Below are 106,195 nucleotides of genomic sequence, written 5' to 3'. Positions count from 1 at the left end.
AAAAAGTAGTTGAGTTAAATGGACAAAGATTTGAACTGATCAATTGTATTTTATTTTAAAATGTTATGGGCTTTCGATTACTTAGAACAGCACTCATTATACGTGTACAATCTAACAAGATGACAAACCTACAGTGAACCGCTGCTACATGTGGTGTTATATGTGCTCACTTTCTGGTATACATGACTTTAACCCTTAGATGCATAAGTGTGTCTTTTTTGACCCGGTGAGGTGGTTTTCTTGAAGTATCTTTGTAATTACATTTTTTTATCATTTCATATTGCAGCTATTCCTCAAAAAACATGTTTTGGATATCATGCCATTCACATTTTAAATTGTATACATTTTAAGAAATTGTAGTTTTTGTATTGCTACCCCAAGCTTCCATAAGTGGGTCAAAAATGACCCGCATGCATTTCCTATGGGATCCTATGGGAACCTTTGATTCTTATCACCTGTTGCTGTCAGGAATACATTCACTGTAGGACACAGACTACATCAGAAGTAACACCTCTCAGGAAGATTATTTTACACAGCAAGATCTGATACCTGTCAGTATAATAATAATAATAATAATAATAATAATAATAATAATAATAATAATAATAATAATAATAATAATAATAATAATAATAATACATTATATTTGTATAGGGCTTTTCAAGGACTCAAAATCGCTTTACAATATAAGGGAAGGTTAGGGTGGGGGGTATAGGACTATCAAACTTGATCAACCGGCATGGATTGATGGGGGGTGGGCTATGAGTAGACAGAGGAGAAGAGATGAGTTTTGAAAAGGGACTGGAATACTGTGAGGGTCTCAGAATAGCGCAGATCTTTGCATCAATATGTTCAAAACGTTTTTTTTCAAAATGAAAGAAAAATGTCTAAATTATAAATAGTGAAAAATTAAATATAAAATATTTCTAGTGTGAACCAAAATATAATACTAAATATTATACAAGTGATTTTTCTTAACCAAAATGACAAAAATGACATAAAAACACATATTATTCTAATACGGGTCCTTTTTGACCCACTTATGGAAGAGTGTAGGGTCCAGTCACTCGTGCATCTAAGGGTTAAGAATCCTCTCTAACCCTGTGATACTGTCTTTGTTTTACACACCCTGTAGGGCTTTCTCCACTGTCCTCTGAATATTAGAGTCAAACTGCTGGAGTGGAAAACATCAGCGCGTAACTACAGATCGGTTATCCAACATCGCCAAGTCGCTCTGTAACCCCAGTGCTGTGTGACTGAGGCCAAGAGTGGGCTGGATGCACACTCCCAAAGAGAATATCTGCCTCTCGGAGTGCTTCCAGAAAACTGGAAATGAAAAGACATCCTGTTACAGAAATAAAGGTTGGAAAGGAGGTGTGGGGGGGGTGGGGGGTGATGTGAGCCTCCCTGCTGGAGGATTGGAGGAAGAGAGGATGACAGTGATGTACTGCTTGTGGTCGACGCAAAAGGTAAGAGGACAAGCAGCTGGTGTTATAAAGTAAATAGTGACTAAACAACAACTTGAACATTATTTTTGATGTATTCAGCCAATATACTCTCACTGAATTAACTTCAATCAACATTTTCTATTGTCATTGTGAGTGACACAATTTACGTTAAATTTGGGTGGTCAGGTATCTGGTGAGTTTGGAAAAAGTTGAATACAGTTTTTGAACAGTTTTTTAAACGCATAAACCAGGAGATTTTAAGGTCAGGAGGTGAAAATAATAGGTTTATCATCTGCTCCTCAATAGGCTTCTGCCAACAAATGGCTACCTCTGAAAGCAATGGACTCTCATTACAGGCAAGAAAAGTACAAAAACAAATCTCTTTACTACTATGCTCATTTAATTTTAAAGGTCCCATGTCATGCTTTTCCGGTTATTACCCGTCCCCTTGTGTGTTATGTAGCTTTTTATGCATGTAAACGGTCTGCAAAGTCACAAACCCTCAAAGTACACCCTGTAGCGAGTAAAACTCAACACAGAAAAGACCTGTCTACCCAGAACGCCTCGTTGGAGATTTATCTTTCTCTTCCTGGGTACAGTGACGTGCCCATACCCAAATGGACCAATCCGTGGAGCTCCTCACTCACACACACTCTCTCAGCTGTGACACGCTGGGGGGGGGGGCTGTGCTGGGGGGGTGTGCTAGTGGAGCTCCAACAAGCCGTTTAGGACAGAGAGTGAATACACATACTATACAGAGATGCTGTATGAGAAACCAATGTGAGTTTGGAAAATTGCACAATATAAATCTATTTTAGTATATCTCAACAATGGAATTATGATCAGTAGAAATGGCCATGACATGGGACCTTTAATATTATAAGAACTATTTAAATTAACTGTAGTAAGGAAACACTTCGAGTGGACAGAACCTGAGGCAACAAAGCGTTTTCTTTCAGGAAACAGTAATTGGGACGCCTGCTTATGCAAAGCGCAGCCAACATCAGAGAGGGGGGGGGGGGGGGCTACACCGGGTCTCTGAGGAGGGGTGTAGGCGGCATGATCTGACCGAGGGAAGCGTCACTTTTCCAGGAGCTTCTGAAATCCCCATTAGTGTTCCTTACGTCATCTCATTTCCAAGGCTTTTTAATATCAGCGAGCCAGGCTGAACAGAAAGGCAATAATAATAGTTGTTTTTTTCTCAGACTCGACATAGAAACATTGTGCCTGTTGAATAAATTCTAGGATCACTGAGGGAATGGATGTGGGAGTATTATTACCTTGACAAGAGCTTGATGCTTTTCAATCCACTGTTGGCAACTAAATAAACACTGAAGTTAAGTCCATAAAACTGAGATAGGTCGACTGATTATTATTCCATTTCTCATCAGATTTCTGACATAAAAAAGATGTTAGAATATCAATAAGTGAAGGAATGACATATTTTGTTTATAAAACAGTTCATGGCACTCAATTTGCAAAATATAGCTGGATTTCTTTAGAAGATTTTTGAAATAAACAAGTGGAAAACATGGCTACAATGCCCGCCATGATAACTTTATTGGCCAGGGCTCTAAGATTAAAATGACGTAGATTCTCATGCCTGGCCTCCTGCTGTCATATCTGTTTGACTCGAGCATCTCACACAGAAAACCTCTCTTTTGTGCGGAGGAGGTGAAAGAGACCGTCCACTTGTGATGAACCTTGCAGCTGTTACTGTCTACAGTTAGAGTATCTGCAGCTAAATGACTAAGACTAAACACACTCGCGATGAAGGTGGGAGGAGAGTGAAGGGGACAGTACCTGATTGTCATGTAAATCCAGGATGTTCAGTTTGGAGAGGCTTTCCAGGCAGCAGATCTTATGGATTCTGTGATATGACATTAAATGTACAATACAATATTTGTGAAAATGTAAACGATCAATACCACAGTCAAAGTACAAAGTATATACAGTATACTCAAGTAATTGACTATTTAAACATACTTGTACTTTACTTAAAGTTAGGGTAGGTAAGAATGGAGAAACCAGCTTGAGTGCACTAGAATTTGAAAGTACGCAGCCGAAAAAAATCTGCCCCTTCCTTCAGACTTCCTTACAGAGCCCCTCCTCCAACACACACGAACGCGCACATGACCAATGAGGGCACGAGATAAGTTTGTGCACAGATGGAAGGCTGACAGGCAGGTAGGCCGCCCGGCTAAAATGATTGGTCGTGCTTTTTACAGCGCCACGGCTTCCACAGATGAAATGTTTGTATGTATTTATTGTCAAAGCATTTAATATATTCATTGCTATCGGGATGTTAAGAGCATTCCATGGAATATAACAACAAGTGTTTCTGAAGTGAATTACGTACCCCACCTTTAAGTAATTCAATTTAATGCTAAATATATACATGTTTAATAAAAGGGATTTTAAATGCAACATGTATATGTTGATGAAACTGAATAATAGTATTTGAATTGCAAAGTTCAACTACAATATTTTAAAGTTATAATGTGAAAAAAGCCATTGGGCATACTGTGATTATACTTGTGTACTTCTACTCGTACTTCTAGGACTTTTACTTGTTATTAAGTATTTTAAGATCATAGTATTTCTACTTTTGGGTAAAACATTTGAGTACTTCTTCCACCTCTGAAAACCCTTTTTGCCCATTCTGAAAAGTACCTGGTGCATAGAAATAAATGGGAATGTGTGTCTTTGTGAGTGTCTATTGGAGAGGTCATAATGAGGACAGCTAACCAACCAACAAACGCATTAATATGTCACTTTCCAAGAGGAAACCGGACATACAGTAGTGTACAGTAACTTAATGTCCATGTGAGTTTATATCCGACTACCTGTAAGCATAAACGGCTAGAGTCTCTTGAAAAAGGCCAATGGAAAGCCTAATCAGTTGTATTCTTTACTAAACATACGGCCCGGGAAGGCGGTTTAAAAAGAGAAATGTCATGATTTACAGAAAGTGAAACAGATGCCAGAGAAGGTCAGTAAGATCTTCATGTCATTTACAGTGATTTATGACTTTAATATTCCTTCTGTTGACCTTCTGGAATAGAGATTACTAACAATATGAAATTGATCAGGGGACCTGCTGGGAAATGGATGTATAGAATTACATATAAGTCACTTTTACACATGTCGAATGAAACCATAAATCTCAAAATGTTTTATAAAAGAACGGCACACACCCATCACATACTTTTCAAAATGTTGGCTTGTAACCACAAATGCAGTGCATCATTTATCTGTTTAGATTTTTACCGCGCTGCACTGCGGCTGCCAAATAGAATTTATTGAAAACTCCAATATCAACGTAAGAGCTTGTGCCTCTTCGGGGGGTGCTAACACTTAACCATAAACGTTATCGTCTACTTTCTCCGTCTTTATATGTAGATCTAACTTTTTCTCCGTTAATCTCCGTCACGTTGTTTCCATAGCAACAACAACTTCCTGTCAACAGCGCTAACTCTCCTTCATTACACTTAAAGGTGGGGTAGGTAATTTTGGAGAAACCAGGGTTGCGGTCGAATAGTCCATTTAGCTTAGGAACCTTCCTAACGGAGTGAAATGACCCGGAAGTCCCTCAGTGGCAGCCATGATAAGTGCCGTCCGAATTCTCTAGATGAAAGGAAAGGATGTTTCAAACTTCCTTTATAACCTCCTTTAGCTTGGGAACCACTGGACCTCCCTAACCGAAAGGAGAGGAGAAATTGCTGCCCCACAATGCCTTGCGGCCGCGGCATTTGCCGTCACACAACAGTCGGCCGTTCACGGAAACAACCGATTATGAACGAGAAATGATATCATGAAAGTTACAGTGCTTATTAAGCATTTTAAAACGTATGTGGTAAGTTGCCAAAGTGCTTTGTTTTGAACGTTCATCAGTATTATAATCAAAAAGAGAAATATGAACGTTAGTTTTTACTGAAATGATCAAATAAAGTCAACATTTCACAGTCTTTACTGAGCTGTGTGGGGTTTGTTCAACTTTTAAAAGATGTTTGAATGGTGATATACACAGTGATAGATGTTAAGGACTAACGTTTATAATAAATACATTTGTATTTATTTTACGATCTTTTCATACAATCATACGTATTGGGATCATTTGTATTAATGTGGACCGGAGGGAGAGGGTGACGAGCATAAGTTTCACTTTCCTTTTTTATTTCAATTCCAACTTTGGTCATGAAGAATATGTTTCTCTGTTGTCCCCGTTCATAAAGCATAAAACAACAGCATCAGAGCACGGTGCAGAGTCTCTAGATGAGTTTACAGTAGTCCCTCGTTCTTATTAAACATCCATGTTGTAGTCCGCTGTATAGAAAACTGTAGTTTCCATAGTTTCCCCACAGCAGCAGACACACATTTATGACCTCCGCTGGCGCATCATAAACACGTCGGATAGTGAAAGTGCAGTCGGATTCTCTAAAGTACCGCAGTCTCTTCTCCTAAATCCTTTTGAATTCTCCTATCCACTATCCCTTAACCCCGTGACGTTTCACTCAGAGGTCAAGGAATAGAAGATAGGGTTAGAACTTAGGAGCTGATTTTTGGACTATTCGACCGCAACCCAGCTCGAGTGCGCTAGAATTTGAAAATACACAGCCGGAAAAAATCTGCCACTTCCTTACAAAGCCCCTCCTCCAACACACAGATGGAAGACTGACAAGCAGGTAGGCCATCCAGTTATTTTAGCTGGGCCGGCTAAAATGATTGGTCGTGCTTTTTACAGTACTACGGCTTCCACAGATGACATTTTTTAATGGATTTTTTGTCAAAGCACTTAAAGGTAGGGTAGGTAAGTTTGAGAAACCGGCTCGAGATACACTTTTTGTTATATTCCATGGAATGCTCTTAACATCCCGATAGCAATGAATATCTTCAGTGCTTTAACAAAAAATCCATAAAAAATGTCATCTGTGGAAGCCGTAATACTGTAAAAAGCACGACCAATCATTTTAGCAACACAAATTGGGTTATATACATTAACAAATAACTATAAAACAACAATACTGTAGAATAACAAAATGAAAACCGTGAATAAACCGAAATACACGTGTTGAAGCGGTTCGCTGCTGAACCCCACCCCCCCCCCGCGCGGGTCGAATATTCGCTGTTGATTACTACCGAATATCCGGAGCCCAAAAAATGGTATTCGGGACAGCCCTACTGGTTAGCAGAGGCAATTCAAAATAAATCCGTTCAAATGTGTGTATTTGTTTGCTTATGAATCCACTGATGACCACCGACCTGTTCTTCCCCAGCATGAGGATCCTGAGAGAGCTTAGAGATTCGATGCCAGTCATCTCAGAGAGGTGATTGTCGTACAGGTTCAGGAAAACCAGCTGCTGCAGATGTGACAGATGCAGAACCTTTGTGATTAGATTGTGCTGGAGGTTGAGAAGCTGGAGTTCATCCATACTGCCCAGCTGGGGGCATTCCTCCAGACAGCGCCTGGAAATTACAAGAACATTTCGCAAGATTTAGGGTTTACATGGTTGACTACAATTCAGGACTCTATTTTTCAGGACATTCCAACTGAATTTAACCTTCAAGCTATGATTTTTACTGATGCAAATTACTTTTTTCTGCTTAGTCACCAGGGAAGGAGCTCTTATATGGGACTGCTGCTCCCTGGTGGCAAACTTGAGCTCTTACCACTTTATGTTAAATCCTTAATTATTCTCCTGCAAATACTGTGTGTGACTGAGTTCATAAAGAAAACCAAACTAAATGGCATCGATAGGAAGGAAGAATTTGAACAAAATTGTGAGTAAAGATTCATATAACTAAATCAAATGTCCAGTTTACAGTGACAGGTAAACCAACATACATATAAATATCATTTAGAAAAAACCAAAGGTACCTGTCCAAGTCGATTCGTTGAAAATTGGAAACAAAGCTGTCACCGGGTAATTGAGTGAAGGCATTACCAGGAACTGCATTATATCCTCCAGAACCACCTATACATTACACACTGAGGTCAGGATACACAAAAATATGCTATATATGTATGGTACAAACTCTAAATGGCTCTAATATTGTCATATTTACCTGCAGGCTTGGCAAGGTTTAAGGCATTACGGTAGAAAGTGGCCCCTGCAGACTTGGTTGGCCTCCTAGACTTTCCTCTTGCATCTTGTGAGGAATGTGAAACTGCATCCAAACCACTTTGAGCAACACAGGCTAATGGCACTAGATTATGTAGAGGGGAGTCTGTACAGTCGCTGGCAAATGTTGGCACTGGAGGAGTGTGGACAAGTCTTCTGGAAGAATGCAACCTTCTCTCTACAGAGGGATGGTGCAAACGGTCAATAAGATAGTAGTTAGTATGCTATAGGATTTTTCTAAATAAATCGATGTTATTGTCCTATATCTACAATTTTATTCAATCAAACTTTAATTCTGTAGATATAAAAGACAGGAAACTGGGTCAAGCTTACCTTGGTAAAAATGATTCATTGTTTGGCCGTGATTCATGTTCGTCTCTTTTACAAGATCTTGAGATTCAGTCTGTGAAGCAACAAACATAATACATTGTAACGCTTGCATCAGAAGGTCTACGCTATGAATCATATAGCTCGTCCTTCAGTGTGTTCTTCGTCCTGCCTCACCATCCTCTGGGCTCTCTCGGTTGCTTTGGCAGCAGTGATGTGCAACTTGCAGCTGTTGACCTGCAAACAATAGCGGGAGATTCAATAAAAGTACTAATACCACTGTGAAAATACTTTGTTTGACGTGAAAGTCAGGCATTAAAAAACAAATACTAGTACAAGTACAATCAGCAGAAATAACTAATGGTATAAAAAGTAAAAGTACCAATTTGTCAGTAAAATAATTTGAACTGAAAACTGTAATATGAAAAGTAACTAAAGCTGTCAAACAAGAACTACACTTTTACCTTGTGTGGTGTATACAGTTGCATACAATGAAAATACTCAAGTAAATTATAAGTTATTTGTGTTTGAGTGCAGGACTTGAGTAAAAGTACTTCACTAACAATTTACTAATAAATAGAGACATCGACCGGTGGAGTAGAGTAACTAAAGTACATTTACTCAAGTACAATAATTTTGAGGTACTTGTACTTGAGTAATTCAATGTTGTGTTACTTTGTACTTCTACTCCACAACAATTCAGAGGTAAATGGTGTACTTTTACTCCACTACATTCATTTAATAAATACCTACAATTATTTTACAGATTTGGATTAATGATGTGAAATATAATCAAGTGTTAAATCAGACTTTAGTTCCACCTGGAGTAAATTCACAAGCTACCGTGCAGTATACAAAGTCATTCAAACTAGCTGCACCTTTACCAGCTTTGATAACACTTTAATGATCAATCATTATAAAACATATCATCTGAAATGGATCAAACTGCATGTACTTTTACTTTTGGTACTTTAAATATATGTTGATGCTATATTACTTTTACTTGAGTACAATTTGCACTGCAGGACTTTTACTTGTAACAGAGTATTCCTACACTCTGGTACTTCTCTGGATAAGACATAGGCCCCCTAATCATTAGCATGTAGATAGCTAGTTAAGCTATGTTGCTAACCTCTTCTTTAGTTAGCAGTATTACTAAATGAGCCTGAGGCCTCAACGTTGAATGGTTAGACTAAATATTATACTGTCAAGAAATGATAACAGTGTATTAAAAGTTGTATTTACCATGGGGGTGAGAGACATCCATTTATCCCTGTTGTTGTGTTTCTGAGCTCGCATCGTTTTACCCTCATTTCTCTCCGGCTCCATTTAGATAATGTCAATAATTCAAAACAACATTGAAACATACCTACAACTCTATTTAAGAAGCGGTACTAACATTATGAACATGTTAAATAACTTATCTGCTACGGTACGAAACAAAAAAACGATCTATATTGATCTCTGTTCAGGCATTACAAACTTCCTCGGAGACAAGCCTTGTTGCCATGGTAACTTTGGCGTTGCCTGGTTACACCCACTTCCCGTGTCCCGAAAACAGAACTCCGTAGTGAAACTAGTCCTGAATATGTATTTATTGAACTTACACTTTATTTCCAAGATTCATATACAAACCTTTAGGGCACAACATGTCAGTCAATAACATTAAATAGTGCCAGTACGGTATAGATAGCAAAACAGTTTACATCTTTGATTCTTTACAATGATGTCCCCAAAATGTGTTTAGGTGAAATGGAGACAGTAACACCACAACCAATAAATTGAGGGAGTCAGAATAAAAGTGAGCACGTATATTTAATGTTCATCATGGAAAAATGCCAACACATGTTTTTTAAGGGGGTGGGAGGAGAAGACAAAGGCAATGTTGCCAAATAAAATAAAATATAACAAAAGAAGGCCTATATCTAAATATATCCTTTGAAACAAAGCACAAACAAAAAGCCCTCACTGTCTGATCTACTAACAATGGGAAAATAAAACAATAAAGGGCTGGCAATAATCTAATAACCTAGAGTGTCTGACACAGTTTTACATACATGGTGAAATGTAGAGGTATACCCTTTACTTAAAATGTAGAAAGGAGGAGAAGTGCAAAGAGCAGGAGGAGGGAAAACACACAAGAACAGCCTGCCTGGCACATAACAACGTACAAACTAAAAACAATAATTAACAACAGAGTAAGTATATATTCAAGTAACATAAATAAGTCAAACAATGAGGAAAGTTTACAGGCTTTCTTTTTGGTGAGATTATGACCATCTTGGTCCAAAGTTACAGAGAGGGTGCCAAATCGGCAGCCATAACACTAACTCTGTCAGATTTAGAAAGCCCCCTTTAAGCGTAAAGTCTGATTGTCATTTTACATAACACTAACGATATATCTCTGTTCAAACAGGTGAAGGGTAAATGTCAGCCAATTGCACATCCCCTTCTGAAGAAAAATAAATGGTCCAATGTTCACTGTAGCCTGAGTAAACAGTACAAGCCTCTGCAGTTTACTATTTGAGATGTGAGGTGCACTCTGCTTTTTCCAGCAACACAAATTCACTAGAGGAGAGGTTTTCAAAGTGGGAGACTCAGTAGTGAAAAAGGAATACATACAAAAGCCTACCCGTGTAAACCAACCGAGTCTCACATCTAAACGTCTAATAACTACGTTGGTCCACAACATGTGAGACTGGGTTGGTGTAAACTGGTTGAAAAGATGGTTCAGGGATAAAGTAGTTTTGGGGAATTTTCCCACTTTCCCACAGTCCCTATAATTAATGAATGCCTTGGGAACTACTTTTGTATGTGTTTGGCGCAGCCTGAAGTTGTGTCATAACAGCAATATGAGGATATCTTTTATCGAATATGGAGTGTCAATGTTATGAGATTTTTTTTAAATCATGCTCCCATATGCTGTTTTAATTTATTGTGAGGTGGAAATGCTATTTAAATATTTAGGAGCTCCATATCTAAATTCTGAGTTGTATATTTGCCCTATGAATTACAATAAAATATGCATAAAAGGAAATGTTGGTGTTTTATGCACTTCAGTCTGACATGACCTCAGAAAACCGTATTCAGTAGCCTAAAGTCAGTACATGCAAATTACACATAATTGTGAGCTATCACACGTAACCTTAGCCATCATAATTCTAAACTTAATTCAAATTAAACTGTGGCGACACCTGTGAACATTTTATTTTGACTTGTATTCTGGGTCAAATTTATGTAATTCTGAAATTGCTATGATAATGACCACAGGAACATTGAAAACAGAGCTTTCTCACAGAGAAGGCAGGAGCAACATATCACACTAATGATGGCTGAAGCCATAACAGTGAGTCATTACATTTCTCAAATATCTTTTTAATTATGCTATGCTCTTTTTTTGGCCATTATGTTTACTATATCTCAAAATTATACCTTGACTGAGGTTCTTTGTGCATTTGACTGCAAGTTGTTCACAAGATCCCTTTTGAAGAATATAGACCAAAACTTAAACAAATCTTAAACATAAAAAATGACATTTGATTGAAAAACTATTAAATGATTTTCATTATAAATCCTTCTCGGTTGATAATTCATCAATAAAATAAAATATCAAACACATTTTAAAACCTGCGTAGATCATTTCTTTCTCATGTCCTGACAACTCAATAACGTCTGAATTTTGCCCCAACCATTTAAAAAAAATCGTATTGCCCCCCTCAGTGCTCTGTTTCCTGAAGTATGGAACGTTGTTTAAAACTAGAAGAAGTCCCAATGTCCCCTGGAAAGGACATGTCTTCAAATGTGTGTTTTAAAAGCTTTAGAAATGAATACACTAACAATAACATAATTAAAGGTCCCATGTCATGGCCATTTCTACTGATCATAATTCCATTGTTGAGGTATACTAAAATAGATTTATATTGTGCAATTTTCCAAACTCACATTGGTTTCTCATACAGCATCTCTGTATAGTACGTGTATTCACTCTCTGTCCTAAACGGCTTGTTGGAGCTCCTGCCCCCCCCCTCCCTAGGAGCCCAGTGGCCGTCTGCGAGACAGCGAGACACAGCGAAACCCAGCCCGAAACCAGCCCGAACACACACACACACACCCGCAGCCTGGCTGGGAGTTTGTGTGTGTGCTCACACACCGACTCACAGCCTCGCCACGTCCCGTCGTCTCAGGGAGGAGAAATCGGCGGAGCTGCAGCTGAGAAAAGATTAAGTGTGTGTGTGAGGAAGTTCGCGGATTGGTCAATTTGGACCAATCCACGGACTTAACGTAACGGCTCCGCGGATGTAATGTAACGGCTCCGCGGACGTAATGTAACGGCTCCACGGATTGGTCCATTTGGGTATGGGCACGTCAGAGAACCCAGGAAGAAAACAATGGAAAAAGAGAAATCTCCAACGAGGCGTTCTGGGGCAGCATAGACAGGTCTTTTCTGTGTTAGAGTTTTACTCGCTACAGGGTGTACTTTGAGGGTTTGTGACTCTGCAGACCGTTTACATGCAGAAAAACCTTCATAACATACAAGGGGACGGGTATTAACCGGAAAAGCATGACATGGGACCTTTAAGACTCTCATAAATAAAACCAATCCCTTGCTTTTCAAAAGACAAAAGATATTTTCATGTGTGTTACATCACTAAAACAGTTCAGAAACAAACTGGAGGCATGGTGTTTGGAATAAAGGCCTGAGTGACATGTCTCCCACAGAAGAAACATTTAATTGCCTGGTCTTAGGAGGCTTATTATAAAGTGTGTACTACATGTAAATGTATTGAATTTAATGTGTACAACATTTGAAAAAAATATATTGTCCTGCTTTCACAGTAGCAAAGGCACAACTTGTTCAAAATGGTCACTAATATGAACCTAAGAAAGTCCATAATAGGGCCCCTTTTAAATGGCTTTGTTAAGTTGCTGGAAAATACATCTTGTGAATTCTTCATCATGTCCCTGAGGATAACGCTCTTTTTCTGCCTTCTTAACAAAATAAATCATGCGACAACCCGTTTAATCTGCAGTCAGCAACACCAGCGAACACCACACATAGAGTGTTGAGTATTTTTCAGTCTTTCTTACTCTGGCAGTAATGAGCAGTTGCTCAGCGAACACAGGTCCAGATTCATCAAAGAGGACATCCCACACACTGCCTGTCAAAATCTATTCACGAAGCACAAGCTGACAAATAATATGGGAGGTGATCATCAACAGTTTGTATGACAGGCCATATTGGAAGCAATACAATATAAATGTAAGTTGTGTCTAAATATATCTGCAGTTATGTCTTTAGATATAATGCATGAGAGGAAAACAGAGCCAATAAAAGGTGTCATTCCTGTATCTCTCACCTTCTATTGGGATCTCATTTGGCCTTGCTCCATGTATTTCTTGTTGTATCTTAGTGATAGAGTCGGTTTTCTGTCAGAAGGGAGATGGGTAAAAGCAGGTGTGAAAATAAGTCAATTTTTCTTAAAACCAGACATACGCACTCCAAAAAACTATTCACATTCGGTCTGATATACAGCACAATACAATTGATACCTACTGTTGACTGTCAGAAAGAAACATACCATTTGTTATCATGGGAAATGGAAAGAAACAAACAGGGTGCAATTGCAGCAGCAGTGCTGATTTGTTGGCAGCAGCACAGCATGACTCCTGCCTGGTTTTTCCTGTCAGTGTAGTTATGAAACATTTCTCTTACAGTTTGTCTGCAACCACTGAAATGATATAAGCCAAACACACTCAGAGGGCGAAATACATTACTAGACAGCTCTGGGTTACAGATGTCCGGCTTTATTTCATTCTTTTTGCAACAACATGTGTATAGGAGACATAAGAAGAAACCAGAAAGGTCTTTGAGTGTGACAATACATATTAAGAGATTCAGGTACAGTTTAATGGTATTGCTCACTTTTACACTGAAATCCACTCCCTTTAAAATGTTTTTGTATATACGTATACTTGTACTTTTTACTAGTCTGTTGTTTGTGTTTGTTTTTCGTGTCAGGATGAATCCCTTGTCTTTTTCTCTGCAAACAAAATCTACCTACGGTACAAATAAATAACCTGAACCTGAACCTGAACCTGAACCTGAACCTGAACCTGGACCTTTATAACATGTTACAGGATTTATTCAGAAGGATTAGTGATGACATTACAGAAAACATATGATATGCAGCACAAGAAAAGGACATTAAAGGTGTTTGTTTACATTATGCATTTGTTTTATTTAATTGAATGCAAAATGTGTGTCTTTTGTTGAAATTCAGAAATCTAAGAACACATTTGCATGCCTAAACAGCACCATGGCTGCTGGTGGCTGCAAGAGATGGGGGTTGCAAACGTTTCCTCACAGCTTCACAACCATCCCCCATTTCCTAGCAAAATTGCTCAAACATTGAAGTAAGAAACAGACAGGAGGAGGGGAAACCGACTGGTTGCCATGACCCTTTCCATCTGCCATGTCACATCGTAAAAATAATATCAAGATTTGCAAAGACAAAAGGTAGGAAGCCATTATTGTAACATCATCTGATAGTATAATCCTCTGACAGCTTCTTGTGTCCTGCTGCTGCTTGTTTAGTGAACAAAGACTTCAAATCAATAAAGATATATTAGACAGTATCGCAGATGAATTTAAATTAAGATGAAATCATGACTAAAATCAGCCCATCATGCAAAAATTAAGTACACAAAATGTGTCTTGGTGTTACGAAGACTTCATTTAATCGTTTATTTGACGAGGGACAGTGCACATTGATGAACATTTAAAACAAATAATGCTTTAAAAACGCTAGCTTTGAGCTAGTTTCCATCCGTAGTCCCTCACATACAACATTTAAGAACATGACATTTATATACATAGCAAAATAAATACATGATATGCAGAAAGAGCAAGAGCAGCATATAAGCATTTACCACATGGCAGTACAATGTAGCAGCTACGAAATATAAAGTGCAGGAGAAGATAAAAGGGCTACATCAAGTGCAAGAGGAGATGCCCCTGTATTGAAGTGCATCTAGCGGTGATTGCACGTTACTTGTGGGTATCTCTGTTGCTGTTACTTGCGTTTTATGTTGTATTGTGAATATGTAAGCTAATGTCTTTTATATATGTTTTTATATCAGACTACAACAAAAGAAGCAAGTTGTAAAAAACAGCACACTATCAAAAGTCATACAATCAACAAAGGTAAAAGCAGACATCAAGTAAGCAACATGAATCAATAAACGTGTGTGTGTGTGTGTGTGTGTGTGTGTGTGTGTGTGTGTGTGTGTGTGTGTGTGTGTGTGTGTGTGTGTGTGCATATGTGTGTGTGTGTGTGCATATGTGTGTGAAATGTGTCTACATGACTGTGCAAATATACACATGTTCAGTTCTTACATGAGAAAATTGTGAATTATCAGTTACTGTATGATCCAATAGTTTGATTCCTCAGACAGAGACAGGATAATTTTAAGATTCCTTGAGGGAGGTAGACTAAAATGAAATTTGGAATAGCTGTTTCATAGGTGAGCGCCCTTCTATCTCACACAGAATTGACAGAGCCCAGAATTAATCAAAGGTAAACATAAACAAGGAATGGGTTAGTTAAGAAGCCTGATATAAAAAAATCAAAAACACAATAATACTGATATACTACTACCTGTCTTTATGATGATGTTCTCTGTTTCTTCCTAACATTAGCTTTCCCTGTCAGATATAAAAACAAATAGAAATAGAGGAGAGCTTCTGTGAGTTAAAATACAATTTAAGAATACTTTCTGAATTCAAAAATGATTTGTTGAAACTTCACACTGCGGCCAAAATTGAGTCAGCAGATTCCCCTGTTGCTATACCTCCCGCTAACAACAACAATGACTGCAGCTATGCAAGTGGTAGGGCAGGTTTTAACAATGGAAATCTATCTTGCATCTAATAAGAGTACGTCAAAGGGAACAGCACAAGCTGATGAACTGCACGTGGATCTGTTGCATTTAAACCTGTTCGTAATACAGATGTCATGGTAAGCTAGTGATATTTGCAGTGAGAAGTGAGTCAACAGTCATGCTAGCAGCTTTGTGCGGCTGAACTATGGCCCAGTAATGCTTGAAACTAAATTCTAACAATAGCTAACATGCTCAGAACGAGAAAGCTAACATGCTGATGTCTATAGCAGCTGTAATGTTTACCTTGTTCCCATAGTTTGGCATGCTAACATTAGCATGTGAACAATGAAACCTTAAAACACATTTCAAGGGACACTGTCCAAAAGTTACTAAGATATTTCAGTCAAAATCACAAATGTCAACCTCATGGTGATACCAAAGGAAAAGCCAGTGGATCACTGAAGTCCACTGGGAAGTATGAATTCCTCTACCAAATGTGGTCACAATTTATGAAATAGTTGTTGACATATTTCAAAAATCTCATTTCAAGTGTTCATTGATATAGCAGTGTAGCAGGATTGGTCTTAAAGATAGTATAATGAATACTCTTTGTACTAAACAGTAAATTAACATATCTTAATAGGATGTGTCTGTACTCATCTTCTGCAAATACGCTTCCTTGGACACCTACTGTACAGTCAAACAGTAAACAGAAACAAGTTGTATGAAGATTTTAAAGTTAGACTTTAAGGTCATACAGTAGAATGGAGAAATACTCATCTAAGCTTAATAGTATCAATAGGATCACATCAGACTCTCATAAAGAGAGGTTGATTTAAATAAACTAGTTTACAATGGTCCAAGACTGGAATCATTAAAAAATATACTGTAAGGGACATGGAAAGGAAAGGAAGGCACATCCTCTGCAGGAGAATCCTTAGGAGAGACAATTCAAAGAGAGATGTTTCTTTGAAGAGATAGTGATGCAATATGGGAGGGAAAATGGTCATTGTGAAAGAATTAAAGAGCAATGGTGCATGTTAGAAAGCATTGCCCAGACAGGGATTAAGAAAGGCACTTAGTTTCCAGCTTATTAGTCAAACGAGATAAACGTAATAAGTTATTACATCCTGAGTTCATAAAGTTCCACTTATTTGGATTTGTTGAGAATAAATGGACATTTTGGAGGCTGTACAGCAGTTTGCAGTGCTGTTGAATTGTATTGTATACTGAAAGAGACCTTTCAAAAGCAATTTTTGTGGTTTCTTTTGCACACATTGTGGGCAGATGGTTGAAAGGAGGCCATCTCTTCAAACTGGGACATCTACGTCACGCGTGGAAAAAATAGGAAGTGATCAGCAGGTGCTAACAGCGCCGTCCTGACTTCACTTCCTTGTTTCAGAGTTTCACAAACAGCTTCATCTTCATTCTGTTCAGGAAATGTATTGTTCATAGAAATGGGTTCACAATTAAACAATGCAGAATAAGGCGTGTGGCTCAGTGAATAGTGTGATGGACTTCGAATCAGGGGGTAGCAAGTTCGAGTCCCACTGCAGTCAGCATGTCGTTGTGTCCCTGGGCAAGACACTTCACCCCAAATTGCTCCTGTGGGGATTGTCCACAGTACTGAATGTATGTAAGACGCTTTGGATAAAAGCGTCTAACAAATGACATGTAATGTGTTACTAGAAAATCTTGGAAACACATGTTTTTGCTTTGGAAACAGTTGAAAGTGGCATTTGGAGAATGACCTTGTCCAAGTAAAAACGTATTTATGTATCCGCCCAATTACTTGATCCATTCCAAAATGTAATATAGCTTCCTCCATAGTCAATGCTTCACCCTTCCACCAAGTGTCATGAAAATGGGGCCAATAGTTTTTCTCGTAACCCTGACAAACTGAAAAACATAACCTCGTTGATGGAAGCAATGACCCGGCTGGAGGAAAATGTGGCTTCATCTGACAAAAGAAATCAGTCCTCAATACGAAACCTCGGCTCATTTTTTGCCAATCTCTTCCTCAGCCCCCTCTTGCATTGTACACAAACTGGAGCATTGTGTAGCATGTGGTGCAGAGAGTGAGTCAGACTGCCCACCAGCTGTGAGCCCGGCTAGGGGAGGAGTGCAGATATTTCATGCAGGGTGATTTACACGGCTGTTAGGATGGAGGCCAACTAGCAGCTATGAAAATGGACTTCATCTACAGCAGACATATTTAGATGACTGTAGTAATATTAATGCTCTCTCTGAACACCTACACATGTTCACATCAGCATCAATGAAAGCAGTGATTCTGGAAATGATCCCGCATGTTGGCGTATGGATGTCTCAGTGGGTCTCTGAGACAAATCAATAATAATAATAATCATGTTTACTCTACTTATATTTGAGCGATGTTTCATTCGTCTCATAGGAATGAATCATACAATGAACAGTTATCATTGAGGACAGTATAAGGTCATGTCCTCAGTATTGTGTCTGGGAATTTTGACTTTGATGTGAGATTATAATATGATATTTTAGTGTCAATATTCTTATAACAATTTCAGAGCTTTTCAGTATAACTAAATTAAAAAAAATGCATGTTTTCTGAATCATTCCCAGGAAGATATAACTATAACATATAACTAAATAAGCAATTTATGATTATTGTCATTATCGATTAATCTGCAGACTATTTTTTGGAATAATGTATTCATCATGTGGCCTTTATAATGTCAGAAAATAATAAATAATGTAAATTTCAGTTTAAATGTCTTTAGCGCCAACCCAAAAATATTCAGATTCATTTAAAAATGAAACAGAGAAAATCCGGATATCTCAATCATTTTGGCTGAAAACATAATTCTTTATACAATTTTTGAATGGAAAATGACCTTATCTTTGTCAATTGTCTTATTTCATATTTGACTTATCGTCGTAGCTCTTATGTGAACAGATTCATATATAATATATTTAATATATAATGTGGAATAAGTACATCAATTATTGATTTGTGTCTTTGTAGGCGTGGTCAGCTCTAAATAATATGGATGTCTGATCTCCTAGGTATTTGCAATATCTGCTCTGGCCTCTATGCATAGGAATGCATTAATGTGTGTGTTTCCTCGCGGCACAAACAAACAGCACTTGCCTCATCGCGTGCCACCCGGCTGAGAGCCTATTATCTAATTAGAGAAAAGGGGTCGTCCTTGACACGGCAGTTTGCCAATTAAGAGATGAACACCACGTGAATGTGCTCCATTACTTAGATCCACGTAAATCGGCCTCTCGTGTCCTCACAGATAAATACAACAACACAGTGTGTGTAAAAGGAAGAAAAAAATCTACGTATGAAAAAAAGAGAAAGAGGTATAACATGCACGCCTTGGTGAACGCCTTCATGCGCTGCCTCTCCTTCCTGCTGCCTCCCTCTTGGCTTTGTGTCAGCTTGTGCTTGTGGGCTGGCAGTGAGAGCGACGAGCCCAATCCCAGAGCTCGTTTCAAAGGCAGTAAGCCTCTTACATATGAGGAAGTAGCACCACTAGCAGCGGTAGAAGCCCAAGGAGGCTCCAGCTCGGTGTCTCCAGCTCCTGCAGGCTGCGTCTCGCTGGCTGCTGCCTCAAGCCCCTCCGCTCCACAGGCCTGGATCGGGGGTCTTTGGCAAGCCGTGGAGCGCGTCTTCGGAGCCCCTTGGGTCCTTCTCCGCCATCACTGGTGCCCGAAGAAGCGTCGAGCAGCTTTACGCGCCCCGTACCCTGTGTGTGCCTTTGAGCCGAGCGAGAGTAGAGGTTTCCAGGGAGGCATTTCTGCTTCTGCTGCTTCTGGAGGCACCTTGCCTTGTTCCGGGAACATGAGCGGGTCCACGGAGAGCCCCATCCCGAACCAGTGCGTCCTGGATGCGTCAGTGGAGCACGGCTTCGATGAGGTAATCACCGTGGATCAGCACTCTCAGGAGATGGGGACGGTGACGATCACTGTGGCCATCCAGGCGGCGGAGGAGGACGAGGAGCCCGTGGAGGTGTCCCCGAGCATTATTGACTTCCTCGGGGGCAGCTGTAGTGAGGACGAGTACGGGAGACATGACAAATCCAGGTTTGAGTCTCTACTTTGAGTTGTGTTAGTAAGGGACGCTTGGGGTAACAGCAGTAACAGCAATGAGGTTAAATGCAAGTCAATTATCTCAATTGGTTAATAGGAAACCGTTTTCCTTGCGTTGACACTTGGGAAGTAGGCCTACTCAGATCTTGTTCTTAAGTAAAATTAGAAATACCACATTGTAGGAGTTCTAAGTAAAAGTCCTGCATTGCGAATGTAAAAGTATTAGCATCAAAATATACTTAAAGTACTCATTATGCAGATTGGCCAATGTTCTAATAATATATATATCATATGTTTTGATTATAATTATTGATGCATTAATGTGTTTATCACAGTTGGTAAAGGTGGAGCTCATTATAATTCCTTTGTATAGTGTAAGCTTTATATATTAAGTGTTGCTTATGTTTAATATCATTAATCCAAATCTGCAAAGTAATACAGATAAATGTAGTGGAGTAAAAGTACACGATTAACCTCTGATTTTAGTGGGGTAGACGTATGAATTAGCAACAAATGTGTATATACTCATGTAAAGTATTAGTATCTCAAAATTGTACTGAAGTACACTTCTTGAACAACATTACTTTACACCACTGGGTAAGAACAATAAAGGTACATTTAGGGCAATAATCTCGTTTGGTTGAAATGAAACTCTTCTTCTGGTTTTAACACACTTTTACTTCCATATTTATCAAAAGTGTTAGGTATATAAATGTGAGTAAAGTCCGTCAAAAAAAGACAGACTGGGTTCAACAAAGGCAAGACAAACCTGGTTCCTCCAACAGAGAGGAAATGTACATTCAGCAAAAGTAAAAATCATCTAATTTGGCTAAAAATAAACTATTTTCCCGTCTTATTTCTCAAAGGTGTTATGTTATGTGAGTAAAGTTCCTCAAATAAAGGCAGAGTGGGTTCAGTGAGGTTACAGGGTGAGTGAGGGGTTTCCTGCTTTGCATCGAGGTTATGCATCCTAAGCATTTCATCTGAGTCAGATGTTATAATGTATTAGCCCTGCCAGCACATGCAGCGTAGGTACATTTTGGGTTTGTCCCTGGAAGAATGCCAGTAATGTAGAAAGAAGCCGCACAAATAACTAATCATGACAGGTGTAACAAAGAAACACTACAATGGGGAAATGGGGCAATAAATGACCACAATTGGGTGTGTACATCCTCACAGAAATGCCTGGGGGCTGTTATTATCACCCCCGGTTCGGAGTGTGTAACCACCTGTTGGCAGACACCTGAGAGATAAAGGATTGCACCTTCACTTTAATCCAATTCCCCTGCATCATGGCCGGCTATTTTTATCCTCCAGCCTATAAGTTTCCTATACTCTGACTGCGTGCGCAAAGAGTGAGTCAGTGACAGAAAGGCCAGTGGGGAGAATAAATCTCCCCGTCCATCGCAAGCCTGCAGGTCACACCTTAATGTTGCTGTGACTTAAAGAGCTGCTGCAGCACCGGATACACAGGAGGCATTCAAAGATCATTAAACATCTGAGAGGAGGCAAGTGTTTGTTTCCAAGTTCAATTTCCCATTAGTTTTTATGCAGATATCTTTCTTTATCTTAGCTTGTATTGTTATATCCGTCTTTAGATTTGAGTCACACACAATCGTACATCTTAAGCATACATTTAATCATATCTGGAATTAACACCTTTTTTGAAATCATCAAAGCAAAATGTTCAACAACTTAAAAAAACTATATTTATTTGTCCCCAAACATTGTTCCACATTTTTACAAGAATCTTGTACATTAATCTCAAAATGCGAGATGATTTATATCAAATATTCTTTTGTCTCTCTCCTCAGTTTGTGTGTATGCTCTAGCATTTATTAAAACAAATCAGGGAGCATGTACTGATAAAGAAAAGTGCACTGTCAGCATGTTGCTGTTAATATTCCTGCTACATTCCTCCAGAGACTTCTCTGCAGCACTCACTCGGAAGTTAATTACCAGCATATCTCTGCTGCATTTCTTCAATTGAAATATTAAAATGAGGTATTGACAGTGAAGGTATTCTCTCTAAAAGCCTCATCTGAAGTCCTGCAGTTTGCTGTGCGGTAGGTCAGGCTGGATAGCTGTTGACTGAGGGTGTGTGTGGGAGGAAAAGGAGGGGAGGACGTGATGAGTCATCCACGAAAATTCATTCAGACCCTCACTGTAATCTGCAACAAAGCTACCTGCCTCGCAGCTTCACACAGGCGCCTCACTGAGATCTCATTGAGCCCTGAAAGCTTCAGCTGTGCTGCTCTAGTACCAGTTTTTTGTGTAGATTTTGCGTGACGTTGTCTTGGTGATTCCACCATACTCTGAGTGGGAGGGAGAGCCTGTGACTCTGCACCCTTCAGATGGAGAGGGCTTGGCAGTTTGAGGGCTGGTGTTACACCGAGGTCTGGGGGAGACGCAGCTTGGGAAATGTAGGATGAGGAAGCATTTCTGCCAAATCCTCAGGCTTATTGTGTTAACGAAAGGGAAATGTGCAACAGTTAGAGAGCAGTGCTGCAACCTGACATTGTTTCCGTCATTGATTATTTTCTCCATTCGTCGTTTAGTCTATTAATGTCCGAATATAGAGAAAAATGTCCATCATATATTCTCAAGGCCTAAATTATGTCTTTTTTTTATTAAGTCACAAACTCTGGCTTATTGGGTTTTAACCCATATGTGAACATACGATAAGATGGACCTTAATTGATCCCGGTTGAAATTCAGGAGTCATAGCAGGAGCAGAATAAAGAAGAAACACGGATAGTAAACATAGATTATATCTCATAATTTTGTTGTTCTAATTGGTTTAAAGTCTTGAAATCGTGTACTTTATGAAAGTAATAATTAGCTTGTTTTTAAATATAGACTTTGTATTTTAGCACCTCTAAAAGCACTTGATAAAATACATTTATATCTTCACTCATTTCTAGATGGCATAAAAAAACATCCACTTTTGTCAAAAGTCAGAGCAATATCTTTTTGTAAAATTGAGGAAAGACCCTTACATGGGATTTTTTGAATGTCTTCCATATTAAACATTTTTGTGTATGTAAATGGTAAATGGACTGTACTTGTATAGCGCTTTATCCAGTCTTTAAGACCCCTGAAAGCATTTTACATACTACATGTCATTCACCCATTCATACAGAGCAGTGTAGCTTACTCTAGGACCTAACATTCACACACCGTTGGCCATCGGGAGCAACTCAGGGTTAAGTATCTTGCCCAAGGATACATCGACATATTGAGTGTATGTGCGCACATCTTTTGATATTCAACTTAAACTATGAGTTCACAGATCCATGATTGTGCTCCTTGTAGTTTCTGTGATGCAGCCCTTTATCAAACTGTGTTTTTCTTAAAATATAATGAACTTTATAAAGCGAAAATAGTCCCTTGTGTCCTAAAGAACAAAAAGGATTTCAAAATGCTGTTGCAAGAAGACATTGGTTTTAACAATTTTTTTTAAACGGAGAAATGAAATCTTGTGTGGCTAAAAACCTCCTTTTCTGCCATTTTTAAAAGTATGAAACACATTTGGTGATAATCAATGTGTTGACTTATGTTTGCAGCTCTATAAAAAGTTTAGGCAAGTTTCTTTTATATAACACGTTTCAACACATGTCAGTTAAAAGTGTTTTACTACATTGTAAAACATTAAGATAAAGTGCAACAGAAATGCATGATGAAATGACTTTTAATGTAAAGCATTCTAATGTTATTGATACAACAGGAAGAGCTGACCATGACTCATATTCTGTACAAACTGAAAACCCCCCTTGAGGCGAATGTTAAAATGTGTGATATTGGGCTATATAAATTAACTTTGATTGACCATGACTCATATTCTGTTCAAACTGAAAACCCCCTTGAGACGAATGTTAAAATGTGTGATATTGGGCTTTATAAATAAACTTTGATTGACCATGTTGTCGTCACACAGCGGTGCAGGGACCAGCGGGGGGGAGCTGGAGGAGGACAGCTGGCAGCCCCCAGACTCGGAGCTGATCCAGAAGCTTGTGGCTCAGATCGAATACTACCTGTCGGACGAGAACCTGGAGCACGACGCCTTCCTGCTGAAACACGTCCGGCGTAACAAACTGGGCTTCGTGAGCGTCAAGCTGCTCACTTCCTTCAAAAAGGTAACCATGGCTCCAAAACACTTTGATAGTGTGTGTGTGTGTGTGTGTGTGGTGGGGGGTGGTATTTTAAAGGTCCCCTATTACACTGTTTTTCATAAATATATTATAGGTCTCAGATATATACAGAACATGTCTCTGAAGTGTTTGGCTCCAAATACCAAACAGATCATTGCAGCATCCCATAATCCCCTCTGTTTCAGCCCTGTTTCAAAAGTGCTGATTCTCTGTCTGTTACTTTAGATGAAAATAAGGAGCCCCTCCCCACGCCCCTCTGAGAGACATTTGGTTACAAAGAACACAATGGTGCTCTAGGAGGAGATTCAGGTGATAAGGTGGAGGGGGGGTTACCTTGGTTGGTGATTGGCTAATGGTTACACAAGCCAGACAATCGTTATGACATCATAAAGTGAACAAAATCTGATCAGCTCATTTTCAGACAGGTTTTTATATAAATGGATCAGGACAAAAAGAGAGAGAATCTTTTTTCCTGAAACTTTCAGAATCTCTTTACACAGAGGGGACACATGGTGATGTAGAAGAGACATGAAGAAGTGGATTTTGCATAATAGGTGACCTTTAAAGGTCCCATGTCATGCTTTTCCGGTTATTACCCGTCCCCTTGTGTGTTTATGAAGGTTTTTCTGCATGTAAACGGTCTGCAGAGTCAAAAACCCTCAAAGTACATCCTGTAGCGAGTAAAACCCTAACACAGAAAAGACCTGTCTATGCTGCCCCAGAACGCCTCGTTGGAGATTTCTCTTTTTCCATTGTTTTCTTCCTGGGTACAGTGACGTGCCCATACCCAAATGGACCCAATCCGTGAAGCCGTTACGTTACGTCCGCGGAGCCGTTAGGTTAACACACACTCAATCTTTTCTCAGCTGCAGCTCCGCCGATTTCTCCTCCCTGAGACGGCGGGATGTGGCGAGGCTGTGAGTCGGTGTGTGTGTGTGTGTGTGTGTGTGTGTGTGTGTGTGTGTGTGTGAGCACACACACAAACTCCCAGCCAGGCTGCGGGTGTGCATTTGTGTTCGGGCTGGGTTTCGCTGTGTCTCGCTGTCTCGCAGATAGCCACTGGGCTCACAGGGAGGGGGGGGGCAGGAGCTCCAACAAGCCGTTTAGGACAGAGAGTGAATACACATACTATACAGAGATGCTGTATGAGAAACCAATGTGAGTTTGGAAAATTGCACAATATAAATCTATTCTAGTAGACCTCAACAATAGAATTATGATCAGTAGAAATGGCCATGACATGGGACCTTTAATACTTTGTCCTGATTTTGCTGGAAAGAACACACAGCCTTTGTAGTTTTGGGACCAGTGACCTCCTGCTGTATATGTGTCCGAGGCCATAGGCGGCTCAATTATATCAATCAACTGAGGGGGAGGCGAGTTCATGTGGACATTCAGTAATGATATATTATGTTACACATTAATGTTCCTGAGCTGATTTCTGACTGAATATAATGTCCAGCCACAGATTTACATACTACACATTTGATCGCAGATCAAAATACACACATTGGAGTTAAAGCAGGGTTGAGAAGATGTTTTAAAATAGGTAAAATAGCTATTTTTAATTCCCAATGACGTGCAGAGTCATGGGAAATGAATTGAACTGGCTGTTGCTAGTGTCAACATGACTAGGTGTTTGGGGTGCAAGGAGTTTTTTTTCTCACAATGATTCACAACAGCTGCTGTTACTCTGGCCTGTGCATGCAGACTTGTTTGGTTGTTGTGTTTTTAAAAAAAAACCTGTTAATGCCACAAGTGATCCAAGTCCAAACACTCGCGCTCGTTTTTAATGTAAACATTGATTCACTTAAAGGCTTGAGGACACGGTGACGCATTTTAAATCCAAGCTGATGATACAGTGATGGAGGTGAAACCAGGATGTTTGGTCCAGATATTTATTCAGGAAGTGTGACCGACAGGAAGGCGTCAGTGATTGATTTCTTTTTACTATAACTCCATAACTCAAGGTGAGACGCTTCAGGCAATTCATTTGAGGCTTTTTTTTTTTACAACAATAAATCAAAAGTTGGCATTAGAAAATGCGTCATTTCCATATATAACCGTAAAACTTGAGGAAACCTGTCTTAAAAGGCCCTTTTATGCTCATTCTCAGGTTCATATTAGCATTTAGTGTCCCTACTGTGACATGTCTCCATGCTTTAATGTTCAGAAAGCTCTTTATTTTTCTCATACTGCCTGAGCTGCAGCACCTCTTTTCACCTTCTGTCTGAAACTACTTTCCAGTTTTATTCCAATCTATATTCTGAAGGTTATAACAGAGGCCTTTATGCATTTATATCCTGATTTATAGAACATTTTGTTTCCCAAAAACACAGCCTTTTAGCCATTGACAGTATTTCTTGATTTAATAGATTTCTGTTACTGAAACGTATGCAAATTAGCCATATTTGACAAAGTAATTTCATTTGCATATTTAACATTGCCTTTCAGAACACTTTTAATACAAAACATATTCGTCTTACTGTTAGACACGACCTGGGGGAGTTTCTATGTGATGTCTATCAGGCTCAAATGTTTACCCGACCACTTGTATTGTCAAGCAGTTGTAGGGATCATCATGTGACCTCATTGTTTTCAGATTTTCCTCTCAAACCACTCATCACCTCACTCCTGTAACACGAGCGTTGTCTCTTTGCAGGTGAAACACTTGACTCGTGACTGGAGAACGACAGCTTACGCTCTGAGACACTCGACTTTAGTTCTAATTCATAGTTTTTGCTCACAAATTGCCGCACATTTGAACACACTTTTCAAATGAAGGCAGAGAACAGATATATTTGCTGTGAAGCTAATGCTACCTTATGGTAGGGCTGCACGATTTAGGGAAGTAATGTAATTGCGATTTTTCTGACAGATATTGCATTTCGATTCGATTTGCGATATTTGTTTTTAAGCGACCCAACGGAAGTTTATTGTAAAATGCGGCCATATCTCCGGCTAGGAAGGTCGTATCAATGTGCTCCCGTCTCTAGCACCCCTACAGCCAGAGCTACGAGTGAAAAAACTAAACTTACATGAAACTTCCGTTGGGTTGCTTTAAAGTCAAGCTTCAGTTTAAGACTCACCCTGTAATAGATGTCAAACATGTGATGGAGCATTACTAACCTGACTCAGATGGTTTGTTTCACCAAACCATCTAGGAAAGCTCCATTGGAAGCCATTTGGAAAGGGCAGGCACTTTCAAAAATACTTGGCAGGTGATTGGATCAATCTGTCTATCACCTTCTATCATGGGCCACTCTGATTGGTTAACAATGACTGGTACATGTGGCGCACAGCACTTCTGATTGTTACAGAATCGGATGCAAATTAGCACATATTTGACAAAATAATTCCTAATTTGCAGATTTAACATTGCCTTTCAGAAAACGTTTAATACAAAACATATTAGTCATACCGTTAGTCATGAACTGGGGGACTTTCTATGTGATGTCTAACAGGCTCAACATTTACCCAACCACTTGTAGTGTCAAGCAGTTGTAGGGATCATCATGTGACCTCCATTGTTTTCAGATGTTCCTCTCAAACTACATGTAACACGAGCGTTGTCTCTTTGCAGGTGAAGCACTTGACTCGTGACTGGAGAACGACAGCTTACGCTCTGAGACACTCGAAGATGCTCGAGCTGAACGAGGAGGGTCGGAAGGTGCGGCGTAAATCTGCAGTGCCCGTCTTTGCCAGCGAGTCGTTGCCGAGCCGCATGCTGCTGGTGAGCGATCTGCAGAAGTGGCCGGAGCTAGCATCGCTCACGAAGGATAACGGAGTCAGCGAAGGAGCGGCCACTCAGCAGGAGCAGCTGATGAAGCTGTTGCTGAAAGAGTTCGGCACGTACGGCGCCATCGCCTCCGTCAGAGTCCTGAAGCCGGGGAAGGAACTGCCGGCAGACCTGAAGCGTCTGAGCGGCCGCTACACGCAGCTCGCCGCCGAGGAGTGCGCCATTGTGGAGTTTGAGGAGGTGGAGGCCGCAGTGAAAGCCAACGAAGCCGTAGGGTGCGAGGATGGAGGCACCGGGTCCCTGGGGTTTGTTGCGTTTTCTATCATTTGAGGAAGGAGTAGCCGAAAAGAATCCAGGAAGCTTCTCGTCAAGTTTATTTATTTGTTTATTCCACACATGGCAGTTATTTTAAAACAAAACATGTACACTTTAACTAACATGTACCCTAATGGCGCATTTCCACTGCAGGGCCTCGCACGGCTTAGTGCGGTATAGTTAGGCCTTGGTAGGCCAGGCTCACTTTATGCTGCGTTTCCATTACAGTTTAGGAACTGGGGTAGTAGCTATAGTAACGCAGTGTAGGCGGAGCCGTGACGTCATCTTCAATGCGAACCACAAAACCAACATCAGCCGTTAGCTGTTAGCAGTCAGAGCTCACAGCTCCTCATATCTGTTCAGAAACTAGACAAAAGTTAAACAAGTACAAACCACAGACTGCCTGTGTCATGGTGAATACAGTCGCTGGTTTATTTATGTCTGTATAGGCCGTTGTGAGTGTGTGGACGGTCGGAGCATACTGTATACAACGTTAGCTTAGCCGATCTCCATTCAGGAAACACGCATTTTAAAAGGTTTTTTGCCTGCAGACTTGTCAAAGCATTAATTCATGGTTTTTACTAACCGGTATCAGTATGTTGTTACTTCGGCATCATTTTGAAACGTGTATTACAATTTAAATCACGGTCAAATATGTTCATTTTGTTGTAGTTGCCAGCGATTCTCTCACTAGTTTAGCATACTCAGCCCGATTGTTGGCCCGGAAAGAACCTCGATTTTGGAGAGCCAGAAAAACTGAGAAAAAGTACCCGCTAGCCGGAACTACGCCTAGTGGAAACGCAACCAAAAACAGGCCGGGCCGGGCATGGCACGCTTAAACCGCACTCCGCACTGTAGTGGAAATGCGCCATTATACTGGTTTTAAAAAATGTTTATAGCGCATGGTGGAAAGGAGCAGGGAGAAGAAAATCTTATTTTACCTGCCCCTTCTTAAAAAAGTAATAACAACAACAAAAAAAATGAAATAACCATTAAAAAAAGCAATATTCTTTCAGTCACAGTTGCTTACAAATACTGAAACATAAAACACAATCAAAAGTCAACTTCATACCATCTAATTCGGTTTCTTTATAAATTTTCTTAAACATAAAAATGTTCTTCATTCGGCAAAGAATTCCACTTCTTTACGCCAACTACAGTGACACACATCTGCTTTAAAGTAGTACGTGCAAACTGATGCTTAAAATTGTTGTGAATAAAAAATAAAAAACATCCTTTCATAACATATTATATGGCTAGACAAATTACCTAATAAAACACATAGTAACAGTTGATATATTGATTCTTCTCACAGGTTGAAGGTGGTCCTGATCGGCACCAAGCCTCCCAAGAAGAAGGTCCCGAAAGAGCGTCCTCGGGAGGAAGGAGGGATGCGTAAAAGTCGCTCGCTGAACAGCAGAGTTCGTGAACTCCAATATCACGGAGACGACTCGGCATGCAGCTCCTCGGAAACCGAAAGCACCCCGACGTCCCCTCGCCTCGCCAGGAAGTCCCAGTCCTGCAACAAGCTCAGCCCCACCACCGCAGGGGTCAACTTCCAGCAGAACAATCACCTCAGTCCTGTGATTTCTCCGCGAAACAGCCCCTGGTCGAGCCCCCGTGCCAGCCCCTGTGCTCAGAGGAAATCCCCCCACAAGTCTCCGTTAGCCAGCGAGGGCCGTCTGAGCCCTGAGGCGGGGCGTCGCTGGGCAGATTACTCGTCGGACAGTAGCCTCACACCCTCGGGGAGTCCGTGGGTTCAGAGGCGTAAACAAGTGGCGTCCCAGGAGAGCAGTCCGGTGGGCAGTCCCATGATGGGGAGGAAGATGCAGAACGCAGATGGTCTTCCTCCGGGGGTCACGAGGCTGCCCAGGGGTCCCGACGGCACCCGAGGATTTCACTGTGTCACCGTGGCAGAGCGGGGAAAAAGCGCCGCGACTCAGACTTGATCATGTGAAGCATCCATTCCTTCTTATCCCCCCAGAAAGAAAGAAAATTGGAAATTTGAGCAGTTCTTGAACCCCCTCCCCTTCCCTTCACCCCACATTTGAGACTGTGTAGATATATTTTTGTTGAGTGCATCAGTTTTCAGTCTTTGTTATATTTTTATACGACGTTTTTGAGTTGGCTGCATTAGTGATTTACTAATGGACATTTGAGTGAATGTAAAGTGATCTTGGTTTTTGAAATGGACTTTCATCTCCATTGCGGTTTAATCTTGTTTTACATGGGGGAGGGGTGGAAAAGGGAATTTCACTTTTTTTTTATTTGATTGAAAGTGTCCTCTGTCTTGTGTGTAAAAGCTCACAACATTGTCTGTGGATGGTGTGTAAATGTAAGTAATGTAAGTGGCATAGGTGCATGGACCTGATAGAGATATCACCATATGCCTTTCTGTATTCGTCTACTGTGAGTTCACTTTTTCTTTGGTATATGTTATTTAAACTGAGGCCATAAAGCTCCACTGCCATAAAGGTTGGTCAGTTAAATCTGGGACATGATATTTCTTAGTTTTTATTTTGCCTTTTTTAATTTGCTGAACGCTCTAAGTTGGGATGGTCTCTTCCCGCCTTGTAAATGTTAATTTGTAGCTGCTTTATTTATTATTTTAGCTTTTTTTCATTATTTTCTTGGCATCTGTTTCCATCAGTCTAAGCTCTCGGTGAGATTCAGGGGATGTTCAGGTCAAGCAGAAGGAAAAAAAAAATGCTCTTATGTTCCTGCCTTTACATCTGAGCTGGGGTATTTGTACATTGCGATTCCTATTGTACAAATAAATCACTAAAATTGCAATTTGGCCTGGTTTTTCTCCTCTTGTTTGTGGTGCATTTTGAGGTATTCAAGGTTTTAAAACGATCCATGACGCAATCTTGTTTCTATTTTAATATGAAAGTGAGATACTGTTGCTGTGCCAAGCCTGTAGAAGCAGTTCCACAATTGGAAAGCAGAATTGGCTCACTTGACTGTTTTTTGTAATGGCTTGCACAGATGGGAGCATGATAAGAAATATGATGGATTATAAGAAGTATCAACCCTCTACAAACATGGAAGACCAGTTGCACAAGGAATTAATTATTTGCAATGCCAGATTTAGTGGTGGATGTATCGAGGCTTTTTGACACGGATCCACAGAAATGTAATGTAGTATTGCCAATAAATAGGGCTGCACGTTACTATTTGTATCAATTGATCTGCCAATTAGTTTATTGGTTAATGGTTGGGACTTTAAAAAATAAGCAGAAAATAGCAAAAATGAATTAAATCCAAGCTTCTAAAAGTACAATTTGTCTTAAAACATCTTGTTTTTTCATGATAAAAACAAACTTATAGGTATTTTAGCCCCAAATTGTGCACCACATTGAGCAGTTTAAATGTGTAAATTGTGCCTTTTTAAGAGGTGCTTTGGCTCGCAGAAGACTAGAACAGCGCTTTTATAATTTCAGTACATTTACAAATCGTTGCAACTCTAACTACAAGTGGTTTACATTAAATATATATTTATAACTGGTGGCTTACGTATTCTCACGTCCTCCTGTAGCTGAAGCACCTTTTTAGAAAGCAATTTGAGCTTCGAGTGTTTGTGGAATTGGTCTGACGGGTTTCTGAACACTCGTCCTATTGTCCAAGCTCTGTCACGTTGCATAGAGACTTGAGTGCATTTTGAAGTCCTTCCACAGATTCCTGATTGGATTAAGGTTTGGATTCTGAATTGGATAAGATCTTTGTTTTGAACGCAGCACATTCCAGTCTAGCTCTGGCATGTTTTTGACGTTGTCTTGAGGTGATTTTTCACAGACTGAAAACTGAGGTTATACTTTTGATTGGTTGGTATTTTGCTGCATTCATGTCAATCTTTTAACTTTCATAAGCCTCAAAGAGCTGACTGCATGAGGAGCATCCCTGTGTGTTGGACTATCAAATGATTTGGTATATATAGTCATCTTATTTTTGGTATGAATACATTTGGGTCGAGACCTTGTTTACAAAAGAGAGAAAACTCCAAGAAACAAAAAGCCAATTTAATAAGATGATGAAACCCTAATAAGGAAAGCAATTCAACTTTTAAGCAAATTAATTACCTAAAAGAATATATAAAAATGTACTTAACACTAGAACCGCCAGAGGTTTTTGTATACCTAAAACCGCCACCTGGGTCAAATTGACCCGCTATTAGAATGCATTGATTTTCAAGGTAAAATGTTCTTTTATTGAACAGTGAGTTTTGAAAATGATAAAATGACGTAAACTTGAAGGACATACTACGCTTATTTTCAGATTCATATTAGTATGTTTTTCATTTTTCATTTAATCGTTTATTTGAAGAGGGACAGTTTAACATTTAAAACAAATAATGCTTTAAAAACGTAAACATGCCGGATTTTAGCTTTGAGCTAGTTTCCATCCGTAGTCCCTCACATACAACATTTAAGAACATGACATTTATATACATAGAAAAATAAATACATGATATGCAGAAAGAGCAAGAGCAGCATATAAGCATTTACCACATGGCAGTACAATGTAGCAGCTACGAAATATAAAGTGCAGGAGAAGATAAAAGGGCTACATCAAGTGCAAGAGGAGATGCCCCTGTATTAAAGTGCATCTACACGTCTGTTTGTTTCTCAACCATTCTTTTAGTTGACCTTTAAAACTGTTCAAAGTGGGACAATCCTGTATCTCAGTAGGGAGGCTATTCCACAAAGAGCTGCCCTTAATTGATAGAACATTTTGACAGAAAGTGGTCCGTCTACGGTGGACCTCACAGTGTCCTCTGGTTTCTGACCTAGTGCAGCGTCCAGTGTGTTTTTTGTGGATGAATTCCCCTAAGTAGAGACATGTAGTGTCTCTACTGTGATATGTCTCCATGCTTTAACGTTCAAAAAGCTTCACTCACTCATTCACTGTGCCCACATTAAACAACAAAAAAACCAAGGCAATTTAAGGTGATAAAACCATGGGTCTAATAAATAAATTAAACATAGGGGGCCTTTCTCATTTCTCGAATTCCCCTCCTCGACTCCTATCCTCGTGTCTTAGTCCCGCCCACAGGAGATGCGAGTGGAGGAGAGAGGAGGGGAACCGAGAGGAGGGGAAGCAGCAGGCGTTTAGAGAAATGAGAAATCCTCTCCTCAGAGCGGTCATTTTAAAGAGACGTCCATTAATGATGACAGGAGTCACAGCAGCACTCTGTCTGATGGACAGAACTGTGTTCATGACGACTTATTTACTTTGAATTCATTCACAGTGCGGTATAATGAGACAATGACAGGCCACAGATGCGGACATATATATACACACACATATATATATTTATATAAATACAATTTCAGATTCAAACAAGTATGAGAGCACTCTCATAATAACGTAACACCATCAGAGACTGGATATAGAAATGAGAGAAATGAGAAAGGCCCAGGGTCTATCACGCCTCAAAATAAAGGACCCCAGCATACAGCTTGTAATGATGAGTATTATTATGATAATACCTCATCTTAGAGCAGTGTGTTACACAGTAGCCAAGGTGTACACAATGCTGGGCAAAAGCAGAATATTAGCATAATTTGGTTCTTTGAATAATGTATTCAGTTGTGTACACTTCACAGAGCATTTCCCAAAACAAAAAACAGCTATAGCAGGGGCGAATAAAAGGTGCATTTGCAAATTCACCCGGTTACTTTGGACTTGAGCTTTTATGCTAAGTTACAAATTCAAAGTGTGTCATTTCCTGTTATTTAGTTATTCTTAAAAGTGGTTAAAATGTACAAATGTTTTCACTATTCAGGCTGATGGGTGATACCTAAAATCTCCTAAAATCACCCGTAAATGTCTCTGCACCTCCCTGTCTAAGCTTCTAAAATTCTTTAGATGTATTTCCCCTTAATATATTAAAAGGTTGAATCAAATGGTATTTAAAAGTTACCTTCTAATCGATGCACTATTTTACTCTTTCATTATTAACTTTTTACTTTTTCTCTCCCAAATGCCGTTTGCCAAACACTCGCCCAGATGTGAGCGTGAACCCCGTGACCTTCTAGAAGCTGCTTCCTTTTCATTCTCTCACACAGACATTCCGTTTTTTAGGAAAGCCTTTGGGAGATTGAAGACTTGCACATTTTCAAGACACCTTTAAAAGGGTTGGTGCTTTATAAAAGCATTTAAGCCAATTTGTCTTGTGTTTTTCTTTCTAGTTTTGTCCTGAGAATGACTAACAAGCTGTTTAACTTTTCAGATGCTGGTGTATCGATGTCAAAGAGACCCTATTTGGGGCTTTTTGGGGGGTTTGCCTTCCCTGTCGTGTGTTATATAGGTTTTAGTGCATGTAAATGGTCTGTAAAAGTTAAAATCCCTGTGTTCCTTCCAGAGGGAGTTTGTGGGTGTTTCTCAATGTCGAGTACGCTTGCTTGGTAGCACATGTCTTCCGAGTCACTTGCTTCAGAAGCGAGGCAAGAATACTTCCTGGCATTCAGAAAACGAAGAGTGGAACAGGTGAGCAAGTGTGCAGGTGTGCGCCTTACATTTTCCGCCACAGATTTGGGGAAATTGGTCCGTGCGCAAAGCATTGTGGGGATTTTAAGACCGCGGAGTCTACACATGTGCAGCCTCGATATTTCTCGCTACAAACGGAGTACGCCGGGCTCGGTAGAATTCCAAGTATGCTGGACATTGGAACAGTCCTTCGGCGGGACTTGATGACGTAGTATGCTTGAAATAGTGGTTCTGGAGCAGCTTTACTCGCCATTGAGAAACACCCTCTCTCTCACACATCCCTAACAAAGTGACATCACTATGTAACACTCGATCTTCTATTGGCTAGAGCTCCAACACATTGTAAGTGATAGGCTAAGGGGCGGGACATCTCTAATGGTTGACCAATCACAACAGAGCCGGCCAGCTAACCAATCAGAGCAGACTGGGCTCTGGTTTTAGACAGAGGGTGAAAAGAGGTGCTGCAGCACAGGCAGTATGAGAAAAATAAAGAGCTTTTTGAACATTAAAGCCTGGAGACATGTCACAGTAGAGACACTACATACTGATATACACCTGAACATCAGCAGGAGAGGACTCTTTAAAGTAGAGACACTACATACTGATATACACCTGAACATCAGCAGGAGAGGACTCTTTAAAGTAGAGACACTACATACTGATATACACCTGAACATCAGCAGGAGAGGACTCTTTAAAGTAGAGACACTACATACTGATATACCTGAACATCAGCAGGAGAGGACTCTTTAAAGTAGAGACACTACATACTGATATACACCTGAACATCAGCAGGAGAGGACTCTTTAAAGTAGAGACACTACATACTGATATACACCTGAACATCAGCAGGAGAGGACTCTTTAAAGTAGAGACACTACATACTGATATACACCTGAACATCAGCAGGAGAGGACTCTTTAAAGTAGAGACACTACATACTGATATACACCTGAACATCAGCAGGAGAGGACTCTTTAAAGTTGAGACACTACATACTGATATACACCTGAACATCAGCAGGAGAGGACTTTTTAAAGTAGAGACACTACATACTGATATACACCTTAACATCAGCAGGAGAGGACTCTTTAAAGTTGAGACACTACATACTGATATACACCTGAACATCAGCAGGAGAGGACTCTTTAAAGTAGAGACACTACATACTGATATACACCTGAACATCAGCAGGAGAGGACTCTTTAAAGTAGAGACACTACATACTGATATACACCTGAACATCAGCAGGAGAGGACTCTTTAAAGTAGAGACACTACATACTGATATGAGAATGAAATGAACAGCATAGGGCCTCTTTAAAATCCCTTGTCATTTATGATTAGATTATCATCTTATAAGTGCCTTAAATAACACAATTGTCTGCACTGGGGATGATTTGCATGTTTTAGCAAATGGCAAGAGCGCATTCATTATTTCATCTTTTACATTTGTTGAATTTAGATCATATTGCAGAGCATATTGTCAGTAAAGGGTCCTCTGCTAATTAATGTAAAAACGAATGAATTACTCCATTGTGATTCAGCGTTGTTTCCAAGGCTGGTGAATATTTTAACGGCTCTTTAATTCCTCACTCAGTTGGATGCTTGCAGAGATTTTTTTATTTCATGTGGCTACAGCGCCGTGTTTGTCCACGTTTTGTCGGAGGTGTGATCGGCTGTGGGAGTGAACATAATGGGAGGACACAGCGAGATACAGGGGGTCAAAGCTGAAGCTCGGCGAGCTGCGATGGGACTAAGTGGGATTGCATAAGAGAGGGATGAATACACTTTTGTTCTCCTCTTTGCATGATTAGCAATTCAAAAATCATGAAGTCGTGATTTCGCTTCCCTTCGACAGAACATATATTGGCCAAACTCCCAATGACTGTTCATTCTAGCAGTGTGAATATGGACTGTTTGGGATAAGTAGCACACAATTAAACTATTATTCACGCTAGACGAAGTTCTATGTAATTATCATCAGGATCACAAAGAGGAATAATAAAACCAAATACCACTCTGGCTATTATTTGTAATTTGGCAGTAGCCATTCTTGTATAGATAAGATGTTGTATAGGGCAGTAATTGAGCTAGACTAGACATACTTATCCAAGTGTGATCAGATTACAGAGTGAGAACTAAAGAGCAAAACTTTACAGCTCTGTGTTTGAGATCATTTTTAGAAGACAGTAAGGCCCTGGACCCACGATTTTATGAGGCCAGAAAAACTGTGAATTAGGACCCGCCGGCCGGTACTAGGCCAAGTGGAAACGCAACCAAAGACGGGCCGCTGACGTCACAGCCCTCTTAAACCGGGCTGCGCGCTGTAGTGGAAACGCGCCATAAATAAAGGCACTGCTTGAACAACAAAAAAACACATAGTTATTATATTATAGTTTATAAGATATGTATTGTATTATATATGTAAAAATATACAATATATGTGTGTATTATTGTGCAGCTGTTTGTTTGGCTAAGGATTGAATCACTGCTTTTTGAAGGTGATGTTGGAGTCATCGGTTTGTGGCCTATAAATCTGAGGCCATGGTTCTCAGCAGATAAACAGATGGACTGTCCACTCCGAATTAGTTCTTACCCTAAGTAAAGGAGTCCAAGTATCTCGGGGCCTTGTTTCTTTAGAACAATAGAGGGTAAGATGGGCCGGAGTATAGCAGTAGCTTCATCGCACCAAAAAGAGATCTGAGACAGAAGGCAAAACGTTCAATCTATCAGTCTATCTTTGTTCCTCATCTGTGAAGGATGGGTCACGACGGAAAACACGAGATTGCGAATACGAGCGGTTGAAATGGGTTTTCTCCGGATGGTGGCTGGCATCTCCTTTAGGGATAAGATGACAAGTTCAATCATGGAGTAGAGCCGCTGCTTTTTAGTAAGCATTGCACACGTTTCATCAAGTTGGTGAATGTTTTCTAAATTCTGCCAGTGTTGCGTGAAGATGTTTCTTCATACAGTATGCATGTGTTTTGGCACACTGGTGTTTTTATACTTGTATCTTTTTTGAAAGTGCAGCAGGTTTCTCCTAATGGAAGTGTTTTGGGTCGTTGTGGCACGTTTGTATCTCTCGGCCACCGTGTGTTAGATGCATGAAGCATATCATAACAGACTCATATTTGCGTGCATATTATACACAGATAGATGTACACACACTTCCATGTTTAAGGTGCTACACCCAGTAATACAAACACACATCAGCACAGAGTGACTCAGACAGAGTGAGGTCATGCTCACAGTAGTAACAATCAGAGGGAAACGTTCAATCTATCAGTCTATCTTTGTTCCTCATCTGTGAAGGATGGGTCACGACGGAAAACACGAGATTGCGAATACGAGCGGTTGAAATGGGTTTTCTCCGGATGGTGGCTGGCATCTCCTTTAGGGATAAGATGACAAGTTCAATCATGGAGTAGAGCCGCTGCTTTTTAGTAAGCATTGCACACGTTTCATCAAGTTGGTGAATGTTTTCTAAATTCTGCCAGTGTTGCGTGAAGATGTTTCTTCATACAGTATGCATGTGTTTTGGCACACTGGTGTTTTTATACTTGTATCTTTTTTGAAAGTGCAGCAGGTTTCTCCTAATGGAAGTGTTTTGGGTCGTTGTGACACGTTTGTATCTCTCAGCCACCGTGTGTTAGATGCATGAAGCATATCATAACAGACTCATATTTGCGTGCATATACACAGATGGATGTACACACACTGCCATGTTTAAGGTGCTACACCCAGTAATACAAACACACATCAGCACAGAGTGACTCAGACAGAGTGAGGTCATGCTCACAGTAGTAATAATCAGAGGGAAGCTGCAGAAGCTTTCTGTCAATACTTAAATTGCACGTTTCCAAAAGGTGACTTGCAGAATATTGGAGAGCCTTCCACGTCTCCTCCTCCTCTTCCTCCTCCTCCTCGAGAGCATGACACACACTTGCATCCGTCAGTGGGCGGGAGCTGTAGCGAGTTTGAGTGGGCGGTGACAGATTTGAGGAAGTGGAATAAGGGTGGACTACATTTACAACAGCCTCAGCAAAGCAGCCAATAGGAGAAGTCGACACAAAAATCAAGACAACATGCTAGAAGGGAAGTATTTCTCCTTCCTGTGATATGGTTCTTTTTCTACACTAGCATTATGTAACACACATGGTTACAAGACATACACATTGGGATACTAAAACTAGAATACAATACACACAACTAATACAAGAACAAATTAAACAAGAATTTACAAAATAGACAAAGATTTGGGAGAAAGAAAGAAAGAAAAATACAAATCTAATGTATAGGATGTAGTTAACAAATAACGGATAAATCACTAATACTCATACATTCATCTGAAATATGTTATGTTCTGTGTTTCACCCATTTCTCCTCTCTTGAACATGATTTCTAACTATCATCTTTCATTTTAATTTCAATTCAATACAAAATGTTTCAGTTTATTTTGTACACACACACACACACACACACACACACACACACACACCCAACACACACACACACACACACACCCACACACTAACCACCACACATCACACACACACACTCACCGCCACGCACACACTACACTACACACACCTACAATACACACACACACACACACCGCCCTCACATGCACACTCACACTCACTCACACACACACACACACACACTACCCACACACACACTACACTCACTACACCGCAACCACACCCACAACTACCCACACACACACACACACACAACACACACGACCCACACACACACACACTACACTCACTCACCTCAACCACACACACACACACACACACACACACACACACACACACACACACACACACACACACACACACACACACACACACACACACACACACACACACACACACACACACACACACACACACACACACCCACACACAGGCCTCTGGCACCTCTCCCATGTTTAATGTGAGGAAAAGCACAGACATCTGTGATAATGACCTCCGCTAATAATAGACAATTCCAATCAGGGGCTGGTATTCAAGAAGGAAGCTAAGGTTCATGGCTGCTTGAAACTGAGCATCTGCTATGCACACGTTCCTTACATTGATATAATACTGACCTCTAATTCTAAGCATCAGAAGTAAATGAACAGCGTTTCTGCAGGCTGAGCAACATTTATGATGCATATTGTAAACGGACAAGAAAGTAATCCACATTTAAACAGGCCCTATTCTGCTGTTTGGGGTTTTCACTTCCCTGTAGTGTCTTATATAGGTTTTAGTGCATGTAAATGGTCTGCAAAGGCTACAATTCCTGTGTTCCCTCCATTGAACTCCTTTGTTTACTTCAGGAACATAGTGACATCACTATGGAACACGTTCACTTCTATTGGCTAGCACTCCAACACATTGTACGTGATAGGCTAAGGGGCGGGACATCTCTAAGCGGTTGACCAATCACAACAGAGCCGGCCAGCTAACCAATCAGAGCAGACTGGGCTCTGGTTTCATACAGAGGGTGAAAAGAGGTGCTGCAGCACAGGCAGTATGAGAGAAATAAAGAGCTTTTTGAACATTAAAGCATGGAGACATGTCCCAGTAGAGACACTACATACTGAGATACACCTGGACATCAGCAGGAGAGGACTCTTTAAAGTAGAGACACTACATACTGATATACACCTGAACATCAGCAGGAGAGGACTCTTTAAAGTAGAGACACTACATACTGATATATACCTGAACATCAGCAGGAGAGGACTCTTTAAAGTAGAGACACTACATACTGATATACACCTGAACATCAGCAGGAGAGGACTCTTTAAAGTAGAGACACTACATACTGATATACACCTGAACATCAGCAGGAGAGGACTCTTTAAAGTAGAGACACTACATACTGATATACACCTGAACATCAGCAGGAGAGGACTCTTTAAAGTAGAGACACTACATACTGATATACACCTGAACATCAGCAGGAGAGGACTCTTTAAAGTAGAGACACTACATACTGATATACACCTGAACATCAGCAGGAGAGGACTCTTTAAAGTAGAGACACTACATACTGATATACACCTGAACATCAGCAGGAGAGGACTCTTTAAAGTAGAGACACTACATACTGATATACACCTGAACATCAGCAGGAGAGGACTCTTTAAAGTAGAGACACTACATACTGATATACACCTGAACATCAGCAGGAGAGGACTCTTTAAAATAGAGACACTACATACTGATATACACCTGAACATCAGCAGGAGAGGACTCTTTAAAGTAGAGACACTACATACTGATATACACCTGAACATCAGCAGGAGAGGACTCTTTAAAGTAGAGACACTACATACTGATATACACCTGAACATCAGCAGGAGAGGACTCTTTAAAGTAGAGACACTACATACTGATATACACCTGAACATCTGCAGGAGAGGACTCTTTAAAGTAGAGACACTACATACTGATATACACCTGAACATCAGCAGGAGAGGACTCTTTAAAGTAGAGACACTACATACTGATATACACCTGAACATCAGCAGGAGAGGACTCTTTAAAGTAGAGACACTACATACTGATATACACCTGAACATCAGCAGGAGAGGACTCTTTAAAGTAGAGACACTACATACTGATATACACCTGAACATCAGCAGGAGAGGACTCTTTAAAGTAGAGACACTACATACTAATATGAACCTGAAATGAGCATCATATGTCCTCTTTAATTTCTGCTCTTGTCTGTAGTCAAAAGGGTGCTTAGTCCCTGCTTTGAGACCCTTATTTAAGCATTTGTATACACTTTAATTTCACCAAAACATGAATTGTATCAGTGCAGTATGGCTCAAATAAACACTCCCATAACTCAAAGAGTGAATGAAAACATTAAGCTGCGTTCCTGCAGATCTGCCACCTCTTAGTAGACTAATTTGTCGTTTTGGTCTCAGTTAAACAAGATTAATTTAGCAGATTATAGATTTTTACGAATGTTTTTTTCACGCTGATTCATTTATTTCAAAAGCACATCTCTGATAAACACAAGCAATGTGCAAACCCAAGATTTGAAGATGTGCTTTTGCAGGAAAGCCCAGTGTTGTTAATCTATGTATTGACAAAATCACATCGGTTAGATAAACAATAATTTCTTAAGTCGAGGACAGACACCCTTTAATCATATTAACCACGTTTAATATTTCACAATTTTATTTACAGAACTTAAAAAATGTCATTTACAGTGTTTGAAACAGATGAAAATGACCAGCCACTGAGGAACAGAAAACATATTTACATGGAGTGCGAAGGAGCCCATTAGCGCCACACCGTCTCATTAAAACAGAAGATACAGAGCTGCTTCGAAGATGTGAAGAGCGATAATGAGCCAGGAAAGAAATACCAGCCGGATGCACAGGATATCTCCAATATCTCCAACACGGGAAACCACATTTATAGCTGCAGTGTGCTAGTGCAACACGTTCGTTTCATTATGTGCAATCAGAGAAATAGAGATCATTATCTTTGCATTTCCAAAAAATCATGTAGCAGTAAGTGATGACAGGAAATTGAGTTGTTGTTGTTCCCCTGCATGTCTTTTTACCAGTTCCAGTTTTCAACTCTTATTTTATAAAGTTGACAACATTTGAAGCCAGGGTGTCATTTAATATAATCCTTAAAGGGACAGTTCAGATTTGTTTTATGTGTGAGGTACTTATCCACACATATAACCTCAAAAAACGAACCTATTAAAGACTCACTGAAATAAATAATGATCAGACACCAGACAAAATGAGAAAGTATTTCAGGTCTACTGCAGCGTCGGATCGGTGTGTGACCTTTGTGTATTTTAACTAACCCTTTTAAACACCAAAGTCACACAATAAGTGCTCAAAATTAGCACCAGTAGATTTGCTGCACTCATCAGCTACTTCAGTTATCGAGTAGCCATTCAGTTCCCTGTCAGTAAAGGGCTGTTTTGTGGTAAGGTGGAGGATTGAAAATATCTGAAATATAGCGCACATTTAACGGATAGTGATTATGTTAGGTATTCATTTTCGTTCGTCTACTCCTGCGTAATGCCATCTACTGAATAAGCACCTCATACAACCCCACAAAAGAAATCTGCACTATTCCTTTAAGCCGAATAAATTACAAACGCTTTGTTACAGTTGTGTCCTGACTCAATGTAGGGAAATGTTAAATAACCGCTGAACGACTGTCTGTCGTCCATAAAGAAAAAAACAAATTCCCTTCTGTGTATTCATGCTTTCCCTCGGCACATAATTACCTTTTGTTTCTGGTGTCCCCATTAAAAGCTCTGCAGCCATGGTTACCACTTGACCCCCCCCATTGACACATTTATCTTTGCAACAAGGGCGTAGTAACACACTGCTCTGTGTGTGTGTGTGTGTGTGTGTGTGTGTGTGTGTGTGTGTGTGTGTGTGTGTGTGTGTGTGTGTGTGTGTGTGTGAAAGCCCCGCTCCACAGGAAACCTATCTATACATCAGCAGTGAAGTCACACCAACGGACAGACTTCAGATACTGAGCGTCTCCTCGTTCATCAGAGGAGCGTTCGACAGGAGAGTGATGGAGACGGATCTGATGTGTGTGTGTGTGTGTGTGTGGGTGGAGTCGTGGCTGGTGTGAAGAGGAAAACACTTCCTGCCGGTTAGCAGATGGGATGAGGACGTGTTGCGCAGCGAACACAGATCTTCAGAGAGTGAAGAGAGACCAGATCTTCAGTCTTCAGAGAGTGAAGAGGGCACCGAGCGTCCGAACGTTTTCTCCAGAGCTTCAGATGTAAAGAGACCCGTCGGCGGGTCCAACGTATCCGACTCCGATCAGAAGCACGTCGATCAAAGTCCAGATGCCGAGGCCACCGAAACTGAACAGCTTCCCCAGCCCCTCTCTCCACTGACCCAGATAGAAGCGATCAGCCCCAAATCCACCGAGCGTGATGCTGCAGAGACACGGAGGAAACACACAATCTACGTCAGAGATGCTATGAGGGCACACACACTGGTTGACATTTGTTTGTAGGACATTTCCAGCATCTAAAATGGTCGAACTGTGATACGAGTGGCAGGGTTAGGGTTAGTGATGATAATGATTATTCTCTTGAGTAGTTTATCAAATGAGAAAAATGTTGAGTTTTCACGGGAGGAAACACACAATCTACGTCAGTTTCATCCCACAGACTGCTAAACACCTGAGATCTGTAAAGTGCCTCCATAAGCATTCATCTGTTGTCATTTTACTATTTATTTATCACTGTAATAAACAGTATTTATATTTGATCTTACTGCACAATATTTAACCCTCCTATTGTCTTCGTGTTCCCCCCCTTACTTTGGTGTTCTCTGTCAAATTTGACCGGTCCTGTTTTAACTGCTAATACATTAACACAAAAACCATTAATCATCACCACATTTCATTTAACACCCTTTCAAACTGTACATATTGTATCAGACTACTGGTATACATGAACAACTGCAGTAAATATACAAAGAATAGACACTGAACATGTATTGCGTGTGCCGGGTGTGATCCATGTGGGGGGGAGGGGCACATAAGAGCGGGAAATTGGTCAAATTGTTCTGTGTGTGTGCCAGGTGTGATTCACATGGGAGGACACATAAGGGGGGGGACACATCTAGAGTGAGTGTGTGTGTGTGTGTGTGTGTGTTTTATCTGATCCGGATGGTTACTAATTCCTTTTCTTTATGGCGGTCATTTTTGACCGGGAACACCATGGGTGTTACAAAGTTGACTAAATCATCCAAAATGCAATGAAAGTGGTGATCAGCAATTTCATATGTTCAAATGTCTACTGTGAAGGATATCATAAAGCCTTAATGCAATCGAATGTAAAACAAAAAAGTTATGATTGATGAAAGTAGTACATCGGTCAGATTTGACCCGAAGACAACAGGAGGGTTAAAGGTTACATTCTGTTCTTGTATATTCTATTTATGTGTATATAGACTTATTGTATTTTATTCTTTTTGATTGTATTGTATGACTATGTTGCATTGTTGGAGGAGCTCGGGACATAAGATTTGGATTGCCATTTCTACACTGTCCGTAGCTTATGTGCATATGACAATAAAACCTTGAAGACATGTTGTACATTTCCAGCATCTAAGATGGTCGAACTGTGATACGAGTGGCAGTCAGAGCTGCAACTAATGATTATTCTCTTAATTAGTTTATCAAATGTCAGAAAATTGAGAAAAATGTCCATATGGGTTTTCAAAGTCCAATGTGTAGCTTTACATTTCTTGTTTTGTCAGAAGAAATCCTAAAGAAATGTAGTTTCATATCAAATAAAACGGAGAAAAGCAGAACATCTCCATATTTGAGAGGCTAAAACATTTCTGTCATTTTTGCATGATTAATAAATTGCAAAGTTAAACAATTATCAAAACAGTTGATGCACATGTAGATGCAACATAGATCAACTAATCAATTAGTTCCCTTATTGTCGCAGCTCTCGTAGCAGTTGGTTTACCTGAGTGCTAATGATGTGGACCACTTGTATCCCCCGGTCCAGTTACAATACAAACGTTTCTGAAAACTTCTCCTACCTGCAAGAGAAAAATAGATTTAGTGGACATGGTGTGCAAAACATAAAACTCCAACTAATAAAAACAATACTTTAATACTAGAGGAAAAAACTAATAATCATACGTGGAAACATTTTATTAACATGGAAAGATATGAAGAGAAAGAACATTTTGGTTTGAGGGAAAAAGGGTCATTTGGGGAATTTGAACTGGGTCACTCAAACAGAGCAATTAAAGTATTCTGATTGATTCTGATTTCTTAAATTAACTAATTCCCTAACCAAACTACTCAACCATTTGTCTGGTCTGATGTTTGTCCAGCAACATTAAGATGGCTTACACTCTGAAAGCTGCTATGAGGCAAGGCAAGGCAAGGCAAGTTTATTTATATAGCACCTTTCAACACAAGGCAATTCAAAGTGCTTTACAAAAATGGAAGACATTATGAAAATGGCAATTAAAAGCAGCGGCAAAAAGAAAAGTCTTCAGCCTGGATTTAAAAGTAGTCAGAGTTGCAGCGGACCTGCAGGTTTCTGGGAGTTTGTTCCAGATATTTGGAGCATAATAACTGAATGCTGCTTTACCATGTTTAGTTCTGACTCTGGGGACAGAAAGCTGACCAGTCCCTGAAGACCTGAGAGATCTGGATGGTTCATAATTTAGCAGGAGGTCAGACATGTATTTTGGGCCTAAACCATTCAAAGCTTTATAAACCAGCAACAATATTTTGAAATCTATTCTTTGACACACAGGAAGCCAGTGTAAAGACTTCAGAACTGGAGTGATGTGATCCACTTTCTTAGTGTTAGTGAGGACTCGAGCAGCAGCGTTATGAATCAGCTGCAGCTTTCTAATAGATTTTTTAGTGAGACCTGTGAAGACACCATTACAGTAGTCGAGTCTACTGAAGATATTGAGCACATCACGACTTAACATACCATGCTTCTTTTCCCTTTTTATCAATGAGCTCGGTTTCTTTTATTATTACTGCACATATTTTATTCCATAGATGAGAGTAACACATGCGTCACTTCCGGGCAAAAATGACGGCTCCGCCCACTTTTGGGGGAAAACAGAGCTGTCATTTGAATGGCGGTCAATTCAAATTCTGACGTTTTTGCCAATCTGATCAGAAATGTAAGAAAACCGTGGATTTGTGGATCTTCAAAGAGCCCGATTACAATGGCCAGTCAGGCAAACAATTACATTAAATCATTTCATTTCAAACCTTTATTTATCCAGGTGTATCCCATTGAGATCATTGATCTCTTTTTCAAGGGAGACCTGCTCAAGTAGGTTCCACAAATCATTGGAAATCGACGAGCGGGCTCGATATATGGTTGATATATGGCACTGTAGCTATGCACGAATGACAATAAAAGCCTTGAATCTTGAAACAGCAGAGCGTTTTATCTCCGTACCCAAACAGTGCACGTGGTCCAGCACTTCACAGGTGGCGTTGTAGCGTCGGCGCGGGCAGGACACCGTCATGCAGTTGGTGGAGTTGAAGCAGCGGTACTGAGACGGGTCCAACTGCCAGCAGAACCGACAGCTGATGGAGAGAGAGAAGCTCGTCTGCTGCTGCCCCGACTCCCCCTGAGAGGAACATACAGAAACACATCAGGTACCAAAACACAGATATTCACAAGTTTGATTATTTTCATTGAACTAAGGATTTAAAGGTCCCATATTATACCGTTTTTCATCAATATATTATAGGTCTCAGATATATACAAAACATGTCTCTGAAGTGTTTGCCTCCAAACACCAAACAGATCATTGCAGCATCCCATAATCCCCTCTGTTTCAGCCCTGTTTCCAAAGTGCTGATTCTCTGTCTGTTACTTTAGATGAAAATAAGGAGCCACTCCCCACGCCCCTCTGATACCTCATTACCTTGGTTGGTGATTGGCTAATGGTTACTCAAGCCAACAAATCGTTATGACATCATAAAGTGTCCAAAATCTGATCAGCTCATTTTCAGACAGGTTTTTATATAAATGGATCAGGACAAAAAGAGAGAGAATCTTTTTTCCTGAAACTTTCAGAATCTTTTTACACAGAGGGGACACATGTTGATGTAGAAGAGACATGAAGAAGAGGGGACACATGTTGATGTAGAAGAGACATGAACAAGTGGATTTTGCACAATAGGTGACCTTTAAAGTCATGTTTTATTTATACTAATACACTGTTTATATTCTACTAAATTACAGAACCATTTGTCTTCGGGCCTTTTGTGAAGCATCATTAAGATAACTTCCACTTTCAAAGCTACTAAGAGCACATCAAGACTCAACATGCTTCACTTCCCTTTGAATCAATGAACTTGAGTAATAATAAATAACCTTCTGAGTAAACACTTCTCTCCCCTCTCTCTCTCTCCCTCTATACAACAAAGGTATATTACAAGATGAAGTGCTACTTACTATACAGTGAACTCCTTTCCTGGGTCTGCAAGTGAAGGAAGTAGCATTTGCGTAGGTGCAGTTGTGTTGGAAGTTGCAGAGCATGCAGTCAGCTGGCAGGCGCTGACACAAACCCCCGCTGGGACACACGGAGGTGTAGCTCTCCTCATCTGATGGAGAAACTGCACAACAGGAAGCAGAAGGTTGAAGGAGTGTCAGCAAGAATAATCAAAGTAATGTAACACAGATTTAAAGGTCACCTATTATGCGAAATCCACTTGTTCATGTCTTTTCTACATCAACATGTGTCCCCCCCTCTGTGTAAAGAGACTCTGAAAGTTTCAGGAAAAAAGATTCTCTCTCTTTTTGTCCTGATCCATTTATATAAAAACCTGTCTGAAAATGAGCTGATCAGATTTTGGCCACTTTATGATGTCATAACGATGTTTTGGCTTGTGTAACCATTAGCCAATCAGCAACCAAGGTAACCCCCCCCCCCACCTTATCACCTGAATCTCCTCCTAGAGCACCATTGTGTTCTTTGTAACCAAATATCTCTCAGAGGGGCGTGGGGAGGGGCTCCTTATCTTCATCTAAAGTAACAGACAGAGAATCAGCACTTTTGAAACAGGGCTGAAACAGAGGGGATTATGGGATGCTGCAATGATCTGTTTGGTGTTTGGAGCCAAACACTTCAGAGACATGTTTTGTATATATCTGAGAGCTATAATATATTGATGAAAAACAGTATGATAGGGGACCTTTAATGTTATGACTTCATGTCTGGGATCATGACTGGGTGGGGCAATGCAGTTGTAAACAAAACACTCTAAAGACACATCTAGAAAATAAGGCAGTGGGAGGTAAGTTACTAACACTGAGCAAGGCCAATCACTGATTACTCCATTAAAGCTGTCTGGAAATCAGCACAACAACAACAAAAAGTAATTCGCTCTTCATGTATTTAAAAGTTGAACAATTATTACTGATATAGCTTCTGTACTGGGATGGACATGTTCCCCTATTTTCTGACAATCTTCAGAACATTTCATCGATTTATCGAGAAAATATCCTGCAAATGATACGATATTGATGTTGTTAGTTGCAGCCCCAGCAGTTTAGAATATCAGAATCTTTGGGGGAAATCCTTTTTTATTCTGGAGCACCCTTCTAATGTAGGGAAATGCACTAAGAGTCTTGTATGTATGTTTTTAAATCATCCTACTACCTACTACTCTCAATACTGCTGTATTTCTTTGTAGGTATATGCATTTGAGAGAATTAATCAATATATTGTGCCGGAACTTTAAGGGAATTTACTGTAGCAGTGTTTTCCACGGACCGGATGTTGGCGACACCTTGGAGTTACGGTTTCAGATTGTTATTGTTTTTAGTCTCACAGTAGCATGTAGCTCATAGTATATCGTGTATGTGAATATAAGAAGAATGACGCGTGGAGTTACATACTAAACACACCGTCTCCAACTCTCACTCATCGACGCTGCATTCGTCCTATTATTATGCATTTAATGACCAACAAACGGCAGATTAATTGTATATTAAAATACCATAAGGGATACGCTACAGCTACGTCATCAGAGGCTACAGAAGAAGACCCGCCCCCGTCGACGTCAGCCAATGGATGAAGACTAAATACGATATAAATACGATATTATTGAGATAAACGTTCTCTTTCATTCATTCTACTGCAGACAGCTAACGGCTTGAAGTGGACTGTGGGCCAGTATTGTTAAATAAACCTCAGTTACAGGTCCTATTCATCATTATTTATGTTATCTCTAAGTGTTTACCAGAGGCTGCAGCAGGCACCACTGGGCTGGTGATGACAGGTGTATGCTGGGACTCTCTGGGGTACGGAGGCTCCTTACTCACATGAGGAGAGCTCAGATACCCTGAGAAGCACACAGACAGACAATAAAGAACATAAACAACCACAATTCTACTTATCCTTCAGATTAAACCAAGGTTATGAACTCACTGCTCCATAGCTTCTTAAGTTTCTCATGTTCTACAATCCAGAACAATACCCACAACAGCTACTTTGCACAATTATGATGTGTACATGTACTCCGATGTCACTATGTTTCTGTGAGTTTTCAGTATTTTCTTTATATTGTGAATTATTTAGATACTCTAGTGATGTATGTCTTTTCTACTGTGAATATGTAAACCTTTGGTGTTAAGGACATTTATTTGTTTATTATATTTCTATCTTATTCTATATTTTACATATCTTTAGCTCACGTGCGATGCTTGACAACACTGCTGCTGTGACAACAAGTATTTATCTATCCATATTTTGGGCTGACTGTAACTAATGACCACTAACTTTTGCTGCATTGGCGTGTTACAAAACAAGCAGGCTATGTTTAAATATAAATAAGAAGTATAGTATACGCTGAAGCAATTTATACTGCATGACTATATTTTAATAAAACATTAAAGCTAAGATAGTTACAGTTCCTTCACCGAAGCGTTAACTGACTAGGGACACTTCTTGAAATTTGCAGGGGGACAGTCAACTGTCTGTTAGCTCTCATATATTATGATTTAAACACTATGTTAATAACGATAATGTCTATTTAATTAGATACACGTCTGTTAAATCCGCGCTACTCACTCTATCCAATGTTTTCATCGCTAACCCTAGGTGATCTAGCTATAGCTCAACCCCCCTGAAATTGCTCCGTTGGTTGAAGCCGATTTTACGAATGTCCCTTGTGGTCAATCGGTGGTACTACAGCTTCCCTGACGTCGTTGTGTAAATCAGCGTGTATTTATTTTTTAGCTGAATAAACTACCCAGCACGAACAGTTTTATGGCCATTATAGGGTCTAAAATGTGTAAAAGGCGCTAAAAGCCAAATCCAGTTATTTCCTCTCCATTAATTTCACTGAGCCAAGAGCAGGGGGAAAGGAGGCGGGGCTTAATAAACACTCTACTGCGCATGCTCAATGGGCCCACAAACGGGTACCTTCTGAATCTACATTCGCTGTTTTAGGCTTCATGCGCTACAGAGTAACTTTTTATTCTATTATTATTATATATCTTAATTGAACAAGGGCCATGCATACAAATGAATTAGTCTCAACAAGAGAAGAGATGCTATATGCCAGATTATAGCTAAAAGCTGATTTCCATCTGCAGTCCCTGGGCAGGTACACACACATAATAATCAACAAACATGAAATACAATTCATAATACCTATCACACCTACAAAAACAACAGATGTATAAAATAGAAATACTGGTAAATGTGTGTATGTAATATAATTTCACAATTAATTTAACATCTCAAATTAAACCAGGAATGAACTCTCATAGGAATGAACGGGATCTCGCAGGCTAACCAGCTAATGCTAACTCATTGGGAGGAAGCTAACGTTAGTAGGATAACGATAAATGTAATCTAGTCAGAGCTGGTTTGATTAAGTAACTGTTCCACATACCGTTAACACTCTGTAAGATCAGGTCTGTAAACAAAACGAAGATGATCCCGTAGGTTTTAAAGCAGCGTCCTCGGTCCGGTCTCCAGATCTGACAGAAAGGAGCCATTGTTGTAGCTAACAGAGATGCGTTCAGGGCATGTAGGAAAAACGAGTGTGTACGATCCTACAGGAAAGGGATGAAGATGCAGCAGATTGGGACAGGCATTTCATAAATATTTAACCTGAAATGTTACCTTTTGTTTTTATAACTATTTTCTGAATGTCTTTATTATTTTTTTATTATTATTTTTAGTCTGTATATGTACCTATGTACCCCTGACAGTGGTGTAAAGTAACTAAGTACATTTACTCAAGTATAGTAAGTACAATTTTGAGTTACTTCATACTTCTACTCCACTACAATTCAGAGGTAAATGGTGTACTTTTACTCCACTACATGTATTTAATACCTTAAAGTTACTTTACAGATGTGGATGAATGATGTGAAATCTAATCAAGTGTTAAATCAGACTTTAGTTCCACCTGGAGTAAATTCACAAGCTACCCTGCAGTATACAAAGTCATTCAAACTAGCTGCACCTTTACCAGCTTTGAGAACACTTTAATGATCAATCATTATAAAACATATCATATACATTATTCTGAAATGGACCAATCTGCACAATGACTACTTTTACTGTCGCTACTTTAAGTATATTTTGATGATAATACTTTTCTACTTTTACTAGAGTAACCTTTTGAATGCAGGACTTTTACTGTAACAGAGTATTGCTACACTCTGGTACTTCAACTTTTACTCAAGTACAAGATCGGAGTACCTTTACCACCTCTGACCCCTGGCCTGAAGTCAATGTTTTGCTAAAATGTTAGCCTATAACTGCATTGCTGAAACTACATTTCCCATGCCATGTTCTCCTTTCTCTGAGCTTAATATCGTTCACCACATCCATAATCAAAGGTGGCCGCGCAAATGTATGATATCTTAAAAACATAGTATATCATCAAAAACCCTAGTTTAGTGTGAAAAGACTGAAAGAAAAGAGTTTGAAGGCAACATTTAAAGCAGAAGATTTTCCAAATACTGCTATTTATCATAACATGTCATTATTCTGAAAGGAAACATTTATATTGTTGTGAAAATAAAGACAACAAAACAAACATTCAGTCATTTTATTTTATTTCCCTGCAGAGACAGACCTTTGTGGAAAATCAATGCCAAATTCACAGATTCTTCATTATAGCAATCTTCACATTGTTTTGTTAAATTATCGAGCAACTTCCCTTCAGGAATAGACTTCCACATAGTAGAATACCAACACATCGTACACAAACGTGTCCTTTTCTACCCTTCACACATGATTAATGGGCAATTTAATGTAGTTTCGAATCCCTTTTCATCACATTTGCTCACAGAAAATTATTTCCTGTCTTATTACACTTTCTCTGCACCATTTTCACATGTGCCATCCCATGCCCCTCTCCACTAATAACTATAGTGGAGTTATGACAGTGTGTATGAGTGTGTGTATGAGTGTGTGTGGATCAGAACTCCTCCTCGGCGTTTGCACAGCGGCTCTGTTTGAGCAGGGTCAGGCGGGCCAGCACCTCAGACACCGACAGCTCTCCGTGGACTTTGCTGTCTCGTGTGCGCACGTTGACGCCGTTAGTCATCTTCTCCTTCTCCCCGACCACTGCCAAGACACATGGAGACACAACAGCTTCACATGGGCCAAGTCACACACACACAAAAACAACAGACACACACAGCTACCCTAACACAATCCCTGCTTTAGTGCCGCTGAATACAAGAACGTAAGGTGGTGAGCTAGCGTCAAAATATAAAAAACATTTTTATTTTGACTCATAATTGTTCAAATGGTGAGATTATAGACAGCCAGGCATAGTTAAATAGGACCTTAGAACATATTTTTATTACATTTTTAGGCAATTTTATAATTTTTTCTGTTATCTGTTTTCTTCTTTCTTTTTAAAAATGATTTCATTTTTGAGTATTGAATAGTGATTTGAATGCAAATTGATCTCCAGTTGTAGTTGCAGATAGATTTTTGAAGTCTGAAGTTATTCTGATGCAACAATTATGTAACTTTAATCAAATTTAAAGCAGATATAATATAAAAAAACATTGTTAGGTTTTTAAAAACCGTTGTCGGCAGGGTAAAATATGGACTTTAACATGCCCAATAATTGGTATTTCACTTGTTTTAGTTGCCTTATCTTCACTGATGCTGTTACTAAATGCTAAATTGTTGTACGGTGTAATCCCTTACATTTACAGCCACTAAATCATACGTATATAGAGCAGCACATACAGCAGTATACTTCCTCCCTCTACATTACGGTGTCTCCTAGCAGTTACAAATAGACTACAGAGCCAGCATTACAAAAGGGAGAAAGACACCCTACATACCCAAAATAAATACAATACATATAATAATGGGGGCTGCTATAGGAAAGCCTCACACAGCAGGGCAACCATTTTGGATGAATAAAATGTTTGGACGAAAGGATTTCATTAACCAATTCCAGCGAGGAAATTATTTTTTTATTATTATTATTTCTGTAAACATATTCTTTCATCTTTCCATGTTATAAAATCCTCCCCCCTTTGCTTCTCCACAGTTATGTAAAGACTCACAAAAAACTGACCTGTACTTTTGCCAATAAACACACCCACACCACAAGATTTAAAATGTGTTGTAGTCAGTGGCGACTGGTCATTAGGGGCAGGTGGGGCTAGTGTCAGCAGAAAGTAATTCAAATAAGAATTCCAAAAAAATGCAAATAAATGCAAAAGAAATACATCTTAAAATATATTTTAAGATCATGTTTAATCATCTGATTCGTCTGTACATTGCTGTTTTAGTCTGTGTTCTTCTAATGAGTGTCTACAGTGTGCCTATTGAGCCGTTTTGAGCGACGTGGGTCAAGCCCCGATCATGCCCCTCTCTCTCACTGTCTCAGTGAATGGGTGCTGTAAAAACTACACTGCACATGCTCAGAGTCTTTTTCTATTCAATGTGTGCGGCAAAAATAATCACCATAGGGGCACTGTGCTGGCATACCTACCAAACGTCATCTCATAATTCAGAGAGCTGATTGGCTGTAAGTACGTGTGCCGCGAAAAGTGTAGTTTTCACCCTATAGTGAAGAGGAGACGAGAGAGAGCAGCGTATAGCGATTACAATCAGTAAAACGGAAAGAAAGTGAATGAAGTTGACCATCTACTTCAGCTTTGGTAAGTTCATTTTATGTCATATCTTTTGTTGATCTTCTGTGTTTTGCCTACAGGCTATTGCTCTGCTGGATCGACTGATATTGTGACCTCGTGATGAGTGTCTGTGTTTTCCTTATACCCGGACCCCCCCCTCCCCCTCCCCCGCCCCCTCTCTCTATCGGAACCATGGATAGCCTACAGCTATTTGTTTACGTGTTTAAAAAGCACCAGAAGCTTATATATACACATCTAAGTTGTTCGTGCCCCACCACTTTTGTACATATAAAAACGCCACTGGTTGTAGTGTTTGTTTTGACCGGTCATGTTCTTCCTATCATGTATAATAACGTGATATAAAACTGTCTTTAAAACAGACCAAATTATTGTGGGAGTCACAAATAACTGTGTTTTTAAAGATGACAGCAAACGCAGGATAAACATCTTCTCGTCTCAGAGGTCACTCAGAGCTCCTACACATTTATTTTCTCACCTAGAATGAAGTTATACTGGGCCAGCTGAGCGTTGCGGATCTTCTTGTTCAGCAGACAGCTGGAGTCGAGGTCAGCATCCGCCATGAAGCCAGCTTCTGTAAACTGCTTACACACCTGAGAACAACATTTATGGTTCAGCATTACACAAATCTGAGGCACTCCTGTGACTGTAGTTACATGTTGTTAAGATGGAGAAGAATAGGACATACTTTCTTCGCGTAATCCTCAAAGGACGTGTTGACGGGCACGACCATCACCTGACGGGGAGAGAGCCACAGAGGCCTGTAATAATAATAATAAGTGTATTTAGTAAAGCACCTTTCACAGAAATAGAATTCACAAAGTGCTTCACAAGTAAGAACAAAAGTTACAATTAAGACCACAGAAACATGAATACAATAACCACATGAGGCAGAAATGTAAGGTCAACATAAAAACAAAACACAGACCACGTGGAGTCCTGAAAGGAACAAACGTAATAACAGAACACTTCACACACATCTCGAGTAGAAACAAAAGCCAATGTGAAAAGATAGGTCTTCAGTCGTTTTTTTAAAAGCTTCTACAGAGACTGCAGAGTCTGTGTAGGACGGAGACAGACTGTAGTAAAGCAATATTTACAGCAATATACAGGATGAATATATTTACCTATGTTTGGCAGAGAAAAGGGGACTTCTTTGTGAAATATTTATGATACTGGGATGTTTAAAATGTGCCAGAAAGGAGAGAAATCATTCTGGTCAAATGTACGCCTCAAAATCTCAAACTATGGCAGGATGATGCAAATGTTTTCATTAGGTATAGTTATTTTAAGAGACCCTTTTATGCTTTGGGGTTTTCCCTTTCCTGTAATGTGTTATATTATGTGTTTGTCAAATAGTATTGTAACTGTTAAGACAAAAATCAATATAAAAGCAAAACAATTCAAAATAAATGTATGTATGTATTTTCATTTTAAAATCTTAACACCATTTATGATTTTTAACACCAATAAGCATCAGTTAAACTGGATGTGAGTAGACTCTGTTTAAAAGACTGCAGTCTGCTGCGGCCTGCTGGGGGGGGGGGGGGGGGGGGGGGGGGGCAGCATCAGAGCCGGTGACACCAGCAGCAGAATCAATAAACTGATCAGGAAAGCTGGGTCTGTCATCGGCATCAAGCTGGACCCCTTTGAAGCTGTGGTGGAGAGGAGGACACTGAACAGGCTGTTGTCCATCATGGATAACCCCACCCCATATAATCTGTTGAATATTTAATATTCCATCTGTCATATATGTATGTATATATAACACCTTGTTAAATTCAACATGTATATTTTCTACTTTCTTGTTTATTTCTTGTCTTGAATTTTTATTGTACAATGCCATGTCTTTTTATGCAGCTGCAACTCAAATGTTTCCCAAAATTGGGATCAATAAAGTACTATTATCTTATCTTATCTTATCTTATCTTATCTTATCATATCTTATCTTAAATGAAGACAAAGAAAGGAAATAAATGATGGGATGTGTCCTCTGTGAGCCTCAAGCCTGTCAAGATCAGACAGACTTTACAAAGAAAGGCCTAAAACCCAAAGAACCTGAGAGTAACATCTAGAACACGGTGCCCACGGGCACTTAGTTGCCCCTGCGGGCACTTAGTCACCCACAGGGGCGACTATCTAAAAATAGCTCGCCAAGCAAATCCAAAATGTAAAAAATACACAAAACAAAAAAGGAAATGTAATTAAAAGAATCTACCCTACAGTATGCATAAACGAAACCTCAATCATAGCGAACTCTCTCTACTTACTACAACTCTATATCTATCTAACACCCCTCCTCCCCCCACCCCCACAATGAATATCGACCAATCACGTTCTTGCTTGATTTGCGGGACCAGCGTTGCAGTCGGGAAGAAAAGCAATGTGGAGCGGCAGCTCCCCGCTTCATAAGGAGTGTGACCGTGATTTTCCTTCTGGCAGATTCTACACAACACATCAGCCCCATTGAACAGCCTAGTCGTGCCAGCCTATACAGCACATGAGGGGCAGAGTTTTACTCGAGTGTGTTGCAACTTGCATATATATTTATTGCACTTGATGCACACACACGCATGGCGTAATTTCCACTGGGGACAGGGGGGACATGTCCCCCCCACTTTTCGAAATCCCGTTTGTGTCCCCCCACTTTACAAATATGTTTATTATTATTTTTTAACGCAAGCGAGAGAGCGAGAGAGCGAGAGAGCGAGAGAGCGAGAGAGCGAGAGAGCGAGAGAGCGAGAGAGAGAGAGAGAGAGAGAGAGAGAGCTAGGGAGAGCACTGTGACGGCCCAGGTGTGTTGCAGGTCCTGCGATGGGGGTGGAGCTGAAGAGGCCAATCAGCCGGATCGGTGACACCTGGCCGGAGCCGAGGTGTCCCCGATCCGGACCTTTATCTATTTAATATAGCCTAGTTGTAAAAAATAAAATAAGAAATCATTCCAATGTGTACTACAACTATAGGACAGTAAAAAAAACAAAAAACTGTTTGAAAGGGGAGTGATTAGTAAAATAAGCATAAATAAAAAGAAAGAATGCTAACTAGGTAACATAAGATAAGAATAAACCAGTTTAAATGATTTGTTATTGGTTGTGATCATATTCTAAAGATGTTTGGATTATTGAAAAGTATACAGCTCCCTTTCATCTGAGTGTTGAGAGCTGTATCCATCAATTCATGTTGTGCTCAAGTGCACCAGATTGATGCATTTCACTTGCATGCCCCCGGACCCCCCTAGAGGATGTGAGGTCCACCCCCAAATAAAGCAGGTTAAAATAATTAAATTGAATACATTTTCTTTTAGTAAACACTGAAAACGGGTCCCACAGACCCAAAGAGCACACAAAGGTTAAAGGTCAGCATATAATAATGTTAACATGTGCTAAATATATACACAAAGAGAGGGGTAAAAGTAGCTCACGACTTGTTTTATTTTTTGAAAGTAGCTCTCATCCTAAAAAAGGTTGGAGACCCCTGATCTAGAATAATGATATCTAAATCTCACTAAACTTATTAAATGACGTTATTAAATGTATATAACAGTTGGAAAGCCCCTCACCATTTCCCTGCGTAGTTCTCCGTGAGGATGGCGATCATCCGCTCCACCGAGCCTAAGATGGCCCGATGGATGATGACCGGTCGGGCTTTATCGTCTCCGTCCGTCCTGAATGACATTTAGTCAGGGAGAGATGTCACAAAAAATCACTTTATTTCCACAATCTCTTGAGATATCTCGCAAGAAACAAGTATTGAACACAGGCTGTTTAGACCTACATGAGTTTTTACTCGAAATTTGTAATTGCAAAGTTAAGCAAAAGGTACATATGCGATATACACAAAACACAATTTAAAACATGCAAATAGTACTTGTACTTACTACCTGCTGTATATTTGATTGTATGTGCATAATTGTACATGCTGGGTTAACTAGTGGGTTTTCTTGAGGTGCTAATAAAAAAATATTTAGTTTTTTGGTTCATCTTTAAAACATGATGTTATGGCAATATTATTCCGATTTGTATGTGTACGTGTAAAACATTAGTTTTTTCTTTCTTTTCATTTTTGGTAATGCTTGTTGTTTTGGCCCATGTGGGTGTCTTCTTATCATTACTATCTTAAAGGGGACCTATCATGCAAAATGCACTTTTTGATGTCTTCTATACATAAATATGTGTCCCCGGTGTGTCAGGGAACTCACGCAGCGTCAGAAAACAAAACCCTCTCTCTTTTCCTCCGTACCCAGATCTCTAAAAACGGGGGAACAACGGCGCTGATCCAGATTTGCGTCCTATATGACGTAATATCTGAAATGTGGACCCACGGCACTATCAGAAAGTTGCTATCAGAAACAATGCCCGTCTGCTTTGGACGTAATATGGTCGGTGTTTACATTAGCATCGCTAACACTCAGAGCTAACCTGTACTGGAGAGCGTGTGTGTGAACCACCTTGTGGTATAACCGGCAAGAGAGAAAGCCTTTGAGCTCCATACTGTTTCAGAAATAATCCTTGATAATCCATGATATGGCGTTTCATCACGGCAGTATTTAGTTTAGACAGTAGCTGCCGGGTCCCGTATGAGCTCAGCCCCCCCCCTTTTTTATCAATTGTTTAGACCTATGCTATTGCCTAAAAACAGCATGATAGGTGCACTTTAAGACTTGAAAATAGTTCTAATTGTTTTTATTTGTTTTGGAGCTTGTTTATAGTAACGTTTATAGTTACATTGCCTTGATATTCTTTAACGAGGGGCAATGTGATTGGATAACTCAATCAACAGCTGTTTTCTCTGTAAGCTCTCTGTCCAACCAATTAAACTAACGTGTGTACTTGTCTGTATGAAGTGGCTGGTTTAATGTTGAATCATTTGAATAGAAAACTAATTTCCTGCTCAATGAGTTCTTATATATTTCTATAGGACTCTTTAGCTCTTAAACACATGACTCATGAGCCTTGTTATTCATGAAGGGACTAACATGTAACGCTGAGTGCAGTAAAGCACACGGACGCAGCATGTTTTCATCAGCTGACTCACCCCACAAAGGTCAGGTTGAGGCGGATTGGCAGCTGGAAGTCCAGTTGAATGGTCGCACACTGATGGTAACGTCCAATCGCATCTTTGATCTTAATGTCAATCTGCAGCAGCAAGGAATGCACAATCACACTTTACAGACCCTCGAGATCCAATTCATTTTTGCATTTAGCAGGAATTGTTACGTTTTCCTGACCTTAGGTCCATAAAAAGCTCCGTCTCCAGGGTTCAGTTTCCATGGCTCCCCAAAGTCATTCAGGCTGTTCTCCAGTTGCTGTCAAAACACATGAGGCACGCATTTAATATATACTTACAACACAAGAGAATAAAAGGAAAACTCTGTGAAGCAAGCCAAGTCAAACTGCAGGTCAGTTTGCACGACCCACTGCCCTTTCACTTTTTAAGTGAAGCCCTTAAGTCATTTCCAACTGTGCAAAATAAACAATTAAAATCAAGTGAAACAAAGAGCTTGCCTTTTATTGACAACACGCCTCCTACACTCACAGATCTGATACCACTACTGGAGCCTGTAACCTGCTATAGTGCACCCACTCAGTTGGAATAACAACTAGATATTCTTTGAGTTTATATTCTATTATAAAAAAAGTCCTAACAATAATGGTACAAAACGTGACAAAAGGTCAGACTTAATACCGATCCAAAATGCACATAATTACTCATGCAAGATGCCTACAACAGGAGGGGGAGCAGAAGGAAAATATGAGCAAGATGCTGGATGACTGGCACGAAATGACCCACAAGAAACATACAATGAGAAAGATTGCTGAGCATGATAGCTAAGACTTTAGGAGAGACCCCCAGACCAAGCCATTTTATTATTTATTTAAAGTGCCTCCAACGTTTTGCTGTATTATAGGGAGCATTATCTTGCAAATCAGTAATGTCTGTCAGACCTGAGAGTGACTAAAAAACAATTCTACCATTTCTTAAAATTAAATGGAGCTTACATTTGTTGAACAAAAAAAGGCAAGAACTCTTCTTAGTTTTGCCAAATGAATAAATAATTCCTCTATGAGCCACTGTACGATCAGAAAAGCAAGCAACCAACTCTTTGATCAACCGTGCTATATAATTTTAATTATTTGCTTAAAACTAAAAGGTGCAGCAATGTCCCGGCATTTTATAACATGTGCCACCGAAACAGAATCAGGTTTACATATACAAGGAATTTGTCTCATCTACTTGTCTCATCTACTATTAAATTAATTTTCCCACCCTAATTCACACTTTCCGATGCAGTTTACCTTCTCCGCCTGGTTCCACACGGCGATGTCTCCCAGATATTTCTCTGGGCGCGTGGACAGGTGCAGCTGGAAGGAGAATCCGAACACGTTGTAGACGCAGCGGAGGAAATCCAGACAGCCCTTCATCTCCGACTCGATCTGTCGGGAGAAGAAGGATTCAGAAATATATACAATTGACTCATTAATAGCTGATCGTTTCTAAAATGTTTTTTTAATGTTAAAATTAAAAATATGTTTATTCAATGGCCAAATTACAGTTATCGGGTGGCACCTTGCATGTTAGCCCCTGAATGAATGTGTGTGAATGAGTGAACACTGACTTCTGTATGTAAAAACACTTAGAAAAGTTATTTAAATGTGATTTCTTTTGTATTTCAAAGACCTCCCGCTTGTATCAAACCCCTTGTAAACGCTGATAGAGTGATCACCTGCTCCATGGTGCAGAAGATGTGAGCGTCGTCCTGCTGGAAGCGCCTCACTCGGGTTAAACCGGTCAGTGTTCCCGACAGCTCGTTCCTGTGGAGGACCCCGAAATCTGCAAACCTCAGAGGAAGTTCCCTCCAGGAGCGGGGCCTGTGGCTGAACATCAGACTGCAGGAAGAAGAAGATGAAGAAGAAGATGGAACTGTATTGATCCACCGAGGGGGGAAGGATGAGCAGGGAGTCAAAACAACAGAGACGCGCTGTAACCCTCATGTCGTTTATCGGGTCGAATCTGGCCAATTTCCTACTTTCATCAATCATAAATATTGTGTTTTACATTTGATTACTACAAGGCCTCATGATATCCTCCACAGTATGCATTTGAAGATATAACACACCACTTACATTGAATTGTGAGTGGTTTAGTCCACTTTGTAACACCTGTTGTGTTCCCAGTTATATGAAATGAATGGGAAACCCTAGATAATGTTAATCCATCAGATACACACACCCACAAATCAACACAATGTTAATTTTGGAATACTTTTACAGTGTCTATTCACTGCAGTTATTCATGTGAACCAGTATCTGAGACATTGTTTACAGCTTCAAAGGTTGCAAAATAAAATGTGGTGACGATTCATGGTTTTTGTGTTAATGTAAGAGCAGTTAAAGGTCCCCTATCATACTGTTTTTCATCAATATATTATAGGTCTCAGATATATACAAAACATGTCTCTGAAGTGTTTGCCTCCAAATACCAAAAAGATCATTGCAGCATCCCATAATCCCCTCTGTTTCAGCCCTGTTTCAAAAGTGCTGATTCTCTGTCTGTTACTTTAGATGAAAATAAGGAGCCCCTCCCCACACCCCTCTGAGAGATATTTGGTTAAAAAGAACACAATGGTGCTCTAGGAGGAGATTCAGGTGATAAGGTGGGGGGGGGGGGTTACCTTGGTTGCTGATTGGCTAATGGTTACACAAGCCAAACAATCGTTATGACATCATAAAGTGGCCAAAATCTGATCAGCTCATTTTCAGACAGGTTTTTATAAAAATGGATCAGGACAAAAAGAGAGAGAATCTTTTTTCCTGAAACTTTCAGAATCTCTTTACACAGAGGGGACACATGGTGATGTAGAAGAGACATGAAGAAGAGGGGACACATGTTGATGTATAAAAGACATGAAAAAGGGGATTTTGCATAATAGGTGACCTTTAAAACAGACCATGGAGCAACAAGAGGCGGAAAAACTAACACCAAAGGAGGGTTATAAAATATATGTACTGTTTGATTTTTGGAGAGAGGTTTTATTTACCAGTGCCCGGGGCAGTTCATGGGTTTCAGTGCGAAGATCTCGTCCTCCACGGGGAAGGAGAACATGTTGTCGCTGTAGTGCTGCCAGTGGCCAGACGTCTCCCACAGTTTACTGTTGAAGATGTTGGGGGAGGCTACTTCCTGGAAGCCTCTTCTCCAGTACTCTTCCTAGGAAAACAACAAAACCACATAAACAAGTGACACGCAGCCAGCTGGACTCACACTCAGGTACTTTTCCTGAGAGCTTGAATCATTATTTCTGGCAGGAATCTTCAGCTACTTCAACGGAAATCAGATCCGGTGGGTTTTATTTGTTCTTCTTAAGCAACACAGTTGTATGGCACGTTGAGCTCCTTGGCAGCCAAAAACAGAAGACTGATTACTTGAAATATTTTAGCCGTGAGCATGTGGAAGTGAATAGGAAACAGGAAGGAGCTTTTAAAAAATGAGGCACCTGGATAAATACAATTTCGCTATATTTAGAAACTTGAATATCTCTCCAATTACATTCATGAGAAGCCAACCCATCAGTAAAACCCCTCAGTGTTAAAAGTTTCAGCTTTTTTTACACAGCGTTAACAGACTGAAGTGACGTGATAATGATCTTGCACCGTTTCTGTGCAATGTGCTCTCCTTGGCTCAGTCCGGTGTGTGTTGGTGTGTGTTAGTGTGTGTTGGTGTGTGTTGGTGTGTGCTGTGAAAGCTTCAAGATGTCGACGCATCTCTGCAGATACTTCACACACACACACACACACACACACACACACACACACACACACACACACACACACACACACACACACACACACACACACACACACACACACACACACACACACACACACACACACACACACACACACACACACACACACACACACACACACACACACACACACACACACACACACACACACACACACACACACACACACACACACACACACACACACACACACACACACACACACACACACACACACACACACACACACACACACACACACTACTTTCTGTACCGTCACACTGAAGTTTAAGCAACTTTTGACCACTAAAAACTCGGGAACTCATGACGAAAGCTTCGATTTTCTCGTGAAAAAGTAAAGTGTGTTGCAAGAATTCAAGGTTACACTGGGTGAGATTAAAATGATAATATCAATGTTATACAGATAATCATTATTACCACATGTGGAAATGTACAGTCCTTTCTAAAAAATAAAAACACCTTCAAATTATATTTCGATGAGTCCAATAAGACACATGATTCATTACTGTAGCTGCTCTGCTGCTGAAATCTCACAACAATCTAAATATATAATCTTGACATTTTTGGTTCTGACACTCAAGATGTTATTATGTTCAGCTTGTCACGTTATCTGTTCTTGGCTGAAAGACTGAGTTAACAAGTTGAGTCAATAATTCAGACGTTCTTCTCTCTGGTGATTACATGTTTTCTAAAAGTACTGTGTTTGTGTTCTGCATGTCAATGAGCTGCCACTCAAGTTTACAACTACTCTGGAAACACTGAGCCTCAGGAATATAAAAGTGTTTTTGTTTTTCAGCATCTCTACAGTACTTCTTAAGATAATTACAATTTGCTCATTTTCTAAATAGCTGTTCAGGGATCATGACTCATTCAGGAATATGTTTTTTAACCACGCCTAAAAAACAAGAAGCTTGAGGTCACGGATACATTTAAAAACAATGTCATATGAGCGATTACTTCTCTAGGAAGGTAAACATATAATTATACAACATCTCCTGAGCTCTTCTCATTATGGCTTCAGTAATGATATGATCATTCTAGGCTAATTATTATAAGAAGAAAAATAATGCACGGTATATATTAAAATAAAAACAATCGTGTTAAACGGTTTACATATATGAACAAATTATGAATATTATAATGATATATATAAATAAATGCAAGTTATATGCAGGGTTGGGTTGTAACGGAATACATGTAACAGTGTTACGTAATCAGAATACAAAAATCAAGTAACTGTATTCAGCTCGCCGTACATTTGAAAAACGAATAATCAGATTATAGTTACTTTCGTAAACCTGAAGTGAATACATTTTGGAATACTTATTGGAATTATTGGTGGAAAAGTTTCCTCACAAAATGTAATATTCATTACCGGCAGACCTGTGTGCACGGCGCTGCAGCATGTCTGTGAGCGAGAGAGAGAGAGAGAGAGAGAGAGAGATGCAGCGTGTCTGTGAGGCCCCGCCCCCGCACGCAGATGAGAGAGAGAGATCTTTTTTTTTAAATATATTGAAAGTTAGAAACGGAGATGGTTCGATAAAATGTGCAAGATAACGTTTATGTAGCATTTATTTATTGTCGAAATGATGACATTTAATAACGGGATCAAATCAAAGTGAATGGCCTGCTGCTGCCGAATGCATGGGGCAAGTGACTGGAACAAGTTAAAAAGGTTATTACATCATTTCAGATAATAATAATAAATAATAATGATAATTCATTCTATTTAGGGGCGCCTTTCAAAGCACCCAAGGACACCTTACAATTCATAAAATATTCGAAGGAAAGGTTTAAGACAGGACAAAGAATGCAGTCCGGGGGTTGTTTTTTATGTGGGGTGTAAATGAGAGGGAGCTGTCCAGAATGACACCAAGATGTTGTGTTTGAGTTCTTGATAAGCCATTAAAACAGTAAAATACGTGTCTCCTGTTCCTGTTCATCATCTGTTATGGAAAAATAAAGTATTCCAAAAGTATTCTAAAAGTAATCTGAATACGTTACTTTTTTAAGACCCGTAACTGTAACTGTATTCGGATTACTTTCAGAGCCATGTATTCAGTATTCAGTAGTTTTGTAAGATATTAGATTGAATTGATAAAAAATGGATGAATGTCTTTAAAAGAAAGTCAAAACACATTTGTACAATTTAGCCTTTTAGGAAGCAAACTCCTGCTCTCTGCTGCACTTTCTTAATCAATCAATCAATCAATGTTTATTTATATCGCCCAATATCACAAATGTTACATTTGTCTCAGTGGACTTCACAGTTTGTACAGAATATCAGAATGACAATACGACACCCTCTGTCCTTAGACCCTCACATCGTACAAGGAAACACTTCCAGAGAAAAACCCCACAGTTTAAAGGGGAACATGGGAGAAACCTCAGGGAGAGCAACAGAGGAGGGATCCCTCTCCCAGGACGGACAGACGTGCAATAGATGCCGTGTGTAAATCGAAGAGATAATACATTTTACAGCATAGGTAGACCAAATGTTTGGAAATGCATGTGTCTATAATAAGAAGATGATTCCACGAGGATGCCAACAATCCTGTGGGAGCCATCAGGGAAGTAGTATGATGAGAGTCAGGCAGGACCACAGAGACAGGTTCAGCCACGACTTGAAATGCATTGCGAAGGAATTTAACCTGTCACCTGATTGTGTGTTGAATTTGCACTATCCTCCTTTTAATGCACAATTTCATCGTTGTACCTTTAATCTAAATGTATTTTTTATATATGTCTACTCTACTCTATTTCTTATTCGTTTTTATGTCTTTTACTGGTAACTGTATTCTGTGTGATATACATTTTTCTGTGAAAGGTCTATGTGAAGCACTTTGGACTGCACTTGTTGTATGAAAGGTGCCATACAAGTAAAGATTATTATTTATTTATATGGTTTTGCTATAGATATTTTTCTTAATTCCAATATTACAACAAAAAAAAGAGGTATTTTTATAGCACTTTTCCTTGTACTCAAAAACACTTTACAGACAAATAAAAAAGGCATAAACCAGAAGTAGGGGTTAATTATTTGAAACTCTGCAGATAAAGTGTAAACAGAGGAGCAGGTGATGTGCACTCGGCCTCCTCTCTTACCCGGATGAACTCGGTCAGCGTGTTGTAGATGAACGCTCCTCTGGGCAGGAAGAAGCAGCTTCCAGGGCTGAGGTCGTGGAAGAAGAAGAGCTCCTGGTCCTGTGAAGCAGACACAGAATATGTTTTAATGACTTAAATGTGCAGGTTCAATCAGAGAGAAACACCTGGAAGCACAGCAGGGAGTCATCACATCACAGACTGTCAGCCAATGACCGCCTGAAGAAAGTAGAATAGAGAGGGAGGGGTTTTATTTTAATTTGATTGCTGCCAGGCTATAACAAGAAGGTATTAAAAATCACCCGAGTATATAGAGTAGTGTCTCTACTTTAAAGAGTCCTCTCCTGCTGATGTTCAGGTGTATATCAGTATGTAGTGTCTCTACTTTAAAGAGTCCTCTCCTGCTGATGTTCAGGTGTATATCAGTATGTAGTGTCTCTACTTTAAAGAGTCCTCTCCTGCTGATGTTCAGGTGTATATCAGTATGTAGTGCCTCTACTTTAAAGAGTCCTCTCCTGCTGATGTTCAGGTGTATATCAGTATGTAGTGTCTCTACTTTAAAGAGTCCTCTCCTGCTGATGTTCAGGTGTATATCAGTATGTAGTGTCTCTACTTTAAAGAGTCCTCTCCTGCTGATGTTCAGGTGTATATCAGTATGTAGTGTCTCTACTTTAAAGAGTCCTCTCCTGCTGATCTTCAGGTGTATATCAGTATGTAGTGTCTCTACTTTAAAGAGTCCTCTCCTGCTGATCTTCAGGTGTATATCAGTATGTAGTGTCTCTACTTTAAAGAGTCCTCTCCTGCTGATCTTCAGGTGTATATCAGTATGTAGTGTCTCTACTTTAAAGAGTCCTCTCCTGCTGATGTTCAGGTGTATATCAGTATGTAGTGTCTCTACTGTGACATGTCTCCATGCTTTAATGTTCAAAAAGCTCTTTATTTTTCTCATACTGCCTGCCTCCCTACCTCTTTTCACCCTCTGTCTGAAACCAGAGCCCAGTCTGCTCTGATTGGTTAGCTGGCCGGCTCTGTTGTGATTGGTCAACCGCTTAGAGATGTCCCGCCCCTTAACCTATCACGTACAATATGTTGGATTGCTAGCCAATAGAAGCGCGAGTGTTACATAGTGATGTCAGCCTTTGCGGACCATTTACATGCACAGAAAACAACACACTACAGGAGAGGGAAAACCCCAGAAAGCAGAATAGTGCCTCTTAAAGTAGCTGCGATTTTCCTTTTGTTTTATATTTGTACCTTACATGTTTTACTGTCCTTATGCCTTTTAATGCTTGGTGTTATAGTGCAGAAGTAGCCGTTTCAATCTGTCTGTATTCTGTGTATTTTCATGTTTCTTCACCTGTTGTTCAGGACTTTTTAGAGATGCTATGCTTAATGAAGCTCTGTGAGAGAGATAAGGCTCAGCTTGGGATCATGCCACAGAGCACCATCTTTAAAACAACATGTCACTTTTGTCACCTCCCTCTAACTGCCTCCAGCAGCATTTATCTAGACTCTCGGGCTTATCGTGGGTCTGAGTGTTATCGGTGCTGATGGAGGTGCTGCCGTCTGCGTCTCACATGCTGGGAAACCAGCTGGGCCGATCACGTGACTCACAGGGTGCCAAATGTGAAGATATGAAGAAACACAGCGCCCTCAGCTGGGAGAGAGCAGCAACAGGCCATTTAATGCCAAAAAACAGGTGTCTAAAACTGCGCAAAACTTGATCATTTGGTAATGATTGTACCTCTCCTAAACTTTAAGTACTTTTGTGTTTTGTTTTATTGTCTTACAGTAATTTTATTTCACAACTTCAATAAAACCACAAACCCATACATTCACGAGAAAAATAATGCCAACAATAACAAATTAATTTCACCTAATATCAGTTCAGCCTCTGGTTTCAAAGCCCCCTTCAGGGAGAGAGCAGCAACGGGCGATTATGTGCCAAATAACAAACATTACATCAATTGGCCAGATTGTTGAGGAATATTTAACCTTTCATAACCTCCAAGTAATTTCAGATTGTGTTTAAATTAGGGCTGTCAAGTTAACGCGTTAATAACGCGTTAACGCAAAAAAAAATTAACGCCACTAATTATTTTAACGCGATTAACGCATGTGTATTTTTTGTCCTCGGCCGCCGTAGTTTCAGAGCGCATCGAGTGTAAAATACCATCTACATGATGATGCTGACAGCCCCGCTCCTGCCGCCCGCTTGTGGCAGACCACACTTCCACGCTCACCGGCAGGCCCGGCCATCGGGAGGACCGGGAGGGAGTGTGTATGTGTGGCGCGACTCGCGCGAGCGAGGCACACCTTACGTGTTGTTGTTGTTAGCATCTGGTGCTAGCTAGCGCTAACGGATATAAGGAGCTGTTTCAATGACATTTCGCCGACAACTGCGCCGAGCACTTGACTTTATGCAGGTAGCCAGACAGTGGGACATTGTATGAAAAGTCAGCACACTCAGCACGGATAGTGCGCGCAACATGATTGCAGCGTCCAGGCAGCTCCCATTCGAGCATTATGCCTTGAGCTGCACATAGCTCCAACGATCCATCACAGTGTACGCACGCACGCACGCACGCGCGCACACACACACACACACACACACACACACACACACACACACACACACACACACACACACACACACACACACACACACACACACACACACACACACACACACACACACACACACACACACACACACACACACACACACACACACACACACACACACACACACACACACACACACACACACACACACACACACACACACACACACACAGTATTGTATGAGAGAGGTTCCAGGTTGAATTGAGGCGAATATTTGTAATGTTCAGAGGTTGTGTTTAATATTCATGAGAATATTTGTCATTGTTCAAATGATAATAAACAAACATATAAAGCATATTTGTCCACTCATATGTTGATAAGAGTATTAAAAACTTGAAAAATATCCCTCTAAGGTACATTTAGAACAGATAAAAAATGTGCGATTAATTTGCGATTAATCGCGATTAACTATGGACAATCATGCGATTAATCGCGATTAAATATTTGAATCGACTGACAGCCCTAGTTTAAATATCTTTGAATTAATCTTTAAGATATTTCATGTGATCCTGGTTCTAGGTCTGGCAGTGGCTCAGTCAGTTGGACTGTTGGACTGTGAGCCGGTTCAAGTCCCCGACCAGACCTAAATATGGAGTGTGGACTGCTACTTGGAGAGGTCCCAGTTTACCTCCTGGGCCCTGCCGTGGTGCCCTTGAGCAAGGCACCGGACATCCCCCTTCCCCCCTCACTCCCCGGGCGCTGTGCAATAGCTGCCCACTGCTCCTAGCACTAGACTCCTGGTACTAGGATGGGTTAAAAGCAGAGAACAAATGTCACTGTGTGCGCTGTGTGCTCTGCATGTGTGACCATTAAAAGAGGGGTTTCATCCCTCCATATTCTATTCCAATTCTATTCACTTTGTGTTTCACCACATAAATAAAACCACAAACCGAAACTCCCACGAGGATAAACTCCTACAAAAACCTCAAAGTAGATGTCCACGCCATCATATTAAACAATTTACAAATCGAAACATTTCCTTTGTATCGTTTCACTCTCTGGTTTCACAGCACCCTCACCTGGAGGAGAGCAGCAACTGGTGTTTTCATGCACAATAACATGGTTTTAGAGTCTAAAACTGCCACTGAGCATTCTGTGATGCTGAAGTAGGATTTTGCTTCTTCTAACCTCCAAGTAATGTTGCATTGCATTTGATTGTTTTTTAAATTAAGCTTTAAGTTCCTTCATGTGATCCAGCTTCGTTTCACCACTTAAAAAAAAACAAAAACAGAGGGTGTTTCTCAATGTCGAGGAAGGCTGCTCCAGAGCCACTATTTCAAGGATACTATGTCATCGAGTGCCGCCGAAGGACTGTTCCAATGTCCAGGATACTTGGAATTCTACCGAGGCCGGCGTACTTCGTTGCGGGAAATTTCGAGGCTGCACATGTGTAGACTCCGTGGTCTTAAAATCCCCACAATGCTTTGCGCACGGACCAATTTCCAAATCTTTGGCGGAAATCGCGCTCCATTTAAGGCGGGGCCTCGCATATGACGCACACCTGCACACCTGTTAGCCTGTGCCACAATTCTTCGTTTTCCGAGGCTAGGAAGGATTCTTGCCTCACTTCTGAAGCAACTGACTCGGAGGTACATGTGCTACCAAGGAAGACTCCTCGACATTGAGAAACACCCAGAGACTCTCATGAGACTAAAAACCTCTAAAGCCTGTCTTCATCATATTATACAATCGTAATTCACTCCGTATGATTTCAACTCACTTTTCCGATCTTGCGGTGGTCTCTGTTCTTGGCCTCCTCCTGAAAGCGTTCCCACTCCTTCAGCATCTTTGAGTCTGGGAAGGAAATCCCGTAGATCCTCTGGAGCGTCTCCATGTCGGAGCGGCCCTCCCAGTAGGTGGAGGAGTTCTGAGGAAGAGGAAGGAAATATTAAAGGTCACCTATTATGACATTTTTAGGCATATATTATGGGTCTCAGATATATAAAAATATATAAAAAAACATGTCTTTGATGTGTTTTGCTCAAAATATCAAACAGATCATGCATTTTAGAAATCCCTCATATCCCTCTGTTCCAGCTCTGTTATGCCCCTTTCACACCGGCGCTTTTCCAGCTCCTGCTGGGAGCTAGAGCCTGAAAAGCGCCGGTTTTTCCTGTTCACACCGCAGCGGCGGCGCGTCATAGCTCCGGAATGCGGTTCACTTCCAGCTCCAAAAAGTTGTCGGTCCAGAGGCAAGAGCTTTGGAGCTATGACGCGGCGTCGCTTACGTCTCTCTTACGTCCGTCGAGGCGGAGGCGGGGGCAGGGGCATGGGCGGGGTTGGTTGTACACAACTTCATGGCAATATTCAGTCGTCCCTTGAAAAGTCGTCCGATGCCTTCCATTTCGTCTCGTAAGAGGATAACCACAGCGAACAGCGCTTCAATACAATCGGCCATTGTTGTTGTGATTTCCGCGCGGTTTGGGTTTTAGGAAGCAGGCACGTAAACGGTTACGTCATGACGCAAACGATGAGGCAATGACGCAGTACCATCCCGGCTCTTGAGCGGTGTGAGCGGTGTGAACAGAGCGGGAGCTGAAAAGGGAAACGGGAGCTGAACCAGAAAAGCTCTCGCGAGGAGCTAGAAAGTGAAAAGCGCCGGTGTGAAAGCCGCATTACTAAAGTGCTGATCCGGGTCCTTAGCTTGAAAGAAAAGAGGAGGGGGAGCTTGTGCCTGCTCAGAATTCTACGAGATACTCAGCTAAATGCTGCCGTGATGAAACGCCATATCATGTTCCAAACCACATCAAGGATTATTTCTGAAACAGTATGGAGCTCAAATGCTTTTTCTCTCTCAGGTTTACCACAAGGTGAGTTCCTTTTTTTATTTCCTGCTTTTTCACACATGCTCTCCAGTACAGGTTAGCTCTGAGTGTTAGCGATGCTAATGTAAACAAAGACCATATTACGTCCAAAACAATCGGGCATTGTTTCTGATAGCAACTTTCTGATAGTGCCGTGGGTCCACATTTCAGATATGACGTCATATCGGACGCAAATCTGGATCAGCTCCGTTGTAGCCCCGTTTTTAGAGATTTGGGTGCGGAGGAAAAAAGAGAGGGTTTCATTTTCTGACGCTGCGTGAGTTCCCTGACACACCGGGGACACATCTTTATGTATAAAAGACATAAGGTCCCCTTTAAAGAAGAGTTATAAATTTGAAAATAAGAAACTGATCCTGTGTGTTTCCACTTACCTTGTAGATCTTCATGGCTTTAATCTTGCCTGTGTGTCTCACATGAGGACCTCTGCACAGGTCAATGAGGGGCCCACATCTAACCAGGGTTCATCAAATACACAACAGTGAGTTTTGCAAAGAACCCCCTTAATAAATCTTCTTGAATAAAAACAAATCCAGTAATACTTGTACTTTTTATAAGAAGCATCGTACCTATACACTGTAGTTGTGGGGGTGGTGACCTTCTCATTCAGGATGCGGCACTTGAATTTGTTGTACTGAAAGACACACAGGTCACATGTTATTGGTCTTGATTTAAAGATTTCAAATTTCACACAAGCATATAATAATAATAAAATAAGGCAAGACAGTATAAACCAGGCTATGTAAGTGTGTGGAGTTTTATCCAAACAGGACAATAGCCACTCTTATATTTACAAAACTTTAAAAGACACGTGAACAAATATGCCATAATTGAAAATCTGAATTCACACAAGCAAAAGGATCTCAGCAGATGATCAACCAAGCTAAGTTCCTTAAAATAACAATAATATAAACAACAATCATACTAATACTTTACAAAACTTCTTGAACCAGGTGAGTGTGTGGCTAGAGAATATTTGTCAGCTCCCTCACCTTAAACATCTTCAGCAGCGTCTCCTTGCTGATTTCCAGCCTCTCAAACGGCTGTTTCTCTTTCACCACGGCCTTACACAAACTCTCCAGGTCCCCAAACTCAGTGCTGGAGACGCCCCTGGAAACAGGAAATACGTTGAGTTCATTACAAGCATCATGTCGCTTCTCTAATCACTAATATTCAGAGGTGGGAAGTAGTGGAGTACAAATACTTCGTGACTGTACTTAAGTACATTATTCTGGTATCAGTACTTTACTCCACTACTTATGTTTCTGACAACTTTTTACTTTTACTTCTTACATTTTGAACCCAAATACCTGTACTTTCTACTTCTTACATTTTCCAAACAGGCTGGTTCCTTTAGTTTGAATGTGTGTTTGGTGGCGTGATCATTATTATTTAGAGTCATTGCGTGCCTATTGATTTGAACACGATCCGTGTATCCATCATTTCCTGGTCTTCTCTAAAGAAGAGGGACCAATGAAAACGTTGTCATGTTGCCGTTGTTCAGCATGGAAACATTCATTAGCTAACAATGACATTATTGTTCTATTAATATAAAGGGAGGTCAGGTACTCTTTAAAACAGCTGCTAGTTATGGGTACTTTTTACTTAAGTACATTTCAAAGTCCATACTTCTTTACTTTTACTTGAGAAAAGAAGTTTAGTCAGAAACACGAGTATCTGTACTTCTACTTGAGTAAAGGATGTGTGTACTTTTGCCATCTCTGCTAATATTGCACTGAAAAACAGTGAAATATCTATACATTAATAAGACTGGATGTATAAATAATTAGTACTATCTTTGGAGTGTAATCCATGTCTGAACACAGAGTGAAAATACTGGCTCACTTCTGTCCATCCAGGAACATGTCGTAGTAGAAACCGTTCTCAATGGGGGGTCCGTAACACAAACAGCCTCCATAGAAGTTCTCCATCGCCTCCCCCAGGATGTGAGCACTGGAGTGCCAATACACCTAGAATACAACATGAAGAAGTACAGTATATATTACTTATTGAAAGAAAAGACCAGGTGCATGTTGCGAAAAATTATTGTTACAGTTGATGAAGGGGGAGGGGTGTCAAAAGTCAAAGATGAATCTTGATTGGGCCAAATTTGACCTCAAGTCACCCAAAACAATTCTGCCGGGTCTCCCCAGACCCGAACAGCAAATTATACACTTTTTTTTTTGAGACCTTCAGACTTGGCAAAAATTGTCAAAATCAGTTTTGTAGTGTTTATATAGCTGTTGTGGAGGATATCATGAAGCCTTGTTTCGATAAAAAAAACTAGAGCGTAGTTATTATATAATTTTAACTTGAAACGGGTCACGGGAGAACACAACATAAGGGTTAAAGGAACATTTTTCTTTAAATCATAAAAGCTGTGCAGCATTCAAACGTGAATGTCATATTACGGCCCGTCCACACAGCAGCGTTAAACAAATCTTGGAGGTGGGCGTATCTGAAGCTTGGGGATTTCTTGCGAGCAAGGCACCAACAACCAATCACATGAATCTCCCGCCCGCGACATACGAAGCAAAAAAGCCCGAAGTAAACTGGATATAAACTCCCCAAACAGGCGAAAACCTACCACTGTCTCTGCCACCTCCCTCCATGCCTGGCTCCTCCGGTTTGTATCCCGGTAGGTAAATAGGGACTGGTCATAAAGCACCGGGTGATTCGCTACCGCTAATTTCTCCTCCATGTTTTGGAATATGAGGAAATGACCTGCGGTATGTCTCTCCCAGCATACACGCCGTTTGATTGGCTAGCGCTTGAACTGTCAGATTTGCATACACGGGATTTGATTGGCTGACGCTTCCACCTCAGCCTCAAAAGTTGAACATTGCTCAACTTTGAATCCTGAAAATCCTGAAAATCTCCGCTCTGCTGCCCACAATGCAGTTCGGCGAAAAGTGAGGCAAAGTGACGTCACCCCATTCAAAGCGTTCCAAGATTTTTTAACGCTGCTGTGTGGACGGTCCGTTATAGCGGTTGTGGGTTTTTTGTTTTATTTCTGACGCAGGCTATCATACGGTATTTTAGAATAGCTGCCCAAAAAACATCCTTTGGTACGCCCTGGCGAAGTGTTAACATGTCTTTTATTAAATGCATTGTTTGTACTCACAGCCTGAGCGTCCTCGTTGTCGAAGCGCAGGATCTCCAGAGAGCAGTCGTGCTCCAGCGGGCGGTCCAGGTCCCAAAGCTCTCCGTTCACACGAGAAATCACAGCGTTGTCGGCCAGGCCCTGGCTGGAAGAGAGAGAGAGAGCTTCCTCAGAGATGCTGGGTCCAAATTTGTGATTCTCATCATCATTACAATAACAAGTATGATCAGGCCTCATTCACCAATATCTTTCGAATTTATTTTCTGAAATGTGTCCTTGAGAAAAGTCGAAGTCAGTTTCATGAAGTGTTCTTAAACAACAAAATGGGTTGTACCTTTGTAGATATAATAATGGATCTTATTGTCTAGACCAGCGGTTCCCAACCTTTTTCAACTCAGGGCCCACTTAAGAATCAAAAATAAATAAAGTTAAATAAGGCTAAATAAAGTTCTGATTGGTCGATTCAGAACATGTGACACGTTGTTTATCCAGTAGAACAGACCGCTGTCAAGGACTGTAATGACCGTTGCTAAGGAGGATCAAGAAAGAGAAAGTAAAAGTTTCAAATTAAAAAAAATCTTAATAATGAAAATGTTTCCACACAAATCATAATGTTTTGCTAATTATTTGGCGGCAAATATTGAATTTACATTTACACCCTTTAATATTTTATTTGGGCTTTTAGATGAAGACACACAGTTAATAAATACAACTATTCTTCTGTCTAAAATACATATTTTTAAAAGTCAATCAAGGAGTAATCTTAATTTAAGGTATTTGAAGAGTAGATTAAAAATACAATTTCTTTTGGAAAAAATGATTGCCCCAAAAAATCAAAGGGTGGCTGAACACGCCATGACATGCAATAATTGGCTCTATCGAAGAGTGGGATCAAAGGAACAATACATATGCTTGCCATGTTGTGTTTTTGGTGGTTTTTGGTTGTCAACCTATTGTTGTTTGTGAAATGTTGAAGTGGTCCTATAATTGTATCTTTATTTCTTCTGTTTTTGTTGCGTTGTCTGAGATGGGAATGTCATCTCCTATACGTTATTGTTATGTCCATGTTTGTGTCTTTAGCCTGTACAGTACAACAAAATGAAAAAATAAAGAAATAAAAAAATTAAAATTAAAAGAAATTCAATTATTTGGCGGCCCACTTGCAATGCCTTCTAATAATAAAAAAGTTATTATGGCATTGTATGCTTTGTGTTATTTGTAACATCTTCAAAAACTACCTTTCCAACTCCTCAACAGTTGCCTGTCTTTGACTGTTACAGGTGTATAGGTTCATGGTACAATGCATAAGCTTCAAATCGAGAGAGATTGGGCCTCACACGGACACCGGAAACTGTATTTTTCTTTACCGTTCTGTTTTAATTTCACAATAAAGTTGATAGTAATATTATGTTTGATATTATTATGTTTTATTTACTAGGCCACTGGGTCATGTTAAGACCCTCTTTTCTGTCGGTTTGGTGTTACAAATAAATAAAAACAAGGATAATTGTGTGTTATTGTTGAGTAAATAACTGTGTTATTTAGAAAAGAATAACAAATTAGAAGGAAAGAAATATGTAAAAATACAGATTTCAGTATTCTGAGGCTCTGAGCCCCATTTATTTTCCTCACGGATGGCAAAAAAAAGTCAGACATTATACGATTTAAAATAAAAACAATAATCGTGGCTTGATATTGAGTAAGATTATGTTTTTATGAACCCCACAGCTTCCGGTCTTCCAAGACCCGACCGGACAAAAAGACGTGGTGCAGGCACGAAACATACTACCAATAGAAATACATTGCTTTTAAAATCGTTCTGTGTGACACGAAAACAAAAAAAGGGGAAAATCATGTTGGTGAACACGAATCAATAGATTTCATTTCGTGACTATAACACGAAATGCCGTGAGACTGGGTTGACTTATCATTAGCCCATTTTAAGCTACATATTGTTTTCCCGGGGGAACCCTAACCCTCTTCGGGGTCATATTGGATACATACTGTACAACCAACACCATCTACCCCAAAGCAAAACCCTAACATTTGGCTATTGTCCATGTGAGGAGGCACAGAAGTTCAATAACACATAATGAACCTGAATCCTAGTATTATCTCCTGATTTTGCAATAGAAAGCATTTGTCACAATTATTGTACAACATTGGGACTTTTGCCAGACCCTAACTAAATGAATAAGGAGATGGCCTGAGTATGTATGGGCCTCTACTGGAAGCGGACAACAATATATCCTTTATTTTTGCTTCAATTTTTCTTCCATAAAACAGTAACCCCAAACTCTTTAAATGTTTTTAAATTGCACTATAATAGTAGCAAAGAACGTTGATCAGAGGATCAAATATATCTGCATATTTGTATACTTAATATATACTTTAATACTTTTTCATTATTTGTTATGACTTTTAATTATGCAGCATTATATTTAAAAGCAGATTCTTAAAAAAACACTTCAGTATAGACCCAGTACAAGTGGATTGTTTTGTCTCCAACTCGACAATTTAAAATACACCAAAACATTCAGATATTTAAGCAACAGCTCACGACAGGCCGTGGTATATGGTCTTATATAACGCCCCTTAGCTGTGATATAATGACCATATATCACGGTCTGAAGTGAGCTATTGCTTTTATAAAACGGTTACCAAGTATGGCAATATGAAAGAAAATACACGCTCCAATTTAAATAGTATTTATTTGTAAATAATGATGTTCAAAATAAAATAGTACCTCCGTTGCCTTCTTGCTATGCAACAAAACTAACAGCTAGCGAACATATTAGACAGAGAGTGTTGATCGATTATTTGGCTATTTATTTAGAGTCAGTTGTATGTTGCCGTTTATTGTGCACCCACTGAAAAACTGTCCAGCATCAGTAGAATGGCTTAAGAGGTTACTTGTATAGGTTGAGGTTGTTCTAGGCTGTTGCTTGGCGTGGCGAGAATATTGCTCCACTTTCTCCGGTCCCCGAGATTCGGCTTCCAGTAGCTCTGGAGAGAGCTTTCGCACCTGTGGCCACTAACGGTCATCATTTCTCTGCTTTGTTTCAAGACCCGCATCAGAAAGCTTTTGAATGGGGGTACTTCTCCAGTTGGTCTACCTGCTCTTCACGTAGCTCTGCATGTCGTCGTTTAGGTGCTTTCTGGAGATAGGCACTGCTCAATCCACTCCTCCATAGTAAGGCCACCCCGGAGGTCGAAGTTAACCTTAAATGTTTCCATCTTGAGCTTTGTTAGTTAGTTAGTTTCGTAACGGACGTAATGTAACAGTTGTAACGGTTGTAGCTGTTTCTCAGACGCGGAGGGATACTGACTTGTGAAAAGTAACTACAATTCTACCCGTGATATACGCTCATTATATCACGGCTAAGAACCAATCAGATTGCTTGATTTTACTTGTCCGTTTTATAAATATATATATTTTCTTTTCTTCTTTTTATTAGTGCGAATGCTGTCCCACTATTGTTCTTCCAATCTTTATTCTTCCGCTTCTTATTTCAACCGCTAACTACTTCAGCATACTTTCAGCTACAGAAACCATTCAAATATTAAAATGTTCAGCTCCTTCACATGTCCATGTGTAATATGACTTTTCTTGTTTATGACATTTTTTTACAATGTAACTCAATAGGAGGAACCTTCAAATCCTCTTTTAGCTACACCATGCGCCAAATGCTACTCCTTCCACATACTTTCAGCTAGAGACTTCATTCCAACTTTAAAATGATCACAAGACATTCAGCTATACAACTTATTCTTCAGATTTTTGATATTTTTTACACTTTTTGAGATATTTAACTTAGTTTGGAGCTTGGTAAAGTGGCCTTCTTCAGATTGTAACATTAGTGTGTATTGCGCAGCTCGTTAAGGCTAGAGTGCGTGATGTCACACCTAGAGTGGAGGAGTGCTTGAAATATATATTATACATTATTGGTGACGTATGGTTTTAGTTCAAAAGTTTGCAGTTAAAATATTCTGCTGCTTTTCAAAGCGTTTTTACTTTATTTTCTCTTATTAATACACATTCATTCACTACTACTTACATTTAATATCTCAATCTCAATCTTTATTTATTTATATAGCACATTTAAAACAACCTTCAGTTGACCAAAGTGCTGTACAGGCAATAAGTATTAAATAACACAATACAATAATAAAACAATAATATAATAATAATAATAATAATAATAATAATAATAATTAAAGCTGCAAGCAGCGTTGAGCGGGTCTTCGACGCTCCGCAGGCTGTTGTCCGCACGTCGAGGTGTGTGTGTAGGTGTCTCGAGGACTCGGCCAACGTGGGAAGTTTCAGGCCGATGGGACAATGTATTTAGCAGTTACAGCAGTATCATAAACATTGTGTTTGATGGCGAGTGATCTATCACCATGGCAACGGCATTTGATGACACCCCATAATACGCTTAGATGTGTTCAGGGCCGGACCATTAGCCATCATCTGAAGTCTGGTGCAGTTTGGAACCTTTTCCAATGACTTAAGACAACATTGTGTTTTATGGCGAGTGATGCGTTGCCATGGAAACGGCATACGGTGAGATCTCAGATTTCACGTAGAGCTGTTGAGGGCCGGACCATTAACTGTCATCTGAAGTCTGGTGCCGTTTGCAACCTTTTCCATTGATTTAAGACAACATTGTGTTTTATGGCAAAGGATGCGTTGCCATGGTAACGGCATATGATGACATCCCAGAATTGGCGTAGAGCTGTTGAGGGCCGGACCATTAACTGTCATCTGAAGTCTGGTGCCGTTTTGAACCTTTTCCATTGATTTAAGACAACATCGTGTCTGCATTTTCAGCTAAATTCATCAACAAATGTACATAGTTTACAGCATTCGCACGCATTTTCAGCAGGAAATGCATTTTCTAGTTTCAAGTTTTTCTTCAGAGTGTCAGATGAGGTCTGCACTCCTCTTCAGCCCAGAGTTTGGTGAGCATCTCCTTGATGGTTGAGGGCTGTTCTTCCTGTTTCTCACAGACTGGATCTTCTGGCCCATCCTCTGCATCAGAGACTCTGCTGACAGCAGCTCCATGTCCTCTGACTCCCGCTGCTCCTGAAGGCTGTCTCTCAGCTCAGATCCAAAGCTCAGGCTGGAAGGACGTGGACCTCTCAGCTGTTCCAGTTCTTGCTGAAGAGCTGCGTTGTTCCTTCTCTCAAACTGGATCTTCTGGTAGAAATATTCTTGGTTGATGTTGTAAGCCACTTTGACCTGCTCGAATTCATGGTGGAGCTCCTTCTTCATGGTCCTTTTGATGTTGTTTTGAACCTCAGTGGCAATCATGAAGGTGTTCATGCTCTCAGGGTCGCAGGTCCTCTTGAGGCTCTCAAATTCATCCTGTATGTCCTTCTCTTTGATGATGGACAATTCATTCCATTTCGCCTTACGGGCTAGCTTCTGTTTAGCCTCCTCCAGTTTCCTGCGTGTTTCCTGTTCTTCGTTCAGGAACCTCTTTGTGAGATTTTTCTCACGAGCCAGCTCACGTCTAGTCTCCTCCAGTTCTCTGCTGAGCTCCAGCCTGGGGTTAGACTCCCAGCTGTTAGCATTAGCAGGCTGGCGCATGAGCGTAGAGTGCTGCTCTCGATGTCTGTGCCTCACATGCTCCATCTCCTCTAGCTGGAAGATTTGCTGTGTGTAGATCTGCTGAAAATGTATTACCTCTCTGAAGGGAAATGGTTTGTGCAGACTCAGAACCTGGGTCCTATTTGCAAACTAGGACGGAATGCCCTGTGATGTCATGCTGATGTCATGAGCAGATCAAAGCATTCAGAACACATGATGTCATCGGTGCACCAACTAGGACGGAATGCCCTGTGATGTCATGAGCTGATCAAAGCACTCGTTCTTTGCAATTATTTCATGTTTCCATAGGGATGTCATAGAATGTTGGCAGGCAAATAGGACCCAGGTTCTGAGTCTGCACGAAACATTTTCCTTCAGAGAGAGAACACATTTTCAGCAGAACTACACACAGATAATCTTCCAGCTAAAGATGGAGCGTGTGAGCAGGAGGCAGCGACGTCGAGAGCAAAACTCTACGTTCATTCGCCAGCCTGCTAATGCTAACAGCTGGGAGTCTAACCCCAGGCTGGAGCTCAGCAGAGAACTGGAGGAGACTAGACGTCAGCTGGCTCGTGAGAAAAGCCTCACAAAGAGGTTCCAGAACCAGGAACAGAAAACACGCAAGTAACTGGAGGAGGCTAAACAGAAGCTAGCCCGCCAGACGAACCTGAAAGAATTGTCCATCACCAAAGAGAAAGACATACGGGATGAATTTGAGAGCCTGAAGAGGACCTGCGACCCTGAGAGCATGAACACCTTCGAGATTGCCACTGAGGTTCGAAACAACATGAAAAGGACCATGAAGAAGGAGCTCCACCATGAATTTGAGCAGGTCAAAGTGGCTTACAGAAGCAACCAGGAATATTTCCACCAGGAGATCCAGTTTGAGAGAAGGAACAACGCAGCTCTTCAGCAAGAACTGGAACAGCTGAGAGGTCCACGTCACATCTGAGCTTTGGATCTGAGCAGAGAGAAGAAGAGCCCTCAACCATCAAGTAGCTGCTCACCAAACTCTGGGCTGAAGAGGAGTGCTCTCTAAAGAAAAGCTTGAAATAAAAAGAAGAACAAAATATATACATATATCTGAATGTGTTGGTGTATTTTAAATGTTCACGTTGGAGACAAAACAATCCACTCGTATTGGGTCTATTCAGGAGTGGTTTTTGAAGAATCTGCTTTATAAATATTTTGTATATTACATATAAAATCTGTGTCAATGCTGCATACTTTAAAGTTGTAACAAGTAAAGGATAGTTATGAAATGATTTAAAGATGACCTATTTGCCCTTGAAATGAATCACATAATACAAAATAAAACTTGTGTAGAATAATTTGTACCACATGTCAGAACTATTTATACTCTTGTAAACCATTTGTTTCTTCTCAAATCTTTCCAAACCACGTTGGCTTACTTTTACACCTTCACTTTACATGAATGATAATACAGTCCCAATGTCCTCAAACGTGTACTTCCTGATTAGCAGCGTTGTAGCTTATTACTTTCTCTAAGAATGGTCAAATAGCTAGCTATGGCCACTAGGGCTTCAGAAAACTTTGATATGCACCAAAAATTTAGCTAGACAGGTTTTCTACTTCAATACATACTTTAACCCTCCTATTGTCTTCGTGTTCCCCCCCTTACTTTGGTGTTCGCGGTCAAATTTGACCGGTCCTGTTTTAACTGCTATTACATTAACAGAAAAACCATTAATCATCATTAAATTTCATTTAACACCCTTTCAAACTGTACATATTGTATCAGACTACTGGTATACATGAACAACTGCAGTAAATATACAAAGAATAGACACTGAACATGTATTGCGTGTGCCAGGTGTGATCCATGTGGGGGGATGGGCACATAAGAGCGGGACAAGTGTCAAATTGTTCTGTGTGTGTGTGTGTGTGTGTGTGTGTTTCACATGGGGGGATTGGGCACATAAGAGGGGGGGAACACATCTAGAGTGTGTGTGTGTGTGTGTGTGTGTGTGTGTGTGTGTGTGTGTGTGTGTGTGTGTGTGTGTGTGTGTGTGTGTGTGTGTGTGTGTGTGTCTTATCTGATCCAGATGGTTACTAATTCCATTTATTCATGGCGGGAACCATGGGTGTTACAAAGTTGACTAAATCATCCAAAACTCAATGAAAGTGGTGATCAGCAATTGTATATGTTCAAATGTCTAATGTGAAGGACATCATAAAGCCTTAATGCAATCGAATGTAAAACAAAAAAGTTACGATTGATGAAAGTAGTAAATCTATCAGATTTGACCCGAAGACAACAGGAGGGTTAAAAACATCACCCAAAAGTTAAATGGTACGATTAGCTGGTTATGATTGGGGTGCAACCTTCATCAGCGCTGTAGCCATCAAATGCCCCTTCAACACACCTTGCATAGTCGATACAGTAAAAACTGCTTCGTGTGTACAGCCCAGAGGTGGGGACTCGAGTCACATGACTTGACTCGAGTCCCCATGACTTGCACATGTAGGACTTACTCCCAGCCCCTTAAGATATTTAACCAAGAACCAGCAGGAAGTAGATCCAAATACATCTCTGAATTAATTTTCCAAAAAAAGCATTCTGCATGTTCACATTTGCAATCTGTCCCAACATCTCTTGGTAACTGACCCAGGCAGTGAATGCAGCAAGTCTAGTATCAGCCACCTGGGTCAGATTAAAACTGCTCATCTGACTCAAGGTAATGGATGTTACATTAGTGCTGGATATAGAAGAAAATGTGATAAGTGTGGTTAATAGCTATCCATGTTTGTGTCTTTAGCCTGTACAAAAAGAAATTTTTTTTTTTTAATTATTTGGCGGCCCACTTGCAATGCCTTCGCGGACCACTAGGGGGCCGCAGCCCACAGGTTGGGAACCGCTGGTCTAGACTAAATAATAAATGAATGAATTGATAATAAAGAAATGTAAAATAATATTAACAAATATTATAAAAGGAAAAAAGGATTATTGTATTTAAATGTATATAATAAAGCTGAGAAAGTGAAGAAAGCACAATAACGAACTATTATGCAAAAACTTGGCAGCAAAAAAGTGAATAAGTGTGCTCTTGAGTTTGTGTCTGTTCTTAAGAATAAATCCCAAATCAGAAAAAATTTATGACATCAACATCTTTGTATAAATTGTATGAGTGGGCTCATGAAAAAATGTATTCTTAAGAACGGTTGATAAATGAAATGCTGGTGAGAAAAATCACGTCAAAGAGAGTCAAGTTTCCTTCTAAGATGTCTGCTTGTATAATTAGATGAATTAACTTATTATACTGGTCATATTGGCAGTCAGTAATTGAAGCTACAATGAGTGGGTATGTCTGTCTGTTAAATTAAGCACTGACCTGATGTTACAGGCCAGCTGGTACGGGGTGGTGACCCAGGCTCTTCCCTCCACCTTTCCTCCGTCAGGCAGCTCCACACTGATTGGTTTACTGTTCTTCGCTCTCTCCTCCAGCAGAGCATCACTCTCTCTCTTCAGCTGCTCGTACAGACCGAGGCGCTCTGCAACGAATCCTGGCAACGAATTCTGCTGCAGCGGAAAATCAACAAACAATCACCATCGAGAGAACGCTTTGGTAAACTAATTTAGAAAAAGATCAGAGCGTTGCACCTTGTTTCCCCATCCTATGAGAATATTCACATTATAATTCCTATGTTTTGATAAAGACAGGGACTATGGTGAATACAATCTTTGTGATAAGCTGAAATATAATGATTTGTGTCCCTGTTGATACTGATGTTTGAACAGAGGAGTGTATCTTGTTTTAATCACCTCTCTAACAACACCTCCCTTTGCTTGACCCTTGTCCGGCTTCTTCTCCTTCTTGTTGTTCCCGTCACATGATTTGGTATCCGCCGTTGCCACCTGTCAACAAACAGAGAGGCGTGTGTGTTAATTCAGAGATGGAAAGTGTTAGAAAAATATCACTCGTCACTGGCTTGATCTTCAATATCAGGATACATGTATTTATTATCCTTGCAAGAATGGAAGTACTCATCGCATCCAAAGCTGCATGGGACAAATAGTTCCCAGAACAGTGTCCTTGACAGGGACAAGAGGGAGTTACAGTCACAAGATGCACGAATACCGGTTCAAAGCAGTGTTTAGTTCAGATTAGCTAAGGCCTGCGTAAGCAATAATCATATGTCTATCTCCATAGAGGCTGAATCATCATGTTAATCACATAGCTATCATATGCCTAAAACAGTCCTGATGCTCTTCTAGGTAATCATACATCCTGTCATGTACACAGCTACAGTTGGGGTACCTTTGTTATCATGTGTACTCTGATATTGGAAGAGGACATTCACTATTTTCCCAACAGAAAGTCACTTCTTTGATACTGCACTTTTCTTTACATTCACTTAAAGTGGACCTATCATGCTATATTTGAATAATATAGTGTAGGACCATACCCATATAAGGCATATTTATACTTTTTTTTTTTCAAAATACCAAACAGATCATGCATTTTAGCCATGCCTCATTTTGCTCAATTTGAAAAATGTTAGCTCTGTTTTTGCAAGGGCTGATTCTGTGAGAACAGCACCACCTACAGGCCTGGCATATGTACTACAGCGTCTCCAGCGCTTTCAAACGGCAATAGCCGTGGCGGTCTCCTCCTGATTGGTGGAGTTGGCCCAATAGCCGTAGCGCCACTGTCCTGACGTCAGGACAGTGTTCAAATCTGGATCAGTTTTTATCAGATCCGTTGCAGCCCCTTTTTTAGAGATTTGGGTATGGAGGAAAATAGAGAGGGTTGTGTTTTCTGACACTTGGTGAGTTCCCTGGAACACCGGGGACACATATTCATGTATAAAAGACGTACAAAAGTGCATTTTGCATGATAGGTCCCCTTTAACAGATGACAGAGTAAAAATAGGGGAGAGAGAACATGCAACAAAGGTCCCAAACCAGGAATCAAAGCGGGACGTTATGGTTGTAAGTATTGCATGAATTTGTAACTACTTGGTTACTTTTAACATAAAAAACATACTATTATCCTAGCATTGTTAAAATAACAATCCAGAATTAGAACAATAACTTTTAGCACATTTTTACAGAAGTGGATTTTTTTGTTGGCATAAGTAATAATAGCACCGTGTACAAATACTCCATTACAAATACAAGTCCTCATAAGAAGTTAAAGGGTATTTATTCTTCAGAAAAGCCCATTTTAGAATAATATGTGTAATATTATAACTCACTTAATCTCTTGGAGTTTCCAGCTGGTAAGGAGGAGTACAACAAATTCAATTGTGAATAAACTTGTTCTATTTATTTCTACTTTCACCTAAGTATATATTCACTATTCACTCTGTTGTTTAAAGCTCCCATGTCATGCTTTTCCGGTTATTACCCGTCCCCTTGTGTGTTATGAAGGTTTTTATGCATGTAAACGGTGTGCAGAGTCAAAACCCTCAAAGTACACCCTGTAGCGAGTAAAACTCTAACACAGAAAATACCTCCCCAAAACTCCTCGTTGGAGATACGTCACTGCCCATTTGATTCTTCCGGGTACCGCCTGATGTCATGCGGTACCCGGAACGAAATGGACCAATCCCGAAGAGCTATGGCCACACCAGCAGCGGCGTGTTCCTCCTCCAGAGGTTCGAAGAACCGGCATTTCACAGACGAAAGCTTCCAAAACATTGCCCAGTTTGAGGCCGGATATGCACAGCTTGTTTGGACCGTTTGGAGCAGGGGAAGATCTGGGTATACAACCTGTAAGTTTGCATTGTTATTTGTGTATTTATCAAACAAGACTGTTTAAATGTGTAAACTGTGTTGGACTGCTAAGCCATTGACACAGTGCTAACTGTGCTAACTAAGTTGCTAGAGTTTCCATATATCAACTCTAATATCAGCAGATGGCCTTGCATACATGTATCTCATAGCAGGAGAATGTCTGCATTCACACACAAAATACCTATTGACAGTATACTCCGGGTGATTTGCCGTGCGGTCAGTCGCGAAACGTAATTACATTATAGCTGGCGTAGCGTGTATGCAACCGATCTAACACACGGAGCTAGAGCTAGTTTTGGTCGGAAAAACATTTTTGTGATGCTACGTTGCTAGCGTTTAAATATATCAACTACAATGTCAGCAGATGGCCTTACATGTTTGTCATGGCAGGAGAATGTCTGCAGTCACACACACGGAATACTCATACAGTATACTCCGGGTGATTTACCGTACATTGTGACCGTACATATACTGCATGTAGCTAACGAGGCTAGCTGTATGCTAGCGCAAAACAATGTATTCATGCAAGTTACATTGTATGGTAGCAGAATACCCGTATACGATTGCAATTATAAACACGTTATTGCTAGCCTAATATGAACCACTAGCTTTTGTTCATAGTAGTTTTATTACACTGCATTATAGTTGCCTTTCCTCCAAGCTAACGTTCATATCGTGTTAGCTACCAAGGTAAACAAAGCTAGGTTAGCATATTAGCAGGCAAGCTGTTCATTACACAACTACTACTAACGAATCTAAAACAACTAAGTTTCTCTAATATTTTGTGATTTGCATTTGATTTCGTCCAGCCAGATCCTGGCGGACAATCCATGACTTCTACTACTACTGAGGCCTCGTGCTAAAAGGCACCGCACCGACTGTGCGCAGGCAAGATGCGAGGAGGAGGAATGGATGATATACCGTGTGTATATATGTATATTTATGTTCATTTTGTACATTTCTAAAAATAAAGTTTAATGGAAATACTTAGTAGGCCTATCCTTTCTTCCCTGAATTCATATATAGCAAACCATGATTTGATTTCTCATCAAACAGTAGTAGTTTATAACGGGTAAAAATAACTTACTCTTTGTTATGAGCCACAACGGAAAGACAAGGAGACATACACGAGTTTACAAAACCACGGCACATTTATTGTGGTAAATGCAGAGATAGGTGGTTGAGAGGATCGCAGAGTTAGTCTTCCTGCAGCCGCTTTGGAGAGAGACTGTCCGGAGGTGTCCGTGATCGTGCTGATTAGCCTCTTCAGCTCCACCCCATCGTAAGACAAAGGCCCTGGGGCTGTCACACTCTTCTATAACAACAGTTAAAAATATATATGTATATAAAATATACGGCTGTACCGACGCCATGATAAGACTGATGTTACGCTGAGAGCAGCCAGGAAAAGCACTGTTAGACATGGGCGCAGCCTCTCTGGTGGTTGACTAATCAGAACGAGTGGCCGAGCTGACCAATCGGAGCACACTAGGCTCACAGGGAGGGGGGGGGCAAGAGCTCCAACGAGTCGTTTAGTGGAGAAAGTGAATACTGCTGAATACACATGCTTGACAGAGATGCTGTATGCGAAACCAATGTGAGTTTGGAAAATTGCACAGTATAAATCTATTTTAGTATACCTCAACAATGTAATTATGATCAGTGGAAATGGCCATGACATGGGCCCTTTAATAGAATTGCAGCAAGATTGCATCACTATTACTGCTGAGTCACATTATTATTAATATAGCTGTGGCGTATTTAAACCATGCACACAGTGTCACTCTGAGTGTGGAAGCTATTTCTGGAAATGAGAGGGTATAGTTTCTCATTCTGGCTTCACTCAACAGAGGCCCACTACTCATAAAGCTGCAGCACCACTACCACGAATAATATCACACAATTAAACTGAGAATTCAGAATCAGAATCAGAAACGGCTATCTGTGTTTTCAGTGTTGTTTTATTTTTATGTATGCACCACGACACCTAGTCAAATTCCTCGTACGTGTAAACCAACCTGGTAATAAACCTGTTTCTGATTCTTATTACCAGGTAGGTTGTCACATTCGAGTGGAATTCTTTGCCAAATGATTTTAAGGGCTGTACGAAAAATGTTATGTTTAAGAAAAAGTATAAAGAAAGCATATTTAGACAGTATGAAGTTGACTTTTGATTGTGTTCTGGTTTTATGTTTCAGTATTTGTAAGCAACTGTTATTTTTTGTAAGAAGGGGCAGGTAAAATAAGATATTATTCTCCCTGCTCCTTTCCACCATGCGCTTTTAAAATATAAATAAAACAGTACAAGTGTACATGTTTTGTTATCCGCCGTTGCCACCTGTCCACAAACAGAGAGGCATGTGTGTTAATTCAGAGATGTAAGAAGGGGGAGGTAAAATAAGATGTTCTTCTCCCTGCTCCTTTCCACCATGCGCTTTAAAAAATAAAACAACCAGTATAAGTGTACATGTTCTGTTGGGCCTCTATCTCCAGCTGCATCATTAAGAAGGAGACTCTCCCTGAAAGCTCGTGCATACGGGCTGGCAGGGGCGGACTGGCCATTGGGAATACCGGGAGTTTTCCCGGTACCGAAGTGGGCCGGTCGGACAATTCACTAGCACCGCCTCTGCCCAGGTGTTCCCAATGCCACTCAGCCGTGTTATAAGGAGAAACTGGAGGAGAATGCCGGAAGACTCTGCTCTTTGGATGATCTCTCTGCTGTTTTTTTTAGCTATAGACCCCATTACCACTGGTCATTTGATGTGGAGGACCTGGTAGTCAAGTTTTCGTGGCTTCATTTTGTTTCCCATAGGGTTTTGGTTTGATTTCTGGTCAGGGGAGGGAAGCTCTGGGTCCTACGGCCCGTGGCGTGGCTGGCTCGGGCCCCCTCCTTCTTTTTGTTTCTTTTGGCCAATCCTCCAGACCTCGTTCGTTTGCCGGATGGCATGTGTGAGTAGCGGCTGTACATTAAATAAATGATCGCTACTAAGTACTGTTTTTTGTGTGTTTTCTTTTATGTTGCGGGTCTCCCCACGAGCCACTACCACGGAGTAGGGGGCGGGTCGTAACATATATGTTCTACTTTCTTGTTTATTTCTTGTCTTTTAATTTGTATTGTACAATGCCTTGTCATTTTATGCTGCTGCAACACAAACATTTCCCAAATTGGCATCAATAAATTACTATCTTATCTTATGTGTGGAATAAACAAATCAATAAATAAATAATAACATTACAAATATAGTAAATTACAGGATGGCAGTATTTACAATTATGTCATTACTACCTTTTTCTCAGCCCGGTTGTTGTTCTGCTTCTCCTTGTTGTTTTGCTCCTTGTTGGTGTGTTTCTCCGGAGCTTTTCCCCCCTTCTCTTGTTTCTGCCCCCCCAGCTGCAGCTCCTCCTTCAGAGCCCTCCGGAGGTGCAGCAGCCGGTACCGGAGCTTCTCATTCTCCGTCCTCAGGCTCTCCAGCTCCGGGGAAACCTCCGCACCAGCACCGGCATCCAGACCCTGACTCAGTCCGTCCCGAAGAGAGGATATTTCTCCCGAGAGGAGCCGTATCTGCTCCTCCTGAACGGCCAAACGTGCGGCCATGCACTCCGCCATCTTTAAATGACCACCCTTTAAGGTGACAGCTGACTTCCGGTGACGTTGTTTCAAGATTCAAGCAACGATTTGGACTTGATATTGAATATTACTGGACATGTTCTAATCTACAAGAAGAGACTATTGGCCATTTATTTTATGAATTATTGTATAGTATAATATTGTGGTATGATGTAGAATGTTTTATTAGGAAAAAGACGGGACAAAAGGTTCAACTCCAGGTCAAAGACATTCTTATGTACTCCAGGGAAGATAGTATGGATGCAGATTTTGTCGTTTTTGTGCAGTTAATTGTATTTTTAGGGACATTGCATATCCATAAAATGAAATGGGCTGACTCCAAACCACATTTTGTAAATTTCTATCAAGAATGTAAACAATATATTAGCACTATTAAAAATATTAGGAGTAAGAAGGCAATCAAAACAAATTAGATATTTAAAAAATATTTAATCTGAAGTATCAAAATGTATTTTTCTTTATTTACCGTATGTAATGTCTTGTTGCTTTGTATGTCTGCCCCTGGACTGTGTCTGTTGTATATCAAATGTATGATGTGCATGTATGACAATTGAATAGATGAATACAAAATAAAAAAAACTATTCAAGGCTTTTATTGTCATTCGAACATAGCTACAGTGTAGTTACGTCGTTTAAAATCTTAGGTCACAGGCTCCTCCAACAGTGCAACACAATAAAACAGATAAAATAGTGCAAGTAAATACAATAGAATAGAAGTAGTGTCATAAGAGTCTCTATACAAGTGATAAATAATTTGTAAGTTGTACAACCAAGCATGGTTTGTTTTTCATTTTAGTTTCCACATCCCAACCAAAATCAGATAAAACAACCAGCAAATATTACCCAACCTTTATGCAAGATATGAAAGAATAATTCCTCTTTTTGGTGGCCTATATATTGTATTACATTTTCGAAATATTTTGTTTTTGTTCACACATTTTTATTTTTGCGTCATATATGTATATGTTTTACACTTCCCCTATTGGTTTATGTTAATACATCAACAATGTAACAATGAAAACGTTGTATTTACACAATTTCCTGAAGTATTCTTCGTAATAACTAGCAAACTAAAGATCATGTACATCCACTGCACACATAATCTGAAATAACAACTCATATTTCTCGCATCAAATGACATCAAAACGCATTTTAATGGCCAAACTAACCTTAAAATAGGCATTTTCTACCGAGAATAAAACGAAGGTCGGCCATGTTTTTTTATTTCTGCGGAGAGAAAGTTGAAGATCACGTGACATAAACGCCAGCCATTGGAAATGAATGGTGAAAAAAAACGTAGGGATCCTACAATTTCAGAGGCGTTTTTGTAGAAATACTACGTCCCAAGTTGTGGACCAACGTAGTTATTACACGTTTAGATGTGAGACTGGGTTGGGTATATTTATACGTTTCTGTTTTCAAAATACCAAACAGATCATGCATTTTAGCCATGCCTCATTTCGCTCTATTTGCTGTTCTCCAGCCCTGTTTTTGCAGGGGGCTGATTCTGTGAGCTGCAGCTGACCACGCCCCCCTGCAGGAGAGGGGAGCCGCTCTGATCAAGTCAGAAGAGGGGGAGAAAAATAGATCTCCGTCCTCCGTATTTTATTATAGCCTATTATTATATAGAGTCGTTATTCATTTGTTTTAAAGCTCAATAAATAACAAAGAAGACCTTTGACCGGCACTTTTCTAATTTTGTCCGGAAGATTTCAACTTTAACGGACATTTTGACCGGCGAAAGAAAACCTAACTGAAACTCTGCCGCACGGTCCCCTTGTTCCTTGGAAGAGGCGGAGAGGTGGGTGTTTGTCATCTGCTGGTGGACTAACCGGAGAGAATTACAGTGCTTGCCTCGACGGGATGGATTGCATTGAATTAAAGCAGCAGGAGCAAACGCTTGCCTCGGGGAGGGAGAAAAAAAGCCACAGCTGAGAATAAACAGAAGGGTAACCATGGTAACCATGGTAACCATGGTAACCATGCGCGGGAAGTCTTATTCGCTGCTTTTGTGGCAGACTACAGCGCCACTTACAGGCCTGGCATATGTACTACAGCGTCTCCAGCGCTTTCGAGCGGCAATGGCCGGCCGTGGCCCAACCCCACATTCCCCTGATAGGTGGAGAGTTGGCCCAATAGCCGTAGCGCCACCGTCCTGACGTCAGGACAGTGTTCAAATCTGGATCAGTTTTTATCAGATCCGTTGCAGCCCCTTTTTTAGAGATTTGGGTATGGAGGAAAATAGAGAGGGTTGTGTTTTCTGACACTTGGTGAGTTCCCTGGAACACCGGGGACACATATTCATGTATAAAAGACGTACAAAAGTGCATTTTGCATGATAGGTCCCCTTTAAGTTAACCCAGAGGAACAAATTGTCCTTTACACTTTTTTTGTTACTTTGAAGATTTAGATAAGCTTGTGCACAGATGGAAGGCTGACAGGCAGGTAGGCCATCCAGTTATTTTAGCCGGGCCGGCTCAGATGATTGGTCGTGCTTTTTACAGCGCCACGGCTTCCACAGATGACATTTTTGTATGTGTTTATTGTCAAAGCATGTAATGTATTCATTGCTATCGGGATGTTAAGAGCATTCCATGGAATATAACAAAAAGTGTTTCTGAAGTGAATTACCTACCCCACCTTTAAATACAATTTTGATGAATGTTACGTCCCCCTAGGGTAGAGGAGATTAACATACACCAGAATGGAATTGGTAATAATTATAAGTCGTTTTATTATATAGCAAGGTGAAACAAAATGGAAGGCACACAGCCTGAACAAACAAAAGGACCAAAAGGGCGCCGACTTAACTACGGAACAAACAAAAGGAGCCTGTTTGCATACAAAGAAATAGATAATAAACTAAATAGTAACTAAAACCCTCACTGTCAAAGTGGTACAGACTAAAATAAGGAAGCTGAAATGAAACACAGCTGAAGTTAAGTACAACAGTCACACAATACTCACACAGTACTAATCTAATCGAAGACCACACAAGTTAACCACTGTTAAACCGATTTACACACGCAAACTAGAGCAATTATCGAGAGGCATCCGCTCACACAGAGCCTCCAGAGTGATCACAGTCCACTGGCTTTGTAGTCATCTCCAGCAGGTGTGCGCCAGCTGTGTGCTGCATTTGGAGTGCGTCGGGCCGGCGGGCTCCAATCACAATCTTTGGGAGGCGGACCAGGAGATGGCAGCCAATGACGTCAGGGCACCCGCACAGCTCATTTACATATAAGACAGAAGACAACCGGAAAGGCAGCAGCCGTAACAATGAACTTGAGTATTTCCATTTCATGCAACTTTATACTATTCCATCACAACATTTCAGAGTGAATATTACATATTTATGTATTTGTATCTAACTGAAATTCCTTTACATCTCACAATGTGTCAGTAAACACACATCTTTTCAAATATCGGAACCTTTCCATGACTCAAAGTTATATTTTGAATAACCATTTCCTTGCAATTTTGCTGGAAAAAGTAAAAGATGATTATGACTATTATTATGGCCAAAATGACAATACTAATGACTATTTATCAAAGTTGAGATCCTAATTATTTATCAAATGTATTAATTGGTGTAAGTGACAATATATCCTATTGCACCTTCTGGTATAGCCCTCTGTTCAGAGGGTCTAGGAACTGATATGGGGGGAGAGTGAGTGGATTGGATTGAAAAGGCATAGTTTAGAGACAAATTCTGAGATCAACCCTCAGTCCACCAGGAAATGTCCCGATTCTTCAGATGCCCAGTCTCATCTGTCTCTGGACCTGGGAACTAATTTCTACCCGGTCGACAGTTCCCCAGGTGAAGCCTGAGCACACCTTGACTGTGCAGCTGCAACAACAGGTCAAACTCAGCAGGCATGGAGTGGACAGTCCATTTACCTTTTTTATCATCGTAATAGTGGTTTTTCACGGCATTGAGTTCAAATGGATGATTACTGAAGGGCCAGAAACCGTACAGATGCACGTTGGCACAGTGTTCCAGCGCTATGTTAACCATCACTAAGCCGGTGCTGAGTCGGCCTCTGGTTAGGCCTCTGGAGCTCCAGAAGAGGGCCAGACTCTGGAAGTAATCAGGGTTGAAGAACATGGGCTGAATGGGACTTTCAAAGTCCCTAATGCTGTATACTGCCCTCAGGCACACCGGAGTGGTGCGTGCATTGGTGAAGGGGGAAAGAACCATAATGGATTTGCCGTAGCTATGTAGACTCTCCACAAATGGACGGCGTGGCCCCATTAGATCTCCATACCTGAAAATAAAAAGATGTCAAGCAACAACACCAAGGGAACACTCTATTGGTGCAGTGAGACTCATTTATTTACTCACTCCTTCGTCAAAATGCTTGGGTTGGCTGTCACAAGGTCAGTCTTGGTGCCCACATGTTTCTCATAGCCTTTTCCCAAAGAAGGTAGGTTGCATCTAGGCATAACAGACGAGTCAGAAATGATTATTTACAATTATTCTGTGGATTTATGTCGCAATCAGCCTTTCAGTCCTCTGAAGCTTTCTCACCTGATAACAAACTGAGCCGAATCGATCATCTCTCCACAGCTGCTGTTTGTCAGAATCCCTGAGTTCCCAACAACAGCACACGTGTCCCATTTTTTCTTTGGAAATGGATTCTCCTGGAAATAAAACCAATGTTTAAAATCATTTTTTTGTTACAGAACAATAACATGCATATGATTATATCATGTTTGTGAATGAGCAAGAGCCATGGGGATCTTTGTCTGGATCGTGTTTGCAAATCCCCTACAACAGTATCAACATGTGTTGTGTGAGTATTTATTTAATGTACAATTGAGGTGTTTGAGTTGCGTTATTGAATTCCTACATTCTTTTACGATTTTAAACGTACTGAAACAGCGCACCATTCTCAAAAATGACTGACTATAGTGTATCTGAGATCAAAATCAGAGAGTTTGAAGCTGCGGTTTGAGCTAGGGCGCAGGTAGTAGGGGGGTTGGAAGTGTGCAAGGGGCCATTGGGCCCCCAACTCTACGCCCCTTGGCCAGATTTGGCGTCGCAGCTGATCTCACACAGGGAAATATAGCCTCTGTATTGAAACCATCCCAGTATCAGGAGCAGTGGGCTGTATACTGGAACCTGAAACCTGAAACTTACTCTGAATCTGTGACTGTTTTCTTCTGAACTATTCCGGTTAGTCCTGACAAAGTTGTTGTCTCCATGGATCAGACAGTTGATATCTAAATGAATGCAAACTTTGTAGACTGGTGTTGTCCTCGAAAGGGTACTGGATGCTCTTTTTTCTGGTGTGAAGCCAGTTACAAATTTGAGAATGAATGAAAATCAAAAGCCGAGTCAGTACCAATTTTCTAAAAACTAGAATTATTTCACATTTACAAATTTGCAATTATTGCAACGGACAAGCCAAATCAAGCAATCTGATTGGTTCTTAGCCGTGATATACTGAGCGTATACCACGGGTAGAATTGTAAGTTACTTTTCACAACAAGTCAGTATCCCTCCGCGTCTGAGAAAAACTGTATACAGTTGGGCTGAAAAGCAAACTGCCTGCAGTTTGCTTTTCAAACTGGAACAAGAAAGCAGCGCTTCGCGTCGGGCCGAACCACGCCCCTTAACTGTGATATAATGGCCATATACCACGGCCTGTCGTGAGCTATTGCTTAATTATATCATTAAAAGCAGGTCATGCTGTATATTGAAATAGGATTGTAGTTTTTTTTTTAGCATTCGTCAGATTAAGAGGTCCTCACTTAAAATCTCAGTTTTATTATAGAAAATCATAATTCTGTGTGTGTGCGTGAGTGTGTGCGTGCATGTGTGTGTGTGTGTGTTTTTGAAAGGGTGGTCATCGGTGGTCGTTTGTATCAACCAGTCACCATGTAACTAAACATCATTTATAATCTCTGAGCCCTTTAAGGAACAATAAAGACAACAAGCAGAAGATGCTGTGATACTATCAATGAATGAAAACGACATACCTTTATGAAGGTGCTGAAAATCTCTGGAGTCACCTTGAGGGTCTTCTTGTTTTCCACAGCGTACACAATATTTGATCCCACTGGAGTGTTGGCCTGGGTAATGATGGCCCTGTCAAATCCCTGGCACTGACTTCTCAGTTGAGAGCTGGGGTAACACAAGGACTTTGTTAAAAACATCCAAGTCAGGAGTTTTGTTGAACAGAAAGCTAACACAGTTTGTACAGTATATAAAACGTATTTTCTTTCTTATAAGGATTTTTATTCCATAATCATCCCAGTCTCTCTGTTTTACCAAACTCTCTAACTCGTGCTACATTTCTTACGATTTTTGGCCACTTTTTCAATTACATAAGAAAGCCAATGGATTCAGTTGCAAATTGTTGAATGAAATCGCTTCTTTTACCTACTTTTAAGACCTACTCACTGAATAGTCCCAAACTGTGACAATGTTTAGCGTTTATACAATTGCTGACTGCAGGCCCGCCCTTCCCTACACGCAGATCACGCAGACAGCGTGGGGCCTCACCTCGCGGAGGGGGCCTCACCTCGCGGAGGGGGCCTCACCTCGCGGAGGGGGCCTCACCTCGCGGAGGGGGCCTCATCTTATTCGCAAATCCGGCGCAATTAAGCGTGCCACAGTTTAGCCGGCGCTCCACTAGCACCCCGGCCGCCCGTCTGCGGCGCTCGCGAAACAGAGGGCCTCATCACATAACTTTGCGTGGTTCCACAAGTTGGCTGACTGTATCTCTTCCCCTGAGAAACAGCAAATCTTTGCCTGCATGGACTATTAATGCAATTCTGGCCAAAACCTTTTAAACAAAATGTAATCAAATACAATTACCTGAGGTTTCTGTAATTATCTTCTTGCTTCTTCCAAGTTTTTGAGTAGCGTTCTCTTACTTTTTCAATGAGCGCCCTGTCACACACACACACACACACACACACACACACACACACACACACACACACACACACACACACACACACACACAAACACAGTCAGGTGTGTGACCCCTCGTGATAACTAGATCTGATGAAGGCATTAACAGAAAGGTCCCTTCAAGGAGAAGCATGGAAGGTGTTTGCTCTCACCTGCATCCTTTGCAAAGGTCAGAGGGCCAAGGGGGGATTTTCTTGGGTGAAGGTGGTCTACTTGGTACAAGATGGCTGTGCAGCAAACAAGAGAGAAACAGCATAGCACATTCATTTATACATAGTGCACACCAAAAGGCAAATGAGCTCTATGATGGCAGGTGTGGTTTATCTAAATCAAATCAAATCAAATCAAGTTTTATTTATATAGCACATTTTTAAACGATTTTTGGTCGAGCCAAAGTGCTGTACATATAATAAAAATACCCTACAGTAGAGACACTTTACAGCAAATACAACAGTACAGTTTGTGCAGAATATCAGTATGAGAAAAAACGACACCCTCTGTCCTTAGACAACAATTAAACAACAATTAAACAAAAGTCCACAAATACTGTAATGGAAAACAAAAATCATCATGTTCAGCACCGCATGTATAAGAAACCACTTCTAATTAAAAAAAAATATTGCATTAAGTAAGAAAAAATAAATACATTTTGGATTAATTTACAAAACGTTGAACATTATAAAAGTGCAACTCACACTGAGGAAAAAAATCTTACTCAGGAAAATAGACATGCAGTGTTTTTAACCATTTTATATATTTAAAAATCAGTATGTCCAGTGTAAAATATTTCAGAAACCTCTGAGTGTGAGAGTTATTTTTGCAATAAAAGGACGCTAAAATAAGAGCACTACCTTGCTTGATGCCAATGTATCTAAGAGATGCCACTGGGAGTCTTGCCTCACTGAACTGCAGATGTCAGCTGCTTTTGTCTTGGGTTAAGGGGCCTTTGAACACATCTTTAGGAAGACTTTTTTAAATTATTTTTAAGAGGGGGATCAGATCTCAAAATGTGCCAATGTTTACAAATACATATTTACCAAACTCTCAAAAAAATATATAGCACCTACAAACCTTTTTGATAAGGAAATCTTTCTGTTTTCACAGTTCTTTGTATACCCTCATTTGGAAGTACTTCAGCTTTAAAGCATGTGGCAGATAAGCCTTTGAACATACTAGATGTATATCACTGCCAAGATGATCAACTATCTAAAGAGGTCTGATAAGCCAAGCTGAACATGTTGAATAAGTGGCAGAGCCCGTTGAAGTCATTGATAATGGCAGTTCATTTTAGACAAATTAGTTAGCAAGTAGAGAGACACAAGTGAGGTAAGCCATCATGTCGAACTGTCAACTGGGGGGGAGCCTCGCTGCGGGGAAACGGCGGACCTCTGTCGGTGCAACTTCAATGATGAAAAACATATAAAATGAAGGGCGGTGACGGCCGTCAGCGAATCGAGCCGGCCCTTGACGACCGTCTGTTCTGTGATTCTCCAGATTCTACAGATGGCCAGTCCGCGGAGGGTGGAAAATACATACCGGAAGTAAAAAAAAGCCACGGGACGGTGTTCCCACGGGAAACAAAACTTAAAATATTAAATGAAACAATCTCATCTCTTAAAATGCACAACTTATTATGAATTAAACATTCACAAACTTATAATTATGTTTTCACATGTTTAACTCTGATACATATGCACGCAACGAACAGAAGAGCGTAGGGCAGAATTAGGAGGGAATTCCGTCTCGAAGCGTTTGTGCACCGTTTTGAAATGCCGCTCTAAATGACCCTTCTTAAAGCCACGCTCGCATTGCAGATGAGACAGATGGACTTTGAATTGGAATAAACAAAAAAATAATCATCCTCCCACTCAGAGTTAAAATTATATATGTTGGGCTTTTTTGCTTCTGCCATTGCGGTCTTGTGTGTGTGCGGACTGTCACTTCTGTTGACACGGACAATGTCAGCTAACTAGAGAATGCAATTCCTGAAGAAATTGCTAGTGGGAATGCTTTATGCTGAAAAGCTGATGCTAAACTGCTATGCTGAAATGTAATGTGTAAGAAGAAAGTGAAGAATTTAGATTGAAATGATACATGAACACTGGGGGCTTGAATGTGAGATGAGAGAAGAAAATAAAGTAAAAAGGCTTGGAAAAGCAGCAGAATATTTGAACTGCAAACTTTTGAACTAACTTGATGTTGAATGATTTGTCGCCATGCCAACCACATTTGATGACATCCCATAATACGCTTAGATGCGTTGATGGCTGCATCGTTACCAAACCTGTGAAGTTTTGGGCCATTTGGAGCATTTTCACTGAAGTTATGAGAAAACCGTGTTTCATGGCGAGCATTGTGTTGCCATGCCAACGGCAATTGAAGAAATCTCAAAACTGTCCCGTAGATGTCTTCACGGCTGGACTATTAGCACACATGGGAAGTTTGATCACTTTTTGAACATTTTCATCGGAATTATAGCGAAATCGTCTTTTATGGCGAGGGATGCGTTTCCATGGAAACGGCATATGATGAAACCCCATAATTGATGTAGAGCTGTTGAGGGCTGGACCGTTAACCATTATCTGAAGTGTGGTGCTGTTTTGACCCTTTTCATAGGCGTTACAACAACATCGTGTTTTATGGCGAGGGATGCGTTTCCATGGAAAGGGCATATGGTGAGATGTCAGATTTGACGTAGAGATGTTGAGGCATGGAGAGGTGATATACAGGTGAAGATTGTGAGACGACCGGACCGTGTCCATTGGAGCTACAGCGACATCGTGTTTTATGGCGAGGGATGCGTTTCCATGGCGACAGCCTATGGTGAGATCTCAGATTTGGCGTAAAGCTGTTGAGGCATGGACCGGTGATATACAAGCGAAGTTTGGGGGACGATCGGACCGTGTCCATTGGAGTTACAGCGACATCGTGTTTTATGGCGAGGGATTCCATGGAAACGGCATATGACACCCCATAATTGACGTAGAGCTGTTGAGGGCAGGACCATTAACCATTATCTGAAGTCTGCTGCTCTGAGCATGTCAGTTGGAGTTATGACATCATCGCGTTCCATGACACAGGTGTTTATATTTGAGCTAACGACGTGTCCAGAGATCAAAGGTTTCCATGGTGATCAAATAAATGTGGCAAAGGCTCAAATTTGTTGAACCACACATTTGTAACAGGTTTGTTAATTGACCAACAAATATGAACAGTTGGAAGTTTATTGGATTATTATTAGGATTATTTGTAGGTCATTGAAAAGTAGAATCATTTAGAAAGATGTGAACATTGAAGTTTCTATTTATGAAAAGCTGACACTATTACATTATTCAGCTATTTCAGGACATCAAGGCTATACATGTTTTTTTAAACCTTTTCTTTTAAATATTAAGCTTTTTCTGCATTTTTGTAGCTAAAAGCAGCTACCATTCAGCTAATAACATATTCAGCTTTTTCTGCATTTTCAGCTAAATTCAGCCACAAATGTTCACAGTTTACAGCATTTGCATGCATTTTCTGCAGGAAATGCATTTTCTAGTTTTCTAATACTTTCTCCTCTGTTTATTTTCAAGGCTGGGTGGTGACATTTCAGCTCTCCTGTTGCTATTGCATCTCCTGCCCCCAACGCCCAGAGGCCATAAAAAAACTGCCAAGATAAGCTCAGCACAGGCGGCAAACCATCTTGTAAGATTTCTTAAGGTATTTACCATTAGATTTTTGTGCTAAACATTTTTTTTTTGTGTGCTATGGTTGTATGTAAGAAGTGTTGCAGTTGCAGTTTGATATAAGACTGCAAGAATAAATCTTACTCCTTATAAGTAAGTTATGCTAAGTAGTAACTTTTTATATATATATATATATATATATATATATATATATATATATATATATATGTACAGTAAATGTATATGCATTTGTCATTCAAACTACAGCAGGGAGCCAGCCTCACCACATTCCTGGAGAAAGTTGAAGCAAGACAGCCCTTCCTCCTCTGCATTGGTGAGCAAAGGAAGAAAATCCAGAGGTTGGTCATCGTTGTGGACCACAAACCCATACCATGCAACGCTCAGACCAATCTTGTGTGCTCAATTCATTGCAGTATTTTCATAGCACTGACCATTTTGCAGTTGATATAATGCATGATTTGTTAGAGGGTGTTGTATAGTATGAGCTAAAGTTTTTCTTTCAGTACCTAATGAAATGAATGGTTGCATCTCTTTGAATGCACTGTCAGACAGGGTACAGATTTTTAACTATGGTTACTTGGAAGGTAAAAACAAACCAAGTGCTTTAAAACTTGATGACAACAGCAAGCACTTAGGTTTAAACGCCATTCAGTCATTGTGTGTTCTCCGCAATACCCCACTTATCTTTGGCGATGTGGTTGAAAGAGAAAATAAGTATCGGAACTTTTTGCTCCTTTTGTTGCAAATAGTTAATATTGTTTTCTCCCCTATCCTGACTGATGGAATGATAAGTTACCTAAAACATTTGATCTGTGACCACCACAACATGTTCAAAGTGTTGTTTCCTATATGTATTACACAAATTGGCCCTCTTATCCATATGTGGTGTATGCGATTCGAAGCAAAACATAATTTTTTTAAAAGGTCTGTAAAAAAATTCAAAGACCTTACAAAATCTCTCTTACCTGCGGCAAATGGCTTTTTATTATGAAAACTATTATTTAAAAAGGTTTGAGATTGGTCCTTTAAAAATTAAAACAATAAATAGCTTGGAAGGTGCAGAATCAGTGTCAGATGTAGCATTTAGATGCATTTTCAGAGGTTTCAACAACAAGATGGGTCAACAATTATGGCACTGAATACCAAATAGATCTATACATATGCACTGGAACATTCCATTACCTACCTGTGTTCATGAAAATACGCAAAATCATCATTCACGAGCAGCGTGCTTTCATAATTGGTTGCACTGTTCACACGCTGTACTATGATGATCACTTTCATGCCTACTGTATAGAGGACCAAAGTAATGAACATGTTGTTATTTGTATTGACCAGCTCACCTGTTAGACCCTTTGATAGGCAATACTGTACGGAAAATGAGAGAGCATACATTGTTCCATATTGCTGTGTATTTTGAAATGTATTTTAAAATGCTTTTGTGGTGCGAATGTTTGAAAAAGAAATCTTGTTTCAAACAACTTTAGCCTACTTTATTTTTTAGTTATTGTTATACTTTATTAGAGCTTTATTTACACCTTAAAGTGTTAACATATAATAATAATAATAATAATACATTACATTTATAAAGCGCTTTTCCTGGTGCTCAAAGCGCTTACAAGCAAGTAAAACAGAATAACAACAAAAGTAAGAAGTGCTAAGCTATAGTGGAAAAAGGGCAAGGGGTTAGTTGATTAGGAGTTGAAGGCAAGAGTGAAAAGGTGAGTTTTGAGGGATTGTTTGAATGATGTGAGAGTGTTGGCGGATCTGACGTGGCTGGGGAGGGAGTTCCAGAGTGTGGGGGGGGGCTGCAGCGAAGGCCCTGTCACCCCAGGTCCGGAGCTTTGTCCTGATGGGCTGCAGTAGGTTAGCTTCAGCAGACCTGAGGCGACGGGTGGGGGTGTGTCGTTGGATGAGGTCACAGATAGGTCTTTTATTATTATTATCATTATTATTTATTTTTTATTTTTTATTTTTTTCTTGATTTCATTTTTGATTTGATTAATCTGTGTGAATCTTTGCTGTCCTGTTTTTTCACGCTTATCCTGTTGCTACTTTGTACATCTGAATTTCCCCACAGGGATTAACAAAGGTCCATTTTATCTTATCTTATCTTAGATATGAGTAACACTTTCGTAGTTAATAAACTATTATGTGATAGAGTTAATATTTAACACCATGCAAGCGTTGAGAAAAACTAACACTGGTTAGTGTTACGAAGAGTTACATTTGAACTCCAAATAGAGTTAATAATTACTCTGAATAGTGTTAAGAAACCAACTCAAAAGAGTTAAATTAACTCTATGTGGTGTGGACCCATATAGACACTGTCAAAGTGTTGAAATCAAATCTGACAGTGTTAATTTGGGGATGCTGATTTTGCTGTGATTGAATCAATAGTGCAGTGATAAAGGACAAAATGGACAATTTCTTCACTGAAATGTTGTAAAAAAGGAATCAGGAGTGGAAGAGGTAAAGACGTGATGGCCTGGATTTATAAGCTTTTTCCTTGTCAGCAAGGTTCTTTACTGTATCTGGTATAACTATTGTGCAACATCTGACAGACCGCTGAATTTAATGACCGGTTATATCCTGGTTCTCGTTATGAAAATGTTGAAACTATTTACTCGATTTGTAAATGAGAGCTGCAGAACCAGTTTTACATATTGAGATTTGTTTTAGGTTGTATAATATTTAATGTTTAGCAATGACACAAGTTGACATGCACACATTCTGGTCTTTTATTAAAAGGCTGCCTGGTTTAAACAACGTCAGACAGTTGAGGGCTATTGCATTACGTATTTCAATTTTTAATGGAGAGATAAGCAAGCAAATTGTACAAGGTCATGTGCACATGTATGTTTATGTGGTTAAGGTTGTAGGAGAGTTTTGTTAATGTTTAAATAATAATAATTTGTTAAGGTCTTTTCAGGAGAATATTCCTGTCTTTAATGATAGTATGTGAACTGAGTGTAATGAAGTGTTTTAAGTTTGAAAGTCAAAATTCTTCTTTGATATAGTAGTACATGTAATTAGTTTAAGGCACAAAAAAACGGTATTGTATTGATTATAAAACGCTTTTGCTTTTAACTAAAGAAAATATATTAATGTATAATTAAAAATAAAATATTGTTACTTTTTACTCAAATAAAAAACCTTACTTTGATCTAATAATAATAATGAGGTTAGACCAAAAGGAAAAATGAAGTTATAACAAAGTAACACATGGTGTGTTGTTTTCAGAATGAATAATCGTATTACATTTCTGTCCGATAGAATCAATATCTTTTCCACCAAATCATAAAAAAAGATTTGGGATGAACTAAAAACAATTAGCTCTAACGAATTAGCAATAAATGTTTAAGTTGGTCCACAGTATAATTTTTAATTCAGTGATGAGCTATAATCAATGTTTATGTCTTAACGGCATTTTTACAGCTTCTTTAGCTTATAATCAGGCATACATGTAATTTAAATTGAACTGATTGCCAACATTGTCAAAATGCAACAGATTTCCCTGCTAGTATCTTTGCTCCTTAGTTTTGTGGGATGAATCATGCTAGATTTTTGTACAAGTACTGACACGCTTACCTGTTGTCCGAAATGGTCCAGAAGGCAGTGGTCAGCAGGCTCCCCAAACAGAAGAGAGTGATCATCAAAGAGATAGATAACTTATCATGGTGTCGCTTCATCCCGATCTCTTTCTGCAAACACACTCGTCCCCTCACCTCCTGTCCACACACACCTTGTATCTAGATGTCAAACTTTGGACTCTGCTCTCTCCTCTGTTTGTAGCCTATCTTCTAATAAAGTGGATCACATCAGTCCTGTTCTGAAGTGTAGTGGAAAACTTTATACAAGTGCATACTTAAACTTTATATGTAATGGCAAACTCTATATGTAGTGCAAGCTTTATATGATGTGCAAACAAACTTTATATGTTACCTAATATGGTAGAATACTATGCAGTAGTTCCATGATGATGTATTTTAATTCATGTCCTTTGTTCAACTTATGACTAACCTTAAGAATGTCTGGGGGTGAGACACAGTGTCGTGAGCAAGCTCCTTAAGAGCATCTGTGTGTCAGGCACAGTGTCTTGAACAAGTTCCTGTGTTTGTTCCCTGTCCTACAATGAGTTCCTAATTTCCCAGTTATAACTGTCTTTGACCCACAATGTGTTCCTGATTTCACACTGGCTTCCTGTGTGTCAAAGAATAGATTTCAAAATACTGCTGCTGGTTTATAAAGCACTGAATGGTTTAGGCCCTAAATACATTTCTGATTTTAATTTCTGATTTTTTATTCATGTACTTTTTATTCATGTATTTTTTCTTTTAAAGCTCCCATGTCATGCTTTTCTGGTTATTACCCGTCCCCTTATGTGTTATGAAGGTTTTTATGCATGTAAACGGTGTGCAGAGTCAAAACCCTTAAAGTACACCCTGTAGCGAGTAAAACTCTAACACAGAAAATACCTCCCCAAAACGCCTCGTTGGAGATACGTCACTGCCCATTTGAGTCTTCCATTTAGTTCCGGGTACGGCATGATGTCATGCGGTACCCGGAACAAAATGGACCAATCCGGAAGAGCTATGGTCACACCCAGCGGCGCTGGCCGCACCCTCTGCCAGCCTAACATTTACTGTTGGAAGCTCTGGTTCAGTTCACAATCGATCCAGTCATGCCAATGCCAAGGACCTGTTTCCTGAAATGTGAGGAGATATCTGAGCTGTTTGTCCTACCGACGGAAGAACCGCGACGAAGTCAGTGGTTGAAATTTCTTTTTAACACTGTTCCTTCAGAGGTTCGAAAAACGTTACTGTGTGCGCGGCATTTCACAGACGAAAGCTTCCAAAACATTGCCCAGTTTGAGGCCGGATATGCACAGCATTTGAAACTGAAGGACGATGCTATTCCTAGTTTGTTTGGACCGTTTGGAGCAGGGGAAGATTTGGGTACACAACCTGTAAGTTTGCATTGTTATTTGTGTATTTATCAAACAAGACTGTTTAAATGTATAAACTGTGTCGGACTGCTAAGCCATTGACACAGTGCTAACTGTGCTAACTAAGTTGCTAGCGTTTCCATATATCAACTCTAATATCAGCAGATGGCCTTGCATACAGTACATGTATCTCATAGCAGGAGAATGTCTGCATTCACACACGAAATACTCATAGACAGTATACTCCGGGTGATTTGCCGTACGGTCAGTCGCGAAACGTAATTACATTATAGCTGGCGTAGCGTGTATGCTACCGAGCTAACCAATGGAGCTAGACATGGGTTTGCTCGGGAATTATTTTTTTTTATGCCAGCTACAATGAATGTAGCAGACTACCCGTATAAGATTGCTATTGTAAACACATTCTTGCTAGCCTAATATGAATCACTAGCTTTTGTTCATAGTGGTTTTATTACACTAAACAAGCCCAGCTTACTGGACTAACGACGTTGCTAGCGTTTAAATATATCAACTACAATGTCAGCAGATGGCCTTACATGTTTGTCATGGCAGGAGAATGTCTGCAGTCACACACGGAATACTCATACAGAATACTCCGGGTGATTTACCGTACATTGTGACAGTACAGGTACATACTGCATGTATAGCTAACGAGGCTAGCTATACATGCTAGCGCAAAAACAATGTATTCATGCCAGTTACAATGAATGACCGAACGTAGCAGACTACCCGTATAAGATTGCAATTATAAACACGTTATTGCTAGCCTAATATGAACCACTAGCTTTTGTTCATAGTAGTTTTATTACTCTACATTATAGTTGCCGTTCCTCCGAGCTAGCGTTCATATCGTGTTAGCTACCAAAGTAAACAAAGCTAGGTTAGCATATTAGCTGGCAAGCTTACTGTGTTCATTAGATAGACTCCTACCACAACTACTACTAACGAATCTA

General features: G+C 40.2%; 5 protein-coding genes across 7 annotated transcripts in view; 1 reads left to right on the top strand and 4 right to left on the bottom strand.

The window, feature by feature from the left end:
* Positions 1-9,303, bottom strand: part of LOC117496666 (leucine-rich repeat-containing protein 49) — a 49,528-nt gene extending 40,225 nt beyond the window's left edge. Inside the window, exons 1-7 of the mRNA XM_034148384.1 lie at positions 9,143-9,303; positions 8,075-8,134; positions 7,904-7,973; positions 7,515-7,748; positions 7,327-7,423; positions 6,711-6,914; positions 3,252-3,318 (exon numbers count right to left, since the gene is read on the bottom strand). Coding sequence (XP_034004275.1) covers positions 3,252-3,318; positions 6,711-6,914; positions 7,327-7,423; positions 7,515-7,748; positions 7,904-7,973; positions 8,075-8,134; positions 9,143-9,226 — 816 coding nt within the window. The 5' untranslated portion in view covers positions 9,227-9,303. The remainder of the gene's footprint in view (positions 1-3,251; positions 3,319-6,710; positions 6,915-7,326; positions 7,424-7,514; positions 7,749-7,903; positions 7,974-8,074; positions 8,135-9,142) is intronic.
* Positions 9,304-19,047: 9,744 nt separating this feature from the next.
* larp6a (La ribonucleoprotein 6, translational regulator a) lies at positions 19,048-30,860 on the top strand. Its single transcript, XM_034148428.1, has 4 exons — positions 19,048-19,852; positions 23,796-23,994; positions 27,593-28,053; positions 29,379-30,860. Exons 1-4 carry the CDS (start codon positions 19,137-19,139, stop codon positions 30,010-30,012), a joined length of 2,010 nt encoding a protein of 669 aa, XP_034004319.1. The 5' UTR covers positions 19,048-19,136; the 3' UTR covers positions 30,013-30,860.
* Positions 30,861-41,723: 10,863 nt separating this feature from the next.
* Positions 41,724-51,149, bottom strand: tm2d3 (TM2 domain containing 3). Of its 2 annotated transcripts, XM_034148443.1 has the most exons (6): positions 50,976-51,097; positions 49,317-49,418; positions 47,527-47,687; positions 46,519-46,693; positions 45,043-45,118; positions 41,724-43,491 (listed from the first exon to the last, which is right to left on the bottom strand). In XM_034148443.1, the coding sequence occupies exons 1-6, from the start codon at positions 51,079-51,081 to the stop codon at positions 43,326-43,328; spliced, it is 786 nt and encodes a 261-aa protein (XP_034004334.1). In that variant the 5' UTR covers positions 51,082-51,097; the 3' UTR covers positions 41,724-43,325. The 2 variants fall into 2 exon arrangements, with proteins under 2 accessions (XP_034004334.1, XP_034004336.1); XM_034148445.1 differs by lacking the exon at positions 49,317-49,418 and having other exon boundaries at positions 50,976-51,149.
* Positions 51,150-52,131: 982 nt separating this feature from the next.
* tars3 (threonyl-tRNA synthetase 3) lies at positions 52,132-90,133 on the bottom strand. 2 transcript variants are annotated; one of them, XM_034148381.1, is made up of 19 exons: positions 89,318-90,133; positions 84,055-84,147; positions 83,624-83,811; positions 74,699-74,822; positions 73,420-73,544; positions 72,567-72,684; positions 72,144-72,208; positions 71,949-72,027; positions 70,473-70,619; positions 66,131-66,229; positions 62,261-62,427; positions 60,947-61,109; positions 60,519-60,656; positions 59,450-59,527; positions 59,257-59,357; positions 57,782-57,886; positions 54,911-54,983; positions 54,701-54,815; positions 52,132-52,666 (listed from the first exon to the last, which is right to left on the bottom strand). In XM_034148381.1, the coding sequence occupies exons 1-19, from the start codon at positions 89,636-89,638 to the stop codon at positions 52,518-52,520; spliced, it is 2,448 nt and encodes an 815-aa protein (XP_034004272.1). In that variant the 5' UTR covers positions 89,639-90,133; the 3' UTR covers positions 52,132-52,517. The 2 variants fall into 2 exon arrangements, with proteins under 2 accessions (XP_034004272.1, XP_034004273.1); XM_034148382.1 differs by having other exon boundaries at positions 83,624-83,808.
* Positions 90,134-92,395: 2,262 nt separating this feature from the next.
* LOC117496716 (alpha-2,8-sialyltransferase 8F-like) lies at positions 92,396-104,043 on the bottom strand. Its single transcript, XM_034148452.1, has 7 exons — positions 103,865-104,043; positions 96,737-96,811; positions 96,486-96,560; positions 95,645-95,789; positions 94,191-94,303; positions 94,005-94,097; positions 92,396-93,927 (listed from the first exon to the last, which is right to left on the bottom strand). Exons 1-7 carry the CDS (start codon positions 103,963-103,965, stop codon positions 93,450-93,452), a joined length of 1,080 nt encoding a protein of 359 aa, XP_034004343.1. The 5' UTR covers positions 103,966-104,043; the 3' UTR covers positions 92,396-93,449.
* Between the last annotated feature and the right edge of the window lie 2,152 nt (positions 104,044-106,195).

The sequence above is a fragment of the Trematomus bernacchii genome, unplaced genomic scaffold (genome assembly GCF_902827165.1).
Source record: "Trematomus bernacchii unplaced genomic scaffold, fTreBer1.1, whole genome shotgun sequence".
Lineage (NCBI taxonomy): Eukaryota > Metazoa > Chordata > Actinopteri > Perciformes > Nototheniidae > Trematomus > Trematomus bernacchii.
Note: the sequence above shows the minus strand (reverse complement) of the source record. Positions and strands in the feature narration are given on the sequence as shown.

Excerpts from the sequence above, each read along its gene's own strand:
- larp6a (XM_034148428.1), top strand. The coding sequence starts at position 19,137 with ATGCACGCCTTGGTGAACGCCTTCATGCGCTGCCTCTCCTTCCTGCTG. Across the intron at positions 23,995-27,592 it reads TGCTCACTTCCTTCAAAAAG|GTGAAGCACTTGACTCGTGA; the intron begins GTAACCATGGCT and ends GTCTCTTTGCAG. Across the intron at positions 28,054-29,378 it reads GGAGGCACCGGGTCCCTGGG|GTTGAAGGTGGTCCTGATCG; the intron begins GTTTGTTGCGTT and ends TTCTTCTCACAG.
- tm2d3 (XM_034148443.1), bottom strand. The coding sequence starts at position 51,081 with ATGGCTCCTTTCTGTCAGATCTGGAGACCGGACCGAGGACGCTGCTTT. Across the intron at positions 45,119-46,518 it reads GGACCACGTGCACTGTTTGG|GTAGGAGAAGTTTTCAGAAA; the intron begins GTACGGAGATAA and ends TTTCTCTTGCAG. Across the intron at positions 43,492-45,042 it reads TCCACATCATTAGCACTCAG|CATCACGCTCGGTGGATTTG; the intron begins GTAAACCAACTG and ends GTGTCTCTGCAG.
- tars3 (XM_034148381.1), bottom strand. The coding sequence starts at position 89,638 with ATGGCGGAGTGCATGGCCGCACGTTTGGCCGTTCAGGAGGAGCAGATA. Across the intron at positions 66,230-70,472 it reads ACCACCGCAAGATCGGAAAA|GACCAGGAGCTCTTCTTCTT; the intron begins GTGAGTTGAAAT and ends TCTGCTTCACAG. Across the intron at positions 59,358-59,449 it reads GAGCTTTTTATGGACCTAAG|ATTGACATTAAGATCAAAGA; the intron begins GTCAGGAAAACG and ends TTGCTGCTGCAG.
- LOC117496716 (XM_034148452.1), bottom strand. The coding sequence starts at position 103,965 with ATGAAGCGACACCATGATAAGTTATCTATCTCTTTGATGATCACTCTC. Across the intron at positions 96,561-96,736 it reads GACCTTTGCAAAGGATGCAG|GGCGCTCATTGAAAAAGTAA; the intron begins GTGAGAGCAAAC and ends TGTGTGTGACAG. Across the intron at positions 93,928-94,004 it reads CCAAGCATTTTGACGAAGGA|GTATGGAGATCTAATGGGGC; the intron begins GTGAGTAAATAA and ends TTTTATTTTCAG.